Genomic DNA, 144,179 nt, shown 5'->3' on the forward strand with positions numbered 1-144,179 from the left:
GGAGGTATCAGATGGGACTTGAGACGCGAGTGCTGTGGTGTCTGTGGCGGAGGAGGTGGGATTCACTCGTCTGTGCCTTTCAAGCGAGGGCCAGCGTGGCTGCTTTTCATCTGACCTCTGCTGGAGCGATACCAGCGAGGACAGGCAGGATGCTGATACTTTTGACCTTCTACTTGAAGTTTTAAAGGACTTGAACTTGTAACTAAAATTAAAGATCTGAGTACTTTCACCACTGAATGTCAGTCACAAAGAGGAATCTGATTCTGTGGAGGAAGCTGCAGCAAACGCTCAGCAGACACTCTTGTCACTTTACAGCTGAGTGTGCATGTCATCTTCCTCTGAGCTGTACTTTATTTGTTTCAAATCAGCTGCCATGTAGAATTACAATAGAGCACAGTGAAGCGGTGCAGAATCATGAGTATGAATACTGTGAATCTGAAGGATTTTAAACTCAGTTAGGAGACCGGTTGGCTTACTGTTGATGCTTTTAACCTGCTGTAAAGAAACAGTTCCTGCTGTTAATGGAGAAGCAGATATCACTCTGCTGCTTCAAGGTCTTTCGGTCAAGACATTTAACTCTGTAATCTGCAGTGTATACTCACTAGTTAAAAGAAATTTCTCCACTGTGGTAAAATGATGTTCAGTGCACCTGACTGTGCGCCATCTACTGGTCTGATGGTGTAGTGACAGTGAAGAGGCTCTACACTCCCTGTTGGTGAAGGAGCAGGTACAGTTCTCAGACATGAACTTTAACATCATTTTCAAAGGTAAACATGACTGGTTATTAGATTATAACGGCATTAAAGGGCCAGTTCACCCAAATTACAATAAAAGTATTTTCTACACATTATACCAGACCCAGAAAAGGACTGATCAACTACCCATATCATCTTCATTTCTGACTCTTTCCCCCTTGTTTTATTTTATTATATTCTATTTATTTATTTACTTACTTATTTTATGTTATTTTATTTTATTTTATTTATTTTTGGTGTGTTTGTTTACTCACTTGTCTGTATGTGCCTCATGACCTGTGATGGGTGAAGGTATGGGGGTGGGGGGTGGGAAAGCGGGTTTGATGTTTAAAAATTGCCTGTTTCACTTAACACTGTACACTAATGACTGTTGAAAAGCTTTGAAATTCAGTAAAGAGTTAAAAAAAAAATAAATAAATAAAAATAAAAGTATTTTCTGTTAAGCCCCTAATCTTGTCCACTCAGGTATGGAGTGCCATTTAAATCAATATTAAATAAATAAATAAATAAATATGCCTATGCAAGAAATAAATATGAAATAAATCCTGACATAAATAAATATGGAAATATTCACTAAAATTCCCCTAAAAATTAAAAACATTCTGTATAAGAATGCCATTTAAGTCAGCATAAAAAAATAAATAAAAAAATATGCCCTTTAGAAAATAAATATGGCCACCAAATAAATCCTAAAATAAGTATGAAAAAAAAATTTTCCCCTGAAAAACATCCTTTTTAAAAAAATAAAAACCTATTTATTTATTGAATTATACTGACTTAATGATGAATTATATTAACATTTATTTGTGTATTTATTTCAAAGCTATATTTATTATTGACTTAAATGGAATTCCATAGTTATGCAGTTTTAATTTTGAAATAAAAATCCCCTGAAATAAAAAAGGAGTCTTTTTTAGTGCCATTTAAGTTAATATTAAATAAATAAATATGCCTGAAATTAATAAATGTGGCCACTAAATAATCCTAAATTAAGTGTGAAATGAAATAAAAATCCACTCAACTTAAAACGTAGTTTCCTGAAAACCATCCATTTTTTAAAAATAAAATCCAATTTATTTGTTGAACTACACTGACTTGACATTATTATATTCAGATCTATTCATGTATTTATTTCCTTATTTAATTATTTTAGCATGCCGTATTAATTTATTGATCTATTTATTCATCTAATATTGACTTGAAGGGCATTCCATAGTTACACAGGCAGTTTTGATTCTATGTGCAGGAATTTTTGAGACTTCTGCTCCAATATGATGGAGGTGAATACAATTTTGTCGTGCTTGTATTGAAAAACATCACAAACATGTTTCTTTGCAGAGTAAGTGCATATTACTAGGTACTTTTAACTGTCTGATGTACTTCACACTTGGCAGGTGTATCGCTGGGGACCAAGAGAAGCGCAGTCTCGAGTGTGAGGTTGTGTGTATGAGCAGTTCTCGAGAAAGCAACCCCACAGGCCAGACAATCAGATATTAAAAAACAACATTTAAATAATTAAATAATGAGACGTGGGAACTTTACAATGTACAAGTTTATTTTTAATGAACTCTTCAGTGGTTGGTAGTCACAGCACAGCTTGCATGTATTAAGCCACACACCTATTTTACAAGATGACGGGAAAAAAAAATAATAATAAAGAAAAACAAACAAACAAAAAAAAAGTCTAAACCAGAGGAGATGGTCATCGGCCCATCTGCAGCGACTTTTTTTTTCCTTTTTAATTTTTTAAACTTTTACTAAAATATCCTTAAAAGGCCACTGAAATGCATAAAATGTTTTTTTTTTTTCCAGATGCATGGAATATTTGATGGTGGCGATTTGCTTTAACCTGACATCAAGACTCCTCACATGGCATTGACAGTGCATGTAGACATTTGTAAAAAGGACTGGGTTAGCGATACCTAAGATAGTTCTCTTTTTTTATTTTTAGTGACAACACCTTGGCTATAATACTACAGCTTTAAAAAAAAAAAAAAAAAAAAATTGGAAACAAAATTAACAGCACTCTTCCAAGATACTGAATACAATGAAAGTGAAATGTAGTGAAGCGATTATTTCTTTTTTTTTTCTGTTTTTAAATCTCACAATTATGTGAACACTTATTTTAAACTGGAGAAAAATTAAAGCACTGAACACTGCCAGTCGTCCCCGTGTAACGAGAGAGCGGCTCTACTTTATGTATCCAATGTCTATAAAAGAAATAATAATTAAAACACACCTTTTTGTCCTCTGGAATTTTGTATACTTTTTAATAGTAACAGACGGGAACCATAAACGCATGCCATGTGCTGGTCTCAAACAAATACATACAGGTATATACAGCGTCACTCAGTACCTGCTAAAACAAAGTGAGAAATACAGAGTATAAACTGACTACACTACAAACTTAAAACAAAAAAAAAAAAAAAAAGAGGAGGAAGGTGAGCGATGGAAGCGGTGGAAGAGTGAAAAATCCTACTTGTGATGGACTCATCATTAAAGCATTAAAAAAAAAAAAGAAATGCATATTGCACATAGTGAAAGCTTAAATTCCACCAGGTCCGCCTCTTTTTTCCGCTAAAGCGAGAATTTAAAAAAAAAAAAAAAAAAAAAAAATCCCTCTTGGAGGAAGACACACAGAGGTAACAAAAAAAATGAGGGGGCGTGAGTGTGTGTGCGTCAGTGACTGTGTTTGTGTGTGTGTGTGAGGGAGGAGATAAGGAGCGATACGGGGCAGAAGTGGCACTTTAAGGGGTTTTTAAAAAGGGGAAACTGCACAGCACACAACACGAACACAAGGAGAGGAAAAGATTGTGGCACAAATAAAATCAGGTGTCGGATAATATCTGTTCTTCAGTGATAGCCGAGAGAGAAGAGAGAGAAGAGATCGCTGCGAGTGTTTTTTCTTTTTTTCCTCTTTTATGTACAACTAAGGCTTATTGGTTAAATAGTTTTCAGGCTTCCCCGCCCGGTTACATGCTGATCACACGTCTCCTGTTTGTAAACTCAGTGGTTCTATCAGGACAGCAGCCACACGATCGAGTGGGTAATAGTCGAGGAGGAGGAGGTGGATGGATGGATGGATGCCGCAGTGGTGGTGGTGGAGCAAAAAAAGGGGGAGATAAAGAGCTGGGAGGAGGAAAAGAAAGAAAAAAAAACTGAGTCTTGTCTCTGATGTCTGTTGCAATTAATATCTAAATGTGCAATTCCATTAGTCACTGCCATGGGGGACTAGAGGGGGTGCAGAAGACGGGGCGGGGCAGAGGGGGTCTGTTCTACTTGGAAAGCTTGCTAATGACTCGAATGAGCGCTCCGTTCTCGTCCTTTAGTCTCTGGTTGTCTGCTTTCAAGTCTGGGAGCATCTGAAAGGGAAGAAAAAGGAAAAGAGGGAGGGGGAGGAGGAGACAGAGAGAGAGAGAGAGAGAGAGAGAGAGAGAGAAGGCTTAGACAAGTCTCAACAGACACAAAGCGTCGTCAAACCAGTCAGGCCGGTTTTTACAAACTGTTAATTGCAGCCTGTGTAAAGCAATCTCCGAGTCACACAGCATCGCTCATGTTTTGTTTTCTCCTTTATTTAAGAGAAAAAAGAAAATTAAATCTTTGTCCCAAGTCAAAGAGACAGAGAGGAGTATAAAGCGGGCACACCACAGGCCAAAGATCCTGAGAAAGCCATGCAGAGTCTGAGCGGCTGCTCAACGGCAGCCACAAAAATACACAGCAGAGACACAAAGTCACTTTTAATCTGATCTAGTGCATCGAAAGTTTGACATGTGGATCGCTGTATCGTCTCCAACAGAGCCCGGCAGGTGTCAGGAACAACTCTTCCTTTAATTCTTGCATGTTGTAGCTGTGCGGCCAAGCAAAAAGCATCTTGGTGCTCCTGTGTTATCTGCAGATATTTAAAGATAATATGCAACTTTCCTGCATCTAAGTGTTTAAAAACAACTGGGCCGATGTTATATATGTTTTTGAGTTGTGCACTTACATCATCCTAAATGTTTCCAACAATGTTCAAACCCACAGAAATCTGTAATTTTAGTAAAAGTAACACGGTCTGTGTCATTTGATCGCCGCTCATGTCGTCATATCCCCTTTACCTATGCGTCAAGGTTGTGGTTGTCTGCCAGAAGCTGTCATAAACTGACTTCTATCCAGTTTTCAGCCACACTATTACAACATAATTTTACAGATCTTGGTTGTTTTTAACTGTGTGATTTGATTGGACGAGGGATTTTAGTCACTGGATGTCTGGATCTTAAGTTAGCATAGAAACAAGCTGCGCAAACGTCAGCAGCAACTCGTCTCCAGCCCCTGCCGTGCCGAACAGCATCGGAGAAACACTGTTTTTTACGTTTATTCATTCAGTGTTCTTACTAGTTTTAATCACCTGATCTGTTTGTTTTGGAGAGGAAGAGACCTCTGCGTAAATTCGGCTCCTGAACGATGAACACTGACGGAATTCTAACCAGGAGAAACTGCCTGCAGTAACGACACTGCTCCATCTTCTGTTACTGTGTCGATTGAGAAACCCTTAGTGGCAGAATATTACATACAGTATGTTTAAATTAAGTAAGGCCAGTTCACAAAGATCAGCACTAATTGCCACACTGCATCAGAGCTGGTGCTAACTGAGGCATATTAATAAAGTGGTGTCACACACAGACTCTACAGTGATTGAAGCTGCGTGTGCCTCTGTACCTCGTCTGTCAGGACCTGGAGCTCGCTTCTTTGTTTTTTCTCTTTGTCATTGTTCTGACAACTGTTTTTTTTTTTTTTTATTATACTTTGCCACATGATTGCACTCAGATGCAACAAAAGGCAAACTGCACACAGCTGCAAAATTTATGTGAGCGTTCTCAGTGCAATATCCTTTGTGAGTCAGACTTTCATGGAGCTATCAGCGGCCACAATGTGAGTGTGTTAACTGGAAGCTAGCAGCTGTTTTTGGTACCGAGTTGCCAACAAATACTTTCACTCACATAAATATAATTGCTATCACTTTATTTCAGTTTCCTTCGTTCCTTCGAGTTCTACTGCAGTGGTTCCCAACTGGTCCAGCCAGGGGGTCCAGAATGCTCCTTAGTCATTAGTTCACAAGGTCTACACGGTTGAATGTATTCAGCGTCATACTTGTGTTTGGCCATGTTGACGAGCTAGTTTGCTGTCTCTGTCAAATACCTGTCTGTTAAGCCTGATTTATGGTCCTGCGTTAAATCAACGACATCGCTACGTCGTAGGGTACGGGGCTACGCAGAAGCCTCTCCGTAGCCCCCAGCGTAGCCTGACGTGCACCTCCCCAAAAATGTAACTACACGTCGAGGCGACGCAGACCCAGCGCAGACCGGCAGGGCTGTGATTGGTTTGCTTGGTAGCAACGCATTTCCGGTTCCGTATTTCCAGATTGCGCCATCCCCGCCATCTTTAAACATCTTCTGTTGCGATGTAGATGTTGCAGTATTAAGGCTCACTATATATATATATATATATATATATGACATTATGCTCAACGTTCAATACGGATACGGATACGGCTGGAGCTGTCTGTCCATGCTCCGCGTTCATTTCTCTGTGACCGGAAAAGCCGGAAGCTAAACAAAGAATCAACTAGAGACGACGACAACCATTCAGGAAAGGAACGCAGCCTCCTACTGCTCTGGCGGTGAATTGCACCACGATGAAACGGAGTGACGGAGAAGTTCGAAGGGTTCACAACGGTGTCACGGCTACAACGTAGCGACGTCGTTGAGTCAACGCAAGACCATAAATCAGGCTTTATTCACTCACTCTACAGCAGGGATTCTTTACCATGGGGCCACGGCCCAAGTGTGGGCCACGAGCGCCACCTAGAGGGCTGCGAAACAAATTCATTTTTGCACCTGTGGGCCGCGAGGGCCGCATACTGTTAAGTTGACACACTCCGTTACAATACAGCCTCCCACCACTTGGTGGCGGTAATGCGTCAGTCAGTTGTTTAACTGTTAAACAACTGTATTGTAACTAGTTTATCTATTTTTTTTATGTATTTTTAAACTTGGTGATTATAAGCTTTAGTTTCATTTGCACTTTATTTCTATTTTATTTAATATTATTTATTTATTTATTTTTAAATTTTTATTATTTTGAATGTATTTATCACCACATAATATTATTTGTCAAATTTCTAATTTTTCTTAACAGTTTTTTGAGAGGCCATCCTTTTTGCTGTAACTTGAGCCTTTAAAATTGTTGTCAAATATGTTCTTGCACCACATTTGTCCCATGAATTGTTAGCCTGTTTGGCATCTTGACGGAGGTGTAGATTTACATCAACATGATAAATAAATGTTTCTGTGATGATCACACTGTATCACGTAATTTATTTGATATGTTTTTATCTTATTAATTGGAAGTTGATCTAGTTATTGAATACAAATCAAACCAAGAGTGAAATCAATTAAACATGTTAATATCTGAATGGGCCCCTGGCCACATTGTACTAGAAAAGTTGGGCCGCAAGGTCAAAAAGGTTAAGAACGCCTGCTCTACAGCACTCTGAAACAAATACTCTGTGCCAGAAATTCACTGTAAATAAAAAATAGTTATGACGCTACTTTGAATGTTGTTTCGGCAATACTGCTCTGCTTTGGATGCTACTAATTAGTTATACTGTACACCACTGTGTCGCCTAACTCAAAATAGAAAGTGAAATTTACAAGATAATCTCAACGAGCCACTTTAACTGAGTGCATTGGTCTGTACACCTTGGATAAAGAAATGTGTCTATGCTTCAGATTTAGCTTGTTCAACAACAGATGTCGGGATGAGACTGATCCCCAGGAGGAAAAAAAAAGCCTGTTAAAATGTCAACGAGATTGTTCAGCATTATATTCTGTTAATTTGTGCACATTTATTAGTAATTTTAGAGTCTGACTCAAATTACTGAAGAGCAGAATGTATGTGTTTCCCGTCATGACACCTGCCAGGCTCCGTAGTATCTAAGGTGAAGCTCCATCATGTCTGATGGGCAGACAACACTCTAATTCTGGAGGGTTAGACTGAGTCGTAACAGATGAATTCTTGTATCGACTTTATCTCAATCTTGGCATGATTTTGAGATGCTGGACTGATGTATGATACCGAACAAAACTCAGTACACTTATATCACCAACAAAAATTCTGCTATTTGGGTGACAGTATGTCTTTAATTCTGCGAAATGCTTACATATATAACCGTGTAACTTAGTGTTTGACTGTTTAAAAAATGTACAGACACTGTGGTGGTGAACGTTAAAGGGATAGTTCGGATTTTTTGAAACAGGGTTGTGCGAGGTACTTATCGACACTCAGTGTGTTACCTACATGTACAGTAGATGGCGGCCCACTGAAAACAATTCACACCTGCCCTATTTGGTTCGGTTCAATCAAACTCAAGTTCGTTTGCCCCCTCGGTGTGGTTCACTTGGGCAGGTGTGAACACAGCAATCACACTCAGGTGTGCACCAAAACAACCGGACCGAGACCGTCCTGAAGAGGTGGTGCACCGACTGACATCTACTATAGCTAACACACTGCCTCTAGCTGACACAACCTCACTTCAAAAAATCCAAACTAACCTTTTAAGTAGGATGACGCATGTTCTACGTCACTGACACTCCAACAACAGATTCCAGTCCCCTTAAAAACAGACTCATGTACTGATCACAGATGACCATCAACTGCTAGCTCACATGTTCATTCATGTTCTCACATGAGTTTACACTTGATACTGATCAGGCACAATGCTGAGCCTGTGTCCATGCTTGTTGATGTCATCTGTCAAAATTAAACATTTGGGGGAGAAAACGAGGGGAGGGGGAAAGGAAAGGTTCCAATCTCTGAAAATTTGGTTGATGCCAAAAAAGGAAGCCACTTCATGCAAGGAAGCCAGAACAAGCCAAACTGAACAACTGAGCTCCCTGTGATGGAAGCGTCACAACTAGGAACTACAAAGAGGACACTTTCCTTTACAGTGATTCATGTGTTCATTCAGAATTAAGCTTTGGAGTAAATTTAGACACCTGCCAGCCTTTAATGACACCTACCTGAGCCTTTCTCCACCTACTGTAGATATATTCGTTAGTTTGACATATGTAGGATATGTTTACGAGCTGACAGTTGTGGAAATCACCTGCCAGCTGCCGACTGTAAAAGGAGAGTGTCCTGTTGTGAAAATAAAAAAAAGACACCCTCCCCAATCTGAAAACCAAAAGCTCTGGGGAGGCAGAGGGGGGCGGAAAGGGGAGGTTACAAAACCAGTGGTGGTTGGGCGGCTGGGCACCTGCCTGTCTATGGGTGCGGGCAGAGCACGAATGGAGCATGAGAAGAATGGGGTTGGGAAGAGGAGGAGGGGGGGGAGGGGGAAGGTGAGGAAGAAGAAGGACAGGAAAAAAGGAGGAGATGGTGGTGGACAGACGGACGTGGCTTAGAGGTCGACGGTGGGCAGCTGGCTGCAGGCGGACTGCGAGAGCTTTGCCAACACGCGGGACAGGGCCCGGTTCTCAGCCTGCAGCCGCTCCTTAACCTGCCGCAGGGCCTGAACCTGTTTTACCTGGGGGAGGTTCTGCAGGGGGGGAAAACAACAACCACAACACAGGAAAACAAAGAGAAAGGAGGGAAGGAGGAAGGAGAGAATGGCAGGAGAGGAAAAGGTTTGTAGAAACAGGTGAGGAGAGAAAGGTTTAATGAAAGACAGGACAATATAAATTAATAGAGAAGAGGGGCCGAGAGGAGGAGAAGAGGGAGAACAGAAAAAGGAAGATTGTTAGAAAATGGGGACAGATTTTGGAAACCGAAGGAATGATTAAGAGCTTTTCCGCTTCAGCGTGATGCTTGTAGATAGAATGGAAAAGTGACACTGATAAGATCAGCCAGCTGCCTAAAAATAAACACACTTGGTTATCACAGCGATGGGAACAACACTTGCTTACTAGGATTTAATGGATTTTTTTCCTTCTCTCTCTGTCGTCCTAACATCAGTTCCAAGAAAAGGGACATTTAATTGGCCGTCTCAGTGGAGGAGCTTAACCGAGATGTCAACATAGATTACAGCAGCTGACCTGAGATGTGCCTGAGCTGAGTAACAGATGCACGTTTAGCAGGAGGAGTCGAACATGTGGACACAGGTGAGATACTGTATTGAACAGGAATCACATTTACAAGAGTGGAGGTTGTAACATTTACGTATTCACAACATTAGATATTCATTGTTAAGACTCATCAGGAGCCGTTTTTTAGCCCCAGTTTTGAAGACAATAAAGCCTCCACAAAAATAGCATTTTAAGTCTTGTGTGTGATTTTTTCTGGCTTCATTAAGTGCAGAGGAAAAGTCCACAAGCTGCTAGGCTAATTTACACAATGTAAAATGCCACAGGCTTGTGCTAATAATGTTAGCATGCTTTATTTGTTTGAAAAACGTGTTTATAGACAGTTGTTTTGTCGGTTGTTAAATGTTGCTGTTGTCCCTGGCTTCATACGAGTACAGGAAAAGTCCACAAGCTGCTAGGCTAATTTATACAATGTAAAATGCCATAGGCTTGTGCTAATAACGTTAGCATGCTATATCTGTTTGGAAAATGTGTTTATAGACAGTTGTTTTGTCGGTTGTTAAATGTTGCTGTTGTCCCTGGCTTCATACGAGTCCAGGAAAAGTCCACTAGCAGCTAGGCTAATTTATACAATGTAAAATGCCATAGGCTTGTGCTAATAGCGTTAGCATGTTGTATCACTTTTCTTGTGCTGCTTTCAGACACTTTTCACGAGTATTCTAACCTTTGAACCCTGAGAAAATTGGTGCAATTTCTTTCAGAAATCAGGGGAAAAAGGCAATGAGCAACTTGGTAAGAAATGTCCCACAGATTGCAAAAAGTTAAAAGATTTAGGAAATTATTTTTCAAAACCTATGGGAAAGAAAAAGCTAGAGGAAAACTAGATTTATAATTATTATTATTATTACATATTTCAAATTATGTTGCATAATTATTTTAATTTCTAAGCTCTTTTTCCAGGTTGTTTTCTGGTTTGTTTGTTTTTAACTTTCTTTCATTTTTGAGGAAATAAAAACCAAAAAGGAAAAGTTTGTACGCAAATACAGTTTCTCTTTGAGGATTATACTGATGCCGAATTGACAAGAAAACAACGTGAGACTGTATTTATTTTTAGACGTGCGACAATTTCAAAGGCAAAGGTCTTTTCTTATTTGTCAACAATACTGCATATTAATAAAATCGTGGTTAATGTTTGTGATGTTGGTGTTGTCTTGTCATCATCTTGTCTTTGTCATAGGACAAAGGCGTTGCCGAACATATTTAGTCCTAGTTTTTGTTGACAAAATTAAAAGGCTCTCCAAGTCTTCCTAAGCTTGAAAAGTTTTTGTCACATACAGCAAACATCTCCTCACGATCCGCTAGCTACATGTCCTCTGAATATGCAATGAAAAAAATATCTGGTTACTTTCTCAACATGTATATGTCTGAACAGGGGGGTCGTCTCACATTTAAGCCAAGATGATTTTTTTTTCTTTATCAACTACATCATATTTGTCCAGTTTTAAAAACAGACATGACAGTATTTCTAAGAAAATGTAATTTAATACAACCTGGGACCTGTTTTTTGTAATTTAGCCCATTATTCCCACTGATTATAATAACACTGCACTCCAGATGTTAATTGCTAAGATCTGAAATGTTATTAAACACCTGTCTGATCGTCACTGCTCATGTTTCCAGATTCTCAAAATATTATTTGGGTACAATGAAAGTAAAACATATCTTTTAAACATGGTGGCATTTTACATGACTCACTGCTCCCATTAAACCCCCAAAAGTGAGATTTATACACAAAGGGACACTGATAGACTGACGTGACAGCTGTTAGCACTATGCTGGAGCTCATAAGTACCACCTCCACACTCGCTGTGTTCTTGACTCCATTAATGGAAGCCCTCTAAACCCCACTGTGCATGAACAGAGAGTATAATGTGTGTGTGAGTGTGTATGTCTGTGACTGTGTGTACCTTAAGTTCCTCCTCCATCTCAGAAATCTTCCTTTCTAGAGCTCTTCTTTCCTGCGGGGGCGGAGGAGAGCAGGTTAAATTCTGGAGTCGCACATTTAATGGAGACAATTAGCAGGAAGCACACTTTAGTGCAGGCTCTACACACTGCATAAAATACGGTGGGGAAGATGGTGAGGGTGTAGCGACAGCGCACACACACACTTGAACACACGCATGTCTCGTGAGGTGTCTGCAAGCAACAGCCAGGTCTGACTTACATATTCAGTGACGTGTATGTAATTCACATGTAAGGATATCAAAGGCAGGAATGAGTCCAGAGATGGGAACATGGAGATGTGTTGGATGGTACGTTAAAGAGATAGTTTGGATTTTTTTTAAGTGGGGTTGTGTGAGGTACTTTATCCATAGTCTGTGTATTACCCACAGTTGATGGCAGTCAGCAAGCCCTCAGTTTGGAGAAGCAGGCATGAGTATTGTCACAGAAACTAAGCAATGTACTGCTGTGGATGGAGGCAGCAGCACAACATACTTTAGCCACTTAAATAAACGAAGAGTGGTTTATGTGTACGCAATGGTTTTAGCTAATCTTATTGCTTTACGTTGCAGGCACACAGCCCATTCAAACAGGGAACTGAGGCCTTTCCCCCCCGCTCTTTTTAAAACAGTAATGTTACGTTGCTGAACACAGGAGCTGCTGGTCTACCGCTGCCTTGTTCGGTAGTTTGTTTGTGTTATTCTGTGACTTTGGTGAATCCAAACTAACGCTTTGAAAAAAAACAAAGTCACACAAAAACACAAACAAACTGATCAAGGCAGTGGTAGTAATAGCAGAAGGGTTGGGTACAGAACTCGGTACTTTTAAGGGTACCGACCAAATTACGTTGGTATCACAAGTGCTGATTCACGTTGCCAAATTTCGGTATCTAAGAAAGCACCTTAGTAAGAACGCTGCGTTTAAACAGAAGGTGGAAGCACCCAAAAGGTGGGAAAGCTGCCCGCGAAATTCTGTGGCCAGCATTAGGGTGCTTTGCAGTAGGGCTGTCAACGAATATTCTAAATTCAAATTTAAATTTGGAAAAAAAAGGACCTCCGAATGCGAAAATTGATATTCGATTGTGGAGAAGAAGCTCGCGGAAGTGCTGCGAAGCGCAGCGCACACATAGACCAGACGCCGAAACGATCGCTGCAGGGTGCGAGCCGGCCACGGAGCTGCGCGGCGCGGCACAACATGGGCGCCGAAAGGAAACTGGCTTCGCTTCGAGGCTATTCGCAGCGCTTCCGCGGGCGGTGTGGCCTGATGGGTCAGAAAGGGGGGCCGAGCGAGAGGTCCACGGTCGTTTATAACGTAATGTTACAGATAATTGTTTTATGTGTTTTAATGTGTAGGTATGTAAATGTTTTCAAAGACGTTTATGTTGAAATAAAAATACCTACAAGTAGTTATGTTTCCTTGTATTAATACATATACATGTTTCCTTGTATTAGTTTGCCCTCTTGTGGACATAATGCAGAAAAAAAAAATTTGAATGGTTCGAACCTATGAGTTACTTTTTAAAGGAATATTCAAACGTCGTTTCTGAGCAATTTTGACAGCCCTACTTTGCAGTGAATACATTGAAGCCGCCAGATTTGGAAAGGAGGCTGAAGTGTCATGAAATGCTCCAAAGCTAAGAGGCAGGCCAAGGAGCATTGTTGGCTTCCCAGCTAGCTATCTGGTCTATTTTCTCTCCTATTTTAGAAATAGTCTTGTATCACTGTTGTTACAGACAGAGACTTAGAAAAGCGCAACGAGAGAAAAGTATGACTAGAAAAGAGCAGAATCACTTACTGACTGCAGGTTGTTCAAAAATTCTGTTTTTGTTACGACTGATAGAGTAAAGGAATTTGAAGTACTGGCACCAGTTCAAATGTCAGCAACTCCTGTGTTCCGCGAGGTAAAATGACTGTTTTTGTAAGACGAGTCTGACTTTGAAGAGAGCACAGAAACATTTCACTTTAAGTTCAGTTCCAGGTTTGAAAGGACTGAAATGACAGCAAGGTAAAGTGGTGTAAATATTCTAAATATATCGAACACCTCAAGGTTCTGTGTGTAACTCTGGTGAAAGAGAGCTGATTGTTGAGTCTCATTCCCAGGTCTTTAAATACAGATGCTCTGGGTTGACTGTTGGACTGAACCAATGACTCAAAGCGTTTGTATGTGCAGTAGGTGAAGATTCTCAGTCATCCAGGTCATGGTAATTGTAAGTGCTATATCTTAGGCAACTGTAGCCTGAGTGCTCCCAGAACCTTCAGTCTGACATCGCCTACATTGAAGGCGATTTACAAGGGGGAGGAAATTTGATTTTTCCCTAACCAATCAGTAGAGATCAACGACTCACCCAGAATCTGACGTCATTAGTATCCATGCCTCGGGGGTGCCGAAAACAAGCGAGCATTGCCTGTTTAAAATGTCTCCGTTGTTGTGCACGCCCAGCTGCATCGCAGTTAAATCCAGTTTAGCAGCTTCCTTAATTTGGTCCTCCATTAACGCGAGTAGTGGCGAAATACCTCGATAGCATCGTTAATGTGGCGCTGATTGGCTAATCGCTAGACCCGCCCCCACTCCCGGCGTTCATTGGTCCTTCCATCATTTGGATGAGATAAATTGCAAATTCATTGCAGTATGCCAGACCAGAGATGCAAGCCTACTCAGTTGAGTGGGCGGGGTTTATGGTCTGGAACCAGGCTAAGGCAACTGGACTTGCTTGAGTTTCTTGAAGACGTTTCGCCTCTCATCCAAGAGGCTTCTTCAGCTCTAAATGACCGGTGTGGAGTCGCAGTGTGGGTGTGAACCCTTACAGAGTCGATAAGGTCACATGTGAGTTGTTAGTGTTAGATGGGTCTAGGTGTGAATGGGTGCTAGGTCGTCTGGGGAGGGATCCCAGGATTGAAGAAGCCTCTTGGATGAGAGGGGAAACTTCCTCAAGAAACTCAAGCAAGTCCAGTTGCCTACAATATAGCACTGAAGACAAAAGGCCCGTTTCCACTAAAGAAGTTCCTGGTAGTATTTGGGGGGCAGGAACTACTACAGGAACGTCCTCTCGCCCGGCCCTCTCAACCGCTGTGTCTCCACTGAGAGAGCGGAGTAGGAGGAAGGTTCCTGTAAAGTTACCGGGCTCTGGATGTGACGTAATCGTTGCGCGACCATTTTGACTGGGGCAACGTAGGGACGCCGTTAGCCCTTAGCGGTGTCTGTAATAACTCACTAAATGGCCTGTGAAAATTTTTTTTTTTTTCCAGTGGATGTCTTAGTTACAACATGATAGAGCTAACTGGAGTAGTTTCATGTCGTATCCGACAACGGGAGGCTTTTAACAGATGACGTCCTGATGTTAGCCTTGCTGCTGTTAACGTTAGCTGTCCCTGTCAGCTGCAGCCTGATGCTTTCTAGACATCGTGATTTCCCAAAACTGAATACATACCACAAATAAACACAAAACTGCTTTGCTAGCTCAATCATGTTGTAACTAAGATATCAGCTGGAAAAAATATTTTTTTCACAGGCCATTTAATGAGTTTTTTTACATGGCGGCGGAAGCTATGAACGAGCTAACCCTCATCTGCTGAGTTTTAAAAATGCCGGCTATTTTGTTGCTTTCTGTTGACATCACATCCCTCCTGAGTATATCCAATCAGCACCAAGTAATCCCCAAGCCCCAGCCAGGAGTTTTTCGGGGCCGTTCTGAGTACCTACTCCGAGGCAGGGACTTGTTTAGCCCCCGTAAAAGTTCCGGAACTCTGTCCTTCGGGGGTGGTTCCTGCGGTGGAGACACGCACCAACCAACCCCGTAAAATTACCCTGAAGTTCCTGCGGTGGAAACGGGCCTAAAGTGTCTGTATCTTCCATTCTTTTTTTGGGTGGCTAAAATATGCTTTGCTGCTGCTCCCAGCCACGGCAGTACATTGCTTAGCTTTAGCTATGGAGAAGTACCTCATATAACCCCACTTAAAGAAATACAAACTAACCCCTAAATGAAATGACTCATGGACACAAGGGTCAGAATGTCTTTTTTGAACACAACAAAACAAAAAAGGACATTCTTGTATTATAAAACGTGAAGACAAATGGAGGATGGTCTTAAACGTGGCGTAAAAATAATGGATGAATTTTATAAATCTATGGATTATGGCTTCATGGCTAAACAGCTGAAGACACCAGCATATTACTGCATGAGTGAAAAAACACTATGAACACACACACATGCACAGGTTCGTTCAACAGCAATGTAACGATCTACAGTTGATCTACTTCCTGTATAAACTAGATAAATACACTTCCACACACACACACACACACATGAATAACAGAATAAGCAGTCTGGAGAAGAGGTGACCACACGCTGCCTCTGAGGTTTTAAGTCAGGTGAGAGAGAAGGTGGCAGTGTTCTGGGTGGCGATGAGGGGGAGAGGGGAAGTCCCTTTGACCCCCCCTGACTACATGTGTGACACGACAGCCAGCAGCAGAGAGTAGACTGATACAGAGAGTCAGGTTAAGATCATACCACCACCCAGATGATATTGGGGCCTGCTTGTTACCTTCAGACATAAACCCATCGGTAGTGTTACCAACATGTTTAAAGCAGCTCGGGTTTATCAGAAATAACACAAGGACGTCTGAGTAGTTTGAGATAAACTTGAGAGAGACATGAGTTACACATCAGTTCAGTAAAGTTTAGTGTTTTAAAACAAAGGACGTGTGAAACAGAGCGGTGTTGTCATTACCCTTTTCTCCATCTCAAGCTGTGATCGGTCAGCATAGCGTTCCTGCCTCTGCAACGGGAAAACATACAAGTCATTCGTCATGAGGAGTTCTAATGGTGTTGTTGATACTGATGAGCTGAAACAGTGTGAGCTCCATGTACCTGTGTGGCCTTCTCTAGTTGTAGCTTCAAGTCTGCCAGCTCCAGGTCTGTGTCACGTAACTGGGCCTTCAACTTCTCGTTCTCAGCTAAGATCTGCTCGTAGAGCTGCACAAGAGACACAAACATAATCAACAAGTGTGACAAGTAAACAATCAAGGGACTCTAGCATGCAATTCTCTCTGCCACTGAGTATGGAACAAAGGAAGCATGTCCACCACTGCACAACCAAAACAGGAAGAGGATAAGGCTTTTGTCTTCCCACAGTGGCTATCCATATCGGCTATTCCCAGGTTGCATTAATGGAGGATGGAGGAACAACAAGAGTAACTGGACTCTGAGGAAAACGGAGAGTGATCCGGTTGTCACGTCAATTCAGCCAAATCCCATGAATTTTGTGTGACCTTGCAATTTTGTCCGATCACTGCACCTTTACAGCAAAATAGGTCAAGTCAAGAGCAGTTTATGGTGTATTCTCCTTTCCCTTCTCTGTGTAATATGAGACTACTGCTTCCCGAGTGTGAGCTCCATGACTGGGACAGTGTTGCACACACAGTGACAGGACTCACTGTTAGCATCACAAGGCTAACGTTTGGGTTAGATGACAGAGTTGGGCTGTGTCAGTGTGTAAGTGTTTGGAGCAGGGGCGATTGCTCTGAGACAACAAGGCAGGCTGAACTTCCCCTAAAATTTCATAGAAGAAATTGTCAAATATGCACTATTGAATTTATATTACAATAAGAATTTACACTGCATTAAACGTGCGCTAGGATGCTTTCACATCATGACTATGATGTTCAAACGTCAGCTGTTTATCACCAGTTTTCAAACGCGACCTCCCTGCCATACATTCTCGTGTCAGCACGGTAGACGCGGAGCCTCCAAGCATTCCTATGAGACAGCGCTGAGCAGGTTTTTTTTCATGCAGCAAAGCGAGACGGTCATTGGATAAATGTGACAAAATCGTCACTTCCAGGGAGGCTCAGCTTCCCTGGGACCTAATGGAGCAGCAGGCAGGAGAGGACGCTTGGTGCATGCATGATGATTAGAGGAATTGACAGCGCTTCGCATTTCGAGCTCAGTCCCATGTGGATATTTGCGAGGGGTGTCTTCTGACAGAGTGTCGTCCGGAGTTCCTTATTTCCATAAGCCATATCGCTAATTTTCACCGTTTGTACAGCACAGTTCAGGTGTTTAAACCCATCTGAAAATCTTTGAGGTGTGTTTTACTGTTTTTCTGTGGCATGAGTGTGGTTGAAAAACGACTTCCATTAAATGTTCCTTTTATAAGTTACTGCCTCTCTACAATATGACAAATTTTATGATGTCCCTGCTTGAAAGACCAGCAGCCGCCTCTGGTTTGGAGGGGGTAGCTATGTGTATGCTTGTGAGTGTGTGTGTGTGCCAGCAAAAGTAGCTCTTTTGCATGTTTAGGTTGCCAAACACTGGTCTACTGGCTCAGTGTTGGATGTTAGCTGCTGCTGTTGTATTAACTTGTGCTAACCAGGCAGAAAGAGCAGCTGACGGAGACAGTCCTTCAGCGCTGCCTCTAACAGCAGCAACAGCTAATCATCAGCGATCATCTGCTGAGAGTTGAAAAGTCTGATTCCATTTAAATACGGTAAATTCTTATTGAAAATTTGGTAAAAAGCTACAATGTTAAAGTCCGTGAAAAGCAAATTCTCCTATTTTCTTCTAAACACATTAAATAGGTCATAAAAGTATTCCTCAAAATGTGTAAAATAGCCTTTCAACCATTTACAGTTGAATTGTGGAGCAAGGCTTCTCAAAGCTTTCTAGGTTTCTGTGTTCTGGATTTAGTGGGCTCACATTTTTCACGTCACTATATCACCGTTTAGACTAATCTGATGTTTGTTAAGTCTATAAACACAATGACTGAACAAACATTAATAGTAATTAATTATCGTAGATTAGCTGGGCTAACTGTTAGCTGTTAGCTGTTAGCCGTTAGCGGTGTCTGTAATAACTCAGTAACTCAATGAACGGTCTGTGTAAAAAAATATTTTTTCCAGCGGATATCTTAGTTACTACATGATTGAGCTAGCAAAGCAGTTTTGTGTTGCTATGTGTGGTATTTATTCCATTTTGGGTCATCTGTTAAAAGCCTCCCGTTGCCGGAAACGACACGAAACTACTCCAGTTAGCTCAATCATGTTGTAACTAAGACATCCGCTGGAAAAATATTTTCAGTCAATGGAGCCGAACAGACACTCTCCCTCCCTGGATTACATCCTCCAGTTCCACCGGCTGCAGGTGCGGGGTTACGTCCTTCTACAGCACACGGAGGCGGCTTCCCTCCCGCCAGTGGGTGTGGACTGAATGGCTGCAGCCTGGAGTCATGAGACAAGAGGCTGCAGACATACCCCTCCGGACCTGCCCACAGCGTTTCACAGCAGAGAGAAGTGCTTGTTTTTCCATGACTTTGAGAGCTAATTTTATATACTTAGCGATTTTTTTAATCTTTCAAATTTGGCTCAGTGATTAATGACACATATTTCTGTGATGTGAGAAACTTATAACAGACATTTTTTGCTGCTTTACACAGACTTTAAGCCAATTTTTGTCAGCTCTGCCTTCAGACCTGTTTCTATTACTCAGTGCTTCCTGCTGTTGGCTCGTACTTTGGATTGTGCTGCCAAATCATTAGACTTGCTGATTTGGTACTTGGGCCTACTCAGTATCAATCAGTGACGTCTTAGTGAAACACATTTTAGTGTAGACCATAACTTAGTATCACACCCATGTCCAAAATTTCCTGTACAAAAGTCAAACTGCATCCTTTGCCAGTTGTAGGAATTAAACCCAGCATTCAGATAAGCTGAAGCAGCGGTGTGTGTAGTGTTTTAAATCAGTACACACCTTCTTATAATCAGTGGTGTCGTCTCTGTCCAGTCGGCTTGAGTATGTCCTCCGACTCTCACCATAGCCACGGCTAAGAGTGTCATTGCGATCTATAGATGAAGTGCTCTCATTCCTGCAACAACAACATAATTCAAAATTAAAAAAATTTGTTTTGCAGTACAGGTAACGTATAAAGGATAATAAGAAAGAATGTGACAATATGAAGGGGGCGAAACATACCTGGACAACCTGTCACTCTGAAAGAAAGCACAAATGAAAGCAAAGGTTAATGATGATGAAGAGAAAAGCACGTCACGACACTGAAAGCAGACACGTCTTAATGTTGTTCTTATTCAGACATAAACAAACTGAACAGACAGAAGAGAGGAGACATTTTAAACTAAACCTCCACTCTCAGATTCTACAGCCTCTCTGCATCCATCAGCACCTGAACTTCCCTCCTTTGCAATCTGCCTCCTACACTCACTCCTGCACGACACACAAATACATGCAGATTTATTCCTTAACAGCTGCCATGCCAGCAAACTGCCTCGAGGCATACTTCGTCTGCAGGCCTGCTGCGCTTTGTGCAGCGGCCCCCAGAACGGGGCCAGACATCAGATAGGGAGGTCGGGTCCGAGGGTCGGGCTTCCAGCTATTTTAAAATTGCAGTCCGCTTCCTGGGGCGGACAGAGGGCGGCGGAGACACAACAATGCTACAATCTGAGTCAAGGAGTCCTGAAGCCTTCAAGGAAAACCATCAGCTGATCAGATACACAGCCGGCTTGGCTCCATTCAATGCAGGACGAGAGATTACAGCCACGATCTGGCAGTCACGACTCATGAGTAACAAAGCAATGCTCCTGTTTGTGTTTTATAACGTGAGTCCTGATGATTTTTATCTAATGAGGTTCAATAATTTGCCGTGTAAATCTTTTAAAGTCTGCTATAAAACACGATCTCTTCCAAATCTGCATTGCCCAAACACATTTTAACATTTTGCCACTTTTAACTGAGAGTTCCAGGCAGAAAGGGAAGACACTCAGAAGCTTTTCCTGTACGCTTTCCGATCTCCATGCAGAGATAATTGCTTGTTTCCTATTTAGTGCTCTGTTGCTGCTCCACTCTGTCGACTGTCCTCCTGAAAGTGACGGCTGGATGCAGCGTATATATCCCCACCGATTGTACTCGAGTAAACGACTACTGTCTGCCCTCAATGTCACGCTGCAAACACTCCTATTCAAACAGGATGTTCATCCAGCCAGCACTGTTTTCACAACAGTGCCCTTTCTGCCTCACGCTGCCTCGTCCATATGGGATATGGAATTCATTTAATTGGATTCAAAAGCTTGTCAGAGTTTTATTTTTATTTCAGGCATTGGAGGACAGGTTGATCCATTACTAACATCAGGGCTGTTCAACTATATTGTTCGGAGGGCCACATTTTCAGAAAGCCAAGGGCCCGGACATTTCCCTCAGCTATTATTATCTACAACCTTTGTTTCACTATACTGCACTTTACATCAACTGTTTACAATTTCCTCTCTTGTCCTCTCCTCTGCGTGAACAGCCGACAGTTCAGATGTTCAGAAGTTTCACAGAATTTTGTCACGACTGCTGGTCTCAGTGGAGTCATTCAGGGCCTCCCTGCTGCCTTGATGATGCAGATTTTTTTTTTATGCAAACAGTTTATTTGTTAACGGTTTATCTTCAAGAACACTGTAATCCTGTACTGCTGCTTTATTGGAGGTTTATAGCAACAGCCGAAAGACAACTGGGAATGCAACCTTTGTCTATGACGCCCCAAAGCTATGGAGCACACTACCTACAGATATCAGGGCAGCTGGCTTACTAAATATTTTCAAAAGAAAGCTAAAAATGTCTTCACTCTAGCCTTTAACTAGCTAGGACTTTCCAGCCTGAAACGGTTTCCTTTTATATTTCACACTGCTGCAAGTCTTTTAAAAATGTTGCATCTTGCTTGATTCTAATATTTATGGCTCCAGGATTCTATGATTTTGGTGATTTGGTGGTTTTATGCTCATTCTGTCTATGTGAAGCACTCAGTGTGTATAATTCCCTTGAAGGAGAATCAGAATCAGAAGAATCAGAAGAACAAGAAGAATCAGAAGAAGCAGAAGAACAAGAAGAATCAGAGTCAGAAGAACAAGAACAATCAGAAGAAGAATCAGAGTCAGAAGAAGCAGAAGAACAAGAACAATCAGAAGAAGAATCAGAGTCAGAAGAAGCAGAAGAACAAGAAGAATCAGAGTCAGAAGAAGCAGAAGAAGAATCAGAATCAGAAGAATCAGAAGAAGAAGAATCAGAAGAAGAAGAATCAGAAGAATCAGAGTCAGAGGAAGAATCAGAAGAAGAAGAAGAAGCAGAAGAAGAATTAGAATCAGAGTCAGAGGAAGAAGAATCAGAAGAATCAGAATAATCAGTCAGAAGAAGAATCAGAATCAGAAGAACAAGAATCAGAAGAAGAATCAGAAGAATCAGAGTCAGAAGAAGAATCAGAATCAGTCAGAAGAAGCAGAAGAAGAATCAGAATCAGAGTCAGAAGAAGAATCAGAAGAATCAGAATAATCAGAAGGATCTGAAGAATCAGAATCAGAAGAACAAGAAGAATTAGTCAGAAGAAGAATCAGAAGAATCAGAGTCAGAAAGAAGAATCCTAGTCAGAATAAGAATCAGAATAATAATAATAAGAAGAAGAATCAGAAGAAGGAAGACGAATCATCATCAGAAGAATCAGAAATATTTTATTAATATCCGAGGTGAGATTAAATTTTTTCCACTCTACTGTCATATACAAACAGGCTGGAAACACGCACACACATGCAGGACCTATACATGCATTAAATGGAGAGATGTCAGAGAGAGGAGACTGCTTTGGACAGGCGCCCTGAGTGGTTGGGGGTTCAATGCCCAGGAGGTGAACTGGCACCTCTCCAGCCAGCAGTCCACGCTCCATATTTAGTGCGTACAGGGACTTAAACTGTCAAGTGTTCCTCACGATACATTCAAGGACCATCGGAAAACTAAAAATTTGACAATTTCTGTTTCTACAGTTTCTGGTGATGATAAACGGTGGAATCTAGGTAATATTTAAAAGATGACATGCCTTTCAAACCTGCTGGTGGGTTGTGGGGTTCAGAGACGATTAGCTAAGTGCACAGAGACTCTCTCCTGGTCTGAAGGATTCATTGTTTTTAAGTTATTTATTTGTAAACAGAACTACATTTTACTTAGGTATATATGTTCTTAACTTTCTAAATTTTGGAGGGAACTTTGTGCTTAAGCTTGAAAAGTGCCATATACATAAAGTTATTATTATTCATGTGTGTGCTTTGACCCCAGTGACCCAGACTTCCTTTCCTTGCTATGTCTCCATGTTTCTAAAACCCTTAAAACTCATCTATGGCTGAGACCACTTCTGGTGTTGCAAGGTCACCACAGCAACCAGACAATCACCAGAAGATGGCAATGAGGGGGAACAATAAAAATTCAAAGGCTGCGGACGGTGAGAAGGAAAGATAAGTGGGCGGAGAGGAAATCATAGCTGTACAGGGCAGGCAGAGTGCTGAATATCAAAGACTGCTGGACTTGTTCGGCCTTGACTTTATGAGATGAGACATGAGGACGGACCAGAATAGAGAACAAGTGCAGAGGGGCAAGAATCAAACGGAAGTCACGGCACACAAGAAACGCAATAGGGATGGTTTGGTTTTGGCTGTCAGGCTGTAAGGCTCCTGATTAAAAGTCAGTTTTATCTACTTTCTGGCCCGTGTGTGTTGCGTTACCTGTGGCTCTCCCTTGGTGCTGCCCTCCTCTGAGTCGGACTGCTGGTCGGGGTCATTTTCATCACCCTAGAATTAAAAAAGCACAGATAAAAGGGTTACGCACGACTCGCAGCTCTCGCTATCCCACTGATCAAAGAGGAACTCGGGGTTGTGTCGGTGTTATAACCCGTCGCCACCCCTCATGAACTATGCTATGAATACTTTATAATGGTGAGAGAAAAACTTCTATCGCTGTGTGAAAGTCTCTTACATCCTGGGTCCAGAAGGAGACGCCGGTGGAGCGTCTCTTCTCGCGGGGCCGCCTGCGATCCCGTATGGAGCGGGGCTTGTCCTCTCCCTCCTTCTCCTCCTCCTTTTTGTCCATTTCTGTCCAAGCGCAGGAAAAAATGGTTGATTACACATGACACACAGAGGTGATGTTGCTGCCATGACACCAAAAAGACACCAAATTAAAAGATAAGGAGAAGAATAATAACTAGTATAATTGTTACTCTGCACTCTGATGCACAAGTTGTTGGACTGCCCGAACATTCAGAAATTTTGGATGGGAATTAGCACCCAGAAACACAAAATTCCCTTCTCTCCTTGTCCGTTTGTCTTAGGGGATCCTTCACGTCTTCGTTCACACCCATTACTTTCGATGTAGATGCGCGTCATGCACGCTCATAACCCAAAGCGACACTGTAGCGGCACGCATTTGGTGCAACACGCTTGTTTTTCCGTCCGGCGCACAGCTCCACGGACCTGCTTCTCCCTTCGATGTTGTGTCAGATCCCGGTTCCCCCTTGGGCTGTGTCTCTCCTACTGTTTCCCACGGAGCTCTGCCCCGTTTGAAAGGCGAAGGAAGCCCGTATGTGGAAAGACGTCGCCTCCGAGATGTAGAATGTGTATTATAGAAGAGAAACACACATTTCAGGACCACTGACTTGTATCATCAGAACAGACATGTCCTGTGATTTTCAGCCTCCTTTCATATTTAATAGAGGGGGGACAATACCTGACAGGATGTACCTGCTGTAAAGGGTAAATATAATCATAGAAGGCTGAAAATCACAGGACATGTCTGTTCTGATTAAACAAGTCAGCAGTGTAAAGCTCTCAAGCATGGGGGGGGGGGGGCTCCTTTCATATTTAATAGAGGGGGGGGACGTATCTAAAAGTACAGCTGTCAAGATCCCCCCCGCCACAGGCCTTTGCCACCTTGGTCTTGAAAAAGCCCAGGGAAAACCCTGTAATTATTATGTGTGAAGGGAGGGCCTCTGATGTTCCCTCGGTCAGTTCCTGGTTTAGTCAGCTTGGGCATCTAGCGGCATTGGAAAAGCTGACATTGAGACTTACATATAAGGCAGACATCTACACGTTGAAATGGGACAATTGGGAAACCAACATTAAGGTCCCAGATGGAAGTTTGACTCATATGTAAACCCTGTTGTCCTTCATCTTATTGTGTACCACTGTAAAAACATTTACCTATCTTTGTTTTCCTTCAGGGAAACATATAATCTCGGCTGCAGATGTTAATTTCCCTCTGATTTCAGATCAGACTCCTGCCTGAACATGTCCAGTTGTGTTCAGACGCTTTTACTGTAAAATTTTAAAAAGGAAAAAGAGCTGCTACTCTCCGTTACCGTCACTCAACTGGCTGCAATGATGGTGCAGAGAATCTGAGATGCAGAAGACCCGTAAAGGCTGACCAATCAGAGCAGACTGGGATGTTTCTAGAGCGGGGTTTCAACAGACAGGTGCTAAAACAGAGTGTTGCCGACAGAGAGTGAACACAGGTGTTCAAACACAGACAGTATGAGAAAAATAAAGTGTTTTTGACCATTAAATCATGTAAACATGTTTTAGTAGAAACCAAAATACAACTATGAACCTGAAAATGTTTTAAATAGGCCCCCTTTAAATGTGTGTTGCATCAGACTGCTGGTCTTCTCCTTTAATTTAAGTTTCCATATGAAAGAGGTAAAAATGAGCCTGTGAGATTATAACATCTGCTCCTTTTGTAAATCTCTAAATCGTCTGCTTTTGACCTCTGTCAGTTTTTTCACAGGAGCACAATTTGACCGTCATTATTTTGACATGAACAATAAGAAAAAAAACCCGTACATTAAGTCTGAGTTCAGGCAAAGATTTGACTTCACAAGACACACACAACTTGACTTGGCCTGAGTTCAGAGAAAATTAAAGATGAAAAAAAAAGAGGTTGTGGTCGTGGGAGAACAAAGAGGTCAGTGTTTCCTTCAGTTCAACAGACTAAAACTGTCTTTTTTCCCAGGGATGCTTCATGGATTTGTTTGTTCAGAGAGGAGTGACTTAATTTTAAATGCAACCTGATCCCTTTCTGTCTCTCGATGCCCTTAATCAGCATGTGGCAGTTTGCCCGTGCTAATGTGGACCTGTGAGGACAGATAACAGCGTCATCCTCATGCTGCGCCTACGTGGGGAGAGCTTTGTTGTAGTCAGTTTAAAATGGATCCAGTCTGAGGTTTTAGTGGCCATGTAGCAGCTGTAGATGTATTCAGATGGCACTGACCTTTTTCCGTGTCTCTGGAGGAACGGCTATAGGAGGAGGTGATCCCTGTCAGACTGTTGGGCCTGTTGAGGGAGCTGGAACTGGAGGACAATGTGGTGCTAGTGTAGGACGGGGTGGAGGCAGTGCTGAGTGTGGAAATGGAGGAGGTAGAGGAGGAGGACGAAGGCCGGTAGCGCTGGTAGGGAGAGAGGGGGAGACGGGCGACAGGTGAGAGGGACAGTGTGGTCAAATATTCAAGGTGTAGAAGTGAAGCGGAGAGCGGAGATGTACCTCTTCATAGCTGCGGTACCTCGACCGGTAATCATCTTCCTTGGTCTCCGTCTCCTTCTTCTCCTCCTGCTTCTCCTTGTCCTGCTTCTCCTTCTCCTCCTTCTCCTCCTCCCGGGTCTTTGGGGTACGATTCCTGCTGATTTTCTCAGCCTCTTGCAGGTCAGTCAGAGTCACACCCTGGAAAAACAGATTTAAGATTCATCGAATTTAAGTTCCTTGCTTGGATTATTTTTTTATTCTATAACCATAATCTTGTCATTTACATTAAACTCCGAGCTGTGCAGTAAAAATCCAAGTCTAATCTCTGCTTTACAATGTTTAATCTTCAGTGTCAAAAACTTCAAGACTGTGTCAGCTCGTAAAACCATCAGCTCTTTGTGTAGGCCGGGACGTTAAGTGCCAATTGTGTACACAAAGAGTGCCGTCTCAACAACCTTAACAGCTATATCTAAACAGTCTGTGGCTATAAAACCAGGATGCACACCAGGGACACCGTCAGGTCGCCGTGACGTGGGACTCTGTGCTTTCACTTGTCAACATATCAGAGGCGATAGTGGCTGACTGACCTGGGTGGACCTCCTCGACTGTCGGGCCTGTCTGGAGCGAGCTTTCCTCTGGGACTCTGACTCCTCGTCTCGCACTGGCGTCAGGTAGGACCTGATGTAGGCAAAGACACAAATAAACACATGGTTAAGATTAACTGTTTGGCAATAAGAGCATAAACACTAAACTCTAGCATCAGGTGACTGTTGAGATGGGGAAAGTTTGCATGTTCTCCCTGTGTCAGCGTGGGTTTCCTCCAGGTGCTCCGGCTTCCCCCCACAGTCCAAAGACACGCAGGTTAATTGGTGACTCTAAGTAGGTGTGAATGTGAGTGTGAATGGTTGTCTGTCTCTATGTGTCAGCCCTGTGATAGTCTGGTGACCTGTCCAAGGGTGTACCCCGCCTCTCACCCAATGTCAAGCTTGAATAGGCTCCAGCCTAGTCGAGAGTTCAAGTTTAAACTTCTGTTAAACGTCAGGGAAACTATTAGAAACATCCCTAATGTGAGGCAGGATATTCATGGAAGATGTTTTAGTTTCCAAAGATAAACCTACTCTATGTTACTATAGTAAATCAGGATACAAGTCTCTGAGTTTAACGTCTTGCTATAACAGTATCGGGCTCAACAGGCGCAATTTTGGGAAAGAAAACACTGAGCTATTCTAGCACTTTCTCTCGCTGTGCCTCTGTCGGCCACACAGCAGCATAAACTCATTCAGTGCAGCGTGGAGCCTCGGCCTTGAGCAAAACGTGCGGCTTCTGCCCACCTTCCTTATAAGGAAAAGTCGCTGGAGCCGTCGCTGGTCCCGGCTCTGACACAGCCCCTGCCCCACTCCCACTGTGACAGGTGGCTCATCTCAGCACCGCAACAGGAAGACGAGCACTCGACCCCACTCAAGTACACGTGCAAACACATGCTTTCTGTGACACTCTCGAGCTCTCCCTTCCCCTCCACGCTGTGTGTACAGAAGATCACACATACACACACCCGCTTCTCAAACAGAGGAAATGCATCCGGATTACTGTGTGACTGATGGAAGCTTTTAAGGATGAGCCTGATATTTCTTGAAGCTGCTCACAGTAAATGTTTGATCCAATAACTGAGCTGATCTTGAAATTGAATACGCATAAACAAAAATAGAACATAAATACAGTTAGTTAAACAAGATAATTTAAGTGCTCGTCTTTTCTAAAGAGATTATAACTCATGCAAAGGAAAAAAAGGCACAGACAAAATGCTGTGGGACACTGAGAGTCCAAAATAGCAGCAGCTCACATCCCCGACTAAACAAAAGCTGAACTACAAATTGTAAATATCGTTGAATAACAAACCAGCATTGGCAAATAAAAACAGAACTTTGACACAGATCTGGGGAGATTACCCCACTGACACATCTGGATGCTACAGCGAGAGTTAATATGGACGTGAATAACTTCTTTATGATTGAAAAGGAAACGGCGTGTGTTTGTGTTACCTGCGTCTTTCGCCAGTGACGGTGCCGGTGGTGGTAGTGGTAGATATGGCGGGGGTGGTGGTAGTGGTAGATGTGGTGGTCGTAGTAGAGCCAGTGTTTATAGTGGGGATGACCGCGGCCGACTCCTTCTCCTTCTCCTTTTCCCTCTCCTCCCCTCTCTCCTCTGACCAGTACCTGTTTACACACCAGTGTTTTATAAAGACATGAAGCCTGACTGACTCTACTTCAACTGTTTTTATCATAAAACTGAAATATGTGGTTTCAGAGGGCCTGTAAGTGAAGCCACATGTCTGCTGGCGGCCATTTTGGAAGACAGGTACTGTAGCATTCCTATACCCATATCAAACACACTATTTCTGTGCATTTTCTTGGCTACAGATTCATCTTGAGCTCAAGATAAGGATAAAATGTCACAAGAATGTACTTCAACTTAAATAAACCCCCCATGGCGTAACAAAACTAGTTAAATATCCACATGCTATAGGTCGCACACGTCTTGTGTCTCATTTTCACGTTTGGATGATGGCAGTCGTGTTCATGTACCTGCTGGTGAGACTGGTGGAGCCAGTGCGGGTGGAGGAGGAGCCCAGGCTGGAGAGCAGGCCGCGATGGCCTGTGGGCGAGGTAACAGATGAGGAGGTGGTGGTGGTCGTGGAGGAGGTGGAGGAGGAGGAGGAGGAGGAGGTGGTCGAGGAACCCAAGTCCTCGTGTCTTCTGCCAAAAGAGCCGCTGGAGGACAAAATGTCAGATAAACAAAGAAGAGTCATCAGTAAGTCAGAGCGGGATACAAACACAGCTATGATGAACTACAATGGTGATTCATTAGATATTAGAATTCTGTCACTGCATGAGATTACAGGGAAAAGAAATAAGAATGAGAAGGTTTTCTATAGGATAACAAAACTGCACCTTCCTTTTGTGTAATCTTTATGACAAGAAAGTAGTGTTTACGTCAATGCTTTAAGGAAATTAAACTTAAAGTAGGAGGCAGTGATCCTTTTTTCTTCACAGTTCTAGTGCCTCTTTTACATTTTCTACTGCAGAGGTTTGAAACATTCTCCTTCTGCTGCCAGTATTGATGGCTCTGTGCATGTATTATATTCAAAAAAGGTACTTCACCCACAAAATGGCCCTTTGTATGTCAATTATCCCCCCTGTGTTACGTTGATTTAGTGAAGAAAACTTTGATTTTCTTGCATGCCTCCAGTGAATGAAGAATCCAAAAACTGAGAAAATTCACCTTTAATCGAAGTCATATGCAATCGACAGCTAAACTATAACGAAACATCTGTTTACAAGCTCTCACAGTCTGATTTATCCAGTTGTATGCTCAGTACTTCCCAAACAGACAGCCCTTTCTACAGGGGAACTGAAAGGACAGTGAGGCTTATCTATGCTCTCTTCAAAGCCAAACCTCATTGACAAAAGCAGCAATTTTACCTCACTGAACACAGGAGCTGCTGGTCTACTGCTGCCTTCATCTGTAGTGTGTTGTGTGACTTTAGGGAGTTCGAACTAACCCTTTAAAACACTAAAGTCACACAATAACACTACCGATCGAGGCAGCAGTAGACCAGCAGCTCCTGTTTTCAGAGAGGTAAAATTACTGTTTTGTCAATGGAGTCTGGCTCTGAAGGGAGCATGGATAAGATTCACTTTCTGTTCAGTTTTTAATAGTAAGATCTTAGCAAAAAAGCATGTCTTTGGGGAGTACTAAGCATACATATATAAATGAGACTGGGATTATACTGCATGGGTTATTTGAGAGTTTGTAAACAGGTGTATTGATATAGGTTTGCTGTTGTTTGATGCGGCCCCCTTTGACTTCAATTCATCAAGAACATTTTTGGATTCTTCGTTCACAGTGAAGGCATGGGAGAAAAACAAAGTGTACTTCATACATTCAACATAACACGGGGAGTAACTGATGTACAGATTGTCATTTGAGGGGTGAAGTATTCTTTTAAGAAATAAGGAATGAAACCTTCATTTGCAAAAACTGGGAGATGTATTGTTTTTTTGCCAAGCCTATGGTTATTTAAGGAAGGGTTAAAGGTTCTGTTAGTTATGACTAAGTTCTAATAATGACGATTGATTTAAAAAGGAAATTTTAAATACTGCTGATTCAGTAAAAATTATGCTAAACATACTGTCAATGATAGGACAGCAGTTTCACAGTGTTACTCAATGACATCACTACTTAATTTTGCTGTCTCGTCCATAAAAGGCAAGTTTGAAATCCTCTGGCTGCAACTAACGATTATTTTAACGATCAGTTAATCTGCCCTTTATTTTCTCAATTAATCAATTAATTTTTCTGTCAATATAATGTCAGAAAATCGTGAAAAATGCAGAGTAATTCCCCAAATCCAAGGAGTCATCGACAAAACGGTGTGTTTCAATGGATCAACAGTCCGAAAATCCAAAAAATATTGTTTCTTATCACTTGAATGACAAAAAAAGCATTAAAATTTCACATTTAAGAAACATGAAACCAGATTTTTTTTTTTTTTGCTTTTGGTCTAAAAAAAAATTACTTAAATGATCATTAAATAACCAAAAATAGTTACCAATTTATTTATTTTTTGTCCATTACCTAGTTGATAATTCAAATACTTGTTGCAGCTCTACATTTACTGGGTGAGTTGGAAGACATTTAAATCTCCTCTCTGGACTGAGTGATAAACAAACATGTCTTCTGATATTCATTAGCACAATAAATGCAACCAGAGTAACACAGTACACATGGTGGGCACTGCAGCAGAGCAGGGACACACAATCAGAGAGGACAGGTGGGTGTGGAGACGGTGGCGCCCCGGGAGGAGGCTGGTGTACCTGCGGTAAATGCTGTAAGACGGGTAGTGGGAGGTGGGTGGTTGCCAGGGTTTAGTATTACAGGTGTTAGGGTCCAAGCTGGAGGTGGACGAAGACTTGGCTGGCACGTCCCGCGTGCTGCCGCTCCGCCCTAGTGCTAGCGTGTGGGACGTGCTGGCGTGTTGGCAGGCGGGGTGGGCGAGAGAGGCATGTTAGCGGTGGAGGCGCACACACACAGATACAGTACAAGAAACATACATATTTAAGACTATTAAGCTTTGACACACTATTGGTGCATTCATGTCATATGGGGGGAGATGCTGATTCGATGATTTTAAGAGAGATCATGAGTTTTAAAGTGTTTGGAGATGCCGTAAATTAAAATTTGTTGCAGATTTTTGATGATTAATCGAAGTTTTTTATTGATATAAAATAATGAAGAAGGTTTGCATCCAGTATTTCCCCATATGACATGAATGCAGCATAAGTCCACGTCTAGGTTTTGTGCCACAAACAACCCTGGGAACTTTATCTGACAGGTATACAGGCTCGTTAAAATGTCAGAGCAATACATTTTAAACTCAGCAGCACAGCAACCTGACGGGACAGATACAGTCATGCAACAGACTCTTGTGGCAGTGGTAGAGAAAAAGCTTTCTCAGTAGCTGCTGCTGTGCATGGAAGCATGTAACTCTGATGACATCATCCAAGCAAACTGCACAGCAGATGATTGATAAACAACTATCAATGCCGTCTACAGTTTCTACAGGTCGACCTCAGAATGGATAAACACATCATATCAGATGGAGCAGAGATCTGATGATGAGATGAAGGGTGGAGGTTTAGCAGAGTGTTGCGTCGCAGGAGAGGCTAACCTGCGCTGGTAGCTGGGGGTTCGGTTGGTGGAGGCGCTTCCTTCACTGTTCTTCAGGTCGTCATCCCAGCGTCGCCGGGTGTATGAGCCGCTACGAATCAGAGCGGTAGAGTCCCTGGGGAACCACAAGCTTCAATAGCACCTCAGGCTTCCCCAAACAGATACTGACATACATATGGACTTATGAAACACACAATCTTCACCGTTAACCCTTATTCTACCCACTATGAAATCTACCCTATCATTGCTACACAACCTAACCAAAGGCAGTGTCTCAGCGCCAACACACCATGCAGAGCATTGAGGCCTTTTGCCTGCAACACACAGCAGTGGGCAGCAGGAGCCGCTCATGCCAATGCATGTTTGCACAGAGCCACTCGGCTCTCGGGTTTCACCTGTTTTCCTTCTCGTCGATGTCTGAAGTACTGGCCAGTCTCCTGGGGATGGTGGGGGCCACGTAGGCCAGCCGAGTTCCTTTATCCTTTTCCTGCAGACAGAGTAACAAAAACAGACTCATGTCAGTGAGCACATATACAATAACTTTAAATTCGACTAGATTTTAATATTTCATACTGACCTTCTCTTTGTCTTTGTTGTCCAGAGAGGAGGAGAGGCGAGGGCTCGAGGCCGAGCGCATCACCCCGGTCGTGTCCTTCTCCCTCTGAGCCTCCTTGGTGGCGGTGATCTCGGCTAGCGCCCCGTAGCTGCCCGTCTTCCTCAAACCCAGCCGCCATGACGCCGGAGACTCGTCCTTCCTCTCCTCCTCCACTTTGGTGGAGACCTTTCCAGCAGGCTGAGGGGCCTGAGAGGGAGGAAGCGGCAGCCGTTTAGTGTGCAACGTTATAAAAGTATAAAGACGTTAAATGAGATTTCTTTAGTCATCTGGGTGAGTAACACAGAAGTCAGTCAGGTCACAAACAGTTTGGATTAATCTCCAGGGGCTGCGATTTAAGTTTAAACGGTGAGACCATTAGGACATTTTTAAGGATGGGCATGCTGGTTAAGGTACAATCGCATCCACTGTTACTACTACTGGACGCAAGTTATTCCTGAGTAAACTCTACTCTCACAATATGACAGTTGGTGAAAGGGGAATTAAACCTGTTGAGATTTTAGGGTCCGACTGTTTTCAGATTTGGCCACATACACAAAAAGAAAACAAGCAACTAAACAAAAACACAGAAGCCACACAGACACACAGTGGAAGCACGACCAGGACACAGTGTTGATTACAAGTGGAAACACCACGTTGATGAGTGAAAGTCAGCGTTAGGGAGGTTCAGCATCACCTGGATGGGGCCAGGGTGGTTAGGACGGGGGGGGGGGGGGGGGGGTTAAGTACTTTGTCAGTGCACAGGTGCATGTAGGATGAGAGAACAACTCCGGTGCACACCAATGCCTCACCATAGGTTTTTTGGGCACTAGAGAAATGCCAGTTTTGCGCAAGCCTTGACGCCACAATGCAGGACAGCCCGGCTCCGCCACAGGCATGAGGGGAGTAATACATTCAAACTACAGCCAACCAAGACAAGAGGCCAGGATGAGAAAGACGCAGAGAGAGGGAGGGAGGGAGGGAAGGAGGGCAGGGCAGGGAGGAGGTTGAGACAGAGATAAAAAGCCAGAATAAGACAGAAGAAGCAGCAAAAGAACTTTACGGCAAGGACAGATTTTTTTAAGGCCTAGTCACACCATACAATGCTTACTGCCAAACCAGGGGGAGGGGGACTACTGCTATTGTTCTCAGTTGGAATAAGTGACAGATCCAACAAACATTTGGTAGTGTCAAAACTGCACATTGTTAATGTTTTGTTCACTCTTTGTTAAGACAGAAGACATTGTGATGTGTGAGCACTAGGCTTCAAAGGAGGACTGGGACAAGGAGATCATTGCAAGAGACGAAGCAGAAAAAACATTTAGAAAGTTTTGGATAGGTGGCCACTGACCCAACAACTAAAGGGTGCCCTTTTATTTAAAGGGTAACTTGAGTAATTTTCGACCTGGACCTTATTTTCTCCTGTTTTTGTGTCCAAGTGACTGATGGAGAAAACTTTTTTTTAAAACTGGTCCAGCATTGCGCTCAATGCTGGACCAGTTTTAAAAAGGTGAAAACAAGGTGCAATGTAACCACATGTACCTCCTCTAAAAGAGCTTGTTTTTGCCACTGACAGGCTCAGGTTGTTATTCTAAATGTCTGACAATATTACTGAAAGGATCCCTACAGAGATAGACCTTTTTGTTTAAGAGTAAGATTCTTTTTCTTTAACCAGAAACAGGCCCAAAATTGCTACTGTCATTTCCACCAGACTCCATTCACAGTATACAGTAATTTTAGTGTTTATGGATCAAGAATATTTGCACATCTAACAGGGTAAATTAAGGGTTTATTTCAACCAAACCAGAGTTGTTGGTACAGTTTTCTTTTGTTTCTGTTGATTTGTTTTATGATGACAAAATTACTATTTATTTGGAGCCTGGTTTGAATGGTAATTTTGGGGCTGTTTCCATCAGTTTACATCCACTAAAAGTGTTTGTTTTTGCCACTGACAGGCTCAGATTATTGTTGTAAGTGTCTGACAACATTATGGAAAGGATCCCTACAGAGATAGACCTTTTTGTTAAAGAGTAAGATCCTTTTTGTTTGACTGAAAACAGCCCCAAAATTGCTACTGTCAGTTCCACCAGACTGCATTTAAATAAACTGTAATTTTAGTGTGTATGGAACAAGGACATTTGCACATCTAACTGGGTGAATAAGGGGTTTTCTTTTAACCAAACCAGAGTTGGTAATTGTTAGAACAGTGGAAAAAATGAACCAAGATGGGTTTTTCTGTGAGTTTTCTTTTGTTTCTGTTGACTTTATTTAAATGAACAGTAATTTAGAGTCTGGTTGGAATGGCGACAGCTATTTTGGAGCTGTTTCCATCATTTTACATCCACTAAAAGTGCTTGTTTTTGCCACTGACAGGCTCAGATTATTGTTTTAACTGTCTGACAACATGGTGGAAAGGATCCCGACAGAGATAGACCTTTTTGTTAAAGGTTAAGATCCTTTTTGTGGGGGTACCCAGTAGCTCGGTGGGTAGAGCAGGTGTCCCACGTACAATGGCAATTTCCTTGCTACAGCGGCCATGGGTTCAACTCCAGCTTGTGGCCTTTTGCTGCACGTCATCCCATCTCTCTCTCTCTCTCCACCTCTAACACTTAATACTGTCGTATCAATTAAAGACAAAATACAAGACAAAGACCATTTTTTTTGCAAGAAACAAGCTTGAAATTGCCATGTCCAAACCCACCAGACCCCATTTAAATAACCAATAATTTTATCATTATAAAATACAATTCACACTTCAAACCATCTTGGTTTGTCTCTTCACTGTTCCAACAATCACCAACTGTGGTTTGGTTGAAATAAACCTTTAATTCACTCAGTTAGATGTGAAAATATGCTGACTCTATACACGCTAAAATTACTGTTTATTTAAATGGAGTCTGGTGGAATTGGTGATGGCGATTTCAGGGCTGTTTGTAGTTAAACAAAAAGGATCTTACTGTTTAAAAAAGGGTCTATGTTTGTAGGGATCCTTTCCATACTATTGTCAGACACTTGGAATAACAATCTGAGCCTGTCACTGTCAAAAACAAACACTTTTAAAGGACAAACATTGATGGTGCGAACATACTTGGTTCCATTGCAGCATGTGTCGCTACTGCCAGCTGCAGCGCTCTCGCTCCATATTGGACCAGTTTCAAAAATGGTTGTTCCCATTAGTTACTAAGACATAAAATGTGGTAAAACAGCGTCTAGGAAAATACCAACTTACCCTTTGAGCAACATTCTGGAGCATCAAAAGGTAATGAAATCTGTAGACAGTGTCAATGACTGTCATGGCTTTAATTTAGGGGTTTCCTTTTTGGGTCTCGAAGCATCCTAGATTAACTCTGGCCACACAAACACTCGAAAACACCTACAGTTAAACATGATGTCACATTGACTGAAGGAGACAGATTCACTTTAGTTAAATGCATGGCTTCATTTTGCCAGCAGAGGGCAGCAGACTCAAAGTGGGAAATCACTGCTATGCAAGCCCTGGTTTTCATTCCTGACAACCAATCCACTCCAGTGCTCTGTGTACTCCAGCCTCCTCTTATAGTAAACTGTTAACATCATCCAGCATCGGCCACCAATCATCCCCACTGTGCAGCCCGTTGCCATGTTTGTTAAACGCCTCCGACAATTAGTCGTAAAATGTCACTCTCAGGGCCTCTGTGACATTTGTTAGCTGTGTGCACTCATTGTACTGCAACATGAGGAGCACAAATCACAACCAGGGACAACTATTTCTGTGATGGCCTGGAGTGTGAACTGCTTTTACGTAAACGCCTCAGTATCGTCAGCCGGCTGTGAAATTAGGTTTGTGTTCAAGGGAGAGAGTAACTAAATAGATGGTGGATTTCACTGATTTGTGTAGAGAGTGAGGCACCGACATGTCTCAGCAGAGTAAAGCCGATGTGACAGAGGAGGTGCAGTTACTACTTGAAATGGTTTGAGGGGGGGAATAGTGACATGATTACATCACAGCTGTGCTGCAGCGTTTAATTTCCTCCAAGGCGTTTTGAAACCAACCAGCTGCTAATTTGAATGAAATCTGTCTTTTGTTTTTCTGCCAGTGCTGTGGCAGCTGTCTGCGCAGGGTAGGGTGATGAATAACACGTCCACCAGGTCGCACCTTCTTTACCGGTGAAGTGGGGGTTGTCACCTGGTTGGTTGGGCTAGTTGGAGGTGACACGGTGATGCTGGTCGGGGCGGGCGTCGTGCTGTTGCTCACCGATGCAGAAGGCTTGGTCTTATCTGGAGGAGTCAAAAAGAAAAGAGTTGATTATGCTCAGAGAATTAGAGCTGCAACAATCAGGTGACCACTCGCATAATCAATGGACTAAATATTCAGCCTCTTAAATATGGAAATCAGAGGTCACGTTAACCAAATATTGTCACTGATTGAATTTTTGAAACAGTGACCTTAAAATCTGAAGGCCATCCATCATTTTGGCAGATTATGACAGTGAGGGCGATCTTCCGTAACTTCACCAAACCTAACGTCCTTGTGCAAATTAATTAGCCATCGTCTCTTCTCATGTGCATGACCTCGTTGTCTAGCTGGCTCTGGCTATCACATTGGTAGACTGAGTGCCTAAAGTGTCTTTGCATAGTCAGTGTTTGTTCATCTTTTCGGGAATGGTCAGAGTTGTCATATTGACAGTTAAGGAGTGTTGACTGATTGACAATGTAACATACCAGAAAATGTCATCTTAAAAGTAGCCGGTAGCCTTTGAGTGTTTAAGTGAACAAAACTATTTTTCTCAGTCTATTAAAAGATGAGAAGGCAGTAAACATCCATTCATTTTATAGTTATAGTTGACAAATGTATTTAAACCTACAGAACCCTTGAAACAAGCCACATCCTACCCGTGCGCTTTCACACAGGTGCACTGTGGTGCCTAAACGAACAAAACTACACCCCTGCTTTACAAATGCATCATCTACAAGCTTGTTCTGTGTACTAACAATTAAAAAATGAAAGTTAAGTGTTATTAAATGTCTTATCAATAAAAAAATAAGATTGCCAGTAGCAGCCCGCGTCCAGTTCCCCTTGGAAAAGTGGAAAGCGTTTAAAAAACAGTATGTGTATTGGTATCGGCTATCGGCCAAGTTGTTATTTTTTCCATTGGTATTGATCCAGAATTCCCCAATTTAAAGGCATCACCTTAGAGACTAAGATGGACATAGTCGGACATAATCATTAAAACAATGGTTAACTGCAGCTCTACAGTCAAGACTAGAAAGAATTTATGTGCTGACACAGAGCTGACGGAATTAAATTTTATGTCAGTGATTCAACTGACACCCAGTCAACGCTTTGTTTTTAGACCTGATCTACTGAATTCTAAAATAAGTCTCTCTCTCTCTCTCACACACACACACTCTCTCACATGTACCTGCTTCAGTCTCTGACTCTGAGTCTTCATCATCCTCTTCCTCACTGGAGCAGCTTGATTCGTCCTTTTTCCCCTCCTCTACTTCATCCACCTTCTCCGGTTCTAAGGTCTCGATGCGTGGGGCACTCTTCTCAGGCTCCAGAAGCAGCGTTTCTTTGCTGCAACACAGATTTAACACCATTAGTAAAGAACCAACAGCATCAGTGCAGTGTTTAAGTCACAGATACATCATGAAATATTCAAACCAAACAAGAAGTTTAATTAGTTATGCCTACGCTACAGATGGTTTGATAATCTTAAAACTAATTTAGCAGACAGTTTCTGTTGATGAATTTTCAGGCTATTTACCTCTTGAGTGGTTTCAGTGATTGGTTGTTATCCCCGGTGGTTGTCGTTTCAATCAAAGGAGATTTCTTAACGTCTTTCTTGTCACCTATCAGCTGCAAAACAGAAAACAAAAATCAGATATTCTCACAGGGGAAGAGACATACAATCCTGGACACACAATCTCTCTTGCGAGGCACGACGGTAACGTCTGCCAAGTTGCCGGTGGCAACCATTTTGAAAAATTGGCAACCAATTCTTCACAAGGGTCGATGAACAGCTATTTGCATGATTGATTGATGTATTATAGTGAAGGACGACCTGAGGCTTGGTGTGTCAGGGCCCTTGTGTCACATGGTGACTAAAAGTAGCAGCCATTATTTCAGTTTCAGCGATCAAAAGCTGATCCCTGGTTTCAAGCCTGGCAACTACTTTTATAATTTAGTGCTGAGCCCTGTCTTGTGTTTAAAATAAAATGAACTCAATCATATTTAACCACCACTAACACTGCTGACAGTACAGACACATTGACTTACCAGATTTTGCTTCTTTTGTAGTTCTTCTAAATATCCCAGAACATCTTCATCTGCTACATCAAAAGCTGTCTGGCCCTGAGGGAGGAAATAAAACCCATGTTATCTATAATATGGATTGCACGGCACTTAACGACGGGACTCGTGACAGTTCCAGTTACTCACCATTTTATTAATGAGGTCCATGTCACATAGATTCTCCACCAGTATCCTACACGCTTCCTCTTTGCCCCAGTGTGCTGCTGCATGTAACGGAGTCCAGCCATCATAGTCCTTAATATTTACATCATACCCTGCTTGGATTAAAAGCCTGCAGGAACCAGAAACAGTGTTCGTTAGAATTTGCGAATCTGTTTATTTCGGCTTTGATTCTGTAACCTAATCTTTCAAGGTGCTGACAGCGTCCAGGCTTTTAGAAGTGCGTCAGCATTGTAACCCCGGGTCAGATTTATGAGATACAGAGTCCATCCCCTAAACACATGGAAACATAATCTGAAAATCTTAGTCATCCCTGAGCGAGCGCACGATGAGGTTGGCAAATTTGAAAGCTCTAATATTGCAGCCCGTAAATCTGTCATGACGGGGAAAACATTTAGATCTCCCTCTTGTATATGGTGGCTGTGCTAAACATCAGAGATCTCAGAGCTATCTATGGCAGTACAGTGTGCTGGCTGGCTTCCCGGACCAGATGGACAGGTGGCTGCAGTTTCCTCGAGCGGTGTAGCTGTATTAACAGCCCACAGAGACAATGTCAGCACAACACACTGACAAGACGCAGAGACCAGAAACACACGATGCGAGGCCTCAACGCTGTCTGGACTATAAATAGTATTTATTTAACGTCAGAAAACGGACAGGATTTATGTAACAACACGCAACAAATGAGTTCATCAGAGAAAACACTTAACACTCAGTCTTCAACATGTGAAATCAATGCCGCTGCTTACTTTAAAACCTCGGCGTATCCTTTCGCAGCAGCTACGTGGAGCGCCGTCCCTCCAGACTTGGTGTGCCGTGTGTCTTGGATCTGGCCGCTGTTGAGCCACTGCCGGGCGTCCCTTAGCATGATCCGCTCCTCCTCTTTCCGGGCTGCCTCGATGTCCACCCCTGGTGTGCGACACAGGAGATTGATACCGTCAAATTGGCACTGACAGATTAGCTGCTACTTAGGAGCAAGCTGCCAGCTGTAACACTGAACCCAGAGAATAGAGGAGTGAGGCACATTGAGGTATTTATAACAAGTTGTGCTTGTTTACATCAAGAGAGGTGAATGTTTGGGATACTTTACGTTAGTTTGCAGGTATGGATTACACAGGAAATCTTTCAATACACAGCCACATGATAAATCTCTGCATATTTAAACACTGTAATGATAATGCAGCAATGCTATCCATCGTTAAGGTTCTACAGAAGAAAAAGAAATCGACATGACATTATTCTGGCAGCCTGTAAACACTAGAGGGTGTTTTAAAGCACTTGCTCTGCCTTCGCAATTACTTCTGTGCCAATATTCTGTCAATTTGTCAATGAAATAGTTGCTGCAAACACACAAGCCTCAGCCGGTTAAGTGGGTCAATATGTCTAAGGTATAAGCTTCATGCAGTGAAAACAGGCCTGCATTGTCCTGTTGACACCTGGTTGGAGCACAAGACGGTCTGAAATGCACGGCTGCACGAGTCGTTGCCTCGTTGACTGAGTGTTAACTGTGTCGAACTACGTAAACAGTGATCCAAGAAGTGCTCTGGGGCAGGAGCCAAAACTGCAGCTGATCTTATAGGTTTTTGTTCTACTCCCAAGGATACATCATCGCTCATTTCCTGACACTCCAGAAAGCTCCAAGATTGCCTCGAGCTTTTAAACCAATGAAAGGGGACATCTGTGTCTGCAAGCTTGGCTTAGGCAAATGGGCAGGCGGAGGAGAGGTCTAACTTTACCCCAGAAATTCAGTCATTGCTCGCTGGAGAGGAGCACAAGGTGGTCTGTTAGGCAAGAAGAGGACACTTCAAATTCAAAAACAAAGTCATGAAGACATCTGTTGTGAGCTTTTTATTCGCGCAGTTTTTTGATATGCCTTAAATATCACACACAACACAGGCTCACATTGAGAAAGGTAACAGTAATACTCTGGTTCATTGCTCATCAGTGGACTGAAGTCTAAGAAAGTGAAACCAGATCTTATGACGATGAGTCCGGATCTGAGGTTATGTTCGACGAAAGTTCAAGTTTTCCTTAAAACATTTTAAACCACATGACTATGGGACACCTCACCAGTGTCTCACTATGGCTGGCTGGTCAGTGGTTACTTAGATATGCCTGCTAAAATATTGTCACAATTTTTAAAACGTTACAAAAACCAGAAACTGTTCACACAACTTAGGCTAGATAATTACATATTCTATGACATGACAAGAAGCTTACAAATAGGAAATGTGATCAAAATCTAAATTAAAGACACAATTTACTTGCATCAGACACTTTTAAAAATCTGCATGACATTAGCAGACGTCATTTGTGATCTAGCCTAGTCTAGTCTAGTGTCGCACATTGTTGTGGTGTATTTCATCAACACCGACACGAGTTATATTGAGTATTTTCAACATGCTTAACTTTAAGCTATTTAAAGAGCATACGACACCAGGCAGGGTTGTGCAAGTGCGCGTTCATATAACTGACTTATGTTTTTGGTGAAAGGTGAACTAAATGTATTTATTTTCAACTTATGAACATAAGCATCGTTGACTCTTGCGATGGTTAATGATGCTCCCATACTGCTGTACTGCATGCCAGTAGTTGTCCTTATAGATATGGGTTTCCCCTACCCACTGTTTCACAGGAGAATAGACTTCAACACAGCGTGCCACTGACAATTCAGACAACACAGCTACCAGTACTGCGAAGGTTCATATGAATATTTAAAGGAGACTGTGCCCGTTGGTTGTTTAAAACCAGCCCCAATGTCAAGCTGAAGCATAAGACCAGTCTAAGGGCTCATTTATACTTAACGTTAGATACAGAGACAGAGACCAACAGAGTCTTCTGTCCACACTCTGCATTCATTTTATCCATATTTGTGCAGGATTTCTGAGAGCTTACAGATATGGACGAATGGTGGAGACAGTGTAGCATAGTTCAAGCGAGACACGACCATAGAAGATGATGTACATATTGAAATAATGGCGGAATGGCACAAATCAGTAATAAAGCAAAAAGAATTCTCTGTCCACATGACAGGACGTATTTGATGGCATCACAGACCACCATCATATAGAAGGACGCCTCCTTTTAAAGGTACAATATTACGACCTCCTCCACTGTCACCTCTTTTGTTGTTGTGTGAAACTTTCCACTCTGCCCTCTAGTAATCTCTTGACTGTACCTATGCCCATATAAAGGACGCAAGACAGCACAAGGGCAGTGGCGTTTACAATGTATGAAATGGACGTATCTATTTTCGTACGTAAAGGGAGTATAAATTAGCCTTAAGGAAATATCTGTGAGCGAATGATGATCACAAGGTTTAATTCTATTTATAAGAAAACTAAAGATATGAACGTCAACTAGTTAATTTGTTGGGACTGAAATAAGTTCAAAATTCAAATTGAGACCTTTGAATGTAATCTAGCTCATTTTGTTCTGTGTGCACTTAACTTTGAAGTGTGACCAGGTATGCATAGCCTAACTCGATTTAATTATTAAAATCAAAAAGGTGTGAGATCTACAGAAATGCTACAGTTCTAACCTCAGCTGTCATGTAAATCCATCCCAACTTGCCAAGTTAGAGTTAAACGCAGTACACACACTCTGTGGAGGAAAATTAACCTCAACTTCCTGAGTGCAGCTCAGTTAATGTAGGCAATGGGAGCTGGCCAGGTAGACCAGCGTCCTGTGATCTCTTGGGAAGTAGCCTACACTGTGTCTATAAAAAGCAGGGAGCCTAATGGCCTCTAAGTAGGACTACAGAACAGGAACGAGTGGAAGAGTTGGCAGCGGTTCAAAGTCAAGTTTTTACAAGAGAACAGCACATCTTCCACAGGAGAAGATAAAAAGAAAATCCAATAGACCAAAAAAGGACTTGCCTCCCCCTCCACCTCATCGACAGTATACTGTACCTACAGTATGTCTGGTGAGGCCAGAATGAAATATCTTCAGATATCTACCCTGAAGCAGGCACCAGGATCCTCTGAGATAAGAACTGTTACTGCTGGCTTTTTAGGAGAGAAGAAAGAAAACAATTACTTTAAACTGAGAGGAAACTACAGTTTCAGCCGTGTGTCCTCTCAGCACCAGGGACAGAGTGCGATATAGAGACACAGTGAGATTATCCACCTTCAGTCCATCACAAGGACAGACAGCAGCCCTCATGAAGCAGCTGATGGAGAAGGGGAAGGAGGGCGACGGAGGTTGTCCAGTCACTTGACCTAATCAGGGTCAAGGAGAGGATCTAGAGGCTGGCCCTGCTGAGGGGAAACCGTGGCCACTTGCTAACAAGTTTAACCCCATGACTGGTGTCTCTTTGAGAGGAGAAAATCACATTACAATCATACAGAAGCGTTACACAACAGCTAGTTGCATAATGCTGCCTGCTACCTCTCGCACAGAGGACTGAGCTGTGGATTGTCTGCAGCTGCCCTGAGGCCAGGATCATCGCACATTCATTCGTCAGCGCAGTTTTATCTCAAAAGCACATTTATGCAAGTCTGCATTAAAGAATAACTAAATACAGCTCAAACTTGAATACGTAACGTCCACATAATGAAAATGTATTCACTAGTTTGGCTCTGTGAGGTCTATGAGCGTGGCAAATGAAGATGCACATTTTGTTTTGCATCTGTCAGTGATGAATCTTAGGGGAGGCAGTGTGTGGATGCTCCGAACCAGGCGGCACATCTTCAGACGTCAGCAAATCAAAGCTGACAGCTGCCGCTGGCCGAGATGCTTGAGGTTCGGGTGGGTGCATGTCTCACCGCCGTTACATAACACGGGCAAGGAGCGCAACATGCAAACAACACTCTGGGTGTAAATATAACTGGATACCCTGCGCTTTTTAACACTTGGACCTGGACTTTAATAACTGTAAAGACACCGGCAGCCCCGTTTCTGCAATACGCTCAAAATAGTGTGAATAGAGACTGTGCATCTTCTGCCTTACAGCAACCTTTCAATAACCGTCGCTATTCAGTATTGCATTTTTCTATGCAATGCAAACACTTGCTTATAGCTTGCTGAAAGGGACAGTTCATCCCAAAATAAAATACTATTGTTTTGGTGTGAGTTGCTGAGTGTTGGAGATATCGGCCATAGAGATGTCTGCCTTCTCTCAACTATAATGAAACTAGATGGCTTCCATTTGAAAAACTCAACAGTAATGTCTCTTTCCAGGATTCAGGACTGAAAATAATCCACAGGTGTTGTTATGAGCAGTTTCGTGCAGTAACAGTTTTCTTTCTACGAACTGCGCCACTACACAAATGAAAGCGTGGATCTACTCATAGACAAGAGGCTTGTGCTTTTGACAGCATGTGATATAAACATTAATGGCATCCTCATGAACTGAACTGAAATCAGTGTCCGAAATGAACTTTTTGACTCACCAGACAAGGCAACTGGTAGATAAAACCAATCACCAGCATATTTTTTAGAGGCTAAAGTAACAAACTGCCTTTTTGTGTCACATACACATTTGTTTCGGTGCATTTCATTGAGATGAAAAAAGTATCATGTTGAATATAAACTTAAAGAAAAGGCCAGAGCAAAAGTTAAAGCTAAATTATTTTAATGTATTGATACACTCATCACCACAGACTCAGCATGTATATAGGTTTTCCAGGTAAGCAGTGACTTAGTGGATATGTCTAGGGCTTTTAATGTGACAGGTGAGAATGGAAGAAGTGAAGCTGACAGTGTTGGAAGCAATAAAGAGTTTGTCATCTTGGTTCAACCTACAAAACCTCCAGCATGGACACAACTCAACCCCATGCTACACATTAGCCTGATGGTAGCTAGCAGCACATTGTCAGCAAGTGAGCGCTAAACAATCGGTTTCTTTGCGCACATCTTGAGAGTGTGTGTGTGCATGAAACGCCGACCATGATAGCAAAGGAGCAGGGCACCGTAAATGACACCAAAATGCGGTACAAATTCTCAACATAGTTTTTTTTTTTTTTTTATTAGGAAGGAAATTTGAACTTAAGGCACTCTACGTCGAGCAGGAACAAATGTGTTTGAATGAAGTTAAAAAGCCTTTATTAAAACAACATGCTGCCTCCATTAAAACACTGACCGGTTTCGACTTGAAGGTTTTCATCAGGGTGCAAAAGAGTGCTAGGAGAACGAGGTAGGACTAGTAGTTTTTTATTAAATGATGATTTTTGTACAAATATTTACCCGCCAAATGGAAAATCTATGGCGCTTGGCGGGTGTTAATTTGGGCTGTAACATTAGCTAGCTCAGTGATGCTAGGTGAGTTAGCAGTAGATGCAGGCTTCAGTCTGTGTGGTGATATGGTTGGTGGGTGTAGTTTGATAGAAAGAAAATAGTTCCTACATGAAACTGCTCACAACAAGGTCTGTGGATTATCTTGAGTAACCAGGTCATGATTTCTGGAAAGAGACATTGATGTTGAGTTTTCAAATGTATTTTTTTGGCACTTTGAGCACCACAAGCTGAGTGCCATCTCGTTCCGTAGAGCGGGGCAGGCCAGCTCACCTTTATTAGCAAGCCGACAAGCACCCCTCTGACCCGGGGCCAGTTAACACGTCTGTATGTGGCCTCTCACCATAGGGAAGGGCCTTTCATCATCTCAAGAATGCCCAGGCCCCAAAATAGAAAGACTCGACTTTTCGGTTTTGAATCATCACATGAGTGCTCACAACACAGCTGGATCACTTTTCTATATTATGTAAGTTTTCAGCAGGCAGGCGAGTGAAAAACAGCAGGTGACTGACACTCAATGAGAACTCAGAGTCTATTTGACAACATACTCATACATGCATGAAGGGCACACAGACGCCCCTCACAGCTATGCTGCCATTTAAATGCTTAACATATCAGGGGCCAGATGCACAACGATGTGTATGCACAAAAAACATGCAAACACATTTTCCCACACATTAACTGGTATTTAAAAAGGAGGAATGTGAAGTGAGAATGTGTGCACGTGACGCAGGCTTCAGGCCAGGTGTACACATGGTTTTAGCTGATAGCTGCAGGTGATATGATAAGGGTAAGATTAATTATAAATTGGTGTTTGCCAATTTCACTGATTGTGTTGTTTAGTCTACAGTGTTCTGTCAATCTGTAAATCAAAGCCGCACTTATAAAGTTCATTTTTATGCATTTGGCCCCAAAACTATGTCTGGAAGCTTCTTCACAAAATTATTATCCTCTATTTTTATTATTGGCTGATCATCTTGGCTAACTCTGTAACTGGTGCATTTACAGCAGTGTTTATTAATGAGCACTTTCCCTGTTAAATCACCCACTGAATAAAGCTCAGTGCCCATGTTCAGAAATAGCGCTGCCAAATATTGGTAGCGACACAAAAATCCAGCACTGGCCTGTCTCCACTTCCTCTTTGTTTCTGCATTAATAATACATAACTTCCTGGCAGAGGCTGTGTTAGCTACAGTGCATTACCAGTGGTTAAATTCACTTGAGACACATTTTTATGTTGAGTGACAAGGACAGTCAAGTTCAAGATGTCTTTAATACTGCACCTTGTCTGTTGATCTCATTCTGCAGCAGCTCTTCCATCGCCTCCTCTTCGGCGATGTCCAGCGGTGTCTCACCCTCGCTGTTCACAACTCCTACACTGGCACCCTGGCTGATGAGATACCTGCAACCACAACACATTTTAGGTTTAAACCAAGATGGTTACAGTCTAGCTGATTTTTTGTGCTGAAAAGTTTCAGGTCAAACTCTAGCCTCTGACGGGGTGAAAAGGAAAGGAGGTCTGTCACTTTAAACTGGTTGACACGACTACACCACAGTCTGCAACTCCTGTGTTGCCCGTCATGTCTTCGCAACACGTCAACAATAACACTGATACTGAATGTATTAATCATTACAATAAAATCCATAATTATCTGGTGCAAAATCTTAAACATGTTGCTGTTTGGTCGCTGCTTAAAATCCTCAATAAGAAATGTGTAGATGTATATTCTTAAAATAAAATAAAATAAAATAAAATAAAATAAAATAAAATAAAAATAAAAATAAAACAAATTAAATTAGGAGGAAAAGGTGTCCATACAGACAAGATAATTTTTGTTATTTGGTGCTACATAAATAAAACTGACTTGTCTAATAACATACGAGTCTTTTACTGGTGTTCAGCACACCCTGAAGTTACAGCACATGTGATATGACAAAGGTAAATAGCCATGTTCCATGTTCAAATAAGTAATATGCTAAAGGAACCTAAGTCACGCGGTGTGTTTAAATTGCAGAGGGTCTGTGCAAACACAGCGAGCACAGTGAGCACAGTGAACACAGTGAACACGCCACACCTGAAAAATAAAGAAAAAGAGGCGTCTGAATGAGGAGTGGCACAAAACCAGGGCATGGATGTTTACTACTCTCCAGGTTTGACAGTAAACTACTGTCCCCGTTGTCTTGCAGTACATAACTGCAACTACATATGCAATCCCAGCATTCATTGCTGAGTGTCATCTAGTTGCATTATCTTGGAGAGAAGGCAGACATCTCTTAGGCTGATATCTCCAACACTCTGCAACTCACGCCAAAAGTATCCAGACTGATCAACAGCACTACAGCTAAGAGGAAAATTATGTGATTTTTATTTTAGGGCGAACTGTCCCTTTAAGGCATAAAACCACAACTCCATAAATAATAATATACAACCAAAATTTAACACTGTATCAAAGGCTATTTAGTGATTTAACCCTTTCTATCTTTGCCTCCCCCCAACAGAGATTCAAGACCTTTCTACCCACTTCACATCTTGGCTTCAGCTGCTTCCAATTAAAGCTGCGGCGAGACTCAGGCCCTTCTCATTAGGCCAACACGCCACTTGAAACAGTCTCAGCGCTTATGACTTCCCCCCCAAATGGCAAATGACTGCAGTTACGTTTCAGAGTTTTATACTTCCTTGATTGGACTTTCTATTCTGCCTATTTTGGGTCAGCTTTACTAGGTTTGATGGCTTTGTGGTCCAGAGTCCCACTGTGGGATTCCTAACCAACCCTACCATTAGATGGCTGTGGTGACACCAGGGGCGCAGAGATACAGTCCCGCTCTGGAGTTCCCGTTACTGTGAATGAGGATGCTGGGATTAAAAATGGGTCTACTGAGAGCTCACCGCCCACATCAGGTTGCTGAGTTTCTCTCTGTGACATGATGTCTCCATTAGTCACCCATATCAGGCCAGCCACTTGACCTTTCATTCATTATGCGACAACAAAAAACTTCTTGTTTTCTGTAATACTAGCCCACTGCTGGTGCTGTGTTCATGAGGCCTACTGGACACAGACTTGCTGGGTTTGAGACGCTAACAACACTAAAATATCTCACAACTGTGTGGACATTTTTACGGACACTGCGAATGTCATTTCTCTGCATTACTGCTCAAAAAGACTATTTAATTACGACACAAATGCTGGGCAGGAAATTTGCCCGGCAGCTAATTTATACATAATCCACATGTTTATCTTCCTTCCAGTCTGCACTTGTTACTTTTTGGGAAAACATCAACAGTGGGGATAAATCTGAAGCCAGGTTCCTGTAATGTAACACAGAAGTAAAGCAGGTCACAGCACACTCCCAATATGCTGAACAATGAGTACAACTGAGCTCCTTCAGCCCCCTTTAGCCTGTTTAAATATCCTCTGATAACATCTCTGTGTTGTGTTCAGTGCCCTGCGAGCAGTCTCCTTACCTGAAAAGGACTAGGGGCAGGAAAATACGACAAGTGCAACTCTAGAGCCCGATTCCAGTTATAGAGGCCCGATCTCTCCATATTTGATTACATCACTCTAACAATGTGTGTGTGTGAGCTATCAGATGCGCTGCCGCTCCTGTCAAAATGTGCCGAGGACTGTGTGCCAGTGAAAATGATGGCTTTTGACGTGTTGATTCTGGAATGCTCACTGAAATGCCCATGGGCATACGGTGTAACGGCGCCAATTGGCAGTCGTTGAGGATGTTAAGGGATTCAAAGAAAATTTCTCAAAACAATGTCACGACAGAACCAGTTAAGAGTTCTGCTGTGCAATATTAAAGGGCAAGTTCGGTATTTTTAAACCTTGTTTTTATACGTTTTTGTGTCTAAGTGCAAATGGGAGCAACCGTGTTTTTAAATCAGTCCCGTATTGAACGAGAGCACTGCAGACTGCAGGACGAAACAGGCTGTAATGTAATAACTAGTGGCATGTTAACACCATCCATTTACATCCGCTAAAAGTTGTTTTTGACAGTGACAGGCTCAGGTTATTATTCTAAGTGTCTGACAACATTATAGAAATGATCCCTACAAAGACAGACCTTTTTATTAATGAGTAAGATCCTTTTTGTTTAACCAGACACAGCCCTGAAATCACCATCAACAAAGCCACCAGACTCCATTTAAATACAGTAATTTCGTCATCATAAAACACTTCATTCAAAGTAATCGGAACAAATATAAACTCCCAAAACCTGTCTTGGTTTGTCTTAAAACTGAAAATATCCTACTCTATACATGCTAAAATTATTTACTGGAATTGGCAATGGTAATTTCGGGGCTGTTCCTGCTTAAACAAAAAGGTCTTTCTCGGTAGGGATCCTTTCCATAATATTGTCAGACACTTAAAATAATAATCTGAGCCTATCAGTGAAAACAACAAGCACTTACAGTGGATGTAAATGGACGATGTTAACGTGCCCCCAATGATTACATTACAGCCTGTCTCCCTCAATACTGGACTTTGTTCCCATTGCACTTACACACACAAACATGGGAAAGCAAGGTTGAAAAATACCGAACTTGCCCTTTAATGTTGCACAGTGGCACTCTTACAGGTTCTACTGTTTGTTTGTAACATTGTTTTGACAAATTTCCTCGGGATCCCTCAACATCCTCGACGACTGCCAACTGGCACCCGTGTACTGTGCAGATGCCCATGGGCACGTCAGCTAGCATTCCAGAATCAACACGTCAATAGCCATCATTTTCAGTAGCACGCTGGCAGCAGCACATCCGATAACTAAGACACACATTGTTAGAGTAATGTAATCAAATATGGAGAGGTCAGGCAAGTGCACCTGGAATCAAGCTCTAAAGTTGAGCTGCAGTATTTCCATGCCCTGAGTTTTAGTCCTAGAAGACTAGGATATTTAGACAGATATTTATTATAACTGTAACAACAACTTTTGAATCTGGTCCAGTATTAATCAAGTGTTGCAGCCAGCAGCTTCCAAACAGGCTACGATGTAACCACTTGGGGCACGTTTTCACGGTCTATTTACGTCCACTACAAGCACTTGTTTTTGCCGCTGACAGGCTCAGATTATTATATTAAGTGTCTGAAATCGTATGGAAAGGATCCCTACAGAGATAGACCTTTTTGTTAAAAGGTTAAGATCTCTTTTCTTCCATTTAAATACACAGTAATTTATACATCTAACTAGAAAAGCACTCAGAGAGTGCAGACCTCCGCCAAGTAGGTGATATTCCCTCCCCCTCTGCATCAGATTTTGCAGCCTGCATCACAATTAGGTTGTTTGCATCACTATCATTATTAGGTTATATATGCCTTCACCATGGAGACACTGAGGTGTATTTATTTCGTTTTCATTTTGTACCAACACAGAAAATAAGATGGGTTTTTTTTGTATTTTTCACTTTCTTTTTTTCCAACACAGAACATTAAATTCAACTTTAGAATTACAACAATATTTAGCAAGTAGAACAAGATGTACTTTCCAGCCACCAGATGGCGCTATATTCACCGTCTTTAGAAATTGGAATTGCTGCTGAGGCTGTCAGACCATAGACTTTTTTATTATTTTATCCACTTCGATTCAAGCGATCACCACCAAAATTTTATCATCTGTTCCTTGTCCCATTATCCACTTTCAAAATTTCATCAAAATCCGTTCATAACTTTTTGAGTTATTTTGCAGACAAACAGACCAACACTGGTGAAAACATAACCTCCTTGGTGGAGGTAATAATTAAGGGTTGAAGAGTTTATTTCAACCAAACTAGAGTTGGTGATTGTTGGAAAAGTGGAACTTGAACCAAAACAGTGAGTTCTATTACGTTTCTGTCCGCTTTGAATGAAGAACGTTCTTCAATGATAAAATTAATGTTTATTCAAATAGGGTCTGGAGGGTTTGGTGATAGCTATTTGAGTGCCTTTTCTGGTAAAACAAAAAGGTAACACAGCACTAGACCACACTCAAAGCACATCAATCTTGCTAGCACCAATATAAAGACAGGGGTCACTAATGGAGGGGGTCAGAGAGGTGACAGGACAGTGCAGACCTCAACTGGAGCCAGCCCTGATGTCACTTTGTGCTTGGCAATCCAAATTAAATTGTATCGTACCAGCTGGACTTTCACACAGGAACCTTACTGACACAACCGCTCAGATATTTTCACACAAACTGAACTGAAAGATTTAATGAGGAGAGCTGCAGTCACACAAAAAAAGCTAGACACAGAACAGGATGTGAGGATGAGTTTGCAGAAACCTGATGAAACAGATACTGCTTCTCAGAAACAGGCCTCTCAATACTCACTCTGCTATGTCTAGGTATCCGCAGGAGGCTGCAGCGTGGAGGGGGATCCAGCCCTCGTTGTCGGGCTGGTTGATGCTGGCTCCATGCTCCACCAGGAAAGTCACCATGTCAACATTGTCGTCTATGCATGCCTAGGGGAGAAAGAGAGAAGCGGAGTGAGGCCACTGTGAGGAGCAAGGAGCTTGACCTGGCCTGTGTGTCTGTGTTTGCATGCCCACATGCATACGAGCTTATGTCTGTGCTATAGTTACAGCTTGCATAGACGCAGCATTGCACTGTGTCTGATTGCTTGCCACATGCGTCCAGAATTGTTGGGGAATTTTTGGCAGGCGGAGCATTCTCAAAATGCCTCCACATAACAGGAGTGCTTGAAATACCACATAGCGTAGTACTGCTGATGGAGGTAGTGAGGTGTTCCGCCTATACGCTGCTACTTTGTGCAGAAAGGAAGAGACTTCATTTATACTTCTAAAGACTGCTTTTCCAGAAACATTCAGCTCTGCACATTAGCCAAATACTCTCTCACGTATGATTAATCAAATGAAAAGACCACAAACCGTACGTTCTTCTCTTACACTGAGCAGCTGATGAATCACTCAATTAAATCCACATCTGTGGTTGAGCAAAAGTAAAAAGGAGTTTGTGTCATTCAATGGAAGAAGACTGAGACACCTTTCCTACTTTCACCGAATACATTCAAAGGGAAGTAAAGACACTGCATTGAGAGCTAGCAGACCACCCACAAATATATCATGCATGTCTGATGATGATTGACACGTCCCACACTGTCACCAAAGAAGCACCCACAACAAAGTGGGCGCTTTTAAGCATTTGGCATTTTCTTTGCACCGTCATAATGTTGCTTAACCATACTCTGTGCAGCAAACCTAACCATAAATGACTGATAATGCAGTGAAAACAAAAGTGAAACCCACATAAATGAATAGGAACTGCAAGTGGGAGAGATCTAATTTAAGGTCCTCTGACGGATGAAGTGGGTGATTTTTTACCTACTTTATGACACAGAATTTGCACCAGGGTGGGTGTACTTTCAGTTTCTGTTCAGCATGGTTAAATGTTAATGAGAAATTAACATTTTTAAAGGTCTGGATTTTATTCTTATGAAACCTACAGTCTCAGTCTAGAAGTCAAACTATGTTACTAGACGTTCTAATCTATAACAAGCATTATTTAATATGGTTGGTGAGCAATAAAATAGCGAAAAATGCTTTATTTGTTTACAACCTTTGGATTTCTGCATGCGAAATCAAGCAAAATGTCTGTCTTTGGGGCATTCTGGTGGCATAGGTGAAAATCAACCATATAATCACAACATCCCCACTGTTCAGGACCAGCCAACGACCTCAGTTGCACGTCACTGCTCATCGCTCTCTCCAGTCTAAGAGCCCTGACACAACAGGCTGACAGTTGGTCATCAGTCAATATCAGGCTGCAGGTAAGAGTCTGCCGCCCTAGTTTATGCAGCGTATCCTAGACCGTTGGCGCTAGTCAGCCTTTGTCGGCTGTTCTCGGCCAATTTAGCATGTTGCTTCGGCGTCCAAGATGGCGGAGGATGTCGGTGAATGGATCAAGATAAAAGGAAGTGAGGAAAGCAAACAAACAACTCAAGTCAAGAGTGTGTGAGATCGCAGAAGATCTCAGCAGAAATCATTCCTAATTGTTTGTGCTGTTGATGTACTAACTCGCTAACTAGCATCTTAAATCCATCCTGCCGGTCTTCCAGTTTCCCTTTTTGCATGACGACAAAAAACTACCGCCGCCTGCTCCTGTAGAGGTTATTTCCTCTACCTTTCCTCTGCCGGCACAGCAACATCTCCTCTAGGTCAGATGTCAGTTTGGTATATTTGGGCCTTAATAAAGGAGACAATGCCCCGAGAATACTGTTTTTAGGAATGTTCTGCCAAGGACTTGCATCACTGTGAAATGTCTGCTGTGACAACAAGCCTACTCACGACATGCTGTTGAGCAAGCAACACTGCTAACCACTAAGCCACTACTGTTCTGTAGGCATCATAATATATACGAAAAAAAAATCTCTCTTGCACGATAAAGTAAATCTATCCATCCATGCATATATTTACATACTTATTATTTTCCAAAAACGCATTTACTGTATTGCATACACAGCCAGGGCATTAGCAGCTTTACTTGGCCGCACGCCTGAGAGGGAGCAAGCTGTTAAGGAGGTCATATTTCTGCTCAACATCCAGAACAACGAGCTTGAGGAAAATCAGAAATGGAGAGCCTGCAGTGCACTTTGCATTCAGGACACACAGAGGCCCCGAGGTAAGGAAGAGGACCTGGAATCAGAGACACGTAAACAAGGTGACCCGCAAAGACGTGGTCAGAAAAACAAAGCCCTCAAGTTGGGAGAAAACGTTCTTCCTTAGTATCTCTGCAGCTATGAACTGATCTCTGGTAACACACACTCACTGACTGACAGTTGTAGTTAATCATCAGTAGCAAAACACACTTTACTCACAATTACTCAAAACCAAAAACTTTGCCACCACAATCCCCTCACCCCCATCGCTGAACACTGTGCCTGGACTGTCTCGCTCTCCCTCCTGGGGTTGCTATGACAACAACAGCGTTGACAAGGGAAACAGATACACATGAACACACAGCGGCCTCACGTTCAGGGCACACGACTATCTGGCTGGAATCCTTGTCCAAATTTGGGCCGTTTACAACGCCGTACATGGCCAGAGCTGAAGAGCGCCTGCAAAGGCCTCACTGAGCTTATCTGACAGAGTGCGTGTGTGTGTTTGTGTATGATGTGGTGCGGTTGTGTGTGGGAGCTCAGGCACAGAGTTCCTCCAGGTGCAGATGGACTTGTTAACAGACATCTGACTTTGTTACAGGGGCAGACAGCGGAGCAAGACATTACTTCTGACAGTGCTGCAGCTCTCAGTGATACTGAAATGTCACCGTCAAGGGTTTGTTAGTTGGACGGCAGCATTATGTGCAAATGATGTGGCGACACCTGTGCCAACACATGGCAGCTTGTGGTCTCCATCCAAGTCCACAATTTGGTAATGGCTTTGGTTCAAATAAAGTATCAGGACACTCAAGACTTCCAAACAGGATGCGTCTAGGTACTCCATCATATTACATTACCTCTACTATCATGTAGTGAAGATAAGCTTCATGTATTTTCATTATGAGGGAACAGGAGGATTGGTGGTTATTTTTCATGGGCATTAACACTCTTTGGTCACGTTAAGGTTTTGCTATGTTGCTGTGTCCATCCTCCACAGATTCATCCCATTTGCCTCCTTGTGCAGGGCTCTACGCTAACTTTAACACAGACAAAAATGTTCACATGATGCTGAGTTTCTCAAACCATGTATTACACTCATTAATACAGCAGGAAAAAACAGTTTCAGACAGAGAAAGTAGCATGTCAGTTGCTTCATGCTGTCACCTCTCTCACGTCTTTATCATGCTCTCCTCTCTAGACATTAAAACATAAAAATCTGTATGTTCTCCCTCCGTTGGCTCCAGTGGATGCTGAAGTGACAGCAAGGTCATGGTAGCTTTACTCATAAAGTTTTCTAATAAAGCCACCGTGTCGTTTCAAGCCGTCATGCTAATATTAACGTTAGCCGCCTCAGTAAATGCAAAGTGCAATGCCTCATTAGTTGAACCTCGCCGGATTCCTCTTTCCCCTAGTCTCTTTTTCACTCAAAATAAAAAACGAATGTGCTTCTTTTTTTAGCGATGTCTGCACATATTACGTCTAGCCTATCGTATTGTCAGTGTTTTTTGTGTTAGTTACCTTTTTCTTACTTGACACCAGCTGCATCATCACAGAAAACCCTACTGCGATTGGCAGATTGTGGTTTGTGGGACTTGTAGTTTTTAAACGATTAGCAGCACACGGGGAAAAGATTACAGTAGGTTTTCAATCATGCATTTGCACACCGTGCCCGTAAGTGATTTTTCAGGTTAGCACACGTCTTTTTTGAGGGGCAAATGCAAGCGAAATACTCGCACTGTCTACCCCTGTTATGAGGTTAGAAACAATGACAAGTGGCACCGGTGAGACCTTGTTAAGACTTGACTGAGTGTGTTAAATTGGCAACAAACAAACGCAAGCTATATTACTCACTGTTTAGCCACGTGAATCAGTGAGAAGTGCAATTTTCACTACAGCTTTTAGTTTTGTCCTTTGACAAGCCAAGGACCTCAGATATGAGGACACAATGTAAAGCAATGTCAACCATCTAATAAGACGTTATTTCACTAACCTACCTTTAACGTGTAGGTTATCTTGTATTGACTGGTCAGTTCTTTTTGCGCAGATACAGAACGAATGCGCATGTTGGCAGTCAGACAGCCGTCTACTGCTGTGTGTTCAAGTGCAACATTAACATACTACATAAGGTAATGTGAGGTGACACATAGCCTTCAGTCAGTCAGCCTTGACCGAGTCTATCAGACTCCTTTTACATACAAAGCACTGCGCTCACTTTCCTTTTTTGACTGCCGACATGATGTGACCGAAGGAAAAAAAAAGGATTGTTCCAGCTTTCTGCCTCTCATCTAAAAACTGTCCTCAATGCCCTCATCTAAATCCCCCCCTCAGTCATTCCCCACACACTTATTATCTCTTCAAAGTCTTCTCCTTCTCCTCTAAGAATGGAAACAAGCCCCTTAAGGCGAACGCAGTGCCGACTATGACCTCCCTCTTGAGTGCGTCACCAGTCTTCCTCCACTGGCTCCTCCCCACAGCTATTGGAGCCCAACAAAGGTAATCCCTTAATGGCTGTAATTGTGTGTGGCTGACAGGTGCCAGAGTGACAGCCTGCATCAAGAGTGTGCACAGCGTAGTAGCCAGAGGGACAGGAGAAAGAAGGGAGTCAAGAGAAAGTGTGGTGGTGATGGGACAACACACTCCTCAACCAACAGACATGAATGCACAGAGGTGAGCAGTAAGTGGGGCAGCGTAGACACTTGCAGCCCCACATTCACCTCCGTGGTTCATATCTACAAAGACAAAACATTTCATATCTGAGAGGGGGCAGAGTGAGTGAGTCAGACAGCAGAGAAGAAGAGGAAGGGGATCTGACTATTAACTGAAGTTATATTAAGAAACACTGCGGCCTTCATACTGTCTCGCACATCACTGTCAGCCCCGAAATGACATATAGGATCTGTGCCGTGCTCGTGGTGAAACATTCAGACGTGTAATGACTCACTCCGCAGCAGACACGTTGCCATTTAAACCTGTTTGGCCAGTGTGCTGAGAGGGGGAGAAGAGATGAGGCCTTGTAAAGCGTGAAGGTAATAAGACGGATGGCACTATAAGGTATAACAAAGAAGAGTCGGACATTAAAGACATTAAATGAAACGAACTACGGTAAAAATTGGATCTTTATCACAGCTATACAACACTCTAAATGCCTGGTGAAGTCTTACAGATACAAAGTAGGCATGTAACGATACCAATACCAGTGAAATTCAATGATGTGGGTTCATGAGATTTTGTGGGCAAGGAAACATATATTAATATACCGCAACAGGGTGTCAGGTACAGTGGAAATACAATTATTCTTTTTTTCTTGTACGTTGAACATAAATAAAGCGAGTATATAAGGTCACATAAGGTCTGAGCTAAGCACATAGCGGCCTCAAATCCTAGAAACGCCCCTGTGTACATCTGACCTGTGCAGAGCTATTGCGACTGGCTGAATGGGCTGATGTGACTGGAGCCTGGCGTCCTGTCATTTTACAAGTGGCGCCCAGGTAGAGTTCAGCTCAGTATGTCTGGCCTACTTTATATGAACATATTTCTCCTCCTTTGTTTTTGTTATCCAGCACTTGATGATGTGACGAATGGTATGTTTGGTAGGCTATTTGTCCCGCCCCTCTTCCACTGTGATTGGACAGCTGGGTAAAAAGTGACAGCGACAACCGCAGTGTTTACCCAAAATTACATTTTTCAATTCTCAGCTACCAGAAGAAAATAAAAAAAGCCAAACACAGTACTAAGCGCAGAGTAGATGCTCGGCACCATGTCACACTGCTGCCATTTGTGAAATAGTATAAATATGTAAATAGGAGTTGCTACAACTGCACTTGTGACCATTTTTCATGTGTTGTCGCCATTCTGCTTCCTTTGGCATTTAAACGGCAGACTAGAACACTTGAAGGCGTATATGCTGCCCCGTCACGTCTGAAAGAACGTACCTACAGTACTGGAGAAAAATCAAAATAAAATAAAATCAAGTTTATATCAAACAACCGCAAAGTGTCAATGAAGGGGGAGCATTTGATTGAGAGTGGAAGGCTACTCCAAAGTTTTCGAGCAGCTACTGCAAAGGGACAATCTCCCTTACCCAACTGCCGCGACCGTGGGACACTTAAGTGACATTGGAAATGTGTGCGGTCATGTTTTAAGAATTTCTGCACCGACCTGGTACTGAAGAATCGATGCTTGTGACATCCCTACTACTCAGCGAAGGACCATGGTAATATCTATATAATATGTTGGCTTTTATTTGGGTTAATTCATAATCTCCACTGTGATAATACGTATACTGTATTGCTGGACTGGTGATGATACTAAGGTCTACTCCACATGTCCAGGTCTAATTTTAATCATCCTTAATATGATATAACTGAGAAAGCCAAGGTTGCTGCATTGAGAGAGAGAGAGAAATGGTGACCATGTGGCCACAGCACATTTGATATCACTTGATGTATCCTGTCAGTTTGCCAGGCAGGACTACAGGATAGTGTTGTCACGATACCAAAATCTTTGTTTCGGTACCAATGCCAATATGAATTTTGATACTTTTCGATACTCTTCAGTACTTTTCTTAAAGAAAAGTCCTTTTGGATACAAACCTTTAGAACAATAAATAGTAGGGGTGTAACGGTACCAAAAAAATCATGGTTCGGTAAGTACCTCGGTACGGACGTCACAGTTTTGTAACTCAAATGTTCCACCAAGTTGGTGTTGTCTCGTGTTGTCTCCCTTTGTGAGGCAGACTTTCTCTTGTCTTTTTTCATACCGTGCAACACTACTACAGGATGAGTCCTTGCTCCCCTTTCTGATAAAAAGACCTCTCTAATGGAAACTGAGGCTTCTGGGAAGTTGACGTAACGGAACAGGGGGAAAAAAAATCTAGTACTAACCAAATCAATGGACACAGGATGCTCCATTCGACTGGTTGATAGAGCTTAATGTACACTGTGTGGGCCAGCGTCTGAACACAGCTCTGTTTACCCATTAGCCTTTGTGGGATTAGGTTTGCAGTGGAGCAAGAAAAGCAGCGAAAAATCACTAATCTCTCATTAGGAATTAATTGAAGTTGAAAAATCTGAACCGTGGTCAATGGGAGTCAAAAGTTCAATCTGATGAAAATCTATAATCCACATAAAGCAGGCATCGTTAAAACATTTTCCTTGAGGGGTGGAAGAGAGACGCTGGCATTACTCCACTAACTCTCATAGAAGGAAAACTCTGAAGACTGAAACTCACATCAGGTGAACAGGTCTCTTTTAAACGGTGCTGTAAAGCTGTAACATAACACCACAGGCTATCTAAAGTTTATACTGTAGGAATGCAGAGTGGAGCAGGATCCACTGTAATGCTTTCAACAGAGCCTGTTTGATCCTTGAGGTTGTGACAGACCACTTAGCATCCTCACAATACAGGACTGTTCTTTTCCAACTCCTCAGAACATTAGCTCTAAATCAAAAACTGTGTCTTCAGTGTTGATGGAAGCACATTTAAAAAAAACAGCAGCCAGACATCACTGGACACTCGGCCTGTATTTGTCATAGAAATAATTGGCCTCCAGTGGCACTTTATGAGAGAACAGGAAAAAGAAACCAGTCCCGAGCCTGCCGGAGTTAATGTGAAGCAGGAAAGATGACACAACACACACACAAACTGGCCTCACAACTGGAAAACACACTGATGGCATAGGCAAACATCAGCATGTCATCAGGCCGAACCTTGCTAGATAAACAGTAGTCATAAATGCTACATGCAAATACCTAGTCACTGTTGCTCATGTTGACTTTTCAAAACAAGTTTTCCAAAAGAGTACAGCTGCACTTGGACAACAAATTCCTAAGACAGAAAGGTAAATAAAGCAAAGCCATGTGCATGTCTCTCACTTCACACGCTCATCAATTAACTGCACCTGCGTGGGGCTGATTATAGGCACTATCAAGAGATTAACTTCATAAACCTCCCCAAGCCAGCGGGGTTAAATATGGAGAAGATTAGGACAGAAACAATACAGCATCCATCATATGCACCGGTCTAATCCTGAAATAATATGGAGGAATTCAAGCCCCACTCCCTGCTAGCGCCGCAAAAGAAGATGGGCTAAGCCATTCTCGGAGTGGGCCCAAATATGCGCCCGTGACGTGCACTTAAGAAAGGAGGCCGGTCTGTTGCCACGACGACAAAGCCAAAAAGAGAACATGGGTTCAGGCCTTGTCAGGCTTTTGTAAGAAACATAAATAAATAGAGAAAGGGCTTCATTTTAAAGCGCACGGGGGTTGCTCGGATGGCCCCTGAAGGCAGCGCAAAAAGCAAACCACTGTGAGACAACATCAAAAAACTAATGTTGACAGGAGCATCTCGAGGTGCCATCTTTCTTTTTTTAACCCCTTGCAGGCATGACTTACGGAGCGATTCTCATGACCTCTTATGGTAAAAGAAAAGATGTCTTATAGAGGGATTATGTGGGTGCCACTGCTGCTTATTACAGTGTCTTATATAAATCATTTGCACAGCAGATTTGAAGAAACACAAGAGCCAGTGTGAGTCAGCGTGGGTTTCCTCCAGGTACTCCAGTTTCCTCCCACAGTCCAAAGACATGCAGGTTAATTGATGACTCTAAATTGTGCGTAGGTGTGAATGTGAGTGTGAATGGTTGTCTGTCTCTATGTGTCAGCCCTGTGATAGTCCCTGCCTCTCGCCCAATGTCAGCTGGGATATACTTAAGCCACCCCGCGTCTTGTGGCTCTTAGATAACAGCGTCACTTCCCCATCAGAGAGAATTTTCTGTGTGATGAGTTCAGAGTAACACAGCCTTTAAAACCAGGGAGAGACAGCACTCATGATATGATACTGCCCAGCTGTACTGACAACGTCTAGATAAAGTCAGCTTCCAGGAAGTAATGGTAAAGCCACACCATCTTCCCCTGCTACAGTTCCCCTGCAGGGCTCAATAAGGTATTTCTGATACAACACTATCAACAGGCTTATCAAACCATCTGTTTCGGTCTGTGTGCTTTACATTAACACAATCTTCCATCACATCAGTGCAGGTCATGAGCTTCACTCTATGTTAACAGGAACTTAAGTGACTCGACCCATAACACAGATTATAATTACAGCATTTTGAAATGTTGCACCTTATGTTTCACTTCAGGCAGACACGTCGACACCTCAGACAAAACACTTCACAAAAGGTACAGTCTTCTTCATGCTATAGTCAAAGGGTATAGCCACTGTGTGTGTATAAAAGGTTAGGTTTATTATCTTCTGGGCCATCGTACAGAGAGCTCCGAGCTTAATTTAGCAGCACTCCACATCGAGGAGACACTTGAAGACCCCTCCCCTCCTTGACTTCCTTTAGTAGCACCCTGGGATGGACGACTCTAGCACCCTGCAGAAAGCTCCTGCTGTGGCTCCTACACCTTTTACTGCTGAGAGTGGCAGAGAACTCAGTGACACAGGCAGCCAGCTGAGCCCATTGTGATGGCAGCTATTGTACATTCAATGACTGTATCATCAGTGGTGCATCACGGCCATGATAACATCCATGACTGACAACAGTGTCGGTGCCTGTGTGGCGAGGAATATCATCGGTACCACAAATCAACCTATTTTATTTTGACTCTAGCACTGTGAGAAAAAGGACCTTATCAAAATGATCCCACAAACACTTCACACATCACATCAAAAACATGCACACATACAGACAATTAAAAGCAGCACAACTGCAAACTTATCAGGATCACATATTCTCAAAATGCTCGGATAGACACCTGCAGCAAAGTGGGCTCATCTCCGAAACTACCTCATAGGAAGGTTTTTGTAGTATCTACCACTGCATCAACTGCTGCTCTCTCCTTTATTCAGTCATACATTCAATGACTCAATGTGTGACATATGGGCAAAGTCAGCTGATTAACCTGTGACAGGGACGTCAACAGTTCACTGTTAACTGGTTAACTGCAGAGAATATTTCTGACAACTCACGCATGTCGGTCTATATGTTCACTTTGCTAGTTTGCCCACTCTCTGGACTACCCCAGTTCACTCTGGTGACTAAGCAGCCTTATTTTTTTAGCCACAAACCTCCTTTAGCATTGTTAACTATGTTATCACTATTAGCAGACTCAGTATGGCTAGTGGAGCTAACATAGCTAACAATGCTAAGGGAGTTTCTAGCTCAAAATGTGTTGTATGTAACCCTATTGTCCCTGACAGTATCTCCCTTGCAAATGGTTTAGGTTTGGGTTTTATTTGCCAGTGATGGTGAATGGAATTTTGTTCGTGGTGCTCAGTCATTGAATACTGTCATTCTCAATTCAACAGAGACACGTCTCTTCAGAAACAATGTCCAGATCCCTCAAGATGATCCACAGACCTCACTGTCAACAGTTTTTATAAGGATGACTGAACTTTCTATTGAATAAATAAAAACTCCCTGCAGGGACATCCGTGGATTACGCTACACTCACCAAATGTAAAACTGCAACAGCAACAAACCAAGAGCTTATCACAGAGATGGGAGAACAGCTGTTCCAACCCCCAAACCACAAAAGGCTTGAGTCACTTTGATTGTGATCAGGACTTTGGCTCGGATCAAAGCACCTACACAACCACAAGATACACACGGTCCTTAAATAAAACATGGCATGTGGAGAAGGAGGGTGATATCACTACCACTCTTTCTAACAAAACATATTAAACACAAACTCATAAAAACAAAAATCGCATGCTAATTTTTGCCATCTTAGCAATCATCTGGCACTTTCAGTAAGCCGTCTCCAGCTTTACTTTTTGTGTGATGTGGGGGGGAGTGAAACTGCTGTAATTTCTGCGGTGAGATGGATAATGGCTGAAACCCTCTAGTATCTGTCAGGAAAGCCAAAACATTATCTAGGTATTATGGTGTAAGGTTTCTCAAACATTGCATGTACAAAATAGAATAAAACAGAGGCTTGTTGGCTTTCAGAATAAGTGCTTAGGGCATCCACAATAAAGCTTAATAACATAGGACTTGTTGTTTGTTGTTCCTCAAAGGGGAAAGTCCAGTTTTCTCCCATATAAAGCAACAGCACGGACAACAAAGCAGCTTCTTCCCTCTCATACTTCACTCCTCTCCCTCTCCCTATAGTACTTCTATCCGCAACCACCTAACCAGTGAGCAGCGAGGCCCTGGACTAGCATACCAGTGGAGAAATTCCCAGATAAGTAATACTCCTAGCCTTGGGGCTTCAGGCATCAGCGCTTTGGCCACTCCTCGTGGGCGACGTCATCGGCTCTGAGGCGCGCAGCCACTTCCACAAAAGGAATTCCTTCTTACCGCCTGCATGTAAGTATGAGTGCGTTATGTGTCTGCGTTTGCATGTGTGTGTTGGAGCGGCCCAGACAATGAGAGATGTGGTGAAACAGTAAACATGATATTGGAAATAGAACGATCCAGACGTGACTACAAAAGGTTTACATTAGGATCAGGGAATCTATACGTGTGAGGGATATTTTGGTGTGAATGTTCGTTCTGTGAAGTGTACATCTGTGTGTGTTTACGCCTGAGACAAAGAGCTCACAGCTCCTGTGCTGTTGGCAGGGTTCATGAGGCCAGAGGGTACGAGGGGGAGGGTTAGAGCGCTGCGGGGCGACCAGCTGGGTCCTTCCACTAGATGAGCTCTGTTGGGAGCTGTAACCAGACTACACACACACGCACACATGCATGCACACACACACACACACACACACACACACACACACACACACACGGCCTCTGCCTTCAGTGCTCTAGCTGCTGCTGCTGCTACTGAGGACGACCATATATGGCCCTGGGATTCCCATGGAAAAAGAAGACCAGGATTGAGGAAGAGGGGGAGAAAAAATGCCGGCGAGATTTTGACTGTATGTTTCACTTGGGCTTTCGCTCAGCAGCCAAAACAATAGCCCCACTTGAGAGCCAAATTAGTTTCCATGTGAGGGGTCCAAAGGCGAGAGGGGGCACTAGGGGCAGGGGGAGGCAGAGAGGTCAGATAGCCACGGAGAGATGGCAGAATACAACCTCCGTTGATATTTCCATATAATAGAACCCTTATGTGGAGGCTACTATACGGAGGACAGTAGATAGCTCAGTCAGCAGTCACTGACAGTCAGTCTACTAAAGAGGCATTGAGAATGGTCCACAGTGCGCCCCCCCTCCCCGCTTCACTCAGCGTACTGGCACTGTGTCACCGCTCATGCCAACAAGCTATGAGCCCAAGAGGTTAAATGGATAGTGTGGGTGCCAGGGACTGCCCTGCAGGCATTTTACCAATTTATAGCCATTACCAGCACAAATATGGATCGTCATCACAACACAAGCTGAACTGCTGGTACACATGTACATGTCACGCAAAGACAAAGACCGTCTCCACAGTTAGAGTAAGATGCATACAGCGTAATCCGCACTTAAAGTTTCATAAACTACTCATTTTACTCAAATGGAACAAAAAACCTGGACATGTACATTACATTTGAAAATACAGTAATTTTAAAAGCGTTTCTCAACAGTGTGATGCAATAATGTGGAAATACATATATGTACTGGGCCCAGTGCAAGTTATCCGTGTTGCCTTGTTCTATTTTCATCAAGACAAAGAAAAGTTTACTCCTACATAGTGCCCATGTCCACTTGAACGGTGGTGTGTCTGTGTCGCTCTGCAGTTACACCTCCAAAGACTAGTCGGCGGTGGAAGTTCAGTTGATTCAAAACACACATTAAACACAGATTAAACATGGCTTATCAGCGACAATTTAAAACACAAGTACACAAAACAGCTTCACTACAGCATTCACAGACAAAGTACTTGTCTTTATCTGGACACATTTGCCCCACAAATACATCATGCTAATGTTATTAGCACAAGCCTATGGCATTTTACATTGTATAAATTAGCTTAGCGACTAGCGATTTCCCTTACTCATATGAGGCCAGGGACAACAGCAACATATAACAAAGTTAACATTTCAAATTTATTGTTTATCTGTGAAACTGAAGTAAATAAAAGCTTTGTTTCCACTGAGGGAAATGGTTTCAGCTTACAGAACTAGACAAGAGGTCTGCGTCGCTGCAACACATAGTTAGGGTACTGTGTAGACTCTACATCAATGTAGAGCCTTTGACGTGGAAGTATAAATTCCGCCTTAGAGGATCAAGCCCTCATGAACATCACAATATCACTCCTGCATTGAATGCTACATAAAGCCAACCAGACAGGAAGGACTGTTTGATTAAAATCCGACAGACTAGCACCCGGTGGCCCGATGACATTATTGTGCATAATAATTAGCCATGTGCTTCTGTTTGTTTGAGACTGTGACCAACATTCAATGTTAGCAAGTGCATATCAGCTGCATAAGCATCTTAATCGTATCTCAGCTGAAGCAGAAACCAAATTGATAAGACACTGCCTATTTTGGCAGCAAGCTAGCTAAGACATGCAAGTATGACATCAGTTGGAAGAAAGGATTTTAATTTGTTGAAATCAAGGGATATCTGAATATTTTTCCCCACATTAATGTTATGCAGGGGTGTGCAAGCAGACAAAAATCCATGCTTGGTGTGAAAGGGCTTTTACCTGCTCGTCATCCATTGTGCAGCTCTACAAAAGGATAAGCCTGCAGCCCACAGAAAGACCTCCAACTAGGAGTGAGGTTTTATTCATAAACTTCAAGGCAATAATACAGTGATACACTGCAGACCTCAGTTACTGCCAATTTAACAAAAAAAAATCCATATAATTCACCACAACACATAATATAAAAAAGGTGAGAATGTGTATTCATTTGCCCGGGTTTAAGTAAATTATTATGCAACCCAGTGCAGATAGCTGTAGGCTTGTAGGCCGTGACTACATGTGTCTATGTTAGGCTACTGTCAGAGGGAGTGGAAGAAGCAGGCTAACTTGTGGAGCTTCAAAGAGGAAATGAGAAAAATAAACAGCCACTTCCTGTTCCTCTCTGGCCTGAAATCTCCAACACACTGATCCCTCCTACCATCACCACCTCGGTGAGGAAAGACGAGCAGTACCCCCCTCTTCCTCCCAGAGCTGTGGGCGTGAACACGCGCAGCACAGGGGCGTCCATTTTTACCGTCCATCTAAACAACCTGAATTAGACACAAAGGAGTATGTTTATCTGAGGGTTAGTCATGTAAGTTATCAATAACTGATGTCAGCTGCTTAAAACTGATGCACCAGAGATGACACAATGTGCACCAACATTGCACGCTGTCTGCTGATATACTTTGGATGGATAGTAAACATAAAACTATGATTAATCAATCAATCACTGAAAAGGATTCTTCCACACTTGACCAGACTTTTACTCAACATGATCTGTAAAATCAGCCGGGGGTCGTGGACCTTGAGGATCGTAACTTGACTGTGTGTTAGCATGAGTGGTTGTAGTTCATTAATTATTCATTTAACAGTCTATTAACATCGCAGCTTGACTGGACTCAGTGACCTGACATTTATGCTCTATAAAACATGGAGATTAAATTTTATTTGAGGGTGATGTGATGACTTCTTTTCATTGTGTCTTGTTTTGTAATCAGTCCCGATATTTCAATTGTATTATTGGTGTTATCTCTCTTACTTTCTATCCCCACTTCTATTCCAATCTGTTATCAAATCAGCTGATGCTCAGTTGAATTTCTCAGTTGAAAGAGTGTGATGTGAAAGAGTTCTCATGATATTTTATTATATTATTCATCTGTTGACAATATTTAATATGGCACCAGCAGGAAAAGCCAATGGCAATAAAAAACTACTTATCTTCAAGGGCTGAATGCCATTTCTAATCATTCAAAGCTTCTATCAAAGTTTGAATGAAGCTTTGAATGTCTGTTCATTCTTCCTTAATTTCAATAAAGTGATTCACAGGATTAAATGAGTGAGCCTTTATTTCATTAATCAACTTTCTTTAATGAATTAACGTGTTTTATGGTGCTGTTTGATTGCTGCCAGACTGCCAATTAAAACAGGTGCGTGAAAGGTTGGGTACCAAACTCTGTACTTTTAAGGGTACTGACCAAATTACATTGGTACTACAGAGTACTAATTCACGTTTAATCCATCGGCGCAAAATGTCAGTACCTGGAAGCAAATCTGGGCAAAAATGCCAGGCTTAAACAAGAGGCCAAAGTGCCGCAATGTGCCCCAAAGCCAGCCGCTCTTTCGGCTTTCTAGCAAGCCAGACCAGACACAATAGTTTCGACGTGTGGTCTGTTTTCTTTCCTATATTATTTTAGTAATAGCCTGGAATCACTGCTAGACAAGCAGACATGCACACAAACTCAAGCAGACAGAGAGAGAGAGGAAATTAGCTTTGTGTGATTAGAAAAGTGACGAAAAGCAGAACTGTCTACAGTCAACAACGTCACCCCCACAGCTTGCTCAAAAGTAAAACTTATTATATAGCAGAGAGAGTAAACTACCAAAAAAAAGGTACCGCTGGATACCTGTTCCTAGTTCTAGGTACCAGGTGTCTCATTTATAAAACAATGCATAGGATCCATACTAAAAATGTACGTACAGACCAAAGATAAAAAGGCCTGGTACAATTCCTGCAATTAGGCTTCCACCTCACCACCTGTGTCGCCAGTGTCCCATCTCCAAAACGTTCGTGAGCATGGGTCAAAGTTTCTCCCATCGAGTCTGTTTTTATAGATCACAACTTTTGCTCTGGAAGTGGGGTACGCCTCTTCCAGGCCTTGTTCTGTTTGTACGCAATGTCTATAAGTGAGACCTCATAACCGGCACCATTTCCAATGTGAACGGTACCCAATCCTAAGTGCATGCCTCCATTTGTTTGTATGTTGTTTATGAAAGGCTAAATGGAAGATGATTACATCCATTACTTGTCAAAGCATTCGATGTTGATTTAGAATTCGAATGTCGTCGTTATGACTAATGCTTCAAACTGTTCGGCACAGCTCAATGTCAAATGAGGGACAACTGGAATGCAGCAAAGTTTAAAAGCATTTTGGATTATCCAAAACATGAGAAAGCACATCTACTAACAGCCAGAGGGTAATGCTTTTTCTAACACAGAGGCCATACTTATATAAGTCCATTTGAATCACAAGCCAAAGTACTCCGACTATCATGCTGCGGGCCCATTTACTGACACCGCTATTTATCTGCAGGAAGAGTATCACTCACATGCACTTACTCACAAGAACATTAATGGGGTAGCATCATGGCGAGCAGCAGGTTCATTCAATCTCATGGCCGCTCATGGATCAGCACTAACAAAAATCAATGCCAATCAAGAGTAAAGCCAGAGCCTTATACGTAGAGAGGCTGCAATATATTAGTTCTTCCTATCAGCTGGCATTACCATATACAGACAATGTTTCAGTGCAATGCTATTTTTGCTGGTGATGTATGTCAGATTGTGGAATAAGCCATTTTTTATTGCTACTGACCAACACAGTAATCATATCATGATGTATTTTCTCACAGTAAGCTATTTGGTGACAGGTGGAAGCAACAGTGAGCATTAACTTTTCCAAACTGAGAACGCAAGGGTATCATGTTCTGTGTTTCCTGGCTTAACAATACCACAACGTCTAGATTGTGTACAATGGGCCAAATCACCATGTTCACCTCTGTCCCTCACTTCGTCAGCTGAAGATGCAGCCATTTTGAGAATAAATGGAAAGAATGTAACCTCACCCTTCCACAGACAACAAATGGACACGCGCTCTCTGCCTTAATTGTACTCGCTGCTCTGTAAGACAATGCGGAATTCACAGTCTCTGGGTCCAGGTGTTTGCAGTTCAAAAACAACCCATAAAAAAAACACTCAGCATGAGACATGTGACTGCCGCCGAGCAAACAACAGCAGGACGGCTTCATGGAGACCTGGCTTAGGTGGAAGGCAGACACTATGTGCCACAGGGTGGGAAAAAAAACACACAAGCTGAAGTCATCCCACAAACATTTCACAGCAGCTCAATACTATGCATGGCTTGGAAAAGGGGGGAAGCAGAGGGGAAAGCAAGTGGTGGGCACTGACCTGTTAAAGCACCTGCACCCTTTTACAGATCTGGTTTACACTGAAGTCTCAACAGGCAGTTAAGCTTGCATGTTATTTCTCATCAACCTCACAAGCCGTTCCAAGATGCAGCGATAACGCCTACAACCTCATGTATGGGTGACAAATAGTATCACACGCTGACATCATCAAAAAGCATTCAGCTGAGAGGAAGAGATAAAACGTGGCACTCTGGTGCCATAGAGCCGTCGTTCAGATCTGACTGTGCGGAAAATATTTATATTGGTGAAAGAGATGTGCTCTAACACTACTGTCCCTTTAACTTAATATTTTGGTCTTCCTTATTTAATGATATGCAGCGGGGAAAAAGCATGAAAAGTTTGTGATAAATACTGTATCAACAGTAGGAATAAAGAAGTATCTTTCAAGATATTACAAAGAATGTATCTGCTAAAACCTGTTAGAAAGATTCAAACTGAATACTGAATATAAGTGTGATTTCTGTGGACTATTGTGGAATATTTCCCATTTATTTTTCACTGTATATACACAAGAATGTTATGGACTGATGTAGCCAACTTTCTGAAAACCACACATAAGATGAATGTTGATATGATGTAATGCTATATTTTAGTCAAGATACAATTAAAAATAACATGCTGTATATTAGATAATGTAGACTGTCAGAAACCAAGCTGACTTTTCTACACTTTATTAATGAATTTCAACAATATAGCACCATTTCATCTCACGTTCAATGTCCAGTGTGTAGGATTTAGGGAGATATATTTGCAGAAACTGAATATAATATAATAAGTATGTTTTCTTTAGTGTGTAATCACCTCAAAATAAGAACTGCCATGCTTTTGTTACCTTCGAATGAGCCATTAATATCTAAATAGGGAGCAGGTTCTGGACTACAAAGTCTGTCTAGTTGCATCGCCATGTTTCTACAATAGCCTAGAACAGACAAACCAAATACTTCCTCTAAATAGGGTCATCCATGTTTTTGCGTAAGCCACCATGGTTAACAGCCCCTCTTCGATGAGCAGCGTAAAAAAAAAACCAGATCTGAAACAACTTTATTCAGCGCTTTTAAAATTACCTGGGGTCTCATTTATAAAACAATACGTAGGGTCCATACTAAAAATATACCTACCAACAAAAGCCCAAAATGGCGTGCGCCATTCAACCACCAGGCTTCCACCTCACCATTTGCATCGCCAATTTTCCGTCTCCAAAATGTCTGAATGCATAGGTAAAAGTTTCTCCCATTTAGTCTTTTTTTAAAGATCCCAACTTTTGTGTGGGAAGTGGTGTATGCCTCCTGAAGGCCTTGCTTTGTGCATACGCAATGTTTGCCTCAAGTTAATTTTGTTTTGGAGAGGAAGAGACCTCTAAGGATAATGTGGCTCCTGGTAAAAACTTCCTGAATGTCTACATCGTAAGTTATCAGGAGGAAACAGGTGAGCACATGTTAGCAGGTGCTGGGCTAGCAGCATACCAGTGATGAGCTGAACAGCATCAGAGAAACACTGGTTTGTAAGATAAAACCCACTTAATTCAATGTTTTTCTCTGCTTTAATCACTTGAGACCTTTGAACAATAAACACTTCAGGAATTCTAACTGGGGGTTCACGCCTGACACGTTTGTACCTCTGTGTATGAACTTGTGTACAATAAAGAAAGTGGGGAAAAACGATATCAAACTTGGCAGCTTTTGATTTAAAATCAACTTTTCATTTTCCTTAACTCATATACAGCAGCACTGCTATGTTATGGCCGTGCAATTTTTTGCATTACATCATTACATCAGGCTAAAATGTTAAATCCACCCTCACGTCACATCAAATGTGCTTCAAGCCAAGGTCAAGTCCACAGCCTTGCCATCAAGTCAGCACAGATCATATACGTGGCAGCAAGTTCACTCTACTGAGGAATTCTCCTTACGACCCCAGGTGAACCAGTTCCAACCTGCAGCGAAGCTCATCTGACATACTTCTGAGGGCCCTCACTGTTCCAGATCCTCCGGTGGGGATGCCTTTGGCATTTTATCCCCGCTATGCATTATCACAGCTGTGCCATTAATAGAGTGGGGATGCATAGGTTACATCCAGGCCAGAATCAACTGAGCCTGGCATGATTTTACTTTTAGAAGAAATCGATACTGCAGTCCTTTCTCTAAAAGGCTCGACAGTTCCATATTTAACTCAGTGAGACAGACGTATACACCATCTCTCACTGAGGACAAATTTGCATTAAGCCTGATGTGGTAAGTTCATTTGCTGTGCTGTATTGGCTGTCTATTTTCAGAGTCATATATATGTTATCATGTCACAATCTGCAAGGAAACACCGACGTGTCACAATCAGCAGATGACCTGGCATGTTGCAAATCATTGGCGCGCAAACACCACAAGGACTTCCTGCTGTTGATTATGGGGTTGGTAGGAAGGCTGAATGAAGCAGCGAGCGGGGCCAGCTTGACAAGGACAGACCTGCCAATTATACACAGGTGATATATACATGTTCTGGGGCTCCAATTCTAAAATAAACGCTCTCTGTCATCGAGCACGCCGAGGTTACAATGGCACTACAGTGATTCATTCCAGAATGGAATTCAGCGTCGCATTGCGTGATCTTTATTTTTATGTAAGAAGTTAAATTGAGGATATCGTGTTTATCTCATATTGGTGCATCTAGTATGACTACACTGAGTCAAAACACCCAAAGCAGCTCACAGGGACATGACAAGCACTGGTGTTTGCTGTGGAAAGTACACAGATTCTAACACCATCAGTACTGGTGAGCCGCTGCACACAAACCAGCTGCTGAATGATTTATTAAAATGGAAATGGGGTGGGGTAATTGAATAAAACATTCCTTATAACTGCCATGTTCATCTACTATTGTTTTTGCTGTTGTGTCAAGGTTTGGTTGATGTCTTCCTTGTATTCCCGATGTTGCTCCTATCAGTTTGAACTAGGGATGTCGACTGGTTTACAGGTTAAGTTTGGTGCTTTTCAGTTTACTGCACTGTGCACCTACGTAGGAGCTAAGCTGCAATTACCAACAGAAATGCCGTCCTGACCCAACAGCGTTGCTTACGAAACATTATGTGCACCCTCTGGTCTCCACTCCACGCCATTCTGGTAAGTAAGCAGCTCAGTTTTGAGCCGCAAACCCCCTTTCGCATTGAGAACAATGTTAGCACTGTTAGCATCATTAGCAGCGTCAAAACGGCTAGTAGTGCTAACATAGTTAACAACAACAACTAAAGCTCAATGAGTCAAAGGAACGTAGGCCCAACAGGAGAGGCTTGTTGTATTTCACTTCATTTTGCTTTTTTCTTAAAAAATTAACTGGTTAGTTACCAGTTAGTGGGCGTCAGGCTATCGAAAGCAACATTAACTGTAACTGACATTCCTGGTTTGAACTCAGAAGATAGGTTACAACTCACTTCTGCAAGACCTGTTTTGGTTCATGTGGTTAGTAAATTCATGATGCAATATTTCCTCTACAGTACTCTCTAGACTTTGCTGCTGTTTGAGCTGATCATTAAAATGAATAATGGCACCACAAGGCTAAATAAGAACACAATCAAATGAAATTAAGTCTCGTGTATGCACTGAAAAGAACCAAATTATATAAGTTACTGTAGACTTCTGGCTAATGTGTCATTAGCAATGATACACAACCATAACTCATATGACAAGCTGCAATTATGTCTAGAGATTAGCCACAACAAAATACCAAAACATGACAGGAGCTAATAAAATTCATGGGTGGCAGCAGACTTTTAAGTATTCGTACTAGACAAAGAACAATAAAATCTAGACTGTCTAGATTCCAGTCCATGAATTATTAAGGTGCATCTTAATGTATTCTGCATTATGTTAGAAATGCATGAGTGACTGACTGGCTGCTACTGTAAGATGGCCTTCAACCATAACAAAGAACCGGGAAATCTTGTGCAACCTTTTTGCAAGAATAGTGATGTGAAAGCAGACTTCTTCTAAAATGGGCCAACGTCAAATGCCTGAAACCACAACGACAGAAAGATCCTGTTACAACCACTCAAAAGACCCCATGGATGCTGATTCTGATGGTATCAAAAGGTAGATTTACTATGCTTTATATGCATTTACCAAATATCTGTAGGATTCCTAATTCAATTTACATTGCTTTGTCATCTGGGCCACAAGCTGCACACCCCTACAAACCCCACAGGCTGCTAAAAAGCTGATAACAGCACTGTGCATTACATCTCACCCTCAAAATATGTAATCCTAGGTAGTCTTTATCTCACAGTCATCAGATCTGGGAGTTATTATGCAGGCAGCTACAGCCCTGACAGACTTTTGTGGATTAAGCTTTCCTCGATCAGTCACTAACCTGTTGTATAGGCTAGCAAAACAGGTGAGAGAAACAGCGAAGATCTGCAATGCAATGTGATGCTTTGCTTGTCTCCGCCGAGAGGCCTCTCCACATGAGATGGCGGGATTTTCTCCCTCAGGCAGAAAGACAGGAGGCTTGGGGTCTGTAAGAGGATGCCATGATGTCTTTATCAGGACAGGGACGTGTCAAAGGCATTTCTTTTTTGCTCCTCTCGCTGGCCAACTGCGGGCCTCAGGCACAGCTGAGAATCCTCGGGGTTGGGGCTGTAGTGAAATCCACAGCAATTATGTAATGTGCTAATATGACTTATGCCGCTCTGGATGAAAAGAAACACAGCCACCTCGCCATCTTCCGCCACACGCTCTATAATTGTTCCATTACTAAATTCATGAAATTGATTCTCGTTTCAAAACAGCTGAGCGCTGCCAGAGACTCTTTCTCTGCTCAGTGTGTTATGCAACTCCCACTCTGTACATGCAAATCCACCAACACAAGTGACTAGCAACCTTCCCTGAGTCGTTGTCATGGAGACAGTGCAAGATAATGTTCATGGACTTCAGGGCCATAATGAGGGTGTGTAATGTCAACAGAGCAAAGGCATTGTAATACCCGACGCTGACATGCTAAGCTGGGCTGAGTCCTGTCGCCTCAGTCGCGGGGATCAGCAAGGGCCGTGAACGCCAAAGACAAAAAGTTCAGGTGTGGGTCAGCGTGGAGATTTTCCTGTGTGAAGCGACAAAGCCCTGGTTACCTCCACACTAATTGCCTTGATGGAGCTCAGTGGGCAACAGTCAGCTGGGCCTTGGCATTGTATGGCGAGAGGCAAGCCAGAGAGAGAATGACTGGAGGGGAGGGGTTTAGGTGACAGCTGAGGAATGTCTGCTCTGCTCTCTCTTTGCCATGGTTTCCAGCGACTGTCATGTGAGGAATGCACGGGCTAGGACGACGAGACTTGGAATGCTACCCTCTGAGACGAGTTTAGCCGACGAGATCTGGAATCTCCACTTGTCTGCCGAACCCCCATGTCTTGTACATCCTCTTTACTGTCGACCTGAATCCACGCGGTCTGCGTTTGTTTGAGTCAATCCATCTCAGTCGTTCACCTCACAAAATCTACACAAAGTCACATCCTTTGCTATCAAAGAAGAAACTGAGATGCCACAAATTATTATTGGCTAATTCGCACTAACAATGTCCATATGTGCAAAGGGGGCCTGTAACGCTCTTCACCATGAATCACATCATACAGACTACATGTGAAGAGAACATGTTTACAGGTCCTTCTGCAACAGGTCATTTTTTAAGTGACAGAAGGCCAATGACTCACATGAAAGACACAACCTCTAGCCTAAATGTGAGATTATGCCAGGGCTGCACTACAAAGCAGAGCGACAGACTCTGAGTCATACCCAAACTTAGTATCATCTCCTGAAACCCAGTTAGGAGAACTTGTGGCGGTGGTATTTATAACCCTGCACCGGTCACCAGTGTCGGGAGTGATATCGTTGCACCCAGTGTGGAGTGAGCCCTCGTGTAACTACATGACACACTTCACAACAAAGCCAGAGGTCAGTCATTCAACACAACAGGGCCTTGCAGTTCATTGCAGAAAATTAAACTGTCAGAGATGTAATTTCTTTCAGATGCAAATCTTGCTTGTTTCGCAAAATCCGTCTGGAGTTTATTGGCTAAAACCAAAAAGGAGAGCATGACATAGACCTCAAGAGAGACATCATATGACTGACTGTCCATCTCGTCTTTACTTCATCTGTGGAGACTGTCATCACCTTGACCCCGCTGCAATTCTGCGGATTAGCACTTTAAACAGAAATCCCTGCATCACCTTCTTCAACTCCTTTATAAGAACCCAAAACCCCTGGATCACATGCCGGCCTACATCACACACACATACACAGACATACACACAGCAGATTCTCGTCTCCAGAGATGGTTAGGTCTGGAGAGCGGCACTGCAAATTCTTTCCTCACTCTAGCTCATCCCTGGACATCAGCCCAAAAAAAGGCAACGTTTCCACCCAATGAGTTTGCACAGGGGGCCATGCTAATTCCAGATTTCATTATGGCAGACTCTGAGCATGAAGAATGGCTGATTTAACATCGCCATTAATAAGGGCACAGAGCAAATATCCTCACTAACAAAATCAATTCATGACCTTATGATAAAGCTAACAACATCTTAGAAAATATGCTTGAAAAACTTTCAATCGGTGAAAGAAAGTGTGTTGTGCCATGTAGCCAAGTTAGATTACTTTCTAGTACAAGCTCACTGTGGGCATGAGTAATGAGGTGACATCACTGGGAATCTATGCCAGCATTAAACATTTAATGTAAGCATTATTTCATTAATTTTTATACAACGTAAGCACTTAATATCCAAACAAACAGGTGGATAAAGTGTCCTTGCTGATGCAATCAATTTAACTGTGTAAATGCCTGTTTCCACCAGCAATAACTTAAGTAGGGTATTGATTTGTTCATCATAAAGGATCTGCAGTGTCCTGTTGACCCACAGGTTAAAGGTACAAACACAAAACAGTAATGCAGGAAGTCCCACTTTAAATTTAACAACCCTAACAAACAAAACAATTCTATAGGTCTTCAAAATTGAAAATAGGTCTGTTATTGATGTACAGCATCTGACAGTGTTATCACAGTATAATCCTATTAAATATGTAGCAAATGTCACTAGATGCAATCACATAAACGTTTCAATCTGCAAAGGATTCAATTGATATCATCCAGGTATTGTTTGTTACACAATAAATGATAGAGAGATGAGGTCACATCTGGAGCGTGGCAGAGAATGAACAGAGTAGTAGACAATACAAGTGAATCCTTTACTAGACTGACGTATTCACAAATGACAATGAAGCTGTTTCAAACCCAAATTGCAGACGTTTAATTTAAAGCAAATCTACTGTGTGTACAGTGCACATCACTGAATCCACCTTGGCCACAACAACGCTCTCTTTTCTGTAACTGCACCCACGGGCTAACATAATATTTCAATCCATTCACTGGTGTTTAAAGAGCCTTGTAAATCAGACATGTAGCCCTGCTTAGTTTAAAACGGTTCGTATGTGAGGTAAAAACCTGGCCTAAGTGACTGACGACAACCTAAACAGGCTGCCATTTGCATTATTTAGCTTTCAAAGTATAGAGGCTAGTCAACGCAGCTACCGTGGTTAGCGGGCAAATAGTTAGCTTAGCACTGCTGACAATCCGGCCAAATAGCAAAGTATTTGCCCCACATATGTTCCTGGTAAAAACCAAAGACACCAAAGTCACCAAACGTCACTTCTGGGGGCACAAAGTTACCCACTGACGTCGCTTCTCAAGCTAGCTAACGAATGAATTAACCTTAGCTAAACCTCCAAAACAGCTAACCAGAGCTAGCTTATCCTGCTAACGTAGCGTTAGCATACATTCCGCTCGGCCGGCACAGAACTAAATTAATTAACCATTTTATCACATTTGAGCTAATACACCGCAACCGTCTGTCACCTGTGTATATATTACGTAAACATGGTGTGTAGCCGAGGCCTTGAAAGGGTAACATTAGCCTGTAATCGAGTGACGTTGTAAGCAACCGACGCTAGCTAGCTTCTGCTTCCTCCAGAGAGTAGCCGCAGACGCGGTGGAGGGGTTTATCAACAACACCACTTTTACGGTTAGCCAGGTTGTAGCCATCGCTGAGGAATTCATTTTGCCCTGGATCAATGACAACATTTGGGTTGAGATCACAGCACTGACTCGATCGTAGCACCCGAAATTAGCTTTATTCAACAGTATCAATTAAGCATAAAACACTAGTGGTTGTTCGGCTTGAAGGTAGTTTACAACATATAATGACCCAACGTTACAATCTGAAGTGGAGCAGCACAGCAATTAGACTGCACCCGCTGACTGAGGATAGGGACTCAGGCTAGTTTACTGGAGCAAAAAGTAGTCCTTTTAACTTTGCTGCTTATTAAGGATTGCGGTCTAAAGACTGCACGCACAGTTAGCGCTGTTTTGAATTTAGGTATCCCATAATAAAGCTGAGACAGAGGCCAGTGTGTTCATCCATAACGCTGCTCTGCGTCGAAAAGGACGGCTGGGCTAGGTAGGTAAACAACGGGATGAGAATGGCTTCCATTTGACAGGTGTTCCAGGACAAGCAGTAGCTAGCAGCAAACCCATATTTGTGTCTCATGATGCTGGCAGTGCTAGTGACTGATGTGAACACACACGGCGGGCTAACACAAACCTGGTGGAGGGCGGTGAGACCGTCTACATTGGCGTAGTTGATGTCAGCGCCCCGGTCAAGCATTCGGAGCACCTCCTCGGTATCGCCGCTCGAGCAGGCGGCCAGAAACACGGCGCCATCATCGAACTTCACCTTCGTCTTCTTCTTTTTCAGAACAGGAGGCTCCTGGTCCGTTTCCGAGCCCAGCCATCGCTTTAACTGCTCATTCCTCTTCTGCTTGGCGTCCGCCATCTTCATCCCCCTCCTGTCTCGGGCTTCTTATCTTTCTCCGAGAGAGGATATACTTTATAGTGCCACTATCCCACAGCGCACTGGGGCGTGGGAAGGGAGGGCTGGGGAGGAGGGGGGAGCCGAGAGCGAGAGAGAGGGCGTCTGGATTGTTTTCCATAACCTCGCGAGATCTGGAGCGCTGGAGCTGCAGTATAACGTCATCATCAGCAGATTATGAGGGGAGAGTGAGCAGGGTAATCCCTTATAGACTGTGTACACCAAATAAGACAAGAGTACTTGAAAATATTACATAACATCCAGCGAGCTCCCAAGTATTTCCAGGGAAAGAGGCTCTGTTACAACTATTTAAACCATCTCCTCTGTGCTCCATTTTGAATTGTATAGTCTTCAGTTTACTGTAATATTACTGGGTACATAATAAAAGTCATAGTTTACTTTCAGTCCAGTGGCGTCACCGAGAGGGGGACAGGGGGGCCATGGCCACTCTGGCATTTTTATACCATGTGTATATTAATTTGCACTGTCCCTTCTTAAATTAATTCAACTTAAAGGACCCTGACACACCAAGCCAACCTTGGACATCTGTCGCCCTAGTCGGTGCGGTGCGTCCCACACCGTCGCCCCTTGTCAGTCCCCGTCGGCTTTTATTTTTGGCCAATTCAGCAGAGCCCCTCTGTGAATAAATCACTCTAGCCCCTTTTGCAGTTTAGACACACAGAGCCGAATTGGCGAGTTGATCCGAGGTGCCCAATTTTTCATATTTCATATATTTCATTCAATATTTTCAGAACCCTTTTAGTTTGAAAAGACCGAGGCAGCCTTCCGCAACAGGAGGGGCTGTTGATGACTTGTGGGAGGAACTGTTGATGACGCCGCACGTGCAAGCCACTGGTGGTGGATAAACAGGAAACAGCTGATAGCAGGAATGAGCAGCTAGTAGCAAGAGGGAAACACAAACCTGACAGACACTGTAAAGATGAGCAACTGGGGAGACAAGGAATTGGGCGCCTTTCTTGTCCTCGCAAACAAAGAGGCCATTAACCGTCAGATGACTTACAAGAGAATTGCCTAAGGACTGACCAGCCGCAGCTTCCCTCCCACGTCACTCTTTACGTCACACATTGAGCTACACATTTTGTTACTTTATCACGCCCCCCATTGCCCCGAAAAAGGCGCATTCTGTATAAACAAAAGTAGGTACTCCCCAATTTTGTTTTTATACTGCCAATGCTGAAAGAAGACTGATTGGGCTTTCCTGCAAATTCCTGTTTAAAAAGGGCTTCTGATTGGCAATTCAGCACAGTGCACGATAAAGGCTAGTTCACATTACATGATTTTCACTGTGATTTTGACGCCGCAGAGGATCTTGAGAGTCACCTTGGGTCGGAGGTGAGTCGGCAGATAGTCAGACACGACGAGTCCTCATGTGTGAACAAACCTACAAGCAAGTCGCCCCCTCGTCTGTGACTGGGACTGGATATCTGGCATGCTAGAAAACTGGAGAAGTCTGACATGACTGATAAAGAGCATCGGCCAATGAGAGGCGGGATACGTCCCACGTCAGCACGCAGGAGGACGGAAGAAATGTGAAAATGTGTCTCTTCTTTTGGGCTTGTTTCCATAGCCCTGGTTGCTTGTTTCTCTCCCAAGATATGGCAACACTGACAAGCTGGCAAGCAACAACAACAATGGCGGCGTCCACAGGATCACAGGGAGCGCATTGCGTTTGGACCCAGGCCCTGGAGGCAGATCTGATTCAGAATATCCATGCCTTTACGACGTGTCATCTCCAAGTTAAAAAACATAGTTTGGTGACGTCACCGCGTTATCTGGGGCTCTGTCGGCAAGGGCTCGGTCGAGAAATCTTGTGGTGTGCACACACAGGTCGTAACACAGTTGGCGAGACTCCCGATGACAGAAACACACGTTGCCAAGTATGAACACTCAAGAGATTATGATAGTCTCCGCAACGCAAAATCAGGGTTAAAATCGTGTAATGTGAACTAGGCTTTAGAGAAACAGAAGTGAGGAAAGTAAACAAACAACTAGATTCAAAAGGGTGTGAAATCAAAACAAACGTGTTATGTAAGATAAGGTTATTTTTCTTTAGCAATTGAGCTCTTAAGCCGAAATATTTTGTGACTAGCATCAAGAAGGTCTTCCAGTTTCCCTTTTCGAATGACGATAACATACTACCGTCATCTGCTGGTATAGAGAGTTATTTCCTATCACACAGGTGCAGTATGTGTTGGTTGGCCATCGGCTGTGGTCTTTGCAATGTGTTCATGTGCAACTTTTTGGTTGAGACACAGGCGACGTGAGGCAGTGCAGCAGTCAGCTTTCATTGCCACTAGTTTTTTGAACTTGGTTTGGTGTATCTGGGCCTTTAGATATCTGAATGGTACCACCAATGGAATTCTGCAGTTTTTCTATGGACTGCATCCAGCAATGTCCACAGTCATTTTATTTTTTAGATTTTGTTATCATCCCCTCCTGACCTGCTGTTCTAAACTGGTAGTGTTTTGTTGTCTTTTCAAACAGAGGTGACTTACCCTTTCTTCTTTTCGATCAGGAAATAACATGGAAAATAAACAAACTAAAGGTATTTCCCCTTTCTCCCACATGTGAGCACCTCAAACGAATTGTCACATGGAACATGTTTGGTTCACACCTGTTAAAAACACATTGCTCTGTGTGGGAAAATAAAAGCTGATTTGATTTGATAAGTAACACCTCAAGCGCGGAAGTCAGTTTGATGTATGTGGGCCTTTAGATATCTGAATGAAAATGGCTTCTGTGGGAACCCACAAGTCTCCCCTTAAATCAAGAAGTCTTGTTCCCAGTGATGCTCCTCATAATCACCATGCTCCTTCAATTAAAGCTGGATATTTACAGAAAAGGACAACTATAATCTTTCTGAAGTACAATTAAATGCCAGCCACTTTATTAGGTACACCTGTTCAACTGCTCATTAACGCAAATAGCTAAGTAGCCAATCATGTGGCAGCAACTCACTGCATTTAGGCATGTAGACATGGTCAAGACGACCTGCTGAAGTTCAAACTGAGCATCAGAATGAGGAAGGAAGGTGATAAAAGTGACTTTTAAAGGTGGCGTGGTTGTTGGTGCCAGCCGGGCAACTGCTGATCTACTGGGATTTTCACACACAACCATCTCCAGGGTTTACAGAGGATGGTCCCAAAAAGACAAAATAAAGGGGGTCTAACTTGGTACCAACAAGTTAGTGTAATTAGTAACTGTAAAATAAAAAAAACAAAGTATGCGAATCCTTAACTCTCCATATTTACGTAGTTTCTAATTAGCCGATACACCTCAACAGCATAATCGAATTCCTGAAAGTCAGTTATGGCTGAAGTTTATATGTCATTTCGTTTTGTTTTGTTTATTTATAAGGATAACACACGTTAATTAACATTTCTGTACATGTGCCAGTGTTAGCCAACTGCAGTCCTTTGGCAGGATGTTTTGAAACCTATAAAATGATAAAATTCACAGAGCAAAGACAGCAGGTCACCATAACGACAGCAAAAGCAATAGCAAACAGGAATTGTCAAGACAAAACACAAAGCAAAGCAACAAGAAACTGTAGAACATCAGTTCGATACAAAAACACAGCAACCACAATCAGCATGTTCACACAAACAGTCATGCAAGCAACATGAAGTAACAACTCAGCTAAGCATTACATGCCGACATGCCGGAGTGCAATGGACAGTAAACACAGATAGAAAACAACGGTCATTATATAGATCTTAATATAATGTCATGGGTCAGCAATATATGGTCATGTGTACACACAAGCCATGCAACACAAAGTTAGCCAGGTTGTTAATAAAATCAATATTCCATACATACCCATGCATTCTCCTCAATATTTCAAATGTGTGCATTTGTCCCCCCAGAGGACTTTTATTTTGACAAAATTAAACACACTTGCAAAAAAGCACACACACAAATTGGTGAATAAATAAATAAATAAATAATAATAATAATAATAAATACCAGGATGCAGGAAATTAAGTGTTTGAGGCTCAAAATTTTCTGGTGGAGGATCCCCAAACCCTCTTAGTTATGTTACTTTACTTTGGCATATGACTTACCATTGCCATATGTTGGAGATGTTGGCTCTCACACAACATTTGCATTAGGCTATCTTTTCCTTTTTGGAATTGTTAGCCAGCCAGGCCAGTGTTCAGAAAATGTGCATTTGACCTTTGTGGCCGTTCAGTCCATGCTCCTGCACAGAGAGTTGGACGACGTTCCACTGTCAAACATCTCTGCCAAAACAGGAAATAAACTAATTGTACTTGTGCTCGTATTATTTTCCCTTAACATATTGATTAAATAATATTTTGTTACTGTTGCACCCATATTTTTTTGTCTCTTTTCTAAATAAGAGTCAAAAATGAGTAGAAAAAGTTAAATAATCAGATTTTGTTATCATCACCTCCTGACCTGTTGTCCTCAGTTGGTAGTGAATTATTTTTTCAACCAGAGGTGACTTACCTTTTGTCTTTTCGTTCAGGAAATAGCATGCTATCTATACAAACTTTCATTTTAGACGTATTTCCCCTTTCTCCCACACATGAACGCCTCATATGAAATGTCACATGTAACATGATTGGTTTACACCCAATACAAACACATTGCTCTCTGTGGGAAAATAAAAGCCGTCTCACCACAAAGTACCTGTAATGGTTTGATGGGTAACACTTGAAGTGCTAGGAATGCCGAGTGGACTCGAGCGCCGGGGTGGTCTGGCTCAACCTGGAGTAAAAACAAGGTGGCCAGGCATAAAGTGTTTTTTATTTTGGCACCGCCATGTGTTATTGTTGGCAGACACCCATGTGTACTCAGCAGGGGATGTGGTATTGCCTCCTCGTACGCAAGTTGTAGGTATGAGACATGCAGCACCCCCCTTTTTTTTAATTACAGTGTCTTTACAGATGATAATAATGTTGTTTTTGGGTTTAAAGACATTTCAAAAGTGACAATGATGCTGCCTTTACTTGATTAGATACCACCCACCTACTGAACTTGGAGTTGACATCCTGAATAACAAGCTGTTCAAGCAGAATCATGATCCAAAACATTTATACAACTGTGACCATGAGCCATTGTGTGAAGTCACACTACCTCCCATTTTCTCATTTCGGAGCCATTTCTCATGCCACTGACACTAAATGTAGACAGATTTAAATAATTTATTGTCTGCAAATGCTCTGAATGAGGCTTGGGCTGCGGCACACGGGACTGCGAGCCAGAACACGGAGGTTAAGACGCAGAGAGAGGACGAGCAGCTCAGCTGATACAGATCCTTAATGTTACAGAAATGTCATGGGAAATTACTGCAGTTCCACTGAGTCATAGGAACACCAACAGCGTCAGTGTCAGGAAGTTGTTGGCCAGAGGCTTCAGTGTGCTGATATCAGGAGGGCTGGAGGGAAAGTGATGCGTAAGCTGCTGTTGGGCGAGGAGGGCCAACCTCACGGTGACTGACAGCACAAGGCGAGCCATGTGGGCCACATCCAGCCCTGAACGTAACGAGAGTGTACAGTGTGTAGGTCTGTGTGTGTCTGTGTGATGACACATAGACTGTGTTTTTACCTGCAGCACAAAAAGCTGTGCTTATCTTATTGCCTCAGCTGTTTCAAAAGGTTGTTATAAATAAATGTCATTTTCATAACCTTTAAATATCAGGCTCTGAATATGTGATAGCACTGCACTTCTCAGTATCTCTATATGTAAAAGAAAACATGTAACAGGTACATATTAGATGTCAGTGAGGGTTAACTTCTATCTAATAGCATACAGAGCAGCAGCCCAATCACCAGAGAAAATGTTGGCATTGTACATTTCTGCAAACCAGTGATGCGTTATATTCGCATGCAATAGCTGACACATTGAAACTTTACATTTCAACAGTGCTGTGGTAGGAAAGGAGCATGTTTTGGCGTAGAATACCTGGTTTTGGGTGAACAATCCCTGCCAGAAAAGCAAGGATGTCTCGGAAGAAAACGGCCACTTTTTGTGCCACTACCCTGCCAGGAAACGCAGTGATGTCTTGGTAAAAAAACACTTGCTTTTTGTGGCTCTACCCTGCTAGAAAAGCAACGTTGTCTTGGTACAAAACAACTGCTTTTTGTTGCACAATCCTGTCAGAAAAACAGCAACAGGTTGCTAAAAACACCCGTGTTTGGGGGCTAAAACTGCTGGAAACACAGCAATGACTTGATAAAAAACTTTTCATGCCACTATCCCTGCAGGAAAATAACTATTCTTCATGGCACTAACCCTGCTGGAAAAACACCACATCTGGGGGCTAAAAAGCTGCTGCAAACACAGTGGTGGGTCCCTAAAAAAACTTGGCTAGTTGGCACTGAAAACACAGCAATATATATATGTGAAAAACAACTGCTTTTTGTGCAACTATCCCAGCAGGAAACACAGCAATGATTTGGAGAAAAACAAACACTGCGATGTCTCAGTAAAAAAAACAACTGCTTTTTTTGTGGCACAATCCCGCTAGAAAAACAGTGACAGGTTGCTGAAAGATACTCACATTTGGGGATAAAACACTGCAGGAATCACAGTGATGTGTCTCTAAAAAACATCCACTTTTACACACCCAAATATGGGGACTAAATGACACTAAAAACACAGCAATGACTCTGTAAAAAACGTAATTATGGCATGATCCCGCTGGGAAAACAGCAACAGGTCCCTAAAAACACCCATGTTTGGGGGCTACAACACCACTGGAAACAGCAAAAAAAAAAAACATATGATATGAAACGTGCAAATACAACTTATTTATGGTTTGCAGAAACGTACAATGCCAACATTTTTTTCTGTGTGTAACTTTCAGCAGGGTCAGATATGGATGCTACAAACATCAGATCAAACATACAACACAATGAGTCTACACTACCATCTCACCTTGACATTATGTTGTTGCCCCCAACAATGAATTCATCGGTATATCTTGTCAGAAATCTACACTAATTATGTCGTAAAATCAAAGTGAAGACATAATTCAGTTGTTCCAAGAATGCTTGTAATTTCAGGTAGTGTGTGTGGCTCAGGGCCAAACATATTTCAATATCAGATTTTGAATCAAATCAAAATTCACACGGACAAGTCAAATGTATAAAGATAAAAATATTGACTTTAGTCAAGGGATTTGAATATTTTCTGAAGGTGATTTGCATGTTTAACTCTGCAAATTTCTCTCACTGTTTGCTTTAAATCCACAATGTCAACAACAGTTACGAAAGAGGAGCCTCTTGTAGCACTGAGGGCATGGAAACTCTTTAAAGTATATCCACATACTCCACTTAATGCCAAAACAAATACCTTGAATGTACAGTAATGCATCCTGTTTATGCATCCAGCTGTACCCCAGCAGCTGTATTTACCTCAGTGACAACACACAGTACATCATGGCTTGTTTTAACGAAGATTACTTAATCAAATAACCTTATATTGAATTTGTTTGTCATGAAATTGCCAGTAAAAAGACTTCATACAGCTAAAAGCAATCAGTGCAAATAATTGTGGTTACTGATGTGACGCCAGAGGATGCATTGGGATTTCAATGTTTGTTATACCTGATGGGATGCCAAGGGGAAATGCATTGCACAACACGGGAGAAAAGTCATTTGTCAGCATCGGCTCTGACAGGCGGTTGTGACTATCCTGCTGTACGTGTGTCATGAGACTTCTAACTAACTCCTGTCTCTCATTACTCTTCACTTTGATCTCCCATGACTGTTTGCTGTTGTTCCCGTTCCTTGCGAGGATAAAAGTGTCTCGGAGTGACTCAAGTGTATCAGTACCACAAAATTACACTGGCGCACTCTCACTGTTTGTCTTCAGCCGGTGAGACGTGCATGAGTGAACTGATTAAAACCCATCGACAGATCTAAAAGTCATGTCATCGTAGCCGCGTTCTCAGCAGTTTGATGTCAGAGCCAGAGCCCTCAGTACCTGTGACTGATCCCCCAGAGGAAGCTCCTGTTTACTGCTTTAATTGAGTGTTTGCAAAGGGACTATTCTCTGGTGTGGCTTATGAAACCAGATGAGGTGTCCCGCTCAAGTGTTCTGGAAAGACAGCTGGGAAAGGGGGAATACATACGTACATTCTTACTCAGACTTAGGGTGCTTTCAGACCTAGAGGTGTCTTGTTTTGGTCCGAATCAGGGACTAGTTTTGTTACTGACTTCCATAATTGCTTAGAGTTGGTTTGTGTTCTGCAGAGGCTGCAGCAGGGACTGACTCTTTGACTGTGAGGTGCCTGGTCTATCCACTAAGCCACCGGCGCCACACGCTCATGCTTGTTTAACCCAAACAATGTGTAATGCGACTGCAGTTGGTTCGGATCTAGGTTGGAACATATTCTTTCCACAAACGAATCGCACCAGAGTTCATTTGTTACCGGACTGAGACCACCTCTTCAAGAGGGCCTCAGCTACGTTCGTGTGACCAATGCACTGATGGGAGTAAAGAAGGAAGAGGTCATAAGTGATCCAGTTAGGAGGCAGGTTCCGTGGTCGATGGGTCACGAAACACAGGACTTTCCCCAGGAGACGGGTGATCGTAACTGTGTGAACTTTGAGTGAGCTTTGAATAATTTTTAGGTATGTTATAACCACGTTTCTTTTCCTAAACCTAACCACAGCAACTGTATTTGCCTAAATCTAACCTCTGTAACTTTACATTAGGAAAGTAATGTCATTCGTGAGGTGCTAATTTGTTGGATATCATACGAACCGTTGTATGAGGATACATTGCATTAGCATGTTTCATATGTGCCATATCAACATTGCTAAAGTGAAATGGAACACGAGTCGACTTTGTCATTGGGAGACGGTGGGGATGGTGGATGCCGGGCAACCTTGGCAAGACACCTGCCAAGCTGCAGACAACTGCGGACCACTGATCAAGACCATTAAACAACATACAACATTGCTGTGTTTTCAGCGGCTTTTTAGGCACCAAATGTGGGTGTTTTGTGGCAACTCATTGCTGTTTTTCTGGCGGGGATAGTGCTTCAAAAAGTGGTTTATTTTTACTGAGACATTGCTGTGTTTCCTGCTGGTTAGGGCTGCTGCCCCTAAAACTGGGTATTTTAAGCCAAAACATCATCATCTAACCAATTTGTTGTGTGCCTAAACCTAACCACACATGGTCCATGGTGTGCAGGAAAGTACAGTGCCAACATTTCTGTCTGATGATCCGGCTGAAAAGCCACAACAGAAGATCAGACAGGGAAAATACCACATATTCATTGCCATACAGTAACTGTATCCAGTCATACCCTCCAGCATGTCAGTACAGGTGACCCAGACGAGCAGCACTCACAGAGGGGCGACTGGTGAAGTGTGGACAACTCAGTCCCATCTGAGAGAAGCCAGACGCTCCGCTCCCATGTCACCCAATGCCTGTTGTTGGCGCCTGCGACACCGACACACTCATCTCCTTCTCCGATTTACGGGTCCAGACAGCAGCGCTATCGAGCAGATAGAAATAGTCAGCTTTGATGTTATCGGGGGATGTCTAAAAAGTGATGTTGAGAAATACCCTGATAGTGCTGGCTCAGCCCGTCAGACCCTTTCAATTAGTCACTGGTGGATTGGAAAGCTTGTCCTGGCCTGTGGTATCAGGCGAGAGTTAGCAGGTCGCTCTACAGGCAGCGAAAAGCCACTTGGAATATAAAAATATTCTTCCTAGAAGGGTTCGTCCATGATGCAACAGCCCCAAGGTGACATCTCGTGCTGCACTGGGCTCAAACCCAAGTCCATCACAGATGAACGGGCCCCCATCTGACTGCATGTTCACTATGTGTAGAACTTCACCTCCCTGTCCAATGTCACCACAGGCTTCTACTGTCAGAGTATTTAGGTTGCAGAGAGGAATGAGATAGCAGACTCTGTCCAAGGCCAATCATGTGCCATACAGAGAAGTGAAGGAACAGGAACCAGTTGGCAGAGAAACACAGGGAGAGGAGAGGCAGTTGAATGAATGGCAGGAGGGGTGAAGAAGGGGGGGTGGGGGGGGCAGATTGTTTCAGACCATTCTCATCAAGATGAATAATAATAGCAACCTGATCTGGTCACACGCCGCAGCCTTCTTCTCAGCTGTGGCGTCATGCTTGTCTGGGTTCCTTTGTGTGTTTGTGCACGGTAAATCCACTCGAGGTCCGTTAGTCATTCGGACCAAATCGGTAACATAACACACACTGTGATTATACATATCTGCAAACCACAGATACGTTACATTTGTACATTTCACACGTAGCATATCAGCTTTTCTTGAGTGACGCAATATATGAGCTGACTTTGGAAGGTGGAGGGGATGGTGGATGGCGTGTCACCTGTGAGTCACCTGTCAAGCAATAGACCTCTGTTTGAAACCAACACTTTCTAAACCTTTTTTGAAAGTCATCGCTGCATTTGAAGCAGGTTTTAGTCGCCAAACACTGGTGTTTTTGCTGCGTTTCCTGTTGGGATAGTGTCACAAAAAGTGGTTGTTTTTTTAGCACTATGTTTCCTGTTGAGATAGTGTCATGAAAAGCATTTTTTTAATTGACCCATTGTTGTTTTTTCTGCAGGGATAGTGGCACGAAAGGCAGTTGTTTTTTTTTACCAAGTCATTGCTGCGTTTCCTGTTGGAATAGTGCCACAAAAAGTGGTTGTATTTTATCACTATGTTTCCTGTTGGGATAGTACCATGAAAAACAGTTGTTTGTTTACCAGGCCATCGCTGTGTTTTCTGGCAGGATAGTGCCACAAAAAGCTGTTGTTTTTTACAGAGACATTGCTGCGTTTCCTACCAGGATAGTGCCACAAACAGTGATCCTTTTTTACCAAGTCATTGCTGCGTTTCCTACCAGTATAGTGCCACAAACAGTGATCCTTTTTTACCAAGTCATTGCTGTGTTTCCTACCAGGATAGTGCCACAAACAGTGATCCTTTTTTACCGAGTCACTGTTGCGTTTCCTGCCAGGATAGTGCCACAAACAGCGTTCCTTTCTTACCGAGTCATTGCTGCATTTCCTACCAGGATAGTGCCACAAACAGTGATCCTTTTTTACCATGTCATTGCTGCGTTTCCTACCAGTATAGTGCCACAAACAGTGATCCTTTTTTACCAAGTCATTGCTGTGTTTCCTACCAGGATAGTGCCACAAACAGTGATCCTTTTTTACCGAGTCACTGTTGCGTTTCCTGCCAGGATAGTGCCACAAACAGCGTTCCTTTCTTACCGAGTCATTGCTGTGTTTCCTGCCAGGATAGTGTCACAAACAGCATTCCTTTTTTACCGAGTCATTGCTGTGTTTCCTGCCGCGATAGTGCCATGAAAAGCAGTTGTTTTTTTATTGATCCATCACTGCATTATCTGCTGGCATAGTGCCATGAATTGCTGAGTTTTCCGATGCGATAGTGCCACGAACAGCGGCTGTTTTTTTCCGAGAAATGTCTACGTTTTCTGCCGGGACATAGCCACAAACAAGGTTCCTTTTTCGCTAAGATATTGCTGCATTTCCTGCCGGGATAGTGCCACGAAAAGTAGTTGTTTGTTACCGAGATATTGCTGCTCTTCCTGCTGGGATAGTGCCACAAGAAACTTTTTTTTTACTGACCCATTGCTGCATTTTCTGCTGGGATAGTACCATGAAAAATGGGCCATGAAAAGTTGGTATTCTAAACTGAAACATGATTTTCCTTACTATAACCAAGAGATTCTTGTGCCTAAACCTAACCACACAGACACACTGCTTGTATTTTTGGGTCAGGACTGAAACACACAGACTGAAGCTCTTGCAGCTTCTCCATGGCCTGTGTTAACATGAGGTGATGTCTCAGAAAGGACACCCTGCACTCAGTTCTGGGGTGCAGGGCACAGCAGGGTTGGGGAGTGCTCATGAGGTGATCTACTCTCAGACGACAGCTGAGCTCTCACCCCGGACAGAAATAGGGCAGTCACTTTCACTTAGCAGGGGCTGTACAGCTGGAGCATCACCGGATTCTGCTCTTTCAATCTCGGGCCATTACACCGGCATGATAACAATGGATGTTTGATTGCGCTAACTGATTCAAATGTATGGTGACGGACTTATGTGCAAGTGACCAGTGGACTTAGTGTGCAACGCAGGCGTATTCAATTCTGGGATGTTTCTTTAAAGCCAAACGAACAGTGACAGCCTAATAAGACAAGGCTGTTTGAGTGACCTTGTTTCCTAGAGAAAAGAGGCTAATAATAGGCCAAAATCTGGAGCTGTGGTGAAGCCTGTAATGGGTTAGTGCTAAAAGCTACGATGAATCATTCCGGCCAAGCAAGCCATGGAAAAAAAGATCATCAATTTTTTGCTGTCAAAAATAACTATCATGTTCCAGCCAGATGGAGATGAGCATGTTTTATGTCTTTAAACCGATGACTAAGATTGTGGAGGAGCTTGTAAGGAAACAGATTACAAGATTACAAACGACCAGACGGGAACTGTTAGTAAAGGATAGGCGTTGTTAACAGATCCCCGACTAAAGTGACTCCGCTGTAAGAAATGAAAGTAGAACTCCACAGTAAAATCTAGCAGCTGTGGCTGACAGAATTTAATTGTAATAAATACAGTTGAACTTTTTCTACAATTACTGTAAGAACATATTAGTACTGCTGATTTTACAGTTAAAGTTGGAGTTATTTTCCATATTTTACCAAATAAATTCAGGTTGATACCATAAAAGAAATGCTATTTTGTCATATAGTTATCATGAAAATACCAATCAAATTTAAATGCAAACCTACCCTGCATCAATTGATTTTTGGGGAGTCACTTCACAGCCTTTATCACCTTATAAAGCTGATATGCTGAATGCATTAGCATAACAATTGCTTTTTTACACACCCAGCACAGACAGAACGACATACCTGATGAGTTGAGTCCAGCAGTCTGGGTATTTAGCTCCCACATGCTGCACTACTTTGCTAACTTCGTCTCTCTGCTGTGTGGTGCTGGGCAGGTAGCATACATCAGGTTCGTCAGCTGGTGCCTACTGGTGGGAATGAGGGTAATGAGAGCCTTGAGACTGAACTGAAACAGTTAAGTTCCTATTCAAATTTAATGAAAGGGGACTTGTTATTATGCTAATTTTCACTTTCACTTTCTACCAGGAAATAAACAACATCAATACCCGAGATTCCCTTTTTGCCTGATGTTAACTTGTAGCTACGTGTAGCAATGTACTTGCAGCCAGGGAATGACTGTAATTTTGTGTTCACACTGGAAAATAACAGTTTCGCAAGTGAAATACGTGTAAAGTCAATGTAAAGACGTGATTAGATGTGAATTCCTGCCGGGCAGCATGACAGACGTGACTCGAAATATATGTGAATTAAGTAGTGGCAAACGAAGCAAGTAGCGAGATTTCGCATCATATGCTTATTCGTAAGAGTCGAAAAATCTGAACTTCTGCGACCAATTTGCGCCTTGATAGCCAATCAGCACTGAGATCCTCCAGGGTCATACAACGCTAAGGACGTGCTGTGTTCAGTCATCAATTCAGCAATTTTGCGTGCGTACGATGTGAGTTATTTGCTCAAGTAAATTTGTGTCTTTTTGTAGTCGTTTCGTGACTTCTCGGGGTAATATTTGTGTTTCTTTGTAGTTGATTTGTGTCTCTTTGAGATAATTTTGTCTCTTTAAGGTACTTTTGTTTTTTTATTTCATTTCATTTCATGCACGTATGATGCGAGTTCTTCGCACGTATGAAGCGAGTCAAATCTTTACAGCCAAGCGTGTTCCAGCAGGAATATGACTCAAAATCTGGAGAAATTAACAACATCACTAACCAAGATTACATGTTTCCCTGACGTTAGCATGTAGCTACATGTAGCAGTGTAGGGCTTCATGAAGTAAATACTTGCAGTAATGTGCCTGGAGCAAATGACCATATAAATAAATCTGTTCCAGGCTAACATCAGATTGAATAGCATTAATGTTAGTTGATTCAGGATATTAATTGATTCTTGGCACCCTTTTAAAATAACTTGTAATCTTTGTTGGGCAGGAAAGTAACAAGTATTTTCCAAGTGAAGTCACGAGTCATTGATGTTCTATACCAAGTTAAGTTGTACGTCTTTTTTAATTTTGTGAAGTCAAGTCTAAAGTCATCAGATATGTGAGTCTGACTTGAGTCCAAATCATGTGACTCGAGTCCACACCTCTGCTTCAACGCAGCATCAGAACTTCTGCGAAACGATTTCCATGAAACTGAAAAGGATACTCCCATTAGTACCACTTATTTGTTAGGTAATTTCAAAGCTTCGGTTCTCCTGTTATAGAGTTCTCGATTTAGCCGCTGAAACCCTCTGCCCTCATTATTTCCATTCACCTTGATGAAAACAAGCATGAGCGGAAAAACAGAGCCACACTCAGTCTTTAAAGCCTCGGCCCTATCAGGTTTAAATACCTCTTACACATTGTGAACTGAACTCAACCCAGTGGGTGATTTGGGGGGGGGGGGGGGGTTGCAATCCCAGGGTGGGTGCATTCTCTGAGGTCAAAGGTCGCAGGCCATCTCGTTTGTCATGGGGAGTACTTCAAGGCACTTCATATGTGGACAGGTTCATGTTTCAATTAACAGGTGTCATATATCTTATTTCTTAACTGTGCTCATCTCCCACGACCTCAGTAATCCTAAAAATCTACCGCAGGTTACAATGGGTACAGTGTTTCCCATGACTGGCATCACTCAGTTTGTTTCAGCCAGAGGTTTAAAGCTCGATCCAGGGATGTCTTTGGCAATAATTGCTTTTAAATCGAGCAAATCAAGTTCATCTCAGAGCTGAATTACTCAAACAATAATTGCGTCCAGCTTTTAACTCTCCTCTGCTGCACAGAAATGGTGTTGAGTTAAGCTCCATCCACACACTTCACAAAGGAAGCCCTCAAGCAGCAGCTTAAAAATAGATAAGTGTTACTTGTGCTACTCTCCCTCTCGCAGCGAAGCCACCCACATATGATTATTACCCTTTATGCAGCCATCTGACAGGATTATCAGCACCAACTTCTGCAGTATACTGTGTGAGCAGGAATGAAGCTCGCAGGCAAAAAGATATCAAGATTCGGGGACAATCAATTACTGCTCAGTGGAGGCAAACACCAGCTGATGCAGGTTTATGGTGGTATTTTTGTAGCTTTTTGTAATAATTTTGGGGTAATTCTTGTGTTTCTTTGTGGTTATTTTGTGTCTTTTTGGTTGTTTTATGTGTCTGTGTGGTTGTTTTGTGTCTTTCTGTAGTCATTTTGTGACTCTTTGGGGTAATTCTGATTTTCTTTGTGGTTATTTTGTATCTTTTTACAGTCATTTTTTGTGTCTTTTAGGCCAATATCTGTCCCTTTGCGGTAATTTTGTGGTTTTGTAGTTGTTTTGTGTGCCTTTGTGGTTGTTTTGTGTCTTTTTATGGTCATTTAATGACTCTTTGGGGTGTGTTGTGTTTCCTTGTGGTTGTTTTGTGTGTCTTTGTAGTTATTTTGGGAGTCTCTGAGGCCATTTAGTGTCTCTTTGTGGTGGTATTGAGTGTTTTTTGTTGTTTTGTGTCTCTTTGTGGTTGTTTTCTGTCCCTTTGAAGTAATTTTGTGTCTTTTGTAGTTGTTTTTTGTCTGTGGTTGTTTTGTGTCTTTTTATGGTAATTTTGTGACTCTTTGAGGTATGATGTGTTTCCTTGTGGTTGTTTTGTGTGTCTTTGTAGTTATTTTGGGAGTCTCTGAGGCCATTTTGTGTCTCTTTGTGGTGGTATTGAGTGTTTTTGGTTGTTTTGTGTCTCTTTGTGGTTGATTTGTCTCTCTTTGAGGAAATTTTGTGTCTTTCTGTAGTCATTTTATGTCTCTTTGTGGTTGTTTGGTGTCTTTTTACAGTCATTCTATGACTCTTTGGGGTAATGTCGGGTTTCTATGTGGTTATTCTGTGTCTCTTTGTGGTCTTTTGGTATCCTCTGTAGGTATTTTGAGGCTTGCTGGTTGGTACATGTTAATTTGAAAGGCATTTTGCAGGTAAAGGCCATGGGGGCGCTTCTGATATTTTGGCCCAAAGGTCCTTTGCCCAGTAGGCCCAGTAATCTATCCATGATCCTTGTCATGGCACTATGTGATGCCAGTGCAGATGCATATAACCTGATTGGTGAATTGCTATCAGTGATGTAGTTTAAATTTAGATTGCACTGTAAACTGGGTCAAGGCAGTTTCAGTGCCAATTCACATCCTGGTCTCTCATTTCAAGTGCAGCCGGAGGAGTATAAATGAAGTGTGTTCTGAACACTGCGGATGAAGTTCACCGTTTGTCCTGGATGACATGACACACCGAGCCTGGTGTTCAGGGAAAATTTCAATTGCAGTGACCTACTGTAGTGTTTCATTCAGTTGAGTTATCGCTAGGCATGGGCCTCACAGCAAGGTGTGGCTGTGTCGCAGCTGACAAGGTGACGACTGACACTGTTCATCACATGTGGTACCTGTCATCAGTCCCAGTCTGCTCCTACCTGAGCCGGAGAGGAGGATAATAGAGGGGGCGGGAGTGATGGGAAGGCAGGAGGGGGTGTTGGTGTTTGCAGAGCCTGCTTTACCCCCTCAAAACACCTTGAGGGTGACTTCCCCTTTCCTATGTCTGAGCTTCCAAACACAGACACAACAGAGCACAGCTTACCTGTCACATATGGGATCAGCATACACCAGCGCAATCCGGTTTTGTCTCAGGTGCACTGGAAACATACCAAAATGTTCAGAGTTCAAGGCGTTTGGTGCCTCATTGGCAGACTGGTTTTCCAGCCTCATGTCCTCAAGTTTCTTCCAACTGTACTGTAAAATACTTTTATTGGTATATTTTACTGGTTTTATTTTAATGGTTTTTATATCCAAGATAATTTTTGGAAATATGCATTTACTTTCCTAGTAGCCTAAATATGTAGCTAGACCCAGCAGCTAGTTAGCCAAGCCTAACACAAAGACTGAAAACAGGGGGAAACAGCTAGCCTGCGCCCCTTCATCTTTTTTTCTACATAGCTGAAGCCAACATCCTAACTAGATGTTGGCTTCTACGTGTTTAAGTTACTAGCCCGCACTTCATATTTATGCTAACTGGCTACTGGCTCCATCTACATATTTAGGGGAACTGGCTACTGAATACAGCTAAAGCTAACCGGCTGCTGGCTTCAACTACATATTCATACTAACTGGCTGCTAGCTCTAGCTACATACTAACTAGCTGCTGGCTCCAGCCACATTTTTAAGCTAACAAGCCGCTGGCCCTAGCTACATATTTTAGCTAAATGGCTACTGGCTCTAGCTATATATTTATGCTAACTGACTGATAGCTCTAGCTGCATATTTATTCTAAGTGGCTGCTGGCTCCAGCTACATATTTAAGCTAACTGGCAATTAGCCCTAGCTATATACTTAAGCTAACCTGCTGCTCTGGCTACAGCTACATATTTAAGCTAACTGGCTACATACAGCTATATAATTGAAGTAACAAGCCGCTGGCGGAAGCTACATATTTTAGCTAACTGGCTACTGGCTCCAGCCATCTAAAATGCTAATTGACTACTAGCTCCATCTACATATTTATTCTAAGTGGCTGCTGGCTACATATTTATGCTGACTGGCTACTAGCTCTACCTACGTATTTAAGCTAACTGACTACTAGCTCTGGCTACATAACCGGCTGCTGGCTGCAGCTACATATTTACCATACATACGTGACAGTGGTATCAATTATGTTACCTAACTCTTGGCATGAATGGAAATACCGCAAATGTATTTCTCAGAATGTCAAACTATTCCTTTAAATATCATCACTTTGAGGGTCTACACTGGTTTCCACAAGGAAGACAGATATTAAAATTAACAAGTTTGTGAAGTGTGGATCATACTTTGAGTTTAGTCCACCACATAAAGCTTAAGATATACAAAACAAGTCCCAGCCCACCAAAAAAGTCCTGTTTGACAGATGAACGCTCACAAACAAACACGACATGGAAAGCGGGCAGGAAGTGTAACCCAAGATAAACAATCAGATTTATTTTGAAAGCCCGTGTGACATCATCATAACAACCTCTAGCAGCGGGCCGGCGCTAAAAATAGCAAAGATGTCAAAGCCCTGGTACATATATGTCCATGAAGTGTGCGGAGAACATTCCCCAGATAACAGCAGATGGCTCATAGATTGGAGCCTCGTGAGGGAAGGCTGAAGAGCTCGCCCACACATGCCTGATGCAACCCACTCCAAGCGCTCGCCGCTCACCTGGGAGAAGCCAACGCAAATGCTCCACAATGATTGTGTGTGGTGGGGTTAAAGGGGGCGTAGGGATCTGTTTTGGCCTTACACGCATTGTGTACATGAAGTGGTTGTTGACCCCTGTCGCAGAGGCTGTGATGGAAAAAATTAGTCGGGCTTACTGAAACAGAGGCCAACAGCTGCGTGTGAAGACATCCTCTATTTAATGTGTTTGGGACATTTTGATTGGTCGGAGCAACCAGGATGTAACAGGTCCCGCCAATGCATGCAGAAAGTGTCTAAATATAAAGGTTTCTCTCTTAACCAAACGCAGCTTGCAAAAGACTACTTCTGCATCCCCTGTTGCTACCGTGACATTGCATTTCCTCTTCCTTTCTGCTTTTGTTTTGCAAATAGAGGGAACTTTGCTGCAGTTCTGCAATTGCAAGCAACACTCTAAAATTCAAAAAGTACCAGTGAGTACAAGGCAGACTAATTCCCAATCCGGGAAACCCTATCTTTCATAACAAGCCTTTCCAGCTTCTGATGGATGGAGGCCTTATTTCAGCTCAATGAAGTCATCAGTGTCGTGTGTTTCTCTGATGTGCATGATGAGTTTGGCCAAAGCTTGGCTGCGCTCCTGCTGCTGGGCTTCTCCGCCGCTGTAGGAGGGGAGGAAAAAAACATAAGGGTGGAAAGGAGAGAGTCCACGACATCATCTCTCCAGGCCTTTTAAGGAGCTCTCCAGTGGAGGGCTGAGAGCGCTGGCCCACTTTCCCATCAGAGCTTCCCAGCCCTGTCTCCTCTCCCCCTGGGAGCCGAGAACACAGAGTGACTGAGCACATAGACACACCAGGAAACACAATATGGATATAATATACTTTAAAAACATACCAAAAACTAAACAAACGGACTGAAAATACCCGAGACAGTGAACACAAACTGCATGATGTGACGATCATCTGTCATGTGCACTTAGGAGAGAAATGGGCCACAAGTCGTAACATGTACTTATCATGTTGTCAAGGTCGCACTTCATCATCTTTTAGACGTTTTAATATGTGTGCAGGCGCGAGCAAATACAGAGAGGGAAATGAGGGGATGCTAGTTGCTGGCAGCAATCATATTCATCATTGTATTCCCAGATGTTGTCAAGGGCTCAGTGTTCCAGAGCCCATCAGATAGACGCACTGGAGAGAGGAGGGGAAGGGGGGATAAAAAGAGGAGATGTAAAATTGAGGAATGCATAGGGCTTTACTATAGTGGCGACTCTGTCTGGCTTTATCGCTGCTGATGTCAGCCAGACCCCACATTGCCAGGTTCTCACCCCGCTGCCACTGCCTTCGTACATGAACCCCATACGACCCACACACACTCACACACAGAGTGGGTGAGATGGAGGGGAATAAGTGGGGAGGGGGGGACGAAGAGCGAGATGGAACACGAGAAGAAGGAGGGTGATGAAGCAGATTGTGTGGGCGAGCTGAGTGTGTGTGTGTGAGTGAGATTGATCGAGGGGAAGTACCGGTGCATGTGTGACAGCGCAGACAAATGGCGAATGAAAGGCTGTTATGTTGGCAAGTTTGGCCCTGCTGTACTGCCAGATCAGCTCCGTGAATTCAGGGTTTCAAGTGTGGCTTTGAGCCCCTTAACCTGCTCTATTAACAATAGGCACAGCTAAGATACATAATGATGCTTTTTGAGTGAGCTGGGGGGAATAATTTTGTTGTCTTAAACCGAATCAATCCAAATACTAACGTATTTTAATAAGATTTTTGCACTGATGGCTGACATGGACGTTAAAGAAAGGTTTAAACCTGTTGAACTTTTGCAGATTAAAGCATCACTGACTAAGACACTTGTTCATGTTGCATCTTCGCAACAACACGGTGGTTTTAACACATTTTCCTTTCAGTATAATCCTGTACTTTACCCTAATGAATAACACTAGTCTTAATTAGGTCTGTACCCAACTCAGAATTATGTCAGTTGAATCAGATTCAGCCATTTAAAGCGACACTTACCTTTCTGGAAATTTTACGCTTTTCTTTGTTTAGGTTAAAATGCTATTAATAAGCTGATACTAAAATGTAAGTGAATTCCACCAGAGATAAAAACTCATAATTGTACCATTCTCATATGGTTCTAAGAAAACTCCGACCAATCATTGCACTCAAACCGAAGGCAATGATTGGTCTCACGTGGAGGCCTCCGACTGACACGTAACACCTGAGCCTCAGTATTATCTTCCTTGTTTGTTGCCAGTCACCAGTACTATCTTACGTTAGCATTTACGTTATATTATACGACCCCGGATAAGTTTCAAAACTCTGGGGTTGCGTTTGACTGTGCAGGACGTTATATGACAGTTGCTAATGGCTAACGTTAGCCTACTGTAGTGTAGCCTCTGAATCATTAACGTTATCTTCCTTGTGCGTTTCCAATTACTAGTAACGTTAACGCTAACGTTAGCACTGTAACCTTATTCTAAAACTCATCAGTCATCACTGACTCCGGTTGAGTTTTAAAACTCTGGGGTTGCATTTGACTGTCTTGCTTGTAATGTTACACTCACTCTCCTCTTCCGTGTAGCTAACGTTACCTTGCCAATGCCTACGTCTATTATAGACGTAATGAGGACGTAATGGAGGAGGGGGGAGTAGGCCTTTGGAGGGAGGCAGGAGTTGTGGATGTTCAAATTTTTTCTAGGTGCTGTGTATAATGCAAGAAAGGTAAGAGTTACTTTAACATAAATATTTGACAATTTGTTGTTTTTTTTCATATAAAGTTTAAAGTTTGAACGGGACAGAGGCATTCATGTAATGTAGTAAATGAGATAACAGCGCTAACGACGGATTGCAAATGTGCAACAGCATTTCTTGCCGACACTAGATATCACACAAAGCCCGAGATTATGTTGTATTAAGTATCTGTGAGCTGTAAACTCACCATTTCCAAGCAGAAGAGAGAAGATATTGTTATCTCAGAGCCTTATGACGGAAAGTTTCTCCCGCTGCATCATGTCCGAAGCTCCGAAACCAAACCAAAAGGCAGCGTGAAAGTCAGGAGCTCCCACTCCATAGCAAAATCTGGGGACCAAAACTTCCTGAGAAGCGCACTGCACAACACACTGACTAGACAAAGCAATCTCAGTCATCCAAGGGGTCTCCAGTTGATGATTTGAATCTCAGACTTTCAAGGCGCAGCCCTAGACTGAATAAGTAGCTCAATGACAAAAAACTTTTTAGGATGGTCCATAACTGTGTATAAATGCCCACATCAGTTTTACGTAATCAGATTCTCGCAGTCGTGTTGACTTTTCAAACTTCTTATGACCTCATGATGCTTTTAATTACATTTAAAATAAAGGACATCATTTTTTAAAATTATTTGGATCCAGCTCAACTATCTGATCACAGCGTTGCATTCTGGGAGCAGAGACAATATGTCCGCTGCACCGTTGATCCCGCTCACTTCTGCATTATCCCATGGCCCTGACCCTAAGGCTGGATGGAAGCTGACAGAGCATGGGACAGCTGCACGGCCCGCTGCTATGTGGTAAATGCGTGCTGAAATAGCCAAATTAATGGAAGGGGCTCAAGTCCAAACCAGGGTTCAATACCAGGCTACATTTCAGTGCTATGAGCTGTCACCCACTCAGGCAGACATCAATATTTACTGCTGCCATGGCACAGGACAGGCAGAAAAAGGGGGTGTGGCAGCCATTTTGGTGCCTCTCATTTCCAGGGTTGAGTGTATGCCAGTTTTGGGAAACCCCCCTTTTTTTGTGGCACATTGATCCACCACCTCGGGACTGTTGTTTCTTAGAAAGAGGCTTAATAGTGACAGACATACTGGGAGTGGTGCTCACACTGTGACTGTGTTTTGGAAAGTGTGACATATGTACACCTCTCACTAAAATTTAAAATGCTTAAAAATATAAATAAACAAAGACAAAAAACAAATGCAGGTGTTGTGATCCCAGTCTGAATATACTCGGGATACTCTGTCCTAATGAATCATGTACAATAGCACAGTATGTACAAAACTGTTTTTCTAGTTGCTTTAATTAGTTTTTTTTATGCTGTCATTCATTTGCTTATTTTGGAATTTTTATTTGTTGTCTCTTATGTTTTTTATTTTTAGCTGCATTGAACTTATTTAATCTTATCATGCGATGTTCGTACATACACCTCCAAAAGGTAATGCACCAGAATTCGTATGTAACCCACAAAATCATGAGCCAGTAATCTGTATACAACCCACGTATCTGAGAAAGCTGTGATCACGTGACGGGAGTAAAGAAGGAAGTAGTACAAAGAGCAAAACTCCACTGAGGCAGGCAGGATGGGATGGTGGTGGCTTTGTTTTCCTAAACCTAATCTACGTAACTTTACGTTAAGTACCAGTACATAACTCATTATTAACGGGGTGCTAACTCATTGCATGTCATTCGTACTTGTATGTGCATTTTTTGTGAAATATCATATAAATTGTTGTATGACGATATGTTGATGTGCTATTGTAAATATTATATATTTCTTGAAATAATACAAATACTAAAGTCTTTATATATACTACAGTAAACACAGTATTTGTCTATTGCCCCCTAACCCCCCCTTAAAGTCTGATTCATATTTGAGCTCTCACTGGAAAGGGATGAATCTCACCTGTCATCATTTGTAAGATGTCCAAATGTAAAGAAGATTTGACACGACCAAAAAGATATGATGCACAAGGCAACCACATGGTGAAGAACTTTTTTTGACAACAATTTGTTTGTTGTCAAAATGTGCACATTTCTAGTAACAGGTAAATTAAAAAACAAAGCCAAAACAGCAAATCGGCAGTTAGTATGGAGCACTAGTTTGCAAAACTACAGGCAAATAGGTTAGTCTTATTTTAATCAAAGGTATTTTTTTGAATTTATTATTATTACAGCCTTTAATATATTAGGGTATAAAGTAAATATTTGCAATTCCTTATGATTTCTTATAAGAAACTTATAAATATAAGGATAACATAATTATATCAGAATTGTACTATTTTCTCAAACTGACCTTCAGTAGTATTTTATTTAACTAAATTTTGGGCTGCAGTGCTGTCAAACTGTTAAAGAATATCTCGTGACAGGCTGTCCTCATGGGGAACTGCCCATTGGTCCGACGGCCCATTGGTCCGACATCCCATTGTTCGGACCACATTAAACCCATTGTTCCGAAGTCCCGTTGTTCCAAAATCATCATGATGCCCTGTGGTTAAGGTCTGGTTAGGTTTAGGCACAAAAACCACTTGGTTAGGGTCAGGAAAAGATCATGGTGTGGGTTAAAATGAAAAAGAAAGTGGCAAACACATAAGCTGTGAGCCTGCTTCGCCTCAAGCCTTTCCCAGCTGACCCAGAGCCGGTCGCGGCGCACCATCAAGGTAGAAATACGCCCGCCGGGAGCCGTTCAGCACCACCGACCGTCGGACTAATGGGATGTCGGACCAATGGGCTGTCGGACCAATGACATGGACCCGTTCTCATGTTGGTGTTCGAGTCCCACGTGAAGCCAAGTGAAATTTAAGTTATTTTAAGGAATGATATGACCATGTTTCTTTTCCTAAACCTAACCTACATAACTTTATGTTAATGTAACGTGATGACGCCCAACCATGTTTTTTTTCCTAAACCTAACCTTCGTAACTTTACCTACCTAAACCTAACTGATATATCTTTGCTCCAAGTACATAACTTTACACTAGACACGTTATGTGAGGACAGCATTTATGGGGCACTATAAATTTGATAGATATCATATGTACCATTGTATGTGCATTTTCATTACAGCATACGAACATATAAGGACATGTTGCTTGTGAAGGTACTTATGGTAGTTTGTGTTCCCTTTGGTTCTTGTCTTGTTCAATAATTGTGTTTAACTTATCATATCTAACAACCCCAAAAATGTTTTTTGTAATCATTACTACAGATTCTTGGGAATGGCAAATGACAGAAGTATATTAGAATTATGCTACTTTATTAATCTAAGCTCCAATAGTATTTTATGTAACTTAAATGCTTGGCTGCAGAGCTGGCAAACTGTAGCTTGTGACACGCTGTTCTCATACACTAGTCATATGTATACCTATAAGACATTCTCCAATATTCCTACTTTCCTGAACTAAAACTTTATATCTATGAGTCAAGTACATAATTTTATGTTAAGTACGTAATGTCACAATGCCATTTGTGGAGCGCTATAATTCGATAGATATCATACAACTCGTTGCATGCGCATTTTCGTACATTTGCGTTGGCTTTAATCAGGTTTAATTTATCATATCCAACAATCGTAACATGTAATTTTTTTTTTTTTTTTTTAAATCACAGATTATTGGTTGAGCTTTAGTTGTAGGAGACAGTTAATCACTTAGCCCACCGAAATCGTGCACTTCACCCATCTCTAACTTTGTGAGCAAAAATTGCATGAAATGTTGCCAGTTTTTTATTTCGGACGTTGTTAGAAGTTCTGTTTTTATGTTGGTATTGTATTGTGTTCATTAAAAAGAATCTTTTCAAAGAAGCCCTAAGCAATTTCCTGTATCACTTAATATGTAGGACCAACTGTGGTAATAAAGTATTTGTACATTTGAACATTTCACAGGAAAACTGCGAGATACAGAGAGCTATTTATGACTCCTCGCACAAGGATATAAAAGGTAAGACCTGTTGCCTTGAATCATATTTCTCTTGACTTGCAGATTCATGGGCCTCACGGCTTCGTCTTCTTCAGGGAAGACACTTTTCTGCCTCATGAGCCCTGAAGAGTTTTCTCCTGTTGCCACGGCGACCAAAATTCTGTATACCTCACAAAACCTTTCGCGCCCCTCATGGCCTCTCCGCCTACCAGGGTTTTAGCAGATCTTCTCCTTCTGCTCAGGGAAACTTCAATTACCGGCAACACTTTTTCAACCACCTCAAGGCCTATTATGGTCAAATGAGACGCTATGGCCGGCCAGGAACGGCATCTCCTCCCCTGTAAATCTGAGAGCGTTGTCTCATGCTCACGGTGCTGTGACAGGACAAGGTCGAGGGGTCGCGCCTCCAGGTGATGTGTTTCCATAAGGCCGTGGAGAGGAAATGCACATATATGGTGTGGTCTTTATTTATTGCCAGCTCTTTAACTGGATGACTGCAGACTCTCCTCCTCCTGTAAGCTCTGCACCTCTTCTAAAGCACTGAAGCTTGCTGTTTGCCTCTTTACAAAATGTGGGATTTGAGCGTGTCGGATCCCTTAAGAACATTATGATTTTATCTACTGTGTGTCAACAGATTAATGTGATTGTGTTGGGTTTTCCCTGCAAAACCTGCGCTGAAAAATACCTCTAACCAAAGCAATAATCTCAGAGTGCTTAACTTCAAATGTTAGAGAGGTCTGGACATTGTTAGATGAACTTGACAGTCAGCAACACAAAAGGATTGTATGCTTTAGCGGGGCTGGCGAACAGAGCAGGAAATCAGGCCCGAATCAGCATCCTTAACGTGTTTCCTATGCAGACAGTGACGGGGGGCCCCTGGTGACCCACAACACAAACACGGGTCTATCTGAAAGCTTATCATCCAGCCTGGGGTCCCCACACAGTGCTTCCTCTGTCTGCATGACTCTGGTGTAGATATTGGCAGTGTCAGTCTGTAGCAACATCCCTCGCATTTATCTGTTGGCTAATAAACTCGTCAGACTTGTCACGAATAAACTGAGAAGGGAAGGGCAGCAAAAAGAGAGTGTTGTATAGAAAGGAGCACACTGGGCTCTGGACTAGGTCCTTTATATAATGACTCTTCAATGGAGCGGAGACCATTTGTCACCTCAAGAGCATTAGGGAAAAGGTCCAAACACCTACTGTATGTATTCACTCATTTAAGCACTGACTATTTCTCATTCCTCTGCAAGTACTTCACTGCTGTATGAAGGCAGCCCTGTGAATTTGGAGGCTATTTTTAAGGTGCACTCATAGGTGTAGATTTCAGGGGTGACGCAGGGGAACATCCGCATTCGCACCCCCCACCCCGATATAAACATTAAAGTAGCAGAGGACCTTTACTGTGTCAAAATTAAAGACATTTACGCCATAAGTTGATGTAGAAAGACACAGTTTGGTGCTCTGGTGGAGGATGTGTCTCCTCCAGTATTGAAACCAAACCTACGCTCTTGGCCACACCATATTTTTATATTTGACGTACCTGACTTGTATCAACAAACCAATCAAAATCAAATCAAAATCTGTGGCTCGAAAGTGAAGCCAAAGTAGAAGTGCCAAAAACTGCAGTTCTCCAAATGGCCACTTGGGGCTGGCTCCAAAATTGAATCATGTTTACAGCCTGGTACAAAAAAATGGCTTTGTTTATTTCCTGCTTCAAAACAACTGTACAGCGGATGATATTTTCATATAACTCACCTGTCTCCATTTTTATTAAGGCTTAAAGTTATGCATAATTAAGGGCAGGTCACTTTGAGCGACATTTTGTCTGGCGATAGTGTCCTCGGCTTCCCAGTCAGATCCAGAGCCCTTGAATGGAATCAATGTTCTACTCCACGGCTCTGGTCAGATCCGCCACTCACTCCTCCCCAGCTCCAGCCTCTCAACCAAATATGGTCGCTATCTGACTCCAAAAAACCCATGATGGCCAAAATGCCAAACTCTGGGCGGCGTCATGGCAGCTATGTCCATTATTTTTACAGTCTATGGCTAAAACAAGCTAAATTGCTCCATGATCCAGTTACATGATCCATGTCATGCCATTGTTGCAATATAAAAATATTGATTAGAGCAGCTCAAAGGTAATGTTAGATGCACACCATAATATATGCTAGGTATTAGCAACTTAGCTTGAAATGTTGGCAGGTGCTAGCAAAGTCTTTCTATCTCAAAACCTAAAAACACCTCAGTGGTAGAAGAAGTAGACGGTATAATGGACGTAGCCACTGTGACATCACCCACTGGTTTGTGGGCGACCATTTTGAAGCCTTGAGTTTGGCGTTTTCACCATATTTTGACAAGAGGGTTAAGGTAACCCTAATGCCAGCTGCTAGCTTGGTTACCGTGGTGACTGGCGTTTTGGTGGCTTTGTTTTCAGCCCTGCTGTTTGGTATCAGGGCATTGTTTTGGTTTTACTCCCCACAACCTCCCAGTAAGATTCACTTTCACCGCTCTCTTCAACACCTCATTTCAGGTGACCAGAGAAACACAACTGCTGTGTTGCTGTATAATTAATAGTATATAATTAGCTGTTTGCTAACATAATTGCTATAACAACTTGACATAGTGATGATAATACATCAGTGTTGTGTCTACAGTTTGTTGCACTGCCCTCAAGTGGCCGAAAACTAAACTAACACTACTTTAAAGAGTATAGAGTAAAAGCTCTACTTTCAAAATGTTTAGAAGTCTGTGCTGTAAAACATCACACATAAACCTTTAAATCTATGCTCTCACACAACTGCAGCTTCATGCACACCAATGTGGTTTGAATTTGGGAGTCTAGGCAGCGGTGAGCGCCTGCGCATTCCCTCTGACAATAAAAGAAGCCAGGTGCCTTTTCACCCGTGGCCGACACTATAAACACCAGTCTCACTGTAGTAAATGTCAGGCATAGGTAGGCACTGCACACATGACTCACGCCACTGTATACAGATTTCCGAGATGCTATCTATCTTCAGTCCTACTCTGACCCTGGAATGGCCCCGCTGCTTCCCTCCTTTAAGGGTAAGACTGAGCCGTGGGGATGACACCTTTCTATCGTCTCTGGTACAGATTTTCACCTTCACATCAATCTGTTTTACTCAGTCACCACAAAGGCTTCATTTGTTTTTGTCAACTGCACATCCGTGGCCAGTCTTGAGAAAGCAGAGAGAGAGGACGCCAGTTTCCTCCCACAGGCTCCCACAAAGTTTGATCACATCAACACTGTCCAACATTGTGGTCAGATCAAAGTCCGTCTCTTGTGTACGACTACGGTTTTGATATTTGATGTCCAAAAAGCTCACCACTTCCTTTTTCCCATGTCATATCCCGCTCCCATACCCTGACCCCGAGCTCCTCGGCCCCAAGCAGCGCTGAACCCTGTGACCTCTGCGGTTTGACTCACCACAAGCTTAGAAATGAGGTTTGATAACACCAATGTGCAGTGAGTGTGTAGTTTGGAGTAAACTGTCAGGCTGTAGGCTGCAGGGGAAATGAATGCTCTGCGTGGATCTCTGCCAGACAGCATCTGGTTGATGATACAACCTTGCCCCCAGCTGAGATGGCAATGATGTCACACTTTAAATTGTGTTATTCATTTCACCAACACTAGAGGGTGCTGTTTTGTAGCAAGTCACTCAAGCAGATGAGGAGGAGACACCTCCAGCCACTGGAACTACACGTCACAGTTTATAGAGGGTTTAATATGATAAGATTTGTAAATTGCTGGACTGTATAGTTAAAAAACAAAGAACACATTCAGTGTAAATTAAAATCTTTACCTATATAGCTTGCTAAAATTTAAATATAGCTTTAATTTGGCTCTATCAAATCCTGTTGAAACACATTATTATATACCTTATTATATTATCATCCTTCATAAGCTTGATGCAGCTTTTCAAAATTTCTAGAAGCATCAATTTAAAGAAATATTCCTGCTCTTTTTTTGAGCTATTGTACCTTGATCCTTCCTCTTCAGTTGGCAGCTGCTGCTTCCTCTGGTCTTTGTTGTTTAGACAGCTACTTTTCCTCCTCTGAACATGCCGTTTATCTTTTCAGATACTACATAGAGAAAACCCATTTACCGTTTACAAATTTTTCCTGGTTTTGACCACTTTCTCGTGCTATCTACCATCCAAACTGTGTATATAAAACAGAGAGTACAAAGTAATTTTATATAAATGTTGCTTTTGTTATTGCGGGTTTTATGTAATGAAGTTTTATGAATTGTTTTGACGTCTGTTTACTCCACTGCTGTCATAATAAAAGAGGCTCCCATGTGAAGTCACAGTTCAAAGACCCAAACAACGATGACGTGCAAAATAATGATTTATTTACATAGTTGTAACTTATTAAAATTATTTTAAGTGGCTTCTTTCCTCCCTACGTGTGCTGCGTCACCACTGCAGCTCCTTTATCATTGAAAAAATAGTTCTTTGTTACTTTAATAGCCTGGACTTACCATGAATAATTAAAGCTTCCCCCACCATGTTTCCCATGGTGGAGTTATTGTCTTGGATGTTTACATCATGGCACATTGTCATTGTTATTACTATATCACTGTGACTTCTTCTTTGAGAGCACAGTCAGTGTAAAACATTGATATGGGAATAAAGGCACATTTTTCACTTCAATTTCATTTGGGTATATAGCAAAACTTTTTTGGTAATGGAATTAAATATGCAGTATTGGGGGAGCTACCAGTTATTTCACAAAGGAAGAAGTTAAAATACAGCAAAGCAACCCAAGGGAGATATTGGGTTTGGTTTACTAAAGCTACCAAGAAACAGTAGTTCAAATCACTTTGTTAAAATAAAATAAAATAAAATAAAATAGAGTAAAAGAAATTTAAAAAATCAATCAACAAAATGTAATACAAAAAAGCCACGTCAGGAAAAAAAGTGCCACTCAGTTGGGTTTATTGCAAAAAGTGCCAACTTGTTCGCAGGTCATACATAAACCAGTAACAAAATACCACACAAGTCATGAGGAAGTTAGCAAAAGCTCTTGCAACACCTTGCCAAAGTTTTACAAGATCTTGCATAAGTAGCCTCCATCTTAATTTTTTTCAACCTTCGATTTATTGTCTTACATGTCCCTCACCAGGCTCCATATAAAATTATTTCAGCAGGTAACTACACAAAAAATGGCAGAATAGTTTAAGTACTTCAATCACTGTGCAGATTTGAATGTAGTTGAACTACGGGCAAGCTACTACAAACTGAAACTGAACTACTAGTTTAATTACATATAGTTCACCACTCCCCAACACTGTAAATATGATGTATTGTAGTATACAGAATCGGTGTGTGCTTGTCCGTGACCCTTTGTTTTTTACACCAGAATTGGCCACTTTCCTGATATTAAGTTGTTAAAACTTTGGGACCTTATGTGCTGTATTTTAGTGTGTGGTGAATGGTGATCTTGATGTGTGTGTAAAAGGGCACAATGGGATCTATCACATCTGTTTATTGTCAGCATTTCCATTAATACAACACTGCATCCAGAACCTTGAATTGAACGTGTTTCAGTGAAATACAGAAGGTCATTAAATACATTTTAAACAAAGGAGACTGGTTTAAATTACACTGTGATACATGAACAGTTTAATAACATTATTTTTTTAAAAATGCTTAACATTTTGTCATACTATCTTTTGCCAGAAAACTCAAACATGCAGTATTTGACATTAGGACATAGTCATTTCCGGTGTTCACAGTATCTAAGCTTTAAAAACAAATTACAACCTCACTATCTTTTCGGAAAAGACACCCTAAATTCACTTTTAAAACTTACTGATGCACCACATGCGTGCGTTCAGTCAATTTGCAATATAACGTTGTAATAAATCACATTTTTCTATTAAAAAACAGCTATTTCTGTCAAAATCTGCCGAATTTGTGAAGACCAAAGGCAAAATGGCGGTAGAGCGAGAGCAACTGTCGCAAATCCTACCGCAAAGCACGTCTGAACTGTCGCGCAGCAGCCCCTGATGTTCGGCTTCTGAAACCCCGTCGGTCTCTCCGTACGGCACCCTAGCTGAAGACGGTATGTTCTTCAGCCTGATCCGCTAAAATAGTATAAAATATACTTATTCACTGGTTTGTAGTGTGACTGTTGTTGTCTGTGTGTTTCAGAAACATGCCGGCTAAAGGTCCTTTGCAATCTGTCCAGGTTTTTGGACGTAAAGTAAGTACAAATATAGCTTATATTCCACGTGAGGGCTTGTGGCTGCCCTGTCTTGCTAGCGCACGTTAGCTAAAGTTGCTAACATGATGCGGTGGTGTGTCGTGGTTTTACACCGACATGACCCGTTAGTTATACTCTTTAATAGGTATATATAGTTTTAAAGCGTGCTTATATTTTACCAGAAGCTTCACTGCTGTTGTACATGATCGTAAAACACCTGTAAATGCTCAGTTTCGCTGTGCATTGGATCAAATCTGGCGTAGCTAGCTAGCCTGGTTGCTAGCAGTTGTTGCACTTCTGACACTCTACAGAGGATGACAACTTTGATTTTAGCTCACGTGTCTCCCCATACGAATAAATATACTGCTATTTCGCTTACTTGTAAACGTCGGCAACCCTAACCCATCACAGTGTGCAAGAAACTACACATTTTACCAGTCAAATGTGTGAATCAAGTTGGACGCCATGATAGTTAAGCGACTAATTCAATGTGAGATTGACAGACATACGAGTCTAAACAGATTACCTGTAAGATGTTTTTATGGTATCTGATGTTGATGCTTCTGTTTTAGAAAACCGCCACAGCCGTTGCCCACTGCAAGAGGGGGAATGGACTGATCAAGGTGAACGGCAGACCCCTGGATATGGTGGAGCCTGCCACCCTCCAGTACAAGGTGAGTCCCAACATCAGGGTGCACATGGCTGATGGAGAGCAGAGCCTGTAACATCTGTAACTGAGTGGACCTGTGACAGGGGGGGTGGGCAGTTTAGCAGGACATGGGTGTCAATGGTAACCTATCTTCTCAACACTATGCATTTTTAAGACTAGAAGTTGACAATATTATACACAAAGAACCCATTGAAACCAGCTGGATGTCAGTATTTTGCTCCAGGACACAACAGTATCCTGTAAAACTCTAAAACCTGCAGATGTTTTTGTTGCTGTGATTCTTTCTGTTCTTTAAGAAGTATGTTTGATGTTAATGTACGCTCCCTTTTTAGCTTCTGGAGCCAGTACTGCTGCTTGGCAAGGAGCGTTTTGCTGGAGTTGACATCAGAGTCAGAGTAAAGGGCGGTGGACATGTCGCACAGATCTACGGTAAGCAGAATATTCTTTTGTAAAGGATGAGTTGGTTGCCTCATATTAATCCATCAGCAGTGAATGTGAGTTATGATCCTTTGTTGTTATTGTCTTCCAGCAATCCGTCAGGCCATCTCCAAGTCCCTGGTTGCCTACTACCAGAAATGTGAGTATTACATTTTGTTCAGTGCACAAACATCACTCAAGCTTTTATGAAAATGGTTCTTAAAAATGTTGAAACCAAATGTTTTGAGGTCGGGCGCGTGGGAAGTTTTTTACATTTATGTGACGGGTGTAAGTGTAATGTGTAATCCTTAACAAACTAGCTTGCCAAAAGAAGAAATGTAAGGTTAAAAGTTAATGTTGCTGTTTAAAGAAATATGTTAATAATTAATACATTTAATGTAATGTTGCTTGTCATGCAACTCAAGGTCACCTTACATCATGTCAAGTCAGAACTAGAACATGTAGGCAACAAGCACCAGGAATAAACTGTCAATGACATCAACAGAAAAACATGAGAAGCACAGCACTCAAAGATGCAGTTAGATTAGGTGAACTAGTTTAAAAAGATGGAGTTCAAGAATTGTGAATTGTGTAATGGAGTCTAGTATGCAGATGTGAGGGGCGAGTGAGCTGAGGTTGACGGCTGGTTGATTTTAACCTGCAGATCCTTAACTGTAGCTGTGAGTTATGCGGCGTTAAAGATTTCAACCGTGTGCTGAGTTTGAGGTCTTTATATAAGGAATGGTGATACTATATTAGAGTAATTTAACAAACTTTGGCACAGTGATCACTCATAATTCATGAGCAGTGCCCAGGACTAACGTTGACTCCAGATAAATATGGAGGACAGGACATGAGCTGATAAACCTTTAGCTTGGTATTCTGTGTGCAGGTTGCGTTACAACAGTTCCTTCACAACAAAAAAATCTTCGTGGAAAAAAAAAAAAATCTGAACACACACAGTACAGTGTTTACTACATTAGAAGTATTTTAGAAATGGAATTTTCCCAACTGGGATTAATAAAGGACCTTCTTATTCTTACACATGCAGTATTTGTTACAAGCCCAAGTATTTAGAATATAGGAACACTTATGTTGGAGAAGCGCCAGCAGAATAACCCTAATTGTTTGTGTCGCTTTGCAGATGTGGACGAGGCCTCCAAGAAGGAGATCAAGGACATCCTGATCCAGTACGACAGGACCCTGCTGGTTGCCGATCCTCGTCGCTGCGAGTCCAAGAAGTTCGGTGGACCTGGAGCTCGTGCCCGCTACCAGAAGTCTTACCGTTAACCCCCCTGTACATTTTCTTAATAAATTGGAGGAACAAAGAATTTAATTTGTCACTTTTCATTCATAAGACCTCACTGATCGCCTGCTAAAAACGTCTGAAGTAGCTTGATTCAACAAGAGCAAAACACTGGAGTTATTTTTTGGGCATATAGCACAAAGAGACGTACAGGTAACGGTTAACTACAAATCTCTGACAGTGTATGAGTGCAGAGAAATCATTCTGGTTATAGTGAATTGTAATGTAAGCTACAGTTTAAACATGAATTCATTATGTTGCTAGGCACTGTTGGCATATGTCATGATTGTCTCCTTAATCCTTAAAACACTGTACAAATTGGCCTGATTGCTTTTCAAGAACTCACAACAAAGTCAATAAGCAGCTCTACAAGAAATGACCCAAAAAGTAGCAAGAAATAAGTAAAGTAACTAAAAATTCCTGACAAATAGTTTAAAAAAAAAGAGAAAACAATATATATTTTTCTAATCATTTCCCCCCTCTCTCTATTTTCTTTTTCACATTATTTTACTTACTGTTTTCTTGCCCAGTTGCTCATCGCCTTGCGCACGGTTTTAAAAGAAACCAAAGCAATGTGCTCAGGTTTGAAAGGTGTAAATGCTTGTGAAAGTTGTCTGAATGCAGCATGGGTGTCTGCAGTTCCTTAAAGTCCTAAAGCATCTTATATTCAGTGTTACAAGTCAATTTATCGTCTTAAATTTGAATTTGTTAGGTCTCAAATACCACAAACATCACTTCATTTATCTATTTATTAAAATGTCTTGATCAAAACAAATCAAGCTCTTCTGCGTGAACGCCCACATTTCTGATGTTACACATCTTTACACCCACCACTGAGTGTAATGCTCTTTTACTTAAAACTTGCAGATAAATCAAACTTTAATAACCATATTCCTACATACAGTGTGTCTCTGCACAGGACCACATAAACACGGATCAGCTACAACAATGAAACCACTGACAATAACCGTGTTGTTACAATGAAATGTAAAAACCATGGGTCCTGACATTCATGTGGATGCCACTTGACATGCACACTCCCTCATGGCCACACTCAGCTTATAAGACACCATGCGACACCTGAAAAACTGCTCAGGAAGGGGCCTGAGGAGCATGACAGAGCTCAAGTTGTCAATCCGGCCTCCAAACTCCCGTGATCCCAGTGTTACCGAGCATCTGTGGGATGTGCTGGTGCCCCACCTAGCAACCCGCAGGACTCAAAAGCTCTGATACCCTGCCGCATTGGGGACACTGCCATAGAGCTTTTTCACAGCACACATTTTGACATGTCACAGTAGGAAAAGCACGAGTGTATTCAACAACACCGATGATGGCTGCATTCCAGACTCGCTGGGACACTTAATGGAACTGAGCCATTGTTGATGATAGCAGTTTCACCTGTGCTTTTCCTACTGTGACAAGTCAAAATGTCGCTGTGAAAAGGTCCATTAGGGAGAGATGTTGCCATGAGGGGGCGTGCTTGGTCTGCACTGGTGTTTGGCTGGGTGGTTTTAGTTTTAGGTTTTACTACTCACCTTTATCCTTCTAAATTTGGTTAAAATCATCTGATAAAGGTCTTTAAAAGGATTAAACTTAAGTGTTGCACACCCTGATCAGTTCTGTGTGTCACAGAGCAGATTTGCCAGTGCTAGGAGAATTAATTTAAACATTTTCTTCGGTTACAAAACTTTGTGCCTGTCCAACATTTTGTTTAATAGTTCTTGTGTTGGCAGTGTGATAAAATAAAAGATAAACAGATGAAATAGTCAGAACAGGCAGGTTTAAGGCACTGCAGCTACTAAATAATAAACTACCACATGTCCTCAGCAGAGGGCGCCAGAAGACAGCAGTGAGCCAGTGATGCAGAGCCATTCCCTCACCAGGAAGCAGCCATTAGAAACCTGGCTCACTGCCATTTCATAAGTCTCACACAGACCAAGAAATACATGAGTGATTAAGACACACTAAATTACAATCCCACACTGTATCCTGTGTTTGCCAGAATGCCTCTGAGCGAGCCGCGTGTATCCTTGTTTGGATAAATAATAAAGTCTAGTGACGGTACCCGCGCTGACTGTGCTTTGAAATCTCTGCAAACAACACACTGGGAAACATTAATTTAATGTTGACTGTTGTTCCGAGCCTTTGTTGGCTTTTATATTAAAAATCAGATATTCATAGTGTTCAGCTGCTGATGTGATGCATGCTTCCTCGCTGGGACGTTGCCAGGTGTTGGAAATGACTAATGAAACTTGCTGTTTTCATTATTCTGCAGGTTTTGTTGTCATTTTTTCGTCTTTTCCACCCCGATAAGAATCCTTCGCACTCATTAACTCTCACTATTCTCTCATGCTTCTCGATTAGTTCGCCTGGCTCGCGTTTTAAAAATCAAATCACAGGACTCTCTCCTCATTTTCTGCTGATTGCTTGTTACTGCCATCCCTTGTTTCCTGCCTGTGTCGATGCACAAACACCCACTCCACTTCCACCACCACAACAACAGGAGTGTAATGAGGTGAGCTGAGCTGAGGCCCAGATGTTGTTGGCCTCTCTGTGGGCAGCCTGAAGCAGCCGTTCCCGCTCTGCGAGCTCCCGGGGGGATCAGGCCTGTGTACAGCCCTCCAATAATCAACACAGCAGGGAAGCCCACTCCCCACTGCTACTGTTGTTTACTACTGTTTATTTTCTGCCCCTGTCTGCTGCCTCACCTCTAAAGGCCATAACGCTGTGCCGGTGACATTCTGTGCCTGTGGAAATGGGCTGTGTGTGTGTGTGCTGTTGTAAGGACTGACAACAGAGATGAAACTAATGTGGATAATGCAGCGAGTTGCCGGGAACAGAGGCAGGAGGAGCACAAAGCTGTGTCAAAATTGATGTTTGTGCCGGTTTTTCTCTTTGTGATGGGAAAATTGCCCCCCATCTCTGTTTCTCTCGCAAAATAATGCGTGTATCATGGCTGGAGTTGGACGGGGAATGCGCTTAACAACTGTAAAAGCAGCAAAACTGCCCCTTTTTCAGTAACTGAAATAACAGAGTAAAACATTCTTAAAACAGCAGCGTGTATTTCAAAAAACAAAAAAACAAATCAACACAGACATAAATGTCTCTTTAGGAGCTTACTGTACATAAAAACACTTCTAGAAAACCTAAACTGATAAGAAAGACTGTTTATTTCCCCTCTTAACACAATAGAGGAGCTTTTAGTTTGTCATGTATGTACATTTATACCAATCTACGGTAACAGTAAGGTGTTAAAAACTGCTCTGGAGGTCAGGAGTGTCATTTACTACAATACCCATGAGCCATTGGGCCAATCACAGGCGACTGACTGGCTCTGAGACCTAAGGAAGTAACCATGTGATCCATTTACGTTGCTACGAGCGGTGAGACTCAAGATGATGTCGTAAAATGTCGTAACTTCCCGTTTAAATTTATCGGTATGCGTCCCCGTTTGCGTTTGTACCATTTACGACCTAAACAAAGATGGATGCCTCCACGACAGCAGTCGTCGCTATTGCACTAGCATATTAGACAGTTTGCTTTCACTTCATATGTAGCAAGCCTTTATTATTAGCAACACTGCTAGCTACTTTCACCAACGCCAACAGATAAACAACACACACACGACATTCCACACACAACAACACATCATAAAGCATTCCCATAAGGCATTATGATGTGTACGAGTAATTAAAAGGAAGACTCAAATTTCTGTGCCACTTACGGTAAATATAGAGCGCAGCCATCTTTGCTTTCGTCAGTCTTTCGAAACTCGTGGTCCTCTGAGTTCGTACGAGACCGCTACTGGTAGAACCATCTCAAAGAGCCGTGTTACGATGTGTCGCTGCGTAATTTTGCGCAGCTTCCCGTTACTAGCGGTAAGATCTATATAGAATGGCCCATAAGGCTGGCCCTTCCTTTCAACACAGGCCCGTGTTGGCTGTTGTAGTCGTAGTGATAGCATGGAAGCTCCTATTGGCTCAAGTGAGGTGTCAGTCAAAAGGTCAGTGTTTAGCCACCATTTTGATACAAAGCTATCAGCAATGCAGTGGCTATTAAGGGATGTCTATTGATGTTAAAATATGTTTGGACTACTTTTTTAGTTAGATTTAGATCGTCTGGACCTTTGTGATTGTATGAGAACTATATGAGGAACACTTGTGTTGGAATATTGTCCATCTGTGGATTACAATATCACTTTATAGATATATAAATAATTGTTATAATTGCTTACTTTTTGTCTGACAGGAGTGTTTATTGAACCTGCTGTGGTGGTTGTATTTTGAAATGGTCCACATCAGTAGAGCCGCAAGCAGTGTAGCTTTCTAACGATAGGTCGTTTGAGTAAACCACTTCAACCCATGATGTCGGATTGTTAGGAGGTTGTAAAATTTCATTTCATTGCAATTTTTCACCGACATGCAAAAACACATCTCTTGCATTGAGAGAGAAAAAACCCCAAGAAGTATCATTAACATGGTCTGATACCACAATGCAGTACTACACAGTTCCCTTTCTGAACGTTTTCAACATGTATTTTCTGACATGTATAATGTGTTTAGAAAAAAAATACTGATTTGCTTTACCCAGACTTTAAAGTGTAAAGTATTTTCCAACCTGGGCTCTATTCCCCATGTTTTTGTGTCCTATTGAGGTGCAGTAACGGAGGACTCTCACACAGAGCATAAAAGAGATTCAGACCTGGATTTTAAAATGCAGCTATTCACATCTTAGAAATGTGCACAAGTCCAATGAGGCATGCAGGATGACTCACACAGTGTGTTGGTTTACTCCACAGGTGCACTGAGTCAGTCATTAGGGCTTGATTGAACACACATGAAGCCAATTGCCAGAAGTGACAAGTCAGTACAAACCTACCAGAACAAAACAACTCCACAGCACTGACACATTCTAATACACAATGATCTGAAATAGAGTGACTGCCATCTGTAAAGTGTTTTAAAACAGCTGGTCTGGGATCAGCACGTCAGATAGCACTTCTATTTTCCGATTCTGATTTTAAGTTGTCTCTTGTTTTTCCTGCATATTGGATGACACATTTGATACATGCAAGAAGGTGGACATAACATAAATATGTGTCTAAGTGACTGACAACAGTTTTTGAAAGCAAAAAGGCTGCAGCTGCACTGTAATCAGTCGAGGCACATTACGACCACTAGAAGTGTTTGTTTTTGCCACTGACAGGCTCAGATTATTATTCTAAGTGTCTGGCAACTTACTGAAAGGATCACTACAGAGATAGACTTTCTGTTAAAGTGAAAGAACCAGAAACAGCCCGAAATCACCATCACCAAATGTACCAGACCCCATTCAAAAAAGAGTGATTTTAGTGTGTATATATATCCGCATATTTTCACATCTAACTGGGTGAATTAAAGGTTTATTTCAACCAAACCAGAATGGGTGGCTGTTGGAATGGTGGTAAGACGTACCAAGACAGTTTTTGGGAGTTTTATTTTGTTTCTATTGACTTCGAATGAAATGTGTTCTATGATAATAAAACCATTGTTTTTTTTAAATGGAGTCTGGTGGGTTTGGCAATCTCTTTCACAAATAGGTCTATCTCTGTAGGGATCCTTTCCATAATATTGTCAGACACTTGAAATAACAGTCTGATCCTGTCAGTGACAAAAATAAGCACCTTTAGTGGGTGTAAATTGACAGTGCGATCGTGCCCTGAGAGGTTACATTGCAGCGTGTTTTCACTGCTGGCTGCAACACTCTCGCTCTATACAGGACCGAATTTACAAAGTGTTGCTCTCATTAGTCACTTAGACACAAAAACATGGGAAAACAGTGTCCAGGTCGAAGTTAAACTTTAATAGTGGCTTTTAACGGCACCGTAGAGCACTCGTTAATGATTTATTAACTATTATTAAAGCTGTTAGTTACAGTATGATAAAGTTACTACATTATTGATGATGTAAATAAGTGAAATTTTTGGTCCAGTGTGTGATTTCATGTAATTGTTAATGCCACATGTAACACATAAAAGGATGCATGCAACATGTTGGCACCTGTACTCGCCTGTTTTTCCTCCCTCACAACAAGCAGCCGCTTTGATTCAGTTACACTTCTTTTCTAGTAATTTAAAAAACGAGCGGCTGTGACGGGAAATTAAGTTAATTTGATTCAGAGTACAAAGGTTTCTGAATTATTTTCGCACAAGTCTTGTGATTCTTTTGGCATTTGTAATCGTGCCTGCAAGTGTGTGGGGTTTATTCCTTTATGGCTGAGCGCGCAAACACACACACACACACACACACACACACACACACACACACACACACACACACACTGAACCTAGCACCTGCCTTTCCTCTGTTAACACCTCGGCCTCTCTAGGTCTCCAAACCACACCAACACTGAGGTGTGAGGCCAGGATGCATTTTGTCATCACTTGCACTTCATCCGCACCTCTCCTCACGACACCTCCGCAAACACACACACACACACACACTCTGTAATTAACACATGAAAGCATATGAATACACCCACGTGCATGCACACAAGATACGCTTCAATCACAACCTACAGTGCATTCATTTTTTATTTCAGCCTCCGCCTGCAGAGACAAAAGGAAAAGATGTAGGGGTGTTCATTAACATATATTGACCACTGCTCCCATCCTCCTCCTCCTCCTCCTCCTCCTCCTCCTCCTCCCTGCAGCGCTCGACTCCTCGTCGAGCCTCATTGCCCTGAATGAGTAAACAACAATTGGTCGAGGGTGCCAGCGGCTGAGGACCAGGGGACAGTAGCAGGCAGCAACAAATGTTGGCTTCAGTGGAGAGGAAATGCAGCTTAGCCAAGCGACGCGCTGCTGTTTGGGCCGAGAGTGATAATGAGGGGCGAGCTGCTGATCTGTTGCATTGTCCTTGAAGGGAGGTGTTCACCATGAGTGTGTGTGTGTGTGTGTGTTTGAAGGAGGAGGAACGGCTCCATTGAGACCAGAGCTGGATTCATTTCATTTCTTTGTCTGTTGTGCCAGTACAATGAGTTTTGGTAGCAACAGCACAATGATGCTTTTTGCATAAAGGAGACAAACCAAACCAATTCAGCTTCTACTTATTTTAATATTGCCCAGCTTCCTCATTGATCAGAGTTTATTGCCCTAACTAGTGCCTCAAAAATGAGTTTAAATATTCAAACAGTCTAAAGGTTTTTCTGCTTTTCTCTTATTGCAAATATGAATTAATGTGAATAAAGGTTTGGATTTCTGTAGAGGAATAATTCATTTTAAGGTTGATAATACTCATAAATATGTAGTAGTTATTATAGCTTAGCATAAAGATTTTTTACATAAACTTTGTTGAACAATTTTGAATTAAAATAATAAGGCAAGTCCACCATTTTATCAAAGTAAATGGGCGTTAAACTGGGTAGAAAATAAAAGGATGTCAGCCATTATAAGGAAAAAATAAAACATCACATGTCACCGTCCCTTTGCATCCCTGTGTGCACCACAATGCACATAGAGCTAGCATAGCATCAGCTAACTAAGCTAAATAATGCAGCACCACAGCTAGAAACAGAACATACGATTGGCTGATGCTTCATCGTGTCATTAGAGCGCTGAGGCCAGCAGATACTGAGGAACTAATGAGAAACAAATGAGTAACTAACTACGAGTTAATGGTCAGTTCTTGAGTAACTCCCAATCAAATGTCACACAGTAGCTAATCATTAGTTAATAATTAGTTATCATTTATGATTATTGAATGGAAGCGAATAGGAGGTGAATATTCGCCAGTGTTAATTTTACTCATGTGTGACCGTGCCCTGAGGAAAAATAATGTGGACCAGAAGCTTCCTTGAGTCTCTGCTGGTTGCCAGGCAACTGCTCCAGGTCAAGAAATAGTCAAAAAGTATTGAGTTTTGATCATTAATACATTTGGACAGAATGTGTGGAATGTGGCTGCGTCACAGTTACTGTGCGCTCCAACACCCATCCTACCAGACTATTAAGGAAGATAGAAGATTTAGTATGTCCCAGTACATAGTATGTCAAATGCATCCATCCATTCATCCATCTTTGAACCGCTGCTGCTTAAATGCTGCCGTGAGAACGCGAACCAACTCCCTGATTCAGACCAAAGCAAGACAACTCTAGGTCTGGAAGCACCCTCAGCCTCTCTATCCACCACATGTCCTCGGACTTCCCCTCCTGTCCACATCACCTGACTGCCCCACTCACTTACACACCTGTTCCCACTTCCCTCATCAGCCCTGCAGTTCATAACCGGCCCATCTGCATCCTCACATCCACTGCGTCCCTGCGGCGAATACAAATCACACTGGATGACGAGACACTCACATCAGTGTGTGTGCGTGGTTATTACATGTGCCTTCCTCGCAGGATGCTGACTGAGAGAGACAACACAGCAGCACTGCAGACAGAGCAGCCCTGGTAAAACTGTGCAAAGGCTTCAGACTACACTTCTCCGACTTTCTAAGAAGCGATTCCTCCTCTCTCTGTGCAGAGACAACGGCGAGGCTCTCATTCATCTTGAGCCAAGCTTCGCAGTCAGTTAACAGCGCGCAATCCTGCATGGATAAGTGTGTGTCTGTATGCACGAGGCGGCTTGTTACAGGCAGCAGCTTTGAGCAGTGTTCTCTCTGGTGTCTGAAACAGACAAGGCAGATGTTGGGTTCGTCTGTGAGGGTTTTTGGGGTTTCAGAGTCACGTAAGATCATATTTGCTGAGTGGCTTATTTTCTTTTTGAGAGCAAGAACAAACAAATCTTTGACTTTTAATGGTCAAAGTTTGTCCAAGTTTTTTAATTTTCCTGCTTTGTGCGATGTGATTTTGTCACTTTGTAAATGAATCACAAATGAGCAACCTGAGTGTCTGAAATAAACATTTCAGGCGTCAGGCATGAATGCTGATGACAACTTTAAAGTCTCTTCTCTGTGTTCCACAATCCCACGCTCCACTTAGTTTCACCCCCGCCTTTTTCCCTTAAAGTACCCTTCGTTGCCGTCGAGGGTTGAGAGAGAATATCGAGCTGATGATGGATTCATCTCATCTGTTTCACTCTGCACAAAGAGGCCTCGCTCGCTCTCCTCGCAGCCTGTTTTTGGTCTGAAAGCAGCCAGAAAAGGGCTCCCTGTTACTGACCCGCTCTGTTAGTCACACTCTCTGCAGCCAGCATTGACTCATTCCCAACGCATTTAACCTAAGCTTGAACCAAAGTGGAATTAGTCCCAGTGTGCTCACACCGCAGAACCTTTGTCTCCCATTAAAACCTTCCTCTACCCTTCGCCTCCTCTTTTCCTTCCCTCCATCTTTGTACCAGCAGCGCTGCGGTGGCAGTGTGGCACTGGACAGGGCGAGCCGGGTCACGCAGGGGTTCCTCCCCCGAGAGCTCGGCTGTGACGCCCGAGCCAAATTGGGAGGTCATAGGCTACCTCACACACCCTCCAACCTTTACCCTCCGGCTCTGGCTGCGGCGCTCTGATTCCCTGCGACAACCTGCAGAGGACCTGCGCTGATCCCGCTCCTCAGGGGTCAGCGTGGCCGGCCAGGATCTATTTTAGTGAAAACACACAGTTCATACGAGAGCGGCTCACCTCCTGTGCAGCAGGGGTGAGGGGATTATTAGAGTTCACAGTGCTCACAGACAGCTTTGAAGTATAGAGGTTATCTTTCATTCCTGCCAGGTTTGTTGTTGTTGCTTTTAACGTCGTGATTAAAGTCAGGATTGGTCAACTTCACCTGAGACGAGACGAGAACGTGTGCGCCGTCATCATCTGTGTGTCCCTGTCAGATTAACAACTCTGCTGCTTCATGATAATGATTCATATTTATTTATATTATTATTATTTATTCATTATTTTATTCTTCTGTGTATAGTTGTGTGTTGTACATGTGTATATGTTGTGCACAGGACAGGTGATTGTGGTTTGGTAGTCAGGCTTCTGCTCCTCACAGTTGATCTCATCTAATTAGTGGTAGCAGCTGACTGATTGATCACACCTGGTAGCAATCTGTCTGTGTCTGTATCTGTTCTGACTCAAACCTTTGCTGCTGCTTTGATTCATGCTTTATTATTTTGTGCACGGATGTCCTTAAGAAACTGACTTTTTTTGCATTGATCTCCGCCTGTGAATCTTTAATTTGTGCCTTCTCTGCATTAATAATGGTGTCAGTGTCCTCTAACTTTTTTGTTTTTCCTTTTTTAAAGATTATTTTTATGGCTTTTTTGTCTTTATTAGGACAGGATGAGTGTGAAAGGGGAAGAGAGAGGGGACGACGTGCAGCAAAGGGCCACAGGTCAAAATTGAGCCCTCGGCCGCTGCTCAACTTGAGCAATCTTGTTTTGTTTTTATTGGAAAGGACGAATGCACATGTTCTAAATATCAAGCGTGACAAGGTGACCTTAGGAATATGGTTTACATGCACAACTTTGACCAAAGCTCCTTTCACATATGCACGCCAAACTTGAAATTATCTAGAGGAGCTGTGTGTGAAAACACAAATGTCCAAATCAGTTGAATCGGACATTAAAAGGACTTTATCTTGCAAACTACTGCGAGAAACCAAACGAAATCAAACATCCGAGGGTGAAGAAGAAGGGTCAGTTAGAGAAAGACGCCAACAAAAATGTCCATCTGGAGAGATGACGAGATTTGGGAACTTTTGTCGGTGAGGGCTGAAGCCAAAATCATCAGACTAATTCAAGGAACAGCAAGAGACTCAGATGTTTATGACCAAATTATGAACCAGCTACATGACCGCAGTAATGTCCTGCCTCCTGCACGCCGTTGACACGGACAATCTCCTGTTGTGTCCAGAGCAAAGGAAACTCCAGACAGTGTGTTTATATGAGCCTTAGGTTGTCTAATTTTCCAACAAACAAAAATTTATCTGAATAATATGAAGACGCCACGATCACGTACAAAAACAACTGTGTAACTCGGACCATCTTTTATCACTTAGCATTCAGCAGACTGTTAACATGAGCAGCAGGGGGCAGGTGAATTTTATTGTCGATGCTCTCATCACTTAAGCGCCAAAGTTGGCGAATCTCCCAACAACCTGTTGCCCTCCTTTGAGGGATCTGACCCCCTAGTCATCCTCACTAAGTGCTGCGGAGCACATGAGCTACTTGACTCGGACCTGTCAGGAAGTGTTGTGAAGAATGTTACCGAGAGGAGAAGAGCGTGAATTGATTGCCCTCTGACTGCTGCCAAAACCGCGCTCGGTGTGCCATCCTGTGTCGAGTACGTGTGTGTTTCGGCCTGTCATGCCCCCTATACGCTGAGATGAGGGGTGGGGGGTGGGGGACATGGCTAATTAAAGGGAGTAAAAGCTGTTGAAAGGGGCTGGACACTGCCATCACGAGAGGACTTGACATCCATGTGTTCTTGTTTCCAGACACAGAGGGGGCAAGCGTGACGGAAGCAGGAGGCCCAGGTTGCAGCACCCCGCCTGGCTGCCAGAGCTCAGTCACAGGGCAAAGCATTGTGGGGAGGAGGCGGAGGTGGTAAATGGTAATGGAGGAGGGTGGTGTTAATATTAACTGCAATTCCAGACCTTCTACTACCACTCTTTTTTTTTTCCTCCGCAGCTCTCCAGCCAGCAGAGCGCTCTAAACCCCAACACCCTATCCCACTGCTACACACACACACAACACATACACACATTCCAGGAGAAAGGGATGGGAGCGTGACAATCGGGAAACAACGGCTGTTAGTTACAGAAAATGCATTACGGCGTGGGCCCGGGCAGCAGAGCGGAGGAGAGGAAGTGGTGGGATTACACCGGGCTTGGACAACGAGAGCACAGGGCTGCTTCCTCCCCCTCTCTATAGTAAACTGTTCAGATTTACAAGGCCTCCTGGGATACGGGTACCCCATCCTCATCCCGTCAAACCTCGACAGCTCCTGATTTAAAAATAATCCTAAATCAGCGCATGACAGTTGTCAGCAGGGCATAAGGAGGTCAGAGGAGCCATCGGCTGAGGAGAAAAGACAAATCACATAAGGCGACTGGTTTTTTTTGGATAAGAGATAAACCTCATGTGCGCCATGAATTTAAAGATCCGATCTGTCCACTACAAAGTGCCCGATCATTGGTTTAAACACAACACTTCTCCTGCATGAACACTTTTATATGACCAAAACTTTTATGCATTTTCAAGCTGTAGAAACATTACACTAATGATGCATTGAGATTTACGACGAGTCACTGCAGAGTCGACTCTCCAGGAGCAACAACATCTTTGTTATTCTGCATAATTTAGCAATCATGACAAAAATGTGTTTGCATAAAATAATATTCAGGAAGACAACTTTTGTCCTCCTCCTTCGTACTGTGCATCAGTGATGAAGGGTTGTCTGTAAAGTTTTAATTGGTGTTTGAACAAATGATGAAGGCTGAAGTTTTAAAAAGATAACTGTTCATTTTGAGTCTGGATTTTCAAGTCACGTAACATCTGTTTTTTGTTTGACAGCACATTTCTACCAGTGTGATAAAAAATGAATCCTGTTAAGCTTTTATAATGATAAACTGTCTGGAAAAAAACAGCTTAGCATTGTTTCTCATTATTTTGAAAATGTCTCACTATTTTACTATACCAATACTATGTCATTATGTCATCTTGGGAAAGCTTCTTATTATTTTGAGATGCTAAGACATTATTTTGAGATAAGTAAGTAAGTAAGTAAGATACTAAGTCATTATGTTGAGATACCAGGTCATTATTTTTGACAAACTGGGTCATTATTTTAGACAAGTAAGTCACTATTTTGAGATATAAAGTCATTTTTGAGATACTAAGTCATTATTTTGAGATATTAATATATATATTTTTTGAGATACTAAGACATTATTTGAGCTACAAAGTCATTATTTGTAGGTTACTAAGTCATTATTTTTGATTTATGAATTAATATTTTGAGATACTAAGTCACTATTTTGGGACAACTAAGTCATTATTTTGCATACTAATACATTATTTTGAGATATTAAGACATTATGTTGAGATACTAAGTCATTATTTAGATACTAATACATTATTTTGAGATACTTAGTTACTATTTTGGGACAACTAAGTCATTATTTAGATACTTAGACATTATTTTGAGACACTTAGTCATTATTTAGATACTAATACATTATTTTGAGATACTTAGTTACTATTTTGGGACAACTAAGTCATTATTTAGATACTTAGACATTATTTTGAGACACTTAGTCATTATTTAGATACTAATACATTATTTTGAGATACTAAGTCACTATTTTGGTACAACTAAGTCGTTATTTAGATACGTAGACATTATTTTGAGACACTTAGTCATTATTTAGATACTAAGTCACTATTTTGGGACAACTAAGTCATTATTTAGATACGTAGACATTATTTTGAGACACTTAGTCATTATTTAGATACTAATACATTATTTTCAGATACTAAGTCACTATTTTGGTACAACTAAGTCGTTATTTAGATATTAATACATTATTCTGAGATACTGAGTCACTATTTTAGGACAACTAAGTCGTGATTTAGATACTAAGTCATTACTGTGAGATACTGAGTCACTATTTTGGGACAACTAAGTCATTATTTAGATACTAATACATTATTTTGAGACACTTAGTCATTATGTTGAGATACTTAGTCATTATGTTGAGATACTAAGTCACTATGTTGAGACACTTAGTCATTATGTTGAGATACTTAGTCATTATGTTGAGATACGAAGTCATTATGTTGAGATACTAAGTCACTATGTTGAGACACTTAGTCATTTTGTTGAGATACTAAGTCATTATGTTGAGATACTAAGTCATTATGTTGAGACACTTAGTCATTATGTTGAGATACTAAGTCATTATGTTGAGATACTAAGTCACTATGTTGAGACACTTAGTCATTATGTTGAGATACTAAGTCATTATGTTGAGATACTAAGTCACTATGTTGAGACACTTAGTCATTATGTTGAGATACTAAGTCATTATGTTGAGACACTTAGTCATTATGTTGAGATACTAAGTAATTATGTTGAGATACTAAGTCACTATGTTGAGACACTTAGTCATTATGTTGAGATACTAAGTCATTATGTTGAGATACTAAGTCACTATGTTGAGACACTTAGTCATTATGTTGAGATACTTAGTCATTATGTTGAGACACTTAGTCATTATGTTGAGATACTAAGTCACTATGTTGAGATACTAAGTCATTATGTTGAGATACTAAGTCACTATGTTGAGACACTTAGTCATTATGTTGAGATACTAAGTCATTATGTTGAGATACTAAGTCACTATGTTGAGACACTTAGTCATTATGTTGAGATACTAAGTCATTATGTTGAGATACTAAGTCACTATGTTGAGACACTTAGTCATTATGTTGAGATACTAAGTCATTATGTTGAGATACTTAGTCATTATGTTGAGATACTAAGTCACTATGTTGAGACACTTAGTCATTATGTTGAGATACTAAGTCACTATGTTGAGATACTAAGTCATTATGTTGAGATACTTAGTCACTATGTTGAGATACTAAGTCACTATGTTGAGATACTTAGTCATTATGTTGAGACACTTAGTCATTATGTTGAGATACTAAGTCATTATGTTGAGACACTTAGTCATTATGTTGAGATACTAAGTCACTATTTTGGGACAACAAAGTCAGTATTTAGATACTAAGACATTATTTTGATATACATAATTTGAGATACTAAGTCATTATTTCAAGAAAGTTTTTCATTTTAATGACTTATCAGGATTCTTTTTTATCACACTGGCAGAAGTGGGCTTCCATAATATATTAGGTACTCGTGGCCTCCTTATTTATTATTTACTCAAATATTTAAATGTTTAAGGAGGGATGATCTCTCCTTGGTTGAACTGCTTAAAACTCATTCAGCACATTCAAACTGTGAGGTCACAAACAGACACTGCTTTGTTTAATCCGGATCTTATTTTTGTATTTTTTACTCATTAGTCCTATTGTTATTAATAAGATACTAATAACAATAGGACTAATTATAAAGATCTTGGAAAGCAGCAGCATCACTAAAAAAGAAAAGAGTCAGATGATCAAAGACAGAAACAAAAAAACTTGTTTATGTGTTTGATCAAATAACAAACTGAAGGCAAAAGTCAGACTGCACACTTTACTGACAGCTCCCAGTGAATTTAACAGAGCAGTGTTTTGATCTGTCTGATATCTTTGTCAGGCTTTGTCAAATCTGTTAATTTGACGACGTCTGACGAAGACCTGAGTCAGACGATCACACAGATCTCCAGGTTAGCCAAACCTATTTGGAAGAGAACAAATGCAGACTGGAAAACTACTATCCAAACTGTCAACATAGAACTTCCTGGTTTCAGCTTTGTCCTGCGAGACCGTTATTTTTATGTGCACAGTTTTCTTGTCTAATGATGGATTATTATCGACATCTCAGATTCACCGCTGTCTGGCTGAACTTTTTACAACCTGCTGATCATCTGAAGGTTCGTGTTTTTTGCCTCGTCACACTTTGTTCTAGCAGCGTTGCAGTTAAAAGAAATAAAGGCCAACCATTAAAATAGGACTCTAATTTTAATAATCTCTAATTATCCCTTAAGGGGCCATAAGCTTAAATAAGGTTGGGAACCACCACTATAAACTATCAGGGAAACTTCCCCCTTCGAGCTGCACGGAGCCCCCGCTCTCACACCGTCTCTCCTCTCACACGCCTGACAGAGCGAACATATTTCTCCCTGTAGCCTTCATAGCAGTAAATAATAGCATTTCACTATCTCCCTTCTCTCCCGTTCCAGCTACTGCTCCGCTGATGTATGTTTTTTTACTGTGGCAGCATCACTTCAAACCGGATGCACTCCGGCTGCCCGCCAGCCTCTCCTGTGATCACCGCAGGCCTCGGAAGACCCCTTCAACAGAAACAGGAAGCAGTTCATAGCGCGGGTCATGACCCCTCTCATTCAGCCCCATGAGTCAAGCAGGGCCCACCCCGGCGAAACACAGGGAAAAGTTCCGGTCCCATCAACAAGGTGTGGAAGGATATTTAGGGAGGGAGGAGGCAGAGAAGACTTCGCTCTGTCTCTGCATGCACATCTGTATGTGTGTGTGTGTGTGTGTGTGTGTGTGTGAGCCAGAGGGAGAGAGGTGCACATCTGTCGAGCGGTAGCCGTGTAACATTATTACACACAAGGCCCAGAGAGGAGCACCTAAACACAACTACAGCTGCATCTAATACAGGGCTGGATCCACAGGAGGAGACTACTGTACGAGCTACTATGGAACAAATATTACAGGTCCCTTTGGACTCCTGATCGGCAGCTCGGAGCCATAACACAGTCTGTAACTAAAGGCTGGACATGCATGTGTGTGTGTAGTGAGACAGAACATTTTGGTTTTGATGTAAAATGAGTTGTTGCACTCGTATCAAGTGTTTGTGTTTTCTGTGTCTGATTAAAGGATGTGGCTTCACTCCCTCATTCACTATTTCCTAAATACCTGACACATAATTTACTCTACACTGAGCAGTATATTCCAACTTTTGGTCATTTCTGGATCATCAAGATCAAGAATTCATACATACCCTACTTAGTCCTGAGCCATATTTCATGTATCACCCGTGTATTTGGGGTTGCGATCACATGACCAATGCACAGGCGGGAGTAAAGAAAGAAGCGACCCTGAGGGAGGCAGGCTGGGGTGATGGTGTTCGGAACAGCGTGAATTTTGGCGACCTTTGATTCAATTCAAAGTACATCGTAGCCATGTTTCTTTGCCTACACCGAACCTAGCCTCTGTAACTTTACGTGAAGTACATAACGTCATTTGTGGGGTGCTTATTCTTAGAGTGTCATTCAAACCGTCATGTGTGCATTTTCGTATCATATCACGCAAACTGTTCTATGAGAATACATTGAATATTACATTAAGAATTTTTATACTCAAATAAAATGTCAGACAGTAAACCTAATCACTGAATTTTTTTTGGCATAGTACATTTTAACAAACTACAAATACATTACAGTTGCGTGTTATTACGTTGCATATACATGGATACTTTATGTCTCAGCAATGATTAAAGCAGGGGTCAGCAACCTGTACTATCAGAAGAGCCATTTATGACCAAAAAAAAAAAAGATATTTGAACCTTATAATGAAGGTAACTCATCATAAGTCTAAATTAGCCAATCAACATTACTCATAGGTCTAAATGAGCATTCACTGGGCTCTAGTTTCCCGGCGCGGCGCAGGGTGGCGAACCCCGTGCAGAGCTAGTTTCGAGTAGCGAAACTAGAGGCCATTATGTTTTACTATGTGGTGGATACTCTTGAACTTTGAACTTGAACCCTGTTAAAAATTTTCTCTTCTCCTCCAAGACTTTTGTTTTTTTGGATTTGGAATCTTAGCTAGCCCAGCAAGGAAGATTTAAGACTAGCCACCGCTCTTCAGGTTTGGCAAAAATAGGAGCACGTTCTGGTTGAAAAAATATTTAAACTTTTTTTTTTTTTAGTGCATAGCTGCAGAATTTGTTTAGGCCTACAGCAATGATAAATGAACATGTTAAAATTATTTCCATATGATTTATTTATTTAAGCCACAGGGAGCCACTGAAGTGGGGCTTAAGGCCCTGTTTAGACGACAACGGTTTCTCTAAAAACGGAAAAGTCTGTCCTTTGCATTTTAAAAAACTTCTGCGTTTATATGACGACGTTATTGAAACGATCCCCGTTCACAGGAAGCCGCAAAATCTACTGGAAACGCTGTAGCAGAGATATTGGATAAAGCGAGATACCCCACTCAGCTCACTTCCTGATTCAGTGACGTCAGCGCCACGCCCCCATAGGAGACTTGCAGCAGCTCTGAATGTATTGTCGTCAATGAGGAAAATGAACGTGATCACAGTTTATGGTCAATTCTTTTGCCCTGTAGTCACTAAAATAAATATTGGGTTCGTTTTCCACAAGCCACACATCTTACCAACATTCTGACTCTGAAGCTGCATTTTTCATCCGCACAGATCAAGAGAAAGTTAACTTTGTTTGAGCCCTGTCTGTCTCCGAAAACAAATTCTCGCGAGATCTTGTGATCTTGATAAACAGGCAGTAAAATCACAGTTAGCTTACAAACAGTTATTTACCGCTAGTAATAATAAATATAATAAAAATAATAATAAAAATGCCCAAGCTTTGTGCAGCAATGGGCTGCAATAATAGGAAGAATGTATTTTCATTCCACCTGCTTCTCGATCCGCATACACAGACATCCACAGAGCCTCTGTTCAACATGGTGGTGGGGAGGGAGGGGGGTTGAGGGAGAACAGGCTGTGATTGGAGGGAGAGCTAACCACGCCCACTTAGGAGACAGGAAGAGTAACCGTTTTCTTAGCATTGGATAAGCCTACAGTGGGGTATCTCCTTTATCCAATATCTCTGGCTGTAGTATGCACGCCAGGCCAGTGGGTGGCAGTGTAAATTTGCAAAGCAACACCACAGCATGACGCCATGCGCCTGTGCTGCAGCGCCTTCCTCTACAACGCGGTGATTGCAAACCAGAACAAAGAAGACACAATGGCGAAAGCATGCACAGATAACTTTGTCTGGATGGGCAACGAGGTGGAGTTGCTACAGTAACAGTACACTTCACTTCAAATCAACAGGGTGAGCAGCACAAACAGAGCTCGGCATTGATGTTGTGACGATCAACTTTCTCGCGCATGCCTAGTGACTGGAACCGTAATGCGTATGTGCGAAAAGTCTCCGTTTTCAGGGGAACTGCATATTGCAAGTTTACATGACAACGGAGACGCTGCCGTTTCCGTAGTCATGTAAACTTTACGTTTTCAAAACGTTGCGTTTTCAGGCACCCAAAACGCCACTGTCGAATAAACGATTGGCCAAAACGCAACTAAAGTTTATCGTTTTCAGTTGAAATCGTCCGCCTGGGGTTATGCGTGGTTGGGTAGGCACAAAAACAACTTTGTTATGGTTGAGAAAAGATCATGTTTTGGGTTAAAATACACGTTTTTGGGGGGCACAGTCCCTGCAGGAAAAATCAATGTCTCTATTAAAAAAAACAAAAAAACAAACAAAAAAAACACCACTTTTCGTGACACTATTCCAGCAGAAAATGCAACAACCTCTTCTTAAAAAATAACCACTTTTGTGGCACTATCTCTGCTGGAAAAACAACAATGGGTCGCTACAAACCACCCACGTTTGGCGCCTGTAAAGCCCGGGTAACACAGCAATAACTCACCAAATCACAACTGGTTTTGCTGGTTGTTGGTCACCAACAGTGGTCTGCTGCTTGGCAGACGTCTCGCCTAAATGACACACTATCCACCAGCCCCTCTGCTTCACAGTGACAAAGTCAGCTCATATACCGTGTCACTTTAGACACTGATTTGATCCGTATGAAACTTGTAAATGCAGCATATTTGTGGTTTGCAGATATGTACAATGCCAGAATGTTCTTACGCTGACTGGGCTGAAAACAGTGCAGTAAATATGGAGCTCTCTCAGACACAGCTGAAGTGAAATGCTTCAATGCAACTCAATGAGATGTGATTAAGTGACTCATTAATTGTGGCGACATTCTCTAACATAAAGATTACTGCATGTAACATGACTGGGATTAATGTAACGTGACTCTGCGACACCATACATGATGTTAATTATGTGAAGTGAGGTAATGTGACTCAAGGCGAGTCCCCCCAAGTGCCCAAGACATGACTGGACTTGTCCTGACTTGTCTGGAAGGTGGGAAAAACAAAAAAACAGCAGCTGTGGATGGATGCTGGTTTTAAATGAGTAACAACCTGCCTTATTCATTAGCTTCTGATGCCAGTGAGCAGACATGGAAAGATCAGAGGTGTCTGAGCAAAGCAGGAGAAATATTGAAGCTTTTTGTATATGTAATTAAAAGAAAACTATTGATGGTATAAAAAAAAACTGCTGGATGTCTTTTTCCTTTTTCTGTATTGAACACAGAGTGCAGAGAAACAGCAGATCATTCGTCTTTTCTTTGCTGACAATCTGTTAACTGGAAAAAAGCTTCACACTCTGCCAGTTTCTGATGTTTACGGAGAGTTGGCAGCTTTTACGGTCTGTAATGGATTCAGTTGTGAATGGAAGAGAACACCACTTCAGTCCAAACGTACATAAAAGAAAATTTACTCCAAGCTAAATGTTTAAGGAGTTACACTAAAAACCCTCTTAGCTACAGTGGCACTGCACACTTCCTATACTTTGACTCTATAAGCCCACAAAAATGGGACACTTGCTGAGTTGATGTTTTTGTGCCAAAGATTTCATGATTTTTTGGCCAAACCGAGGAGCTGATGTCATGGGAGCTCTGTTAATGTTCATGTTAGGCCACATCTGATATTTCACTTTAATGGAGGGGTGTTAATAGCGGAGGGGAAGCAGTAGGAACATGGGAGAGAGCAGAGAGAGATCACTTGGCTGAACAAAGCCGAGCTGTAGCTTTTTTTCCTGCCTCTTGCCCAAATAAATCCAATATAGGTTTCTTTCTCTTCGAGTCCAACAGTATCTCCTCTCTGCCGACTTCAGTTTCTCACGTAATCTATACTTAACAGCTTCCTCTGTGAGTCTGAATTATTTAGCCTTCCCAGACATCTCTAACCTCTGGCAGGTTTATTAGCGTCCCAGATAAAAATGTGGAATCAGTACTTAGCAGCGAGGCCATTAAACAAGATAATAATAAAGCCTATTAAAACATATTGGCTTTATAGAGCAGCCGTGCCCTCAGCACCAGTTAAAGATACACTAATCATTTTTTTTTTCAAGTTTTATATTCACAGTGAATCAAAGGACAAATGTGCAATATGACATGGGTCACTTCTAGTGACAAACCCACATACATTTATCACCAAATCGTCCGTTGTCATTAAGTCTATGTAGCCTTATAGCCTCTGAGAGTGGTATTTATGCACTCCTGTTTCCCTCGTCTTAAAGTTAATGGTTTTTTTTAATAGGTTTTTGATTAAATATCGGAAATAAGGTAAACCTTAAGAGGCATTCACGTTTTGTTGCACAACATAAAGAACTTAAGTAAAAACCCCACCTGTGAGTTTTGAAGCCTTTAGGCAGTTTGTAACAAGTGGCTAAATGAGACCACCAAACACATCTTAACAGCCTCGCAGTGGTGGCGACGTTAAGTCGTGCAGCCGTGGTGGAGTTTGTTTATAGGCTTACGTTAGCTTTTTACCTCTGGCGGTTGCATTTACGCTTCAAAAGTTTTTAAAGCAGTGCTCATTTGTGAAGATTCTTGCTGAACAAAAAGTGTAAGTATCATAAACTTTTGTTTGCCACAGAGCATATTTTCTGAAATAAATGCAAAATCCAATGGAAAAATCCCACTGGCTTTTTGTTGTACTTCCGCATCAGCCAACACAAAAACATCCTCACTGCTGCACTTTGTTTTTGATCACTTAAAGGGGCAAAAAGTGAAATCGTTTCACTGCTAGGTTTGCTGTTGCGCATTGCCTGTAGACGAAAACAAAGTGTGTCATGAGCCCACCCCACTCGCCTCGTCTGTGCAGCCGATCACCGCAGCACCTCCACGGACTATTACATCCAGACGGTCCCGGTGTTTCTTCCGCAGGCTCCACTTCACTCAGCTGCCTGATATACCCGCTGCTTCTTCCCACATTAACCTGAATAACAAACCAGGGCTCGGTGCTCCGGTTGGATCCAAACGAAGAGCCGGGGCTAACGTTAGCTGAGAAGCTAGCGGAGGCTAACTGGCTGCGCTGGCAGCTGAGTGAAGTGGAGCCTGAGGAGGAAGCTACACTACAGGCAGATTCACTCACCACAGGGGCGAAAACCTGAACAGCCAACTTAATTTGGCCTAGTTTAGCAGTTAGTGATGTCTTTCACTCACTCTCAGTCTCAGCTGTGATTAGCTATTTCCCTGCTTTCCTGTTAGCCTTAGCAGTAGTCGGCTGCCACGCTAACGTCCCTACTCTTCTCTGTGAGCCGGAGCCATGAGCCGGCGAGCCCGCCAGGCTCACAGAGGAGCAACCAGCTGGTGAACACAGTGGAGCATTTAGCAGCTAAAGAAACCGAAATTTATCTCAGGAGTTGGTGGAGACCAAAACCAGAGGTAAAAGGCAATAAATATTGGACGTGCATTCATCAGGTGTTCAGATACACAACTCCAAATTAATGCTAACATTTCTCCATGTCTGCTGGATGTGTAGGAAAGCAATTAGTCTTACATTAAGAAAGGTTTGACTGAACCCATTATTATTCTGCCCTAAAAGCAAAAAATGCTGTTTTTATTTCTTTAAACCAATCACAGTCGTCCTGGGTGGTGCTAAGCCCAGGACACAGGGATGGTGCCTTTGCACAATAGTGTTGGGAGAGTTTTGGTGGGAAGACATGGTTGTGACGCTGAAGCATTTTGTTCCTAATACTGTAATGAGGAAAGTTTACTTTAGAAAAGGTTACATTATGACGTGCTTCTTGGTCTTGGAGGTAACACTTGGTAACTGTTGTCATATACACACAGGCCCGAAATACACACACATGCACGAAATACACACACATGCACAAACAGGACTTATACATGAATGAAATGGAAAGATATCAGAGTGAGGGGGCTGCCTATGGACAGGTGCCCTGGGGGTCTGGTACGTTGCTCAAGGGCAGCTCGGAGGTGCACGGCAGGCGAGCTGGCACCTCTCCAGCTGCCAGTACGCTCTCCATGTTTGGTCCAGATGGGCACTTGAGCCAGCAACTCTCCAGTTCCCAACCCGAGTCCTTATGGACTGAGCTACCGCTGCCCCAGTAGGTAGTAAGCTAGCTGACCAGGGATGTATAAAGAGACCTGGATACAACATTAAAGGAAGGGTGGCTTTCTTTCCTTTGAAAGTTGCTCAGTGGCACATGAAGCCAAAATGATTCAACTGCTGCGTTTAAAATTATTACAACAAAATCAGCACTGCTTCGGCACTGTGCAGCCCATAGAGCAGACGACTGCCGAGTGCAAACAAGTAGCTATCTTATGCTAGCTTAGCCGACTACTTCTGGTTTAGTGCTGCATTAACTTGATTGGGGATGAGATGATTCAACTTAAATCGATTTAATCTCAATGGTGAAACGCTAAAAAAAATGTATCTGCTGATTTATGTTTCTTTCACAATGTAAGTCTATGGGAGAAAGTCTTTTTGGGCCACAGGGCAACATCATATGAAAGTGTAATTACACTTTTGGCCACTATGAAAATTGGCTTCAAAGCCTGGTGCACTTCCTGGGGGCCAGTACATTTGAGCAGATATACTCACTGTTTAATCGAGTCCTTATGCTTTTGCTTGTGTTCCTTTGACTGGCTAAAACAAAGACACCGGCAGAAACAATTGAAATGCAGAGTATCACTCTTACACACCACTGCACAACACTGCAGCAAGTTGAGAAACCTCCTGTGCCTTACAGTTGCTAATAAGCGATTAATGGGCAATTGTCGTGAGCTATATGAGCTTCATAACATCATATATGTCTGTGTTGTGTTTCCAGCTTGTTCCATAGTCCCCAAAGTGCCCAAAATGTAGCTTAAAGGGATAGTGCACCCAAAAATGAAAATTCAGCCATTATCTACTCACCCATATGCCGAGGGAGGCTCAGGTGAAGTTTTAGAGTCCTGATAACACTTCCGGAGATCCAAGGGGAGAGTGGGTAGCAACACAATGCAGGCTTACAGCACCTCAGATTCAAACGTCCAAAAAAACATAATTGAAACCACAAAATATCTCCATACTGCTCGTCCGTAGTGATCCAACTTCCAAATCTAGTGTTTCCCTCAAAGACAGTAGAGAGTAGCTTACATGACACTAGTACTCAGGTGTGCGTGTGTATAATTCTTCAAAATAATATAATGTCAGGATAAATTTCTCGTCTTCGGATTGCATTGTGTTGTCTGTCGCTCGTAAGTGCCGTAAAACTGCCGTAACTGACCAAACTGCCACAACAAAACAGGAAGGAGGATTTGATTTGATTGGTGCTACTGGCATCTGACGCCCAAAAAGTTGAAAATATTTTAACTTTTCAGCGTCTACGCACATCTAAAAACGTGTGTCTAAAAAGACGCTTGAATGCCGTATCATGGGAAAACAATTGTTTTACTGGCGTCATGCTTCTAGCTTTTCATCTCGGTGTGATCGCCCCCCTAGTTGTGTTGCTACCTCCTCTCCCCTTGGATCTCCGCAAGCCATGTGAGGACTCGAAAACTTCACCTGAGCCTCCCTCGGCATATGGGTGAGTAGATAATGGCTGAATTTTTATTTTTGGGTGCAGGTTTTCTTTCTCACACACGTTTTTTTCTTATGTCATAAGAGATGCTGTGCTCAGTAATTCTATCCTCTATCTGCTCTGCGCTGATAAGAATCATCTTTTTAACAAATGAGCTGGCTTTCCTCCCGCTGAATTCATCCCTCACTAGTTCTGGTATTTGTCCTTTAGCCAGCTGTTTTCTTTCCTGAGGTAAATCTCTATAAATCAATGGAAGTTAATCTGCTGAGAAGATTGTGTGCTCGCTCTGGCTATGGGGGCAGTCTATCTCCATTGGTTACAGAGCATCCATCAAGTGCTCAATGAAGGCCCAGCGCAGCAGTGACATCCCCATCCCCTCTAACCCCATCACCCCAACCCACCCCCGAACCCCCTCCTCTCACTTCTTCATATTCCTCTCAGGATAATGAGGTTGTGAGGATCGATTTATTCTGAAGAGATAAAGTATGATCACTTAAAGAAATGTATTGTATCAGTTGTTATCAGTTGTTAACTTCCACACTCCATATCCGTTCCTGCTTTATCTTGATGTCCTTTTGGCCCTGGCTGTGAAACAATTCCTCCTCCGGCGCTGTCTCAAGGGCGGCAGAGTCTCGCAGCATTGGAAAGTCGATCTGATTGCCCCGTCATTCATCATGTAACTTTAACTCCGGGGGCACGCTGAAGTGAAGTGAAGACTTCTTCGCGGTGATATAAAGCCGGGGCCACATGGGCGCAAATCATCTTCGTACTCATTGCAGGAGGAGATGGCTTTTGAAATTCCACACATTCTGTCCAGGAGCATCTCGGCGGATATATCTCACCTGGCGCAGTGGTTTCAATAACACATGCACGTACACACTTATACGCAGATACGCTCATCACTCATCAGATACAACTCTGCAGAGTACTGTCTCACAATAATTGAAAAGTTTCAGGGTGTATTGGAGGCAGAGACAGAAGACAGGAGGAGGTAGAGGGTGAGCTGTGACCCTTGTGGGCGAACAAAGTAATTTCAGAGCTGTTTGACAAATAGAAGAAGACACAGAATAACAGAGAGAGCAGAGAGAGACTCTACCAGAGGTTTCCTGGGTTTGAACCCCAGATGACCCTGTTGTGTTTACCCAGGTTGTCCTGCAGTAGCTCCTCCTTTTTTACCCACCATGCCAGACCTCCTTCCTCTGAATGTACTGACCGTTTCCCAGGTGAGGACCTTTGTTGACAAGCAAAATATTTTCTAAAGCGAATGACAAATGCTGAAAGAACACACATGGGCCTTTACAAGCGGATTCTGTCACGTGACGTCAACACCAACTCCCCACCGGGTAGCTTGTTAGCTCCAGTGTAATCTCTATAAGGAGATATCTGCATATCAATGCTAATTCTGTTGGCAGTGGTACCTGGTTTCACTTTGAAACCAGTTTGTAATGCAATCTTGGAACCTATCTGCTATCCTCTGATGGAGATGAGGGCGCAGAGAAATGATTTTGATGTTCGTAATCTCATTTGTTTAAAAACAACTTGACCTTTAGCACTAGCAATGGCTGAATGCGAAGAAAGGATTAGACTTAGATACATTATGCAATTAGAGGGCATGTTTTTCCTTAACCGGATGTACCTCCTGTTGAAACAAAATATTTGGATGGGGCGTAACACAAGGTGAAATCAGTGACTTTGTTTACATGCATACTCATATTCCACTATTATTCTGAGTATGACAGTGTTCTCAGTTTGATACAAGTCAGGTAAACAGCTTTTTCCCAATGAAGCATTTTCTGATATACACCATGGTGTATGCAGCCTGTGTATGGTCACCTCTGTGCATTGTCATGGATACGTTGTACACAAACCAGCTAGCCGGCAGTGTGCAAGGCTGGAGTGGAGATGCGTGTCCAAAAGAAAAGCCGATGTTTCTGCTCAGAAGGAGACACAACTGCTTTTAAACTTTTTGAAAGTTGTGGATATCAACAGGTTATTGGATATGCACAAATCCTACAGCACTGAACTTTTCAAGAAGGTGGTTGAAGGAACAAAATAGGGAGGCTGTGTTCGCACAGCAAAACCTATTCCTATTTTCATGCAAAGAACAACACTGGGATAAATGGCTCCAGCAACATGTTGGGGCACGTTAATCTTAAACCCCTTTTACACTGCCAGATTTTCCACGAATGTTGGGCCGTTTTGCTGGCCAGCTGCAAGCGTTAATACGCACAGAGGCCGATTGGCAAGTTGATCCGAGATGCCCAATTTTCCGCCTTGTAGGGTAGTCATATTGGCGGAATCCTTTCAGTTTTAAAAGACTGAGGCGGCCTTCCGCAACGGGAGGGGCTGTTGAAGACTTGTGGAAGGAGCTGTTGATGACGCCGCATGTGCGAGCCACCGGTGGTGGCTAAACAGGAAACAGCTGATAGCAGGAATTAGCGAGCAGCTAGTAGCAAGAGGGAAACGCAAACCAGACAGACACTGTAAAGATGAGCAACTGGGGAGACAAGGAATTGCGCGCCTTCCTTGTCCTCGCAAACGAAGAGGCCATTAACCATCAGTTGACGGGGACGGTGAAAAACCTCACGAGAGACTCGCCAAAAGACCTCCCACGTCACTGTTTACATCACATGCTGAGCTACACGTTTTGTTACTTGCTCATGCCCCCCATTGCCACGAAAAAGGTGCATTCTGTAAGTAGGTAGACGGCATTTTGCTGCTTTTTATACTGCCAATGCTGAAAGAAGACTGATTGGGCTTTCCTGCAAATTTGCACAATTCCTATCTAAAAAGGCTTGAGTTTGCATGGCTGCATGTACATAGAGACTTTGCTAAATCTTGGACAGCAAGGTATTCTCATAGCATGGTTGGTATGATATCCTACGCTAAGTCCTTAACGTACAGTCACGTAATTAACGTAAAGTTATGGACTGGACTCTCGACTCCAGGGGAAAGTCCCGGGCGAACGTCTGGTTTATTGTGACCCATCCACCGCCCCAACCTGCCCCCTTACATGCGCTCACTTGTTTACTGCCGTCAGCATATTGGTCACCTTATCACAGCCCTTCAAAATACGTAGAATATGTACGATGGAATATTTGTGAGAACAGCCAGTGGACGGCGCCATTCAGCCAGGAGGCTCTTTTTCTATATACCGTTATTACTAGCGAGAGAAGGAGAAGAGACGTGCGCTTTACGGTGAATAAGGACTGTTGTGTTGGTGGGAGTGGCAGTTTCTGTCCGGTTTCTGCATAGGCTCACTGTTATACGCCATTCAGAGGTAGCTGCAGAGCGGCGCTTCCCATGTTCAGGAGAAGTGACAATGTGGCCATCTTGCAGAGGTTGGGATGTGTATACAGTTAAATCACTCCACAACCATCTGGAAACATGGACGATTATACAGCAGCAACAATGTAAGAAGATGCAGAAAGGACTAAATTACAGTGCACAAGTTAAAGGAGCTGACAGGATCGCATTTCACTGGAGTTGCTCCTTGTATAATGACATATAACCAACAAATGACTGATTGATATTAGTGGAATAGCCATGTAAACAGCTCAGTAGGAATATTGTCTTTTTCAGAATAAGGGCAAAAACAGGAATATTTTGTGCATGTAAATCTAGTCTTTTCATTTGATTTAGCCTGGTTTTAACTTTGACTTTGAAATGTCTTTGACCTGCATTCACCAAATGAGTGCTGTCAGCGTAACATTACTGCACGTAACGTGAAGGTCACCATCATCCTGTGGGATTATCCAAACACAACATATACTTTTTATGACACTCTGTGCTGCGTGTCTCAGTACACAGTGGACTCGTGTCTATCGACATGGTGGGGTGATTCCTCTTTATATTGTGGCGCTCCCAATGAGATCAGTATTCTGACATGTACAGTTTGGCTGCTGTGTCGAGCTCCTTCCTTGTGGCTCAGGAGGCTGTTTTTGAAAGCAGGCCAGCGGGGACCACACGGGGAGAGGCAGTCAGGGGAAACATGTCCGACAAACACTGACGTCGCCTTTCATCTGCCTCAATCCAACACGGCGAAGCTGGGAGGAGCATCGAGGACAGGTCTGGGTTATCTGTTTCACAGGGCTGAATGAATAAACGATGATGATATTAGGCTTCCACTGCAGAAAGTAAAGATGTGCATTCCTTTGTCAAGTGCTGTTAAGAGTGGGTCATGTAGGTCAGTCGTGGGCACTGGTGTGTCTGAGTGCCAAAGGGGGAGAAGAGGGGAATCACTGGTCCAAGATGACTCCATTCCCTCCCATTGTTCATCACTCTGACCGTCTTCTTTCCATCCGAGAGGCATGACTCAAAACTCAAACATCGCCCCCAAAGGAACTCCTCACTCACAAAGAATGTCCAAATGAGCATGAGGGTCTCAAACATCAGCCCTTAAAACAATGTCTGAAATTCTCCAAAGAGAAAGCTGGCTTGATTTGCAGCCAGCAGCGGAACTGGGGCTGGTGGGAAATAATGTCTAATAGCAGTTTAAAGTTACAGTTTGTGTTTTGATAATTTGAGTGGGAGCCAGAGGGTGGTTTAGTTTCTAATGGGGCTGGAGCCATGCTCTGTGATGGGCTCCGGTACGGTGATTAGCTGGGGGGCTTTCAGATGAACCCCGAGGAGAGCAAGGTTTCAGCTCCCCGCTGGCGTAAACTGTGGGTGGCAAGGAGATAAAACGCGAGGCAGACTCTGCATTGTTTACACTGCCTGTTTGTGGTCTGCATCCATGCAGGGGCGTGTGCGCAGCCCTTATGTCTCTACTATGTAGCACGGGGATGCTAAAACCTCCTACACAGAGAACGAGGTGTAATAACTCAGCTTTTTGTTTTGCCAACACTTGCAGCTAGGAAATCCGAAAAGGTGTTTTAAAACTTTTAAATACAACAAGATGAACAAATCCACAACCTATCAAACAGTCCCAACATGGGGAGACAGGGCTAAGTATTCTCTACTGGAGGTCCCCGGTTAAGTATGGGGGGTCCCGCTCCACCTGTCCCCTTGCCCCGAGCACCCAGGGTCAGCCACCAGAGAGGTGGTCCCGCCTGGCTCCATCCACACCACGAGCCCACCCTATCAACGCTAAACAGTGTGAAACAACACATTAACCAGCGGCCTGTCCAAATGTCAGCCAGGACAAGTGCTCGCTTTAAAAACGACCACCACACATCTCAGTTATCTCGCTGTGTGGTCTCCTCATGAAGATGCGTTGTGTGTTGTCATAACCTGCGTGAAAGCGTCTGCTGAGCTACATCTAAGTCTCTGCTTGGTGAAAGATACAGAGGAAGAATCAATGTTGAATAAAGATTGGGCAGGATCACGCAAAATTTAATATCAGAGAAGGTGTTGACACCGACATCTGTGTTCTTTGGAGGTGTCTTACTGCTAACGCAATTTGTGCCAAAGCTTAGGGGTTATAACATCAATGATTCATAACCAGGTATTTCTAGTTGTTGTTGTTTACCACACTCAGAGTCAAGAAGACGCCACTGATATCATTAGAATTTGATCGTGCTGGTGTGTGTGGAGAGGAGAAGCATATACAAGCTGGTGTTTTATATACAATTTGAACCATACAATCAAATTTCAGGCCAATTTTAGAGACGAAACAGCTGCAACAGTCTTAGTTATTTTTATCTCCTGAAAGTTTTATTTCCGTTGAAGGAAAAAGTATAAACCTGCCTGTGATGTAAAATTATTTAGAATAATTTCATTGTCTGATTTTTAGTCTCATGAATTTCTTGAATTTTGTCTCTATACCCACATTATTCTTTTTTCTTTGAAGAACGAGAGAAAAATGAGAGATTAAGACTTGGTTGTACAGGAAAATGACTTAATATTAGGACGTCTTTTGCAGTGCAGGAGACTGACTCTATTTGACGTACAAATATTCAGTTTGCCAAAATGTAAAAATGCCGAATTGACCAACTTCTGTCACCCAAAAAATAAAAAACTCAAACACTAAATATGTCATAACAGTATCAATATGGATTAATTCTACTTCACATGAGCATTATTCCACTTTTAATTACATCATTCATTCATTATCCATAACCACTTATCCTAGAGACGAACAACCACTCACTATTCACCTCCACAGGCAGTTCTAAAGTCACCAGTTAACCTAACCTGCATGTTTTTAGACTGTTGAAGTTTCCTTTAGAGAACCCAGAGAAAACCCAGAGTTGACACAGGAAGAACATGCAAACTCCACAACCTGCTGGCCCAGTTGGCAGATTAACATCAAGCAGCAGCCTCCAAGGCTGAAAAGTAACGCCAACACGGAAGTGCCAGAAACTGCAGTTCTTTGAATGGCTGCTTGAGGATGGCTCTATAGACCCCCATGGAAAAATGACAACAATGACAACAAATGCTGACTCCTCCACAGCACCAGCCTCGCAACAAATATGGTCACGTCTTACTCCAAAAAAATCAAGATGGCGATGACCGAAATGAATTTGAGGCTTCCAAACGGGTATCCACAAACCAATGGGTGACATAATTTTACAGTCTATGGTTCGAACCTGGAGCCCTCTTGGTGTGAGACAACAGTGATGACCACTGCACCACCATCCTGCCAAATAAGTCCTTCCTTTGATACTTAAAGGGCCAAAATACATATCTTTCCTCTTACCTGTAGCGCTATTTATCAGTCTAGATAGTTTTGGTGTGAGTTGCAGAGTGTTGGAGATATCAGCCGTAGAGATGTCTGCCTTCTTTACAATATAATAGAACTAGATGACACTCTTGTGGTGCTCAAAGTGCCAAAAACATAAACTCAACATCAGTGTCCCTTTCATGAAACCATGACCTGGTTACTCAAGATAATCCACAGACCTTGTTGTGAGCAGTTTCATATAGGAACTATTTTCCTTCTACAGAACTAAAGCTGCGAACCGTATCACTTTGCAGAAGGAAGAGTGCATCTACTCATCAGGCCCCCAGGAACGTTGCTCAGCCTTGCTTCCAATTTTTCCCAGTGGCCATTCGTGATATTGCAGCAAAACATTGCCCTGTGTCCTAGAGAGCATTTTCTCCATAGATAATCATCGTAAAAGAGGAAATTGGTTTAAAAATCTATGACGTCATCACAATATAATGTATATGGGCCAAGCTGCAACTTGTTGGTGGAGCCACATAGCCCAGAAGCGAACCCCTTGGCATCCAGTGTCTAGTTGTTATAATACATCCATTCTTCGATGGACGAGAGGCTTGTGCTAGTGACAGCTTGAGATGTAAACATTAATGGCTTCATCCTTGGCTGTAACATTAGCTAGATCAGTGGTGCTAGGTGAATAGCGAGCAGAAGATGCATGCTTTTTACTGCAATTTGGCTGGCGGGTGTAGTTCAAAGAAAAAATGTTATTTTTTGGCACTTTGAGCACCACAAGCTGAGTGCCATCTAGTTCCAGTATATTGGAGAGAAGGCAGACATCTCTACAGCTGATATCTCCAACACTCTGCAACTCACACCAAAACAATCCAGACTGATAAACAGCTCTACAGGTAAGAGGAAAAATGTGTGTTTTTGATTTTGTGGTGAACTGCCCCTTTAAGTACTTCTTCCATCCCTGCAAACCACAAAATAAGAATTATACGTTTTTTTTAATCACCCTAAAGGCCATTCGGGGGAGAGGGCTAAAATGGTGTTAATTAAAATGTGGAGGTATAATTAAACCACACTTTCCTGAATAATTTAGCACATCTGACGACAGAAATTGTGTCCAGGAAACGTGATGCAGGAGCTGAATGTTAATGAAGTAAATGATCTTTTAAAATCAATTCATCGCTGACAGTAATTTCTGGTGTTGATGCCTTTATATTGACGTCGGGCTGATCTTATACTTTCTATAGATACACAGACACAGTGATGATACTTTCCTCTCCTCCATCTTTGGCGTTACAAGTTCAATACTGCAGGGGATTAATATTGCGACACTTTGGTGGTATCGTGCAACCCAAACCCTCACTACTGTTCCACACATAAATCTCACAGAGCGTGACTAACCCGGCGGTAACAGGAGCCGGGGCCGGTGTTCCCTGCGGACCCCGTCCTGCATGTCAGTGTTTTAGACCGCTGCGCTGTAAGGACCAGCCCCAGAACCTCCCCGGGCCCCCGGAGACCCTGTGAAACCAAACAGTGAGGTCAGCTCTGGGCTCCCATCTCACAGCCAGGATTACATTCACACACACACACACACACACACAAAGAGCTAAAACCACTGAGACTGAACTTGGATTAAGTCATTAAGGGTAGCCATCCCCTAAAACCTCAGCCAGGGACTTTCTCTGTAAAAAGATATTCTCTTCTCACAGCAATTGATTTTCTATCTGTGCGCAGAGCTGGCAGGCCTTTCCTGACCTTTATTTTGGGCAGACAATTAATTTCTGCAGCATTACAACTCATTATTTTCTTCATTAACCTTTTTATTTATTCTGCGAAAACTCGATAAACGTCTTTCTGATGATCTGCAACTGCAAGACAATGAAATGAAATACTTGCAAAGTGCAGATTGATGTTTCTCTATCAATTATAATAAATAAAAAATACTCGTCTGGCCATTTCCCTGCATGCACCTGCACTACTATCACACACACACAGACAATGAAACTCTATCTCCAATAACTTCCACAACAGTAACA

General features: G+C 42.4%; 2 protein-coding genes across 10 annotated transcripts; one reads left to right on the forward strand and one right to left on the reverse strand.

Annotated features, from left to right (window-relative positions):
• Window positions 1–2,289: 2,289 nt before the first annotated feature.
• ppp1r12a (protein phosphatase 1, regulatory subunit 12A) lies at window positions 2,290–77,761 on the reverse strand. Of its 9 annotated transcripts, none has more exons than XM_049566814.1 (27): window positions 77,418–77,761; window positions 51,455–51,585; window positions 46,429–46,547; window positions 39,661–39,820; window positions 38,879–39,023; window positions 38,717–38,791; window positions 38,205–38,296; window positions 37,857–38,014; window positions 36,590–36,711; window positions 32,440–32,664; window positions 32,258–32,349; window positions 31,864–31,977; window positions 31,010–31,162; window positions 28,718–28,903; window positions 28,175–28,348; window positions 26,723–26,813; window positions 26,157–26,333; window positions 25,887–26,061; window positions 23,601–23,716; window positions 23,351–23,416; window positions 19,785–19,801; window positions 19,563–19,677; window positions 16,686–16,790; window positions 16,546–16,593; window positions 16,326–16,359; window positions 11,785–11,835; window positions 2,290–4,117 (listed from the first exon to the last, which is right to left on the reverse strand). In XM_049566814.1, exons 1-26 carry the CDS (start codon window positions 77,652–77,654, stop codon window positions 11,804–11,806), a joined length of 3,159 nt encoding a protein of 1,052 aa, XP_049422771.1. In that variant the 5' UTR covers window positions 77,655–77,761; the 3' UTR covers window positions 2,290–4,117; window positions 11,785–11,803. The 9 variants fall into 9 exon arrangements, with proteins under 9 accessions (XP_049422771.1, XP_049422770.1, XP_049422776.1 ...); XM_049566816.1 differs by lacking the exon at window positions 2,290–4,117 and adding an exon at window positions 9,206–9,333; XM_049566813.1 differs by lacking the exon at window positions 16,326–16,359.
• Window positions 77,762–108,613: 30,852 nt separating this feature from the next.
• rps16 (ribosomal protein S16) lies at window positions 108,614–111,269 on the forward strand. Its single transcript, XM_049566923.1, has 6 exons — window positions 108,614–108,710; window positions 108,800–108,851; window positions 109,424–109,525; window positions 109,854–109,950; window positions 110,051–110,098; window positions 111,083–111,269. The coding sequence occupies exons 2-6, from the start codon at window positions 108,804–108,806 to the stop codon at window positions 111,226–111,228; spliced, it is 441 nt and encodes a 146-aa protein (XP_049422880.1). The 5' UTR covers window positions 108,614–108,710; window positions 108,800–108,803; the 3' UTR covers window positions 111,229–111,269.
• The last annotated feature ends 32,910 nt before the right edge of the window (window positions 111,270–144,179 follow it).

This window comes from Epinephelus fuscoguttatus, linkage group LG22 (genome assembly GCF_011397635.1).
Source record: "Epinephelus fuscoguttatus linkage group LG22, E.fuscoguttatus.final_Chr_v1".
Taxonomy (NCBI): Eukaryota; Metazoa; Chordata; class Actinopteri; order Perciformes; family Serranidae; genus Epinephelus; species Epinephelus fuscoguttatus.

Bases quoted from the DNA above. Each gene is read 5' to 3' on its own strand.
- rps16 (XM_049566923.1), top strand. From the start codon at position 108,804: ATGCCGGCTAAAGGTCCTTTGCAATCTGTCCAGGTTTTTGGACGTAAA. The intron at 109,951-110,050 runs GTAAGCAGAATA...ATTGTCTTCCAG, and splicing joins ACATGTCGCACAGATCTACG to CAATCCGTCAGGCCATCTCC. The intron at 110,099-111,082 runs GTGAGTATTACA...GTCGCTTTGCAG, and splicing joins GGTTGCCTACTACCAGAAAT to ATGTGGACGAGGCCTCCAAG.
- ppp1r12a (XM_049566810.1), bottom strand. From the start codon at position 77,654: ATGAAGATGGCGGACGCCAAGCAGAAGAGGAATGAGCAGTTAAAGCGA. The intron at 26,062-26,156 runs GTACATCTCCGC...TCTCCCTACCAG, and splicing joins GGTACCGCAGCTATGAAGAG to CGCTACCGGCCTTCGTCCTC. The intron at 16,791-19,562 runs GTGTGTACTGAT...TCTCTTGTGCAG, and splicing joins ACACCACTGATTATAAGAAG to CTCTACGAGCAGATCTTAGC.